Here is a 144,179-nt window from a genome sequence, read left to right on the forward strand (position 1 = left end):
TAAGTGGTTAAGGTCATGAGATTGTGTTTTAGAGTGGATTTCCCAGTAACTGTGTGTTCTTCGACTTCTCTGTACATGCATGCTCATTTATAATAAAACATCCATAATCTAACCTCATCCAGTAATATGGCCCCTGTAGAGCATATGGAGTAGATCGGCAGCAAAGGGTCGTCCTAGGTCTCTTGTCTTCCATAATGTGTACATCTGCTGGGTCATTCCACTTCACAGATCCATTAGGTAAATGACAGACCACCTGGCCATTTACGGGCAGGTCAGGATGATGACGAGAACCCACTGGCCCACAGTCTCACTGGTATACAGTACCATTGTAGGACATTGGAAAAGAAGATGGTCGGATATTTCTGGCAACTCCCCTGCTATACCTTCTTAGAAGAGTTCCGGCACCATCATCTCCCTAACAGCTGAAATTACTAGTAAATGCAATCCACACATAATGATTCACAAAGGGCAGGAGGATCATAAAAACTTTGCCAGATGTATGTGTTGACTTGATTTGTATGGAGACCTGTTACAGGCAGCTATTTCACATATTAACAGGTTTCAACCTGGCATCCTTATTGTTGCTAAGTCAGTAGGTGACACATGTGTAGCCCCTAGAGGGAGGCATAGATTATATGATGTCATAAGTGACACAGGTATATAAGGCCTTTCTGAACAGGCAGGTACGAGGCTGCCAATCTGTGGGTCCTCACAACACCATGCCGGTTACTGTGTTGTGAGAGGAGGAGGTTTTGTTTGAGTGCCAACTTGAAGAGTGGTAAGCCTGTTTGGTGTTTTATTGTTTTTACAGTGTGTTGGTTTACTATTGTTGGTATACATGGAAAATGGAAAATGTTTATTATATCATCAGGTGTGTACCGTTCATGTGTTTGAGACATGCAAGGGGTGTTGTCTCTCCAGGAAATTGTGCATGTAACCTGGATATGAAATGTGAGTATAATTCTATGTACATGGAAAAGAGCTTCATACATTTCTGCATGTGTGATTCTGTGTAACATTCTACATGTTTATGTGCTAACATTCAGTGTACAGCTGCAGTTGAGGAACTGTGGCAAATGTGAACCAAGTCACTCGTGCAACCTTACAGAGTCACATGGTAAAGTAGTTTGTTTTATCTTTACTTTTAATATCACACTGTTATTTGGATACAGTATATGTGTATTATGAGTTAACTGTGTTTGGTATTTGTTTGTAGGGTCATGTGGAGTGAGCGGCCTAGGTTTGACCGCTGTTCCTTTTTCTTGATAGTGTTTCCTTTGTAGTTTGAGTACATGGCACAAATCAGCTGGCCGGCTACCGCAATCGAGCATGGTTTTGCTCCTAGAGTTAGACTTATGGTGATAAGTAGAGTGCGGAGCTGGTTGGCTGGTTTGACCAAATTTCTATTTGTTTATTTGTTTGAGAAACCATCTTCCCCATCACGTAACCCAGCTCTGCTTGAACTCCCTTTGTATTAGGCTGCCATATAGGTGAGGGGCTTTGTACATTATTTGGACTGCCGTGTGCAAACAGGGCATTGGGCCTTTTCGTTTGTTGTGCTCTATAGAGTTGCAGTGTTGGTTGCAGTGTTGGCCTTGAGGTCAAGTGTAAGGTGCTGTGTTATCGTGTGATTTCACCCATTTGATTCCCCTCTCTAAGCCTGCAGCCATCAGGAGTGGATCACAAGCAAGCTGTTTTTTGTGGGAAGCATTTGGGGAAATGTTATATGTTGTATGTCATTGCTCACTTCGGATTTTAAATGAATTTGGAATAAAACTATGTTTTATTGAAATTCCCTATTCCTTATTAAAGATTGTATATTTTTCTATTATACTTGAGTCCTGCCTGTTGATCATTATAGCGGGGTAACACATGTACCAACTAAAAATCAAAACATTTTAAAAAAATCTGAAATGTTTAAAAAGAAAATGTAATAAAAAAAATATCAAGAATACTGGTTGCATCATGACATGACGTTATGAGCTTGTAAATTGGCTATTTTCATTATTCGTCATATGACAAATAGGGCTTAAGTAGTTTAACATCAAGCGACCTTACAGCATTGTCTCTATCAGGTAGCGTGCTCCAGACAATAATAGATGTTGACACTTTACTCGGTTAATCAAAACATGCAGCTGCTGGTACACTAAACCTGCGTGGAAGCTAGGGCTGTGATTGGCTGTGAAACATGATAGTGTTGTATCAGGAGCTAGAGCCTTGTACTTCACTCAACAGTTTGACTGAAATGTTGCCTAATCTCACACGCGACCGCATCAGGTCTCACGCCAGCACTACTAACCCGCCACAACATAAACACCTCCTCACAGAAAGGGTGAAATATACTCTACCCACTCTTGCATTTGTGGGAAATTGTGTGTGTGTGTGTGTGTGTGTGTGCGCGTACGTACGCGTGTGTGTGCGTGCGTGTGTGTCACTGAATGAAAACAAACTATACAGTCAATCATATAAATAAAATCACTTATTAAACTATGATGTTGTTGTTGTTGTAGAATTAGCCATCGCTTCCATGTGAGATCATTGTTTCACCATTGTGTTTGTGGAAGCATTATTTTGCTGTTTTGCAGCATTTATTATTATGAGCATGGCTCAGCAGAGACTGTACGTACAGGCCAGAGACCCAATTTTCCCTTCTCTATGCTGCCCTTATTCAGTTAATTAACAACAACGACAACAACAACGACAGTGAATTCAGATCACTGACGCTGGGTGGCCTCAATATTTTTTCACTTCACAAGTTAAAATATGATTTCACTGTGTACCTGTTGAATACAGATATGAGTTTATGGTTTTATTTTTGTTTTTAAAAGTACTACACGGTAAAGAACCACATTCTTAGATCCTCTCTGTGAGTGTGTGATTTTTTTATTACTGATCTGACTTTTCTTCATTAAAAGCACTCAAAATGTGTTGTTTGGCTTGACTGGACTTATGGGAATTTGTGAGTGGCTGCCTCAGTCATATGGCACAATACTTCTTGACCTTTTCTAAGCCTTCCAAGGTTCTGGACCATGATAAAAATGAAACATTGCCACATATCTAGCCTACTCACGTCACGTTTCAGCCAAGCTCCTTGTGCCAGCTGTGCTCTCAGCCAGAGAGGGAAACACAGCAGCCTAAAGTACTTTGGACTGTTGCTGTTCATCTTCACTGACTTATGAAAACATTGATAAAAAATGTGTTCACTCACTCGGTGGTTCAAAAAGTGGTCCTTTAGAGGCTTCCAGGGGGTCCCCAACAAAATGAGGAACAGTTTAACCACTTCAGCACTGTTTAAAAAATAGTCTCTACAAGCCGAGACCTGTGTTGAGCTTGTAGATCAGTTAGTTTTGCTATTATAGGGCAGGATTCCTTTGACATACACAAAATAGTGACGGTTGAAAGTGGTTAATGTCACTATAATTTCACCAGAGAGAAGATAATCCAATGAGAGAATGTACCGTGTCAGAATGACTATTCAGATCATGTGTTTCTCTCTCCCCACCCATAGACAGTAGAAGTCTGTACTTCTAATCTAACAACTAAGGTCTTCTCTTATGGGGGTCCCTATGGCACCACATCTTTTCAAATTGTGTGCTTAATACTGTATGTATTCATTTGGGGGTCCTTGACATGAAAATGTTTGAGAACCACTGCGCCCCTAACTGCTCCCAATGAGAACGTTGGTGCCTTGCATGGTTTCCTCTGTTAAGTGCTATAAGGAGAAAAGGTGCTACATACGTAAATGCAGTTTATTTACCATTTTATGCAAACTTACACACACTCACACTTCCCTTTTTCATTTTCTGGGTCCTCAGTTATTAATCAGAAGCCAGTCTGTTGGGGTACGTACGACATACGTACATGTATGTGTTACATACGTATGTGTCGAGGTGAACGTGTCAGCAGCTACCCTAAGGAAAGGTGATGATAAGGAGGCGTCAGGCATGTTACTATCTCTGCAATGATTATTTCCAGCATTTTCTTGCTGGAAGCACTCTCAATATCATTAGGGAAAGGCATGGCAGGCAGATAGGTGTTTATATAAGTCTTAGCGTGAATGAGTGTGTGTGAATCATTCCACGTGAATGAACAAAGTAAAGCGGCACAGAGATGGGTAGAAACACATGATTATGTGTTGCTTAATGTATGCTCTGTAAGACGAAGTAGCCTAAACAAAATAGGCTGATGTTGCTCACTGGGCAAGAAAAGAACACACAAGATTATAATTAGGTTGTTTATTGAAAAGGATGAGGAAGGTGTGATAGGGGGACAGAGGGGAGATGAGGAGAGCGATATAAAAGGGGGAAAGGAAAGGGGAGACAAAGAGGTCGGGGTTGTGGAGGGATGGAGGAATGACTGAAACTCAACTGCCATGGTTTAACGCCTATTGAAGAAAAGGTGTGTGTGTGTGTGTGTGTGTGTGTGTGTGTGTGTGTGTGTGTGTGCGTGTGCGTGTATGTGTGTGAGAGTGAAGACTATCCATAAGCTTCATGTGTTCTGCAGGCTGGGTCAGTAAGTTAATCAGAAACATTCGAGGTAAATGTTAATGTTTGCTCCTCTTTAAGCATTCATAGAAATAATTATCCAAGTTATCCTCTTGCCAACGCTTCTTTTGTAATCTCAGCCATACTGTACAGCAATATCGGTTTGTAGCAGTTCCTTCTGAGTCATTCTGTCACTTTGTCCCTCTGAGTCACTGAGTGTTAATTTGATTAGAGGTGAATACAGTGTGCACTGAATAAGAGACTCACTAATTGCATGTTTTAATTTGATTGTGAAGTGTGAATGTTTGGACGCCATAAAGACTGGCCTTCACTGCGGTGAGGACTAATGGGGATCCGTAATGAACAATAAACAGCACAAGTGCAAGTAATGTAGCACAGCAAAGTCCTCAGTGCTAATTTAACTTACTAGATTTTCAGGGCCGCTATGCAGCCTGAAAATCCAGTCCTATGTTGCACTGATCAGAGCAATGATCACCAAGTTACGGCCATTTGAAATGTTAGACCAGGGGTCTTCAACGTTTTCAGGCCAAGGACCCCTTGGCTGAGAGAGAGAGAAAGCAGGGACCCCCACTATATATTGTATAACGTATTTTTTATTTTCATAAATTTCATAGGCAGCTTCATAGACTTGTTTCACAGCACTATCATGTTGGATTCATGTTAATGTGTATTTCCAGACATTTAACCATGCTCTAAAAACAATACTTAGTAAACCTGTCCTTTCACTCTGTACTTTCACTCTTTTTCCCCCCTATACCGAACCACTTTGCCGAAAATAGCAGATCTACAAGCACACAACGCCTCGCGCTGCGAGGCGTTGAGCGCTTGTAGATCTGCTATTTTTGGCTAAAGTTCTCCTCAGAATAGGGATGCTTGGTTGAAGTGGTTAATGTAAAAATCACAAAGATTTGGCGGACCCCCTGTAGTAACTCTGAGGACCCCCTAGGGGTCCCGGACCCCCTGTTGAAGACCTCTGTGTTAGACACTGCTGTAACACTGCCGTAGTGCCCCATGTGTGTACAATTTAGGTGTTTTTTTTTTGGTGTGACCATTGTCATGGCAGACCCCTGGACAGCATGTGTGCCATGTCTGGTGGCGATTGGAGCAATGGTGTGCCTGAGGCCCCCGGGGGCCCCTGACGTGGCCCTTAGTATGACTATTTGCATGGCTGACCCCGAAACAATGTTTGTGCCAAGTTTGGTGCGGATGGAGCACCAAAGCAAGGATACGATGAGCGTTCAAATTCACCCTTTCGGTCCATTTTCACTATAGAGTTAAACCCTGAGGATTTCGGTGTACAGATGTGTACAGCTCAAATGAACGATGCATTTGGAGGAAGGTGTGAAGTACCTTTGATCGTCTCTCCATTATTAGTGCCATTGCAATGGCTTGCTGAAAAGCCACTCGGCACGTGTGTCCCGCTGTATGCGTCGCTTGGGAACACAGTGGTCTAATTACCGACCAATGGTCAAACGCGCATCACCTCCCTCCACACTCCACCCTAGTTACACAAACCTATTGGTCGTGACCACAACATTCAGGCTTAAGTACACCTATCTGATTTCATCCTTCATGGCCCCGAGAGAACTCAGAAAGGTCAGCAGTGTTGTCAAGTTGCCATCAAATGAAAAAAGCAAGTCAGATTTCACCAATTTTAAATAAGGTAATTGACACACACCACAAATGTCAAATAAGATAGGCTAACTAAATGTGAACTTGTGGTAACACTTTCGAAGAAGCCCATGCTATAGGCCTAATGCATCATAAACATACTGATTGTATTATAATCTGCAATTATATACGGTAATTATAGTTATAGATATAATACATAAATACTCCTAAACAACAATCTTAACAGCATCAGAATCTTCTTATAAGACTATAATTATAGTTATATATGCACCCATACTCATAATGTTAATTAACGCAAGTTTTACTGCATGTGTACAGCTTTTATGACTATTTCCCCACCGTTATTTTACACCCTTGACATATAGCCAGCTATATTCTGGCACATGAAAGCATTTGATTTTCATACATATTTTCTGTCTTTCTTTCTCTCTTTCTTAGATTTGGAGTCCTTGTCTTTATCTATTCAGAGAGGAAAGCCTACAAGGCCATAGGCGGTTAAAGATGGTAAACGGATGAGCAGCGTTTGAGTCACACACACCAGGCTCTATCTTTAGAGTGGGCACATTGATCCACATTGATCCACGCCAGATTCCATACAATTTGGATCCAATGACTTTCACAGACTGGTTCTTCACCAGGTTCACTGTGACCTTAAAGTTTCTGTTGGGCGTCTAGACTGTGACCACCTGGTAGGGGGCATTTGGTGTATTTGGCAGTGATGGTGTGTTTCCGTGGTTGGAAAATACGAGTCCAACAAATCTCAATATGCACATTGTTGAATTGTGCCATGTTTCAAACACTATACCTCCTTTTATAGTTACCATGGCGTTGTGAGGTTTCCTGTTCATGGGTTCTTGTTTTCCTTCTCCTTTCGATTGGTCCTGGGCCTATTAAAGTTTAACAGCTAAGTGGGCTGTAAACTAACTTAGAATGTAAAGACCTGAAGACTCTTGTCTAGACCAATTATATACAAGCTCGCTCGCATGCAAAAGGGTGCATGTGTGCAGGATCAATTTGTGCGTGTCCATGCGATTAGCCTACCTGTGCTCACAAAAGAAAGTCATATTTTGACTTTTTGGGACAATGTTGACCAAACGTCAACATGTGCCTTGAAGGGGGGGCAAAAAAGTCACAATATTACTTTTGGGGAATATATTATTTACAATTCTGTCCCTATCGGGACATAACTCGGACGCCGCTGAGTCAGCTCAAGCGGACTTCGCAACGGTTGGCACGGCGACTCGCTTGCTTCAGCTCGCTCGTCGGTGCCTCCCGTGGCTCAATTCCGCTTGAGATGGCGCGGCTCCGTCGTTTTAAGTGTTTTGTTGTCGGATCGTCAAAAACTCTGAGAACTGGACTTTCCGCATTGGCTAATGCGGAAGTCCCTAGAATTGCCTTATTTGCCCCCTACTTCAAGGCACATGTTGACGTTTGGTTACTATGCCTTTAGGGGAGTGAGACAATGTTGACCTGTGCGTGCGCGCACGCGGGCGAGAGAGGAATAGAGAGAAAACATCTGTCTCTGGGAAGAATAGTGGGTGTAGTGTAGCTCCACACAAACGCTTCTGTTTGCATGCATACAAGAGTGCGACTGCGCCCCCCTCAGCTCATGATACAAACTCAACGACTTGCTCCTGTGTGAATTCATCTGTTCATGATATGCTGTTGTGAAATATATAACACTGAGGTGTACTACTGTGCCATGGTATTAGATCTGTTTCTAGATCCAATTTTCAATACTTTTACTTCTACTCCAGTACAGCTCAGAGACAAATATTGTACTTTTGCTCCACTACAATTATTTGAAAAAAGTAGTTACTAGTTACTTTGAAGAATTTGATTATTATTACACACATTACCCACTTCAGCCCTCTATACATTTCAGCCATTTGAAAATAGCTGATCTACAACACACAATGCGCATTGTGAGCTAGATCTGCTATTTTCAAAAGATGTGTATACATTTTATAGCCTACTTTTGAAAACTTGTGAAATGGGACATTCTGCATAATGAGTAGGCTAGTAGGCTACTGTTGGTGTTGGTACCTTTAAGTACATTTTGATACCAATACTTTTGTACTTTTACTCAAGTACATTTTGAATTCGGGTCTTTTACTTGTAACTAACAGAGTATTTCTACATTGCAGTATTGATAGTTTTACTTAAGTAAAACAAATTGAGTACTTCTTCCACCACTGGTCAGTGGTCCCGCACCCCAAACCAGTGCGTCAAGCATGACGCGGCGGAGGGGCGGGACCAGCGTTACACATAAATAGCCATCCTTCTCCCTCCTGAGTTTCAAAGATCAACAGCGCAAAACGACCAGCAGCCTATCCAGCATCATAAAGGGGTTTTACCTCCAGCTTATTGCTCAGCCCCAACTACTATATCTCTGGGTGCAACTCCTGCAAACATGATAAAGAAAATGTCACCATCAGACAACGAGTTCGATATCCCGGCCAAGAATTGCCACAGGATGGTGATTTTGGGCTCCACCAAAGTCGGCAAGACAGCCATCATCTCTCGGTTTCTGAACGAGGGATTTGATGACCAATACACGCCGACTATTGAGGACTTTCACAGGAAATTCTACAGCATCAGAGGAGACGTGTACCAGCTGGACATCCTGGACACCTCGGGAAATCACCCGTTCCCTGCTATGAGGAGACTATCTATTCTTACTGGTGAGTTGATTTTAAGTGATCATGTTTAATTGTGCACAATTAACCACTTAAACCCCAGCACCGGTATGGTTACTTACCGGTTACCCATATGGGGTTTAAGTGGTTAATATCTCCAGTAAAACCAACGGATGCAATTTTTTTTTGGTGCGTAAAACCAACGCGTGCAAGTCAGCTAAACGTGTCTTGTCTTGTGTTTTCTCAGGTGATGTGTTCATCTTGGTGTTCAGCCTGGACAACAGAGACTCCTTCCAGGAGGTGCAGCGTCTCAAACGTCAGATCTACGAGACCAAGTCGTGTCTGAAAAACAAAACCAAGGAGAACGTGGACGTCCCGCTCGTGATCTGCGGCAACAAGTGTGACCGGGACTTTTACCGCGAGGTGCAGGAGGAGGAGATCGAGCAGCTGGTCGCGGGAGACGAGCAGTGCGCGTACTATGAGATCTCGGCGAAGAGGAACACTAACGTGGACCAGATGTTTCAGACGCTCTTCACCCTGGCCAAGCTCCCTAACGAAATGAGCCCCGATCGCCACCGCAAAGTGTCCGTGCAGTTCTGCGAGGTCCTGCACAGAAAGTCCTTCAGGGGCAAGAAGCTCAAAGACGGCGACGCGTTTGGGATCGTGGCGCCCTTCGCACGGAGACCAAGCGTGCACAGTGACTTGATGTACATAAAAGAGAAAGCCATCGGGGGCAGCCAAGCTAAGGAGAAGGGGTGCGTCATTTGCTGAGGACTTGTTGGTTGTTGTTGCCTTTTAAATGACACTTCTTTATTGCCAACAGCGGCGTTCAGCCGTTCTCACCCAGCAGCCTAAAACAGGGAGAATCAACCCAGTAATCGGGGATGGAACGCCTCATGCAGCAGTGACTGCTGCGTGCTCCATATGATATGGCACTGAGGACCATGGACAGAGGACCTGAGACTGATGAGAGTGCTATCCCTGTATCCATGCGTGTATGTGGCTTCAGGTTCAGTTCAGAATACAGATGTTCTGAACAGCAGCTGTAAAATCTGCCTCTACTGAGAATGTATTAGCCTACTGAGCTTAACAAGTGCGTGTCACTTGCCAGAAAATTGTTTACATTTTGGTATTTTTTTAAACAGAATATAACTTTAATGTGTGTTGCATTATGAACAAAATGTATTCAGAATGTATATTTATTCATTTGTCAGTGTCTACTTTTGCATAAAAAAATCTATGGAGAAAATAAATATGGTTACAAAAATATTTGTCATGCTTCTGCCGTCCTCTTTCCAAGTACAAATATCTGACTTAGACAGCACATTTCATGTACGTCATTGCTCCCCACTTTCATCCAACAGCAAACCCTAATGTTGAAATAATGAACACATTTGCAGACTTATCCACAAACATCAAAAGGGATAGGCTACGTATATGATATATTGGGAGACATTTTTGTCTCTGCAATAGGATAATCCAATTATTCAAATGATGAAAGAAATATCTAAAGCACACCCTTGCTTCATCAAGTATAACAGGTCTCATTAACTCAAGTTACTATTGCCTTCTTTGGACAATACTTTGCTGAGGGCAGAATGCATCTAGTGCGCAGTCTAAGAGTGACTGTTGGATTCTCCATGAGTCTAAATCAACTGGAATAAATAGAATAATGAGATTCATGTTAGCAAAAGCACATCAGGTTCACACCGAAACAGCAGAATAATGGATAGTAATGCTATAATACAATACAGCTGTACGGTTACGGTTGTACCAGTCAGTGGTGGGAAAAAGTACTCAATGTTTGTAGAAATACTCTTTAAAAGTCCAGTATTCAAAATTTACTTGAGTAAAAGTACAGAAGTATTGTCTAACTAGTAACTAGTTTTCAAATAATGGAGTAAAAGTACTGCAAATTGGAAATACTTCAGTAAAAAAATACCTCAAAATTGTACTTAAGTACAGGAGTGAATAAATGTACTTGGCTACTTTACACCACTGGTAACAGTCAAATATTTGACAAAAGAAAAGTAGGCTATTGTGTGCATTTCTAGTTCATAAAAAGGTATGCCAGTCATCCCTTTATCAATACTTCATTTATTACAAAATATATACAAAATGGGAAATCACTGAAATATCCATAGAAACAATTGTAACGCACATTTGATTTTCATGACAGAACACCGAAAAGCTATTAACTGAAACTCAATGTGCTTAAACGTTCTTCCATACTCGTTCAATCACATATTCAGTTAGTCCAGTCCATTGTCAAGATCACATTATCCTTTGTATTTACAAGTTAAAATAGCAGACCTACAAGCTCACTCGCATCCGTGACACGCTGTGAGCTTGTAAGTCGGCTATCTTCTGTGCGTTGACACCCCTGTGCGACGAAGTCGGGATTAACTGGTTCGTGTTCCTTTTTTTACGACGTCGAACATACATAATGTCTCTGCAGTATCTGGTTCATGACGCTTTGGGGACGTCGAACATACATAAGCTCTTGTATTTCTGTAGCAGCTGGTTCTTGGTGCGGACCTGCTCCCTCAGGGTGGCCAGCTGCTGCTGCTGCTCCGCTGGGCTGGTGTCGACCCCCGGCATGCTGTTGATCTGATCCCGGGACTCCTGGAGCTTGGTTTTCAACTTGGCCAGCTCTTCATGTACATACTGGCTGTCCTTGTCCATGCTTAAGATGAATGGAGAAAGAAGAGATTAGGGGCGCAACCGTTGATCAAACTAATCAATTTGAGTCATTTTAGTATTATTAGACAGGATTATAAAATAATGTGTTAATCTGGCAATAGAATACATGTTCTATTGCTTAAAGGACAACTTTGTTTTTTTTAGAACCACGGTTTATGTTTTAGCTTGTAATTAAAGTAAATAAAAGATTAATGTTAATTATTTTCTCATTTACTGCTTTCTATAGTTTTTAGCAATTTTCGTGATTTTTTTTACAGTGGGCGGGGGCATTCGGGCAAGTGGCTAAATATGTATTTTTTTACACAATAACCCGGCGATTTCTTTATTATTATTTACAGTAGCTCTTCTAACCCCCAACAACTCACATCTGGCCATCAAAGACCACAGGACACTTATTAGCCCGCGGACCCCCATTTCAAAAGATATACCAGGTACCCCCATAAGAGAATATTCTTTTTTTACAGCTCTAGCAGTGATTCTCAACCATTTTAATTTCAAGGACCCCAGTTTGACGTGCATTAGGGCTACATACCCCCATTTAATGGCATTTCTATCACTTGGACCGCAATTTATATTGTAAAATCTATGTCAATTTAACTCTGAGAGTGTACAAATGGAACCAAATGGTTCAATTTGTACACTCTCAGAGTTACAGCCCCATAAGGGTCCATTTGGTGCCTAATCTATCATTTAGCTGGGGACCCCCTGGAACTCCCTCAAGGACCCCTAGGGGTCCCCGGACCCCACTTTGAGAACCAATGGTGTAGAGCTTAGCATCTCCAGCGTCTGTGACCTAAAGTTAGCGAGCTTAGCATCTCCAGCTTCGATGGAAGAAACACACAACCATGCGTTTAGAATGCAACCTTTCCAATAAAGATAGAGGCGTGTATGTGCGTATACTTACCATTTAATAATATCATGAACCAACGGCAGCAATGAGTGATCAGGGCTCTCCTTTTCTTGCTTTGTTTGGGCCACAGCCATCATGCTATTCTCTCTCTCAAGAGTCCAGATGCAACAATGGCGAATGTGATCTACGTCATTATCAGTGTTGCCAGATTGTGCTAGAGAAATAAGCAACCAGGTCTATGAAAACAAGCCCAAAAGAAGCAACTAGGCCGAGTTTTACAACTTTAGATCAGCTATTTTCAACACAATCTTGAACATTTTGGAATGTTTTTAATATTTTCACATGGGGGTCCTTGGACAAATACATATTAATTTGGAGGGTCCTTGGAAATGTTTGAGAACCACTGGTTTAAACAATATTATGAAACACGCCCAAATAACCAACTACACTTTAGAAACAAGCCCAAAAAAACTGAACCTCCAACTACCAATATTTACAAGCAACTTTACAGAAAAAGAAGCCCAAAGTGGCTTATAATAAGCGGACATGGCAACACTAGTCATCATGTTAACTCCAGCTGCTATGTCGCATATAATATGCGTCATCAAGGAACAGTTTCTACTGGCCCTAAAGTGGGGGTCCGTGGTCCCTGAGGGGTTCCAGGGGGTCCCCAGCAAAACGAGGAACACTTTGAACACTTCAACCCTATTTTATTAGGAAAATAGCTGATCTACAAGCTCACAACGCATCACTGTGAGCTTGTGGAAATCTTTTCAAGTAGGGGTCTGCAGCCAATTATGTGAGGCCCAGGTCCTTGACATGAAAATGTTTGAAAAGACGTGTTCACTGTTGATCAATACAATTTAAATGTATTTAGGCTATACAGTTTGTGAAAGTGGTCTTCTGTTGGAGAAACACCTGATCTCACTGAACCCAGTTTCGGCACAAAAATGGGGTCAAATTCTTTCTACTGCTAGCCTATGCCGCCAGAATGTGGAATGTCAGGGACCCAGTCACCCAAACTTTTAGAAGACCTGTGATGTCATGCTATGCTTTTTGTTTGTGTTTTTTTTCTATTAATTTGGTCATTAAGGTCCACAGAATGAGAGGCCTAGCTGCTCTGCCGGAAACATTGCGAAAACAAATTATTTTTGTATAATGAAGCCGTTATTTTTTGTCTGTGTGATGCGAACTAGTTTTTTTTTTCTTAAAGTCCTCAGTAGGTTGTGTAGGCTGTCAAATAAATGCTTCCCAGATACACAGAACACATGAACAACACCAAGTCAAGAAAAAAAACTCACAAAACCTTTCCAAATGATTCATAGCCAGTTTTTGTACAAAAAAAATCACCAGTTTTTAGCATTTTCCCAATATTTTCATCTTTACTTCAATAGTTTCAACTTTGCCATGGGTTAGGACATCAGCCAATGTGTCATTATTTCAGCAGTCTTTAAGTAATTCCACAGAAAATATTATTAAAATCAATCCCAAATCAAAGGATTTGTGGTGACTTTATTACCCTCTTATGCTCCAAATTCATAGAGAAAAAAAAAGGCCTGTACCCCCCCAAAATAAAGCTTTCAAGTATTTTTGATGTCCTTCCGTGTCACTCCTAATGAGAATCATAAGATCCTCAATTCTTATTATTTTGCTTTTTACCCATTTTCTCCCCAATTTAGTTGTTATGCCAATTGATTCCTCCCCTCACACACTTCTGTCTTGTCACTGCTGTTGTATCCAACTGACAGCGAGAATCCCCCACCAGGAGGACGTAGAGTATTTGTCCTACTCCTCCCGCCAAACACTCCCTGCTGACAGGTGCCGCCCTCAGCCCGTAGGATTAAGTGCAGCGTCAATTATCAGCCTCCCCTGTTTAGCCAAAGCACAGGCAAAGGAGAGCTATAGAGCTAAACTGGAGAACTGTCTGCAGGAGAATAATACCGGAAGTGTGGGGAGGTTACAGGAAGATCACTGGAAGACATAATTCATGTCATGATATAATGTAGGCAACAATATGCCTGCATGGGGAAGGTAAATTACACAAGTTGGATAACACTGCAACTAAAGTATTAAATAAAAAGGAAGGATATAAACAGGATAAAATGGCAAATAATGATTTAAAAGAATACTTATTTGCTCGGTACTGTAGAGAATCTATTGTGTTGTCTAGCTCTGGTAGATATTGCAAATGATTGCTCATTGCATCATTAAACAAAAAAGCTTTATTTTATAACATTATTTTGAAATTGTATGAAATTAGGCTACTTCACATACACTTTCTTAATTGTTTAATCTTTGTGGCATGCCTACTACTTTTATTATACGGTATAGAGGTAGTGTCAGCTAGATAAAAAGATTGGAGTGGTACACCACTGGTTCCCAAACGTTTTAGCTCGAGACCCAAAAGAGAAATTTTTCCACAGGACCCAAGCTAGGGAAAATAGCCGATCTACAAGCTCACAACGTGTCGCAATGTTACGCGTTGTGAGCTTGTAGATCGGGTATTTTCCCTACTTTATGAAAAATTGTGCATTTTTTTATGTTTTTCTTTTTTTTTATGTTTTGAAATATTAATAATTAAAAACAAAATGTAGGAAACAAAAAATAAAGGGATATTTGTGAACCATAAAAATGTGTCCGCGACCCACAAATGGGTCCCGACACAGTGTTTGGGAACCATTGTCTATGCCACACAAAATTGTCCCTGATGGCTGGAAATAGACACGTTTCTCATCTGAATACCTAGCAACCCCTCAGTAGATACAAACTTCCAGCCCACTATTTCTGCAAGTGTGACACAACGTGACTCTCGTGTGGATTGGAACCTGGGCAGCCTGTGCAAACACGGCGTGGTTGAAATGTGCAGGCCGACCGTGAATATATAGGCTAATGCACTGCCGTAAGTCACCAATGTTTACACTAAGATTAGTATCCGCTTTATATTCGGGTCATGCAAGTGAAGTTGCAAACATGCTCTGCGTGAATCTACAGCCCTTGGAGTATTGCTCTGCCTTGCCCTTCCACCTGGCTGCTTCATGTCAAATAGGGTAGAGATTAATACTACGGTAAGAGGGAAAACCTAAAAACCTGGAAAAAGGTGGAAATGCGTCAGACATGAAGTTTAAACATGAACTTGAACATGAACCCACGCCTCCTGCTTAGTTCCTCACATTCATTCCAATCGTGGATTAAGCAAATGATAATGTGCACACATATTTCAGCATTCTCCTTTTAACAAGATGGTAAATGTAGATCCTCATTGCCTTCATGGCCCAATGCATACGTTGATGTATCAATAAGGCTCTGAGAATACCAGGTCGATAGTCCACCTTACGTTACCTCCACATACTGTAGTATGACCTATATCTCTGTAACATCGGGCCACAATGACCCACATGTCTGTATCCTCTTTGACCCCATTTCAAATGTCATGAGCCCCGGCAACTTGGACGAAGCCTAGGAAATAGTATGTAACAAACGTAGGCTACTGTTTATTGTCACAATGATGTATCTCTTATCATTTGCATGCAATAGTTGGGTTATGTAACATACAATGAACCAGTGCCGTGGCCTGTGAAATGTATTCATCTTTTTTTCCAAAGGCAAAATGGAAAATGGCTTTTACAGTTTGTCCATACATAACACATAAACCCCATCACGCATAGGTGATGGGGTTTATGTTTTACCCAAACTTCAGATGAGGAAAATATAAGCAGTGGTGGACAGTAACTAAGTACATTTACTTGAGTACTATAATTAAGAAAAATCTTTACAAATACTCCAAAAATTGGAGTATTTCTTTCTTTCTTTTTATTTTTTGCAAGCTGATAACTTCGCTTGGCTACATTTCAAATAGAAATATTGTACATTTGACTCCACTACGTTTCTAGGAAGAGACTCTTGGGACTGAAACTTCCCAAAAAATATTATGAATTAACCACTTTTTCAAATGTAGTGAAAATAGCCTATCTACAAGCACGTAGATCGGCTATTAAAAAACTTTTGAATACTTGAGTATCTACATGAGTATATATTTTGTCCACCACTGAATATAAGTATTCTTCAAAAATATGAATCCATTTGCAAAGTGTCAGAGGAGAGCATTGTCTTTACCAATGACACGAAACAGTGCACAACAATGAGTATGATCGTCTCCAGCTGCAGTAGTCTAATATCCCCGTAGTTTGTCTATAGGGTGCCTGACATTATCTTTTGGTCTCCTAATCCTCCCTGACCCATATTTTCTGCACTACATGTTCTAATTAATGGATTGATGCAGCAGCTGATCCCATTCCCCTGCCCCCAAACAAACACAACACACCTGGTGGGCACTGCAGGGAAGATTTCTCATTAGCCACCACTGAAAAGAGACCACCATTGTGACTCACTCAGCGAAGAACAAATGCCATGCAGCTAGAGAGAGATTTTATCCAGTGATTGTTTAGATGTGGATTAATTGAACAATTTCCTCAGTCACACTTCCAGCTGAGCAGTAGCTTTGAGACGATGCCAGGCGGTGGTCTTGCTAATCTTATTATGTGTTCAGTGCCAACGCTGTACAGAACTGAAAAGCCATATAGAATTAGGTTATGACCCAGATCTGGGTGTGCCGGGCAGAATGTGCCCCCAAACTGTGTTCTTACGTCATTTTTATATCGCTGGTAAAGTTCTGACATCTCATTTACAAGTTTTGAAAACTGGGTCACATCTACTCATGCGACTTGGATCATTTGTTGCATGCAAAACAAAATGCATTGTGAATTGTGCTGTTACCTGACCTTTCCTGTTGAGAATGGGCACATTTAGAGTGGAAATGTTAATTAATTCTCATGTTTGTGAGAATAACTACGCTTTATGGTGTAGACCCTTTTATGGCTACAACAATTGACGATGAGCCTGAAGTTACTATAACTTCAGGGGGGGAGGGGTCAATAGCCGAGCACCATGCAGAATGATTATGCCACATGATTACTGATTACATGATTATGACAACTGAAATTGTCATAACTGGCCCAGATCACTTGCATTCTCAAATTGAGTCATCACATTGGCCAGTCATTAACACTGCCAAAAACCTTGATGTCTGACTTGATCCCAGCCTAAACTTTTCACATTTCAGAATTGTTCAGTTTTTATCGTCTCGGGAATATATCAATTATTTTATACAAATATTACTGCCCTAATTGTGCATGATGAGAGGACTGTCTTAATGTGTTTAATGTGTTCTGTTGTTTGATGAAAATGTTCTTCTGTTTTATGCAAAGCACTTTGTAACTTTGTTTCGATAAGTGCTCAATAAAGGGCAGACAGTATATCATTTAGCATTTTAGCACCTTTTCTACATGAAAGGTGTACTATAATGGCAACCCCTCTTTAACTTGTCTGTACTGTAGCAATTTATGGTGTTTTTTTTTAAATTTACAACCATGTGAATCTTTGTATATCTGGATTATGTTCTTCACTGGAGAGGTAATAAGAGCAATCTCAGCTGCTGCTGGAGGTCATATTGAAAGCATCTCCATGCTGCTCAATTCATTGCAGTGCAAATGAAGCTAAAATGTGAAAAGCACAAATGCTGCTATACTGCTTTGTTGACATGTGTGCGTGTTCACTGTTCATCAAACCTTTCGTCTCAAACTCAGTAGCTGCTGAAATGTTGGTTTTATAAAGTATTGCATCAGAGCTGCAAAGCTTGTTTTCATTGGCCGGCACCTCATAACTACACGTGAGATTTTCATCTGGACCCTGCCAAACTAAGTTAACATCAGCTTCCTGTTTAAGCCTTGACCATAATGATTGCCAAGCTTTGGCTGCTGATCATGTGTAAATGAGAACACAGAAAGACCATAGTTAATAAATAGAAACCCTGCAGTTGGAAGTTTTTGCTCCTTTTTCTTCAGTTACATCTTATATAATGTAAGTTTGAATACAAGTAAAGTATTCAAAGGTAGAAACATAATAAAAGTGTTTATAATTTCAAGTTTGCTGAGCATTAATTTTTAATTCACAATTCTCTGTTATGTCATTTCAGCTGTTTTCATCAGAGCTCTTTCATGCAGTAAGTACAGGAAGTTAACTCTTACAATGACCCATTTATGCCCCTAGGGACATTTAAATATATTATAATTATTTCTGGATGTTCCCTGAAGCTATTACAATTACTGTATGCAGCTCAACGTCTTGTTATTCTTCATTTTCATGCCGAAGATTCATACATTCATTCACTTTTTTAAAATATTGTACATACTGTTTACTGAGTACAGTTGAATGCATTGTCAGGGGAATCTACATTGTTCTTCTTGAAATAAAATAAAATGTGTAGGAGTGTGAGGGAGTTGCGTTTTAAGCCTGTTAAATTATTTGTATGGCTTGTGGGGTCATGTGCGCAGCAATGACAGCCGAGAATTAACACAAGGAATTTGAATGTTTGAGCAGAATTTGACCCCAGTGAGTGAGATAGATGGAGAGAGAGAGAGAGAGAGAGAGAGAGAGAGAGAGAGAGAGAGAGAGAGAGAGAGAGAGAGAGAGAGAGAGAGAGAGAGAGAGAGAGAGAGAGAGAGAGAGAGAGAGAGAGAGAGAAACACCTCTATAGCAGCAACTTCGAAATTCAGTCAGTCTCAATTTTTGTCTGTTATGCAAGACAAGTTATAATGTAGCCTCTGCCCTCTACTATCTACTATTTCCTGTCAATTGTTAGCCAAGATCGGATGTTATTGTAGCCTGTCACCTGGACTCGACCCTCACTTAATTCTTAACTCTCTCCCATTGTTTGACGTCTTACCAGTTTTTTTGTGGTTCTAATGGGCACAAGTGACCTAAAATTTCCATTTTCTTGAACCATACAAACAGTAGGATTTGTCTAGACCAGGCAGAGCATGGCAGAAGTTTCTCACCTGTGCTCAAGAACCCTTCCCTACACAGTAGAATCTGTGTAAATGTAACTATGAGAGTGTACAAATGGAACTATAAAGGTCCTTTTGGTTCCCTTTAGTTTAAATGAACACTTAGGCTATGTTCTCGCAGCCCAAATGAGATTTTTGGCCGATCCAGATTGGAATCAGATTGTCTGAACAGCAAAATAAAACACATGGAAAATAATTTTTGCTAATCAGATTTTAACCACATTCGAACGGACGATAAAGCGTATTATTCTCACAATCACATTCCTACGAGCAGGAGAACATCCAACTTCCCGCCTCGAAAGCTCAGACAGGCCTCCTGGGAACAGTGAATGACTGGCAGATGAGGGTTGACCTGGGGAAGCAGGTTAAATTCCCGCAAAACATCATGGAGACCAGCCTTAGACCAGAGATTGTTTTCAGAAACATCCAAGCAGGTCTTCATGCTGGAGCTAACAGCTCCCTGGGAGGAGGCCAAAGACAGGAAGAGGGATATGCTGAGCTGGTGGAGGAGTGCCGCAGACGGCGATGGCGTGCACGGTGCATGCCCATTGAAGAGGGAGGAAGGGGCTTTGTGGGAAAATCCCTGTGCAAGGCCTACAGCCTCCTGGGCATCACAGGGGCACGCAAGAGAAAAGCCATCAGTACAGCTTCCTGTAGGCTGCAGAGAGATCCTCACGATGCTGTGGATCAGAAGGGGCAAGCTGTGGGCGAATGCTTCTTGGACACAGGCCGGGAACTGATCACTCCTGGTCGGGTCGCCTGGGGGAGGGGGTCTGAAGTTGAAAGACCCGAAACCCCCCGTGACCCCAGGTACTATCACTGATGATGTGTCCAAGAAAGTGCACTGTCTCCATCCATTGAAGTCAGTTCAGTACAATCAATCTAAACCAGTGATTCTCAACCCTTTTAATTTCAAGGAGCCCCAGTTTGACATGCATTAGAGCGTGACCTTCATTTAATTTTTTTAAATCTCTGGGATGGCCCAACTACACTCTAAAATCCTCGGTTTTACTTTAAGCCTGAGAGTGAACATTCACTAGGCAAAGAAAACACACCTTTATGGACATTTAAGGGTTTTATTGAATAAGATGGAATGAATGAAATGGAATGGAAAGGAAATAGATAAAGTAATGGAATGTGTTGTAATGTAATATAGTAATGATAATGGAATGGAATGGAGGGGTGGAGGGTTCCGGGGGAGGGTCGCCGACCCTGGAGTCTTTGGGGAGGAGGTCGTTAGCGTCGTCGCACGGCACACGCGGACGGCCGATGGCGTAGTCAGCATGGCACAACGCGGACAGCCGATGGCGTCGTCAGCACGGCACACGTGGACTGAAACCCCCCGGCAGGAACCTGAGAAGTGGGAGAGAGCGAGAGAGAGAAGGACGGAGAGGGAGAGACGGGGAGCGAGAGACAGGGAGGGTCGTAGAAGGAGAAAAGAGAGGAGTGGTGGAAACACAACCTGTGGAGGTGAAAGGGGTGGTGGAGGGATGCTGAAAACGTTATGAGCTTGAGTACGGATGTACGAAAGCGAATAAGGGGTTTCTGGGTAGTTCTGACAGGGTATAAATAGCGCCAGGTAGATTGGTGTGTGGGCGGAGTAAAGTTGTGTTTCTCCGCCTCCTGAACATCTGTTGTTCCAACGCCATTTCACTAGGCAAAGAAAACACACCTTTATGGACATTTAAGGGTTTTATTGAATAAGATGGAATGAATGAAATGGAATGGAAAGGAAATAGATAAAGTAATGGAATGTGTTGTAATGTAATATAGTAATGATAATGGAATGGAATGGAGGGGTGGAGGGTTCCGGGGGAGGGTCGCCGACCCTGGAGTCTTTGGGGAGGAGGTCGTTAGCGTCGTCGCACGGCACACGCGGACGGCCGATGGCGTAGTCAGCATGGCACAACGCGGACAGCCGATGGCGTCGTCAGCACGGCACACGTGGACTGAAACCCCCAAAGAGATACAAAAGGGCAACTACTTGATCATGATACTGACGAGATGAAGATGTGATACTGATCGTGATAATGGCATAATACTGACGTGGAACTGACAATGATACTGACGGTATCATTGCGGGGAGCGCTGTGGGGCAAGAGCGCTGCGGAGCGAGCTATGGGGGCGAGAGAGCTGCGGAGCGCACTGTGGAAACTGAGGCAGGAGCCTGTTGGAGTGGAATGATACTGACACGATACTGACCATGATACAGACATGATAATGACTATGGTACCAACATGACACTAACGTGATGTTGGACGCGATACTGATGTGATACTGACACGGATACTGACCATGATACTGACATGATACTGATACTGACCATGATACTGACATGATACTGATACTGACATGATACTGATACTGACCATGATACTGATACTGACCATGATACTGACAAAATACTGAAATGATACTGACAAAATACTGAAATGATACTGACAATGATATTGACAATGATACTGACGGTATCATTGCGGAGAGCTCTGTGGGGCGAGAGCGTTGCGGAGAGCAAAGGGGCTTGAGCGCTGCGGAGAGCGCTGCGGAGAGGGCTGTGGGGCGAGAATGCTGCGGGAGCGAGAGCGCTGCAAGAGCGCTGAGAGGCGAGCGCTCTGTGGAGAGCGCTGTGGGTGCGAGGGCTCTGTGGAGAGCGCTGTGGGGGTGAGTGTTCTGTGTAGAGTGCTGTGGGGGTGAGTGTTCTGTGGAGAGCGCTGTAGGGGTGAGATGGCTGCAAAGAGCGCTGTGGGGGTGAGTGTTCTGTGGGGAGCACTGTGGGTGCAAAAACGCTACAGAGAGCGCTGTGGGTGCGAGAGCTCTGTGGAGAGCGCTGTGGGGGTGAGTGTTCTGTGGAGAGCACTGAGGGGGTGAGATCGCTGCAGAGAGCGCTGAGGGTGCGAGAGCTCTGTGGAGAGCGCTGTGGTGGTGAGTGTTCTGTGGAGAGCGCTGAGGGGGTGAGATCGCTGCAGAGAGCGCTGTGGGAGTGAGGGCGCTGCAAGAGCGCTGTGGGGGTGAGTGTCCTGTGGAGAGCGCTGTGGGGGTGAGTGTTCTGTGGAGAGCGCTACAGAGAGCGCTGAGGGTGCGAGAGCTCTGTGGAGAGCGCTGTGGGGGTGAGTGTTATGTGGAGAGCGCTGAGGGGGTGAGATCGCTGCAGAGAGCGCTGTGGGGGCGAGGGCGCTGTGGGAGTGAGGGCGCTGCAAGAGCGCTGTGGGGGTGAGTGTTCTGTGGAGAGCGCTGTGGGGGAAAGAGCGCTGCAGAGAGCGCTGTGGGGGCGAGAGCTCCGTGGAGAGCGCTCTGGGTGTGAGTGTTCTGTGGAGAGCACTGTGGGTGCGAGATCGCTGCAGAGAACGCTGTGGGGTGAGAGCTCTGAGGAGAGTGCTGTGGTTGCGAGATCGCTGCAGAGAGCGCTAGGGGCGAGGGCACTGCAGGAAGCACTGTGGGGGCGAGGGCGCTGCAGAGGGCGCTGTGGGGCAAGAGCTCTGTGGGGAGCGCTGTGGGGGTGAGAGTTCTGTAGAGAACACTGGAGAGCACTGTGGGTGCGAGATCAACGCGAAGAAAGCTGTGGGGCGAGAGCTCTGTGGGGAGTGCTGTGGGTGCGAAGCGCTGCAGAACGCTGTGGGGCGAGCGCACTGTGGAGGCGATAGTATGGAGGTAGCAGACTAAGGATTAGCCTGCTCTGTTTGACGGGCCCCCAAAAAAAACACAAATAGCTGGTCTAGACTGGGGAAGAAATTTGAAATTGACTGAGTGGCTAACTGATGAGAGGACTGGGGTGTGGAGGAGTGGGAACGGAGGATGGAAGAAAGTAGCCGTCGTTACCGTGTGGCAGGGCTAGAGTGGGGGGGGAGAGTTGGGAAACAGTTCCACTGTTGGAGTGGAATGATACTGACGTGATACTGACCATGATGCAGACATGATAATTACTATGGTACTAACATGACGCTGACATGATGTTGGACATGAACGCGATACTGACATGGTTACTGACCATGATACTGATACATGAAATGGGTGGGGGATAGAAGGGCGAGGCAAAGGAGTGGCAGGGAAGGATGGTGTAGCTCTGGAAGCAGTCAACCAGCTAAGGCTGCTGGCCTGAAACGGCTTTAGGAGTGTCAGGGAGGGGATGGAGGGATGGTGTAGTGCTGGAAGCCGAGTGGACAGATACTGGCTATGGCTTCAAGGCAGCCATGTCTGTTGCGGAAACAATGTTAGTAGGACCAAGCAGCCATGTCTGTGGAGGAAACAATGTTTGTAGCACCAAGCAGCCATGCCTGTGGAAGAAACAATGTTCGTAGTACCAAGCCGCCATGTCTGTGGAGGAAACGATGTTTGTAGCACCAAGCAGCCATGTCTGTGGAGGAAGCAATGTTAGTAGCACCAAGCAGCCTTGTCTGTGGAAGAAACAAGTTAGTAGCACGAGGCAGCCATGTCTGTGGAGGATGCAATGTTAGTAGCACCAGGCATCCATGTCTGTGGCGGAAGCGGTGCAGTACAAACATTAGTTCGGTAGGAACGCTGTAGCGATAGCAGTAGCAGCTATAACCACAGGAGCAAAGGATGGCATGTATGGTAACTGCTAGCATGGGAGCATGGGTAGGAAAGCTAGCAAGGGAGCAAGAAGCTAGGCGGGGGGTGCCTGGGGTGCGCTGGTGCGGCCACGGCAGTGCTTGGGTTTTGGGTGGTAGGAGAAATGGAAGGAGACTGAAATGGATGTAGGGATGGGTAGGGATGTGGGGGGAGGGGTTATTGAGAGGAGGACAGGACAGCAAGGAGGGTGGTAGAGAGGCGATGCCACCGCTGTTAGCGGCAGCGATGTTTGGCTGGGTGGCATGCCCTGGAGTGGAAAAGAAATTGAAAGCAGGCGTGGCCTGGGTTGTGCTGGTGCCAGGTGTGGCCACGGCAGCGCTAGGTATTTGAGAAAAAGTGACGGAGGAAGACTGAGGTGGATGTAGGGATGGGTGGGGGGGAGGGGGGGGATGAAAGTGCAGCCTGCGGTACTAGGGATGATAATGCTTGGGTGAAGAAAAGTTAGTAGCACGAGGCAGCCATGTCTGTGGAGGATGCAATGTTAGTAGCACCAGGCATCCGTGTCTGTGGCGGAAGCGGTGCAGTACAAACATTAGTTCGGTAGGAACGCTGTAGCGATAGCAGTAGCAGCTATAACCACGAGAGCAAAGGATGGCATGTATGGTAACTGCTAGCATGGGAGCAGATGCTAGTATCACGCATGAAAGGGGGGAGCGACAATGCTAAAAGCAGTGGTGCAGTAGTATGCATAGTATGAATGCTAGCGTGATAGTATGAATGGGTAGTGATCGATGCATTTGTGGTGATAACATCCAATTGGTGGATGAATAAGCGATGGAAGGCTATGAGGGGAATAGGGGGAAGATTGGTTAATTATTGAAATATATCTAGATGGATGATTGGATTTACTGTATGACGCAGAGGAAACAAGTGTAAGCCTTTTAACACCATTATTTATGGCCTTAAATATTCATTTATTATTATGGGGGAAACAATGTTAGCAGCACCAAGCAGCGATGTCTGTGGAGAAAAACAACTGGAAGAACAATGTTAGTAGCACCAAGCAGCCATGTCTGTGTGGAGGAACAATGTGTGAAGTGAACAATGTTATAGCACCAAGCAGCAATGTCTGTGGAAGAAAAGAAACAATGTTAGTTCGGTAGGAACATTGTAATAATAGCGGTAGCAGCTAACAAAGGGGGCGATATTGGTAGTATGTGTATGGATGCTAGTATGGGAGCATGATGCAAGCAAGCTCATGAATGGAGCGAGCAACAGTGTTAGGAAGGAAACAATGTTAGTTCGGTAAGAACGTTGTAATGATAGCAGTAGCAGCTGTAGCCACGTGAGCAATGTTGGTAGCATGTATGGTAAGAAAGCTAGCAAGGGAGCATGAAGCTAGGCGGGGGGTGCCTGGGGGTTAATGGTTGGAAATGTATTGGAGGAGTAGTAGTTGGAAAAGAAAATATGCAGGCTGGTGGAGGCGGTGTTATTCTGGGCAGGCGCGGCCCGGCCATCCCTGAAGCCTCCCGAAGCAGCGGGTGACGTCGTCCGGAGTCGCCGCGGTAGTTTGTGACGCGTGACGTCATTGGACCGCGACTGGCGCGGCGAAGGCCCCGGTGTTGTTGTTGTGCCGGCTGTTGTAGTTAGCGTTGTGGCTGTAGCTGGTAGCTACTAGCTAACAGCTGGATGAGCCATGGTGGCACGGGCCGGGGGAGCTGCGAGGCAAGCGTTTCGGGGATTGTTGCGTTCCAGCGTTGCTGGCCGTCGGGGACGCCGAAGCTGCTCAGTGGTTGGTGGTGGCCTCCTTGCGGTTCGGCCCCGCTCCCGTTCCCAAGGAGTCGGGCGATGTTGTGTGGATGCGTGGGACCGACCTGAATGATGTCGCCGTTTGGCTGGAAGGTGGGATGATGGTAGACCGGCGTGGAAGTTGAGGTGTCTGGAGAAGCAGGATACGGAGGTGCTGGGAGAAATGGGACGGCGGGACTGGGACTGGCTGGAAGAGGTAAGGTGCTCTAGATGCTCCTGCTGCTGAAAACGTTATGAGCTTGAGTACGGATGTACGAAAGCGAATAAGGGGTTTCTGGGTAGTTCTGACAGGGTATAAATAGCGCCAGGTAGATTGGTGTGTGGGCGGAGTAAAGTTGTGTTTCTCCGCCTCCTGAACATCTGTTGTTCCAACGCCATAATAGTCTGGGGTCTCCGGTACCCATGTTGAGAACCAGTGATCACCTGTTTTCCCGCTGTCTTTTTGTATACAGTAGTTCTGCTGGCAGTGACCATGTTCACAGTCCTCTTCAACGAATAGACTTGCCACTTACCAGTATTTAGCCATTTTTGTTCCCCTGTGTCAGTTGGAGACTACCGTACTGTATTTTAATTTGGGCTAAGGTCATAAAGAGTTAGGCTTCTGTGCCTAATGCAAAGGACATCTCTAGTAAGAGGGATCTTGGCTATGTGTTAAAAGGTAATATTATTAGAGGATGTGCAAAAAAAAAACAATACTCTTTTAGGGCAAACAATTTGCCCTAAAATGCACTACCACACATGGCTGGAAAGTCATATTTGTCTGTGTCATATTTTTTTCAATGCCATGGTCAATTGTCAAGACAATTCTACTGTAATAGTAATTAAATTCTGTGGCCTATAAATGAAAGCGCACATTGCCCTACTTCAGTCAACCTATATAGTTCTATCTATTCATTTTCATTTTGTGTAAATGGTACAGAATGGTTTATTCCGTTTTGCCTGTCAATACAAATTCCATGATTGCAAATGACTAATGGATGCAGGCCACTTGAAAGAGCCAATTTCATGCAATTTACCATTCACACATGGAGAAAATGACCACATTCAAAGCTCAGGGAAAAGCAATTTATTGTATAAATTACCCCCTGTGGCAGGAATGAGTGGTTCTTTCCTTATTACACCCTGTCTCTACTTTTCTACAGAGTTAACGAGGGACATGGTGACATTGATACGGAAGTCACAGTTTCCCATGTAATTGCTCTACATCCATGCAGTTCATACTGGGTGCTTCTCCCTAATAATAGCACAATATTTCACTATTTCAAAAGGTTTTTCAAAATAGTAAAAAATTACCCCCTGTGGCAGGAATGAGTGGTTCTTTCCTTATTACACCCTGTCTCTACTTTTCTACAGAGTTAACGAGGGACATGGTGACATTGATACGAAAGTCACAGTTTCCCATGTAATTGCTCTACATCCATGCAGTTCATACTGGGTGCTTCTCCCTAATAATAGCACAAGATTTCACTATTTCAAAAGGTTTTTCAAAATAATAAAAAATGGCCACAAAAAAAGGTTTAGGCGGCGTGCAAAATAGGGCCCAGCATCTTTACATCTGGGAGACAAACATATTGAAATGAAAGTTTATGGTAAGCAAAAGGGTCTAGTGCAAGAAAATGATCACTAGTGTGTGGAGGAACAATCAAGTTTTAAAAGAGAAAGATGGGTAGGCTGTGGTAGAAGTACTAGTCTCTGATTGTTTACTTCAAGTTACACTGTAACAAGTAATAAGTAATAAGTACAATATAACACAACTGCAGTGGTTTTATTTGATCTTCCTGCTGTTCAATTGATACATTTAGATCCTGGTATCTGCTAGGATGACAATTAAAGCAATAGCACAAAGTAGAAATACTCTATTACAAGTCCTGCATTCAAAATTGTACTCGTTATGCAGAAATTAGTAACGCATTAATGTTCAGTAGCAGGGAACAAACATTTTTCATGTCAATGTCCCCAGGAAGATTAGAATAGTATTGAAAAAAATAATAATACTCAAGTAAAGTAAAAGTGCCTATACATTGTACTTACTGTAAGTGCAAGCACTTGATTAAATGTGCTTACAGTAAGTTCTTTCCACCACTGTGGGTATGAATTAGTAACATGCTACAGAGCTTGAATCTCCTCTGCATGGTCCCAAACAGATGTCAGTATGGAGATATGAGATGAAACTATTTGCTGAGACAGTGAGTCAGGAATTTGATTCCCATCTGCATCCTAAACTAAACATGCTAAACATGCTCATCCTCATGACAGTTTAGGGAATTCTGACTGCTGTGTGGAGTTTGGGTGGCCTTGGTGCACTTTCATTTGAACCCCTCCATAGCACTCCCACAGAGGGTTCACTTGGTCCCACAGAGCCCCCATGGTGACGTGATACGGCCCGTGTCAATCTCCCCCTCGGGTCTCTGGCATGGTCCAACCAAAGCAAGCTGCTCTATTTGAACTCAAAGCTAACCACATTTTCACATACAGCGTCAAATATCTGTGGATTTGAGGAGCCAATTGGACAAGTCACAAATACTTGTGCTTTGAAGAGCCGTGGCCAATGGGAAACTCCCTGAGGACCCTGACATGTTTTTCCTCTGTGAACAATATTTTACCACATGTAGCCATGCAACAGTTAATCAAACTAGTCATCGATTTGCACACATCAATTCGCTCGAATGTAATCGATGATTTAATTTCTTATTTGATTCATAAGCGATCCCTAATTGGGGCATGTCATCGTAGATTAAAAGTTTCCAAAAATGTCAAACAATTTCAAAATAAATTGTGAAAATAGCCTATATACAAGCTCACAACACGTTGCACCGAGACCCGTTTTGAGCTTATAGATCAGCTATTTTCATATGTTTTGCACGACACCGCTGTGCGACAACGTATAATGTCGCTCAAGTGGTTCATCAATTCGTTGATATAAAAGAAATAAGGAACGCGCTTCTCGATTATTCTATTAATCAAAAAAGTAATTGATGTAATAATCGTTTAGAAGAGAATCCAAGGTTTCAGCCCTGACCACATGCCTCTCCTGTCCTCCACTAATTGGTTTTATAATGACCCTGACCCATGCTCATTGGTACAGTATGTCATTTCTTAGTGGGCTTTTTTAACCACTTGAACCCCAGCATCCCTATTCTGGGGGGATCATTTTGCAAAAATAGCATATCTACATGCTCAGAATTGCAACGCGTTGTGAGCTTGTAGATCTGCTATTTTTGGCAAACAGCTTTGCCGTAGAGTGATAAAAGTCTGCCAAGTACAGTTGTAACTCAGGTCTGTTTTTTTTCTAAGAATAGAGGGTTTAAGTGGTTAATGCAATCCCAAGGAGCAACTGTCTGGGGGCTGCTGCCTGTCGCTGATTGTTATGCTATCGTCTCAAATTGAATTGAGTGTGTCTGTGTCTGAGTCACAAGTGCCATTGTGTTCATCTAATGAAATCCTACGTGTGGGGAAAATGGATTAGGTTTATATTGGTCACAATACTGTTTACTACCCTGGTCAGCTCCTACATGCACGGCAGGGGAGCACCCTGCCCTAAGCCATATAATGCTTGACCTGGAGAAGTCAAGCAGACGGCTCAGGGCACGGTGTCCAGGCTGTGATTTACCTTGTTTTCCTTACTTACAGTCTTTTCATAATGTTTTATTTTGTTTTAACTTAATGTTTTCAATTCCAGTTTGGCTTTAATTAGTTAGTTTTGTTTTGTTTTTATTTTGTGAAAATACTTGGTTTTAGTTTAGTTTTCATCATGTTTTTGTGTTAGGAATTTTTAGGTGCGAGATTGAAAAAGGTTAGAAAAGATAATGTGTAATAAAAAAAAACATAAGAAAATTGTTGTAACAGTTAAAACTGGCACATATTGGAGGATATGGTTCATAGTCTTCTTCATGGAAAACTGACAAAGACTAAAACTAAGGACATTTTCTCTATGATTCTATTTAGCTTTACTTAGTTTTGTAAAAAAAAAAACACACACAATGCAGGGTCAGTGAGTTATCATGTTTTGTAAAGCTTAGTTGTAGTTTTATTTCAGTTAATAATTAAACATTGTTAAATTCTAGTTTTCATTATTTTGTGCGTTTTAGTTTGAGTGTCTGCTTGACCTGGAGAGGTGTGCCTGGAGAGGTGTGCTTGACCTAACTGTCCGAGCAGGGTGTTCAGGTGGTAAGTAAGGAAAACAAAAGCCTGGGTACCGACTACCGAGGCTAGACGGAAAGTGATCCAACTTGTTCTCCTTCAGCCCACTTGTTCCTTGTTTGTGAAAATAGAAAATATATATTTTTAAAAGCAGAATGTCACGAGTTACACAGTTGCAGTGCAGCCTTGAAGAATACACGCACATCTAAGCAAGAATATCTATCTGTCTGTCTGTCTGTCTGTCTGTCTGTCTGTCTGTCTGTCTGTCTGTTTAATTAAATGAATGCATTGTCCTTTCATTTAACTTATAAAGATAAATGCATAAATAAACTAAAAGAATTGGACAGCCATAATTCATATATAGAAACTAGGCACAATTTGGCACATGTATTGAGCTGTGCCGTAACAGACATTAATCAAACATCACAAAACTGATATAATTTCAATGATCACAAACACTCATCATGAAATTGTATTTGTTCCCCCAATGTGCCCAATGTGATTGTTACAGGTGAAAGACATATAATAACAGATACTGTTACTTATCACATCATTATGAAATGGTGCCAGTAAGTAGCTACAGTGTTGTATAGTGCATTCCACTTTGACAAATATTCAGGACTGTGGTTGCAATATAATTATATACATCTCATTCTGTGATGTATGGAAAGTTTTCAATTTTGTTCAAACAATGTCAATGTTAACAATGTCAAAGTTTAGGCTACCATGCTCAAAGACATTCCTAAATGAGTCAGCTCATAATGATGATGTAAGCCATGCTTCATTCTTTATGCATAGTGAGGATAACATGGTGGGAGGCCACTACCATGTCTACTCTGCATACTGTGTTTGGCTTATCACCTGTTGTGTGTGCTGTATGCCTGAGGAGAGGTTATGAATGAGCATTCACCGTGAAATTATTCATGCTATTTCATCTCTGATTGAGTTAATGGTTAATAAGTAAACATGACCTCATAAGTAATTATTAATCTTCTGCTTGAAGTTGTTATTCAGAGAGTTTGTTTCTTCCTGGCTGACGTGTTTATTGTTTGGGCAAATACGCAGCAACCTGGGTAAATGGCTTGGCCTGCGTCAGAGGATGCAGCCACCGTGACAATACTGCTGAGGTGACAGTCTGACAATTCTTTAAGGCTAGATGAGACAGCAAAACGTTTCTTCATGCATTTTGACTGTGATGAATCGGTGATTAATAGACTGACGTTAAAAGATAAGGCTCCCACAAATTGAGCAGTAATTGAGTAAATCACCAATCAGCATATGCAATCTACTGTAGGCCTAGCTATGGACCAGAGCTACTGTAGGCCTACTCCCAGGCAACATCATTTCTTTGACCGTTGTACCAGCAGTCTGTAAAGCATAAATGATAGTTACTGACTGAAAAGTTTAGTTTGTACTAATTTGCCATCATTTTTTCATCAGCAATGCTATACATCTAAAACTGCACTATGTAACATTCCTCTTCTACCCGGATTTGAACCCGGTTTCTTGTGCAAGTGTTGACATTTGTACCATTGAGCTAATAGAGCCTACCCGCTTGCTCGGGGGATCAATTGAATCTTGACCATGTCAGATCCTTTGTCTAGGTGACACAATCGAAATGTCTCAATAGAGCAGGGAGACAAAATACAACCACTCCAATTGTATATGTTATATTGTATTTGACATACTCTACCATATTTTTCTTTTTTATTAATTCAAAAAAGTTACAGAGTGCTGCGTTAACATCTCATGTTTGTGTTACTCATTTTATAATTCAATGAATACAATATAAATGCAATCTGAATAAAATAATTGCAGCCCTAGCTTAATCAGGGTTAATTTGAGATCTACAATATAGAATTATAGGATAGAGACACAACTTTTGGCCACTGTATTTTAAGAAATAACATTATACTTCATCTTGAAGTCGCCATATATTTAACTAGAAAAAGTGCTCCTCGGAGCACAGGTCTCCGCCAGGTCAGGTAGGTTATTGTGTATGGAATGCCAAACCTGCCGTATCTAGATATAAATACATAAATAAATAAATGAATTTATTCCATAATTGTGGGCCAGCAATGTTCGGAATCAGGATGGAATATGAAAAATCGAACGGAACCGTCTTGATCACACTTTACTATAGACACCGCGATTTGTACCGATTTGCATGATGTTTGGACAACATTCGTAGGAGTAGCCTAATATAAAAATGCTAAAATTGGTCTCCTGGTGGCACTATAATAGGTCAATGTTAAAAGTGTGGCATTTGTTCCTCAACATAGTGCAAATGTGCATGCAAAGTTTCACCGCAATTAGACACTGCGTTCATGATTTGTGGCATTTTGTTCAAAACGGGCCACTCCTGCAAACTTTAGATGTCAATCTTAGCCAATCAGGATGGAATATGAAAAATCTGAAAGACCCGTTTGGTTTAATGACTATAGAAATAATGGATACCGATTAGCGTGATGTTTGGACAAAATCTGTAGGAGTACTGTCAAAAGTTGGGGCAGAGTTTCTGCTCTGGCACCCAGGGAGTGTGTGTGCACAGTTTTGCTGCGATGGGGCGAACGGTGCCGGAGATTAGCTGTTCACAGACGGAAGGACGGACGGACAGATGGACGGACGGACGGACGGAGGGACGGACGGACAGACAGGGTGCAAGAGACGGCGGAGACAACAGTTTTTTAAATATTATTTAGAAAACATGACTATATGGCCTCTCATATTGTCCATGTCACTGTCTATGTGTATTTTGTTTTGGGGGGGAGGGGGGTTTTGGGTCCTGTTCATCACCATATGGCTTATTTGATCCTTTTGTTGGGGCTGGTTTGGTATACTAAGTATTACTACTCCAGCTATATTTTATCAGCATTGCTCCCCACTTCTGTTCTCTTTCTTTTTCTCTCCCTCTCCTCTCTTCTTAAATTTGTTTATTTAGGTTAGGCTAAAATTATGTCTAATTTGACCAATAGTGGCGTGCGGATGGGGGGGGACTCCCTGAGGTTCACCTGTTGGAATACTGGGGGAATGAACGGCCCAGTTAAGAGAGGGCGTATTCTCTCCCATTTGAAACATCTTAAAACTGAGATTGCCTTCCTACAGGAAACGCACCTGACCGTAAAGGACCAACCTAGACTGAAGGCACATTGGGTGGGTCAGATCTTTCATTCAGGCTTTGACTCGAGAACACGGGGTACTGCCATTCTAATCCATAAAAAGGTTCAATTTACTACAAAGGATATTATCTCTGACCCTTATGGTCGTTTCATTATAGTTTCCGGATGTCTTTTTAATACACCAGTGCTCTTGGTAAACATCTACGCCCCTAACTGGGACGATGAAGCCTTTATCAATAAGATAATTTCTCTCTTGCCCGATCTGAACTCTTATCAATTGATCTTTGGAGGCGACGCAAACTGTACCATTGATCCAATTTTAGATAGATCGAGCTCAAAGAAAAGACCCCTCTCCAAGATGGCTAAGGCCATATCATCATTTATGAGTCAAGTGGGATGTGTGGACCCCTGGCGTTTTCAATTTCCTGATAAAAAAATGTTCTCATTTTTCTCGAATGTCCATAAAACTTTTACTAGAATCGACTACTTTTTCATTGATAAGCTCTTTTTACCCTCAGTTAGAAACGTTAACTACTCAGCCATTGTAATTTCAGACCACGCCCCCCTGTTGCTTGATCTTAACTTTTCGAATTTAAATAAACCTCGTCCTCCCTGGAAACTAAACCCCTTATTATTAAACGACCCTAGTTTTTGCTCACTGATCTCAAACAAAATTGACGAATTTATTTTAAACAATAAATCTGACTTAGTATCTCCATCCTTACTCTGGGAAACTTTGAAAGCCGTAATCCGTGGTGAAATTATATCATACTGCTCAAAGCATAATAAATTAAAGAAAAAGCAACAGGACCAGCTAATTGAAAACATTACAAAATTGGATAATGACTACTCAACATTTCCTTCCCCTGAAACGTATAAAGAGAGGCTAAATTTACAGATGCAATATAATTTACTTACAACAGAGAAAACCGAGAAACTGTTACTGAGGTCGAGAGGCCTCGTGTACGAACATGGAGAGAAAGCAGGCCGCTTACTGTCCCATCAGCTCAAGAAAGAGAGTGCAACTAGAAACATCCCTCAAATAAGGACCCCATCTGGTACATGCACAGTTATCCCAGCCGATATTAATAACACGTTCAAAAGCTTCTACTCTGACTTATACTCCTCTCGGTTCCCTGTAGATACCACAGATATGATGAATTTTCTTGGGGACCTCCAGTTCCCGACTCTCCACCCTGTTAAGCGCGAGACTCTAGAACAACCCTTGAATCTGAGTGAGTTAAACGACTCAATTTCGACGATGCAAAATGGGAAAGCTCCTGGCCCAGACGGTTACCCAGTTGAATTTTATAAACTATTTTTTAACAAACTAGCTCCACTGTTATTGGATATGTTCAGTGATTCATTAGACCAAGGCTCCCTACCACAAACACTCACAGAAGCATCAATCTCCCTAATTCTAAAACCTGATAAAGATCCACTGAATTGTAATTCATATCGTCCCATATCCCTTTTAAATGCTGACTATAAGATTCTTGCGAAAATTGTGGCTTCACGAATGGAGACGGTTGTAGCCGACATTATTTCGACTGACCAGACAGGTTTTATTAGAGACCGCCATTCCTCATCGAATATTCGCCGTCTCCTTAATGTTATTCTCTCTCCCGCATCCTCGGAGACCCCCGAGGTGGTGGTCTCCCTGGATGCGGAGAAAGCTTTCGATAGGGTCGAGTGGGGTTACTTACTGGAGGTTCTCAAGAGGTTTGGTTTTGGTTCCAACCTGGTTTCTTTGATTTCACTTCTCTACTCAGCCCCAAAAGCCTCCGTTGTCACCAATGGGATGAACTCTCAGATGCTCACACTCTCAAGAGGCTGTAGACAGGGTTGCCCAGCAAGCCCCCTACTGTTCGCTCTTGCAATTGAGCCCCTCTCTATCGCCCTAAAGTCAGCCCCTTTTATTCAGGGAATCCGTAGATGGGGAATGGAATACAAACTCTCTCTGTATGCAGATGACCTATTGATATTCATATCCGATCCAATTTCCACCACCCCAAAGATCATTGAGCTGTTGAACAGATTCGGTACCTTCTCTGGTTACAGATTAAATTATAATAAAAGTGAATGTTTCCCAGTAAATAACTTGGCCCGTCATATTCCAGATAGATCACTGCCCTTTCGTACCTCAGATTCTGGCTTTAAATACCTGGGGGTACACATCTGTAGGACTCTAGATGGGCTGTTTAGAGATAATTTTTTACCCCTTGTTGATAAACTTAAATTGGACCTACATAGATGGGGAATCATCAATATATCTCTGGCAGGGAGAGTAAACTGTGTCAAGATGAATGTTCTGCCCCGTTTTCTGTATTTATTCCAAGCTCTGCCGGTTTTTATCCCCAGATCCTTTTTTGGTAAACTGGATACACTACTCTCATCTTTTATATGGGGAGGAAAAACTCCAAGATTAAAGAAGGAATACCTACAGAGAAATAGAGATGACGGTGGCCTTGCCCTGCCTAATTTTAGGTATTATTATTGGGCTGCTAACATCTCTAAAATCACTTGCTGGGCCCACAACCCTGACCTGGACTGGTGTCAAATTGAAGCAAATTCCTGTCCCAAGACATCTCTATTGGCGTTAATCACCACTAAATTGCCTATTTCCCCTAATCAGCAAACCTCCAATCCTATTGTTCTAACCACACTGCAGATATGGTCTCAATTCAGAACCTTCTTTGGCCTCCGTGAAATATCCCTCTATAGCCCTATAAATAACAACCACTTATTTGCCCCGGCAAGGACAGATCCAGGTTACTCCATGTGGCATAGACGGGGTCTCTCTAACTTAAAGGATTTATACATAGATGGAATTTTTGCTAACTTCGGGGAACTGGCAACTAAATATGAACTCCCAAACTCTCACCTGTTTAGATACTTTCAAATTCGCAATTTTGCCAGAACATATAATCCCTCATTCCCTAACATTCCGGCCAGGTCAGGGGTGGAGTCTATCTTGGATGCTCCCAGGCAGGTAAAGGGCCTCATGTCTTCTATTTATAACATTATATCCTCTTTAAGGGTCACCTCTCTGGATAGAATTAAAACAGGGTGGGAGGGGGAACTTGGGGAACCCATCACAGACGATATCTGGAATCAAGCTCAGATCCGAGTGAATGGCAGTACCTCGTGTGCTCGACTTAGCCTGATACAACTCAAAGTCTTACACCGCTCTCATTATAGCAAAGCCAAACTGTCTAGAATATACCCTACTGTGGATGACAGCTGTGATAGATGCCAAACATCCCCGGCAAATCTAACCCATATGTTTTGGTCTTGTCCTCGTTTGGAGAGTTACTGGGTTACTATATTTAGACACTTATCACAAATGTTTAACATTAGCTTACAGCCCAGCCCTGTAACTGCTATCTTTGGGGTCCTGCCCAAAGATCAGACTTTTAATAAAGTAACACAGAATGGTATTGCCTTTCTTACATTGCTGGCACGGAGGAAAATCCTCCTAGAGTGGAAATCTCCTTGTGCCCCGAAACCAGATCTATGGCTGAAAGATGTAATGTTATTCCTGAAACTAGAGAAAATTAAATTTGACTTAAGAGGATCACCAGGTGGATTTTTGTCCGCCTGGGGCTCCATAATAACCTATCTTACCAATCTGACGAGACTACCTGAGGCCACATAAGGTTGCCTGTGACAAAACCCCTCCACTGATCTGGAACCCCCCCCCCCATCTGCCCTTCACGCCGTCACACTGTCTTCCTACCTTTGTCTACTTTGCTTTCTACTGGGGAGGAGGGGAGAGGGAGAGAAAGAGGGGAAAAGGAGTATTCTTAGGTTATGTTTTTTTTTTTTTTTCTTCTTCTTCTCTTTTCCCCTTTATAACATGTTGTGGACTTTGCTGATTTAACATAATGTTTTTCTTTTTCTTAGGATCTATTTTATTTTATTTTTATTTTTATCTATTCATTTTCATGTGGTGAAACGAACGGGGACTAAAGACCCATGAGGGAGGGAGGGAGGGAGGGTATGGGGAAAATTGAATGTTGTGTCGAACTGAACCAGCCCTGTACTCTGAACCAGCTAAGTGTTAAACGTTATGTTTTGTGAATTGTACTGTACTGTCTGTCTTTGTACATATGAAAAAGAAAAAGGCATGAGTCTTATTGTATCCGCAACTATATCTATTGTAACCTGCTATTAATGCTGAATAAAAATCATAAACATAAAAAAAAGAAAACATGACTATAGCTCAGAAGGATTTAAAGAGCCATGGCAAACATTCCTCCTATCTTCTGAGTAGCCTATAGTGTGGTTAGATAAGTGGACTTGCACTGCCCCCAAGTGACATTTTCAGAAAATAATACTAACATCTCTTCTACTGTCTTCTACAGTGTCCTAACAGACACGTCTTGAAATTAACTAAGGGATTTTAAGTCTTGATTTTCAGTCACAAGTAAAATTTTGAAAAATCAAGACTTGTGAAATTGCTGGGAGTGAGTAGAGATATATCTCAATTAAATGTAGGAGCATGGCAAAGCCTGCACAGTAGGCTATAGGCCTACAGCAATAGATGCATCCTAATAATAATTATAACAACAACAACAACAACAACAACAACAACAACAACAACAACAACAACAACAACAACAACAACAATAATATAAAGCTTATATACTATATAGCAGCTTTACAAAAATAAATTACAAAGTGCTGTACAATACAATACAAAACTAAAAAAATTACATCAAGTTTGGTATTTCGCTCTGGCAGATTCGTCTAGCCGAGGGCAAATTTGTTTTTGTAATGGCAGATTTGTCTGGTTTCCAGGCTTTAAACACTTTTGGTATCCAGACAGTACAGACTATTTATTCCCACAGTGTCAGTCAAACAATTGATTGAGGAAAAAACGTGTTTTTTCTTATCTTCAAGGGCTCCCATTTATGAAATGGATTGTTGCAAATTTTATTTTGGGGAAAAATTTGTTTTTTGGCCTATTCTTTACACCTACCCCAATCTCTGAAAAAGGCCATTCTGAATAGGGGAAAGGCCATAACTTGAAAATGGTCACTGTTATCTTCATCAGATTTGTTGAGGTATGAACCAGATGTCCGTCCTACATCACCAAATAGTCAAAATGTGATTTACCCAAAGAAATACTGTAATATAGGCCTCTAAACGTACCTTCAGATTAGGGGGAAATTGTACTTTTGTGTTGACTGTAAAAGAGGACTCTGCAGTGTTGCTAGCTCTGCTGTCGTGTGTCTACATAGGTGGTGCATCTCCTTCCACTCCTAGCTGCGCCTTGAGTTGGCTCCCAGTGCTCTCAGTTTGCTCACTACCAGTTCCGGGTGCTCTGTAATCCCCTTTCTAGGTGTAAAGAATCGGCCAAAAAAACAATTTTGCCCCAAACAAAGGTTTGCAACCATCCATTTCAGTAATGGGAGACCTTGAAGATAAGAAAAAACTTTTGCTGCTTTTGTTCTGATGGGGTAGGGGTACCTCAAAATCTGAGGGCCTCTGCTGTTAGACTAATTGTATTGTTTTCCTACAACAAACATGATGTCATTGACAAATATCGATCCAGTATTTTATTAACTGTATTTTTTCTATTGCTTTTATAGCAGCTATAAATTTCCTCAGCTACCTCCCCCTATTTATCACATAGGCCTACTTTCACGTATCCACACACACACACACACACACACACACACACACACACACACACACACACACACACACACACACACACACACACACACACACACACACACACACACACACACACACACACACACACACACACACACACACACATCATCATCATCATCATCATCATCATCATCATCCACAACTTAAACAACTTACACAGAATACGCACACATACATACGCTAAAGGATGGGCTCTTGAGATGTTTTGAGTTAATCCTTTTGTGTGTTGCGTACAACACAACCGTTCATTTGTGAATGTACGAGTATTTAATTGTATTCTTTTTATTTTAGCTTTTTACCACTTTTCTCCCCTATGTGTGTCAGCAGTGACACACTTCTGTGTTGCCACTTGCCACTGCTGTTGTATCCTACTGGTTCACCTACCAGTGAGGAGCCCCCACCAGGAGGACGTAGGGCCTTCGTTCCAGTCGTCCCGCGTCCCGCCCAACACACCCTGCCGGCCTGCCGCCCCAGCCCGTAGGATTATGTGCAGTGACACCCTCCCCGCCCCGGCTTCCCTCCCTCGAACACGTCGACAAAGCCGGATGCACCACGGTGGATTCGAACCCACAACCTCCGTGGTGGTGGGCAGGTACTTTACCACTGCACCACCTGAGTGCCGGAGAGAATATTTTTATCAATCAATCAATCAATCAATCAACCAATCAATTTAATTGAGATTGACAGCTATTTAGGTCTGGGTTAGAAAATAAATGTCTGAATGTTTTGTTAGTCATATCATGTAATGTAATGTAATGTAATGTAATGTAATGTAATGTAATGGGATGTCCATTCAATCTGAAGAAAGAGTTGAATGCTGTCTCTAGGTTACTGTAGTACATACACAATAAATCCACTAGGTGTCAGACTTTGACTGCTGATAACATATTGCTATCATATACTAGGCCCTTTCTGCACCTCGTAACACATTATATTCAGTTTAATTAATAGTTCATACGTTCATACATGTATGTATGTATATATATATATATATATATATATATATGTATGTGTATATTTTTATATATATATATATATATATATATATATATATATATATATATATATATATATATATATATATATATATATATATAAACACACACACACACACACACACACACACACACACACACACACACACACACACACACACACACACACACACACACACACAGAGGAAAAAGAGCAGCCTACTAATCAAAAGCAATTATTGTCCCTTTCAAACTGGTATGGAATAGGATGGACTGTTGTGGTAAACACTATCAGATATCACATCTCTGATCCATAGAGACAAGGCCAATGCACATAGTTTCCCTGCGACGACGCCCATTCAAGAAAAGGCTCGTCTTACTCCGAAAATAGCCGATCTACAAGCCCACAACGCAGGTCGGCTATTTTCGGCGCGCGACACCATCGTACAACGAAGTTTATATTAAAAGCACATTCTTGCTGCAGAGAGGAGGGGCTATAACATCTTGATCGGTTTTGAATCCCAGGGGTGGAGGTGTTGTTTCTGGTGTGCTGTTTTATTATATGTGTGTTTTTTAATTCTTTATCATTTGTATTAATATGTTTTAAATTATTCATATTTTGCATTAGAAGAAATACATCTATTAAAATATTACAAAACAACAGGAAATATCAAAATGCAAAACAAATGAAGTAAATGCAGGACGTGCCGGGTGGCAAAACACGCGCACCCCAGAGCACCCCACTGACAGCATTGCCATATTTTGTGAGAGAAATAAGCAACCAGGTCTAGGAAAACAAACCCAAAAGAATCAACTAGGCCACATAAGCGCGTTAAACTTGAAAATTGACGATCTACAAGCTCACAACACGTTGCATCGTAAGCTTGTAGATCGGCTATTTACAAAAACTCTTGAAATACAATATGCAATATTTGGAATATTTTCGAAACATTCTAACAACACCAATTGCTCCCTGTGGCACAAAACATTTATGAAAATATTTGAGATCCATTGGTTTTAAAAAATAAATAAAACATTTGGAAGCAAGCCTAAATAAGAAAACTACACGCCAGCCCAAAAAACCGCAACCCGTGACTACCAATATTTACAAGCAACTTTACAGAAAAATAAGCCCAAAGTCGCTTATAGTAAGACGACATGGCAACCCCGCTCGCGTCTTGACGTCGTCTTTCCAGCGTCGCCCAATCAACGTGTCCGGTGGGCGGGGCTTTCGTGGAGCCCGTGGTTCGCTTGCTAGCAGCAGGCTAGCAGCTACAAAAAGAAAGCTAAAGCTAACCGTGAGAGAGAGAGAGTGGAAGAAGTGGAAGCTAAAGGAAAAGACAACTGTCAAAAACAGCAACGGAGATATAAAACTACAGCGTGTATTTATAGCCGAGACTCCTCGTTAGCCAGCTAGTTAGGCTATTAACTAGTCGCTTGGTTAATAAAAGAAGCGTGTTTTTGGTCAGATGCCCGAAGCGTGTTTTGGATATTGTTCCAAACGGAAACCATTTGTGGACAGAGAGTTGTTGGTGGTGCTAGCTAGGCTAGCAGCTAGCTAGCTAACACAAGAACAGTTCTACCGGTGTGTGGAGAACCTTTCATTGTCCACATCCACCCTGAATGTTGCGTCTGTCATGAGTCCGGCCGGGTGTTCCCATGTGAACGGCTATAAGGTGGATAATTGGAAACAAAATCTACGGGTCATTTACCAATGCTTTGTCTGGAGTGGCACTGCTGAGACCAGGAGACGAAAGGTAACAAACAAAAAACCAACGACTAAAAAAACCCACACCAGACAGGAACTGTTATGATGAATGATGTCATGTTACACACACAAAAACCGGGATTGTTGTTGTTGCACAAACATGACGACACCCCACGTTGAAGGACGTACACACAACCACTGAACCAACTCTCACACATACGTTCCAGTTTGGGCTGATTGACTGTGTTGTAGGACTTGCTGGTGGTTAGAGATTTGCCGGTATAGCTAGTCAACCGTGTGTGTGTGTGTGTGTGTGTGTGTGTGTGTGTGTGTGTGTGTGTGTGTGACTGCGTGGGTGTCAGAGCCTCAGTTGTTGGGTCATTTGCTAAAACAACGACTACCTCAGCTGTCTTCTTCTTGCTAACTTTGGCTGAGCTCAATGAACCAGTTCTTCGTGTTGGAAGCCAGTCTATTAAAGATGTCTGTTATAGCTGGGTACCCGATCTTAGCTTGTGTAAGTGCTGACCACCACATCAGGCTAACGTTACCCTAATGTCACCCATTGTGTCCCAGTCCCTAGTAGCAGCACACTGACTCTGGGCACACACATTGTGTGGAGTAGGGGTCTTCAACGCCTTTTCCAGGCCAAGGACCCCCTAGCTGAGAGAGAGATGAAGCAGGGACCCCCCCCCCCCACTATAAGATTGTGTTGCAGGTTACATTTTTTCATAGATTTCATAGATGGGTTCATAGTCTTGTTTGACAGCACTGTCATCAGGGTATGTTGGGTTCATGTTCATTTGGATTTTTAGACATTTAACCCCCTGAACCGTCAATGCTTATTGCTTAGTAAGCTTGACCTTTCACTCAGTACTTAGTATGCTCTTTTTTTCTCCTCTACACCAAACCTTTTTGCCGAAAATAGAGGCGTTGTGAGCTTGTAGATATGCTGTTTTTGGCTAAAGTTATCCTCAGAATAGGGATGCTGGGGTTCAAGTGGTTTATGTAAAAAAAAAAGTTAAATATAAATAAATCAAATAAATCCTACCACACATAGATTTGGCGGCCACCCTATAGTATCTCCTAGGACCCCCCAGGGGTCCCGGACACCCCCGTTGAAGACCCCTGGTGTAGAGGCCACGTTAATGTTGTGGTGCTTCCCTGGCATCTTCCCAAGTCGGGATGCTGCTGGGGCGTCAGCCCTGCCTTGACCCTTCCTTGGTTTTCAATTCTTGATGCTCTAATCCCACACTCTCCCTCTCCCGCCTCATTATGTTATCCAATATCCACACCATGCTGTCTGTCAGCCCTGTAGGGTGATGCTGCAGTCTTTATTTCAAGTCAAATTCAGTGTCTGTGTGCTTTCATCAGCTTCAACCTTGTCTTTAGTATTTTCTACCCTGCCTGAACTATGAAATCCTGAGTGTTAACTTTGATGTACACATTTTTACATTTGTAAATGTTTACATTTGTATAGTTGCAAGAGTAAAACAAATACAAATGAACACTGAGGATTTACTGTGTGATTGTTAATTCAGAAATATCTGACAGATTTGTAAATCACAATGTGAGCTTTGTTTGCACAGCCATTTTTGTCGTTGTTTTGCTGAGCTTTGTTTGGCAATCCCAACCAGCACATCTTACATGTGTGTCACACATTTTTATTTTGTTGTGATGGAATAGGTGCATCAGAATGACGCGGCACGGACGCTACTGGTGAGTTGATATATATAACTTTCCATCCTTGCACTGATATAAGTAGAATATGGATAAGTATACCAAATAGCAGCTTGCTTTCTCTCCCTCTTGCTCTTCCACTTTGTGTTCCTCAGCTCCATTGCCTTCATTAGTTTGAGTACTAGATATTTCATTTTTAGTGGAACTAACAGGTCCTGTTCTTGCCTCTGATGTGTTTGATTGTTACACCTGGCAAAATGGATGGGAATAAGGAGCAATTGTGAACAGTATGTCCAGAACCATAGTGTGTACTTGACCACACGGAGTGTGTCGGGGGTTCATGAAAGCAAATAGCTCAGGCAGGATGGTCAATGACCTTTTTCTTTTTTTGTACTGTGTATTTCGGTGACAAGGCTTGGCATTTAACTGAACGCACGCCCTCTTCCTCCGTACAATCGTGATTAACATTGCTTTTTGCCCCATTCTTTCTAAAGTAATTAACGCACTCATCCTTTTGAAGCCTGCTGCGTGCACAATGGGAACATCTCTCCCAGAGGTAACCAACTGGCCAAGTCTACTGCAGCTCAGCAAGCCCAGGAGCCTGCAGAGAAATGGCTCAGAAAATCCAGCAAATACCACATGCACCGGATCACTCTGCCCACCTAGGGCTGTCACGATTACAAGTTTAAGTCGACGATTAATTATCACTCAAATATTTGCGATTAACGATTTAATTGCGTTTCTGTCGTTGAAAATTAATGGAACATTATGAATAAAAATTACATTTCTGTTTGGCTTTTAGCTTTCGTGAACAGAAGTTGCACAGGGCAGATATGACAAATAACACATATTTAATTACTTTATACTTAAAAATAAACATTAATAGTGGAAATAGCCGATCTATAATCTCAAAACGCGACACGATGTGACGCGTTTTGAGATTATAGATCGGCTATTTCCACTATTTTTTGAAAATATGACATTTTTTAACATGGACTTGATTATGACGATTATGCAAAAATAATTGCGGTTATATAAAATAATTGCGATTAGACGAGTAATAATTGTGACAGGCCTATGCCCACCCCTCCCATACAATAGACTAAGCTCTCTGTTTATTCCAGCCAGGTAGATTGAAGACAGAAACCAGAAAACTGAAATGGACCAAATATGCAACCCCACCTTTTCTGCATTACAAATTCCTCTAATTAGATTATGCTGCACCACCATATGTAGTTTTCATTATCGAGGACCTGTTAGACATTTTCATTTCAACATGCTTCCGTCCTCTGCTCTCACGTAGGCCAAGGCTATTAGCTTTTGTCTCTCACTGCTGGGCCTGGCCAGTTGAATCAGGGACATGCTTCCTCTCTGTCTTTGTATTACCGTGTGGCTAGTGAGAGGAATTTGGGTTCATTGTCCCTAGTCTCTTCTGGACTGTGGTCTGTTTGAAAGACTCAACTGTTTCAGCACTGTTTTCTGCCCCAACCAAACACTGCTGTCTTGTTTGTCGTCTTGATTCGTGGAACTTTGTGGCCATCTGTTATGCAAACAGGACAAAGCAATAGAGGTAGGCAAATTCATCAGCATGTGACAAAGGTTTGAAGGTCTCTTTCATTGTAAGCTGAATAAGGGTGATCATTGTCTTGGCTCAAGGTCAAATCATCCACATGGTCCTGTTATGACATCCCTGGACCCCACAACTTTTTGTGTCGTTTTTTGGTTTTATTTTATTTTCTGGAGTGGTGATGGGGAAACTCCCTTTAGCATATGGATCGTTTCAGTATGTCCCACCCTGGACAGCTGCCCAATGAAACAACAATGTTCTGTAGGTCAGGCTGACATGGCATTCGTTCACAATTCCCGGGGGGTAGAATAATGAAATACTCTTAAAAGTGACGATGTCTTTTGTTTCCATCCTGGCAAACATTTACAATCCATTACTGACTACATTGGAACAGGTCGACCTCTACCCAAGGATTATGTCTGGCTAAAGCTTTTGAAGACTGTTAATGGAAGGAATATGGCAGTGATATGGTACACAGCAAAACAATAAAGTGTGAATTTTCCTTTGATTTGACTTGATAAGGGTCCATTCTTACACTCTTAAAGGGGAAACCGTGCAGATTTTCAACATAAATCCCATTGTGGGGATGTGAGGTCAAAATTTTAGTGTGGCAAAAATACCCTATGTCTTTGGTGTATTTCTCCGAAAGATTTTGACATTGTGAAATGATGACAAACACGTGCGCATGTTATAAGGGTGGTAGGGGTGTGCCGATATATCGTCCCACGGCCACGATATATCGCGATACTTTTTCGTGACGATATGTATCGTTTTGGAAAAAAAAAACATTTTGAAATTTTTGTGAGCCAAGTATCGTATCGTTTGGTGAAATTAGTGTATCGGCACACCCCTAAAGGGTTGCATTCCCTTTAAGACTGTACACAAGTTAAATTAACAGTCAGGTTTTAGTTTGGTGACGTTTCTCTGCCGCCTCCTGTCCGTGCCTCACCTACCTCATGGCATGCTGCATGAACACCAAGCCCCCAGGCTTCCTAACTTAACATAATCCCCAAGCCTTGTTGCTTTCAGGAAGAGAGAGCAGAGCATCCCAGCATTTCAACGCACTTGTGGCCCATGCATGTGAAAAGGCCTCACACAAATACTTTTGCTATTGGGGCCCAGCTATCCTTGCCGTCATTGTATTGCTCTAGTGTAATAACGGCATGTATTTAATAGTGACCTGACCTAGTTGTTATTTTAATTACCACCAAGTATGACATTATTTAAATTTCTGTTTTTGGTTCATAATTATCATGGATCATATTGCAAGGGCTGGCACACTGACATAGATTTAAATCAGTGTAAAATGTAATTGTTTCCTGCACTGACTGTCTGTCACTCCACAAAAAGAACTGTGATTAGCTGACTACGCATGATACTGCAATGTTTTCTGAATGAAGATGGTTAGAACGAGCCACATTCAAAAGGTGTATTTGTACCCAATGATAAAAAAAAAAGAAAATTGGAACAGCTGTCCTGCACCTGTTGAGGTTTGTGTCTGGCTGTTCTACGCTGGGTGTCTAGTAGTCTACAGTGTATGTGTGCAAATCACTGATGGAGAGAGTGATAGGCAGTGACCAATTAGGTTCTTCATACTTAGAAAACCTATTTGCATTAACCCATTAAGGCCTGAGGTTCCGATTCTACAAATTGTCTACAAATTGTCTTCTAAAGCCTAACAGTTTTTTGAAAAAAAAAACGTATGTTGCTATGTCAGTGGTTCTGAAACCTTTTCATGTCAAGGACCCCAAAATGTATATGTATTTGGCCGCAGACCCCCATCTCAAAATATTTTGTTCCAGGGACCCCCAAAAGCAAAGATTTGAGTTACAAATGTTTGCTTTAAAAATATATATATTCAAAGATTTGCACACACTTTCTCGATTTTTCAAAAATAGCAGATCTACAAGCTCGTAGCGCGGCACTCGGTGCCGCGCTATGAGCTTTTAGATCTGCTATTTTTGAATAGCCAAAGTCTAACATAATGCTTTTTAGCTCAAATCTAAAAATGACACAGATGCGTTCCAGGTCTTAATGGGGCGCTGACCTGATGCACGTAAGTTAAACACACACACAGGATGTTGTCATTCAATGTGTGTATCTTGCATCGCGTCTAATGGTGCGTGCAGACTGCATGATTTTGGCAGTCGCATTACCGTTCATTACATGTCACGCTGTGCGATGGCGAAAACCTTCATTATCCACCTTGTCAGACTGTGAGTGGAATTGAGTCTACCTGTCATGCTGCGTGATGAGATTAGGACCTACGTCAGCCCACGTATGTCTTGACTTGGCAGAAGAGGACAACATGGGTTGGCAATTCTCTAGAAGGAGCTGGTACTATCTCCAGCTATTTCTCATGAAACTAATTCATCCCCTGTGCTTCAATGCATGAAACCTGTTAAGAGGGTCTGTTAACACAAACAATGACATCCCCTTATCCCTATAGTGTTTGTGTGATTTGTTTTAGATAGCTTTTTAGAGTAGAGTAAGGGGGAACCAGGGAAGGGCCATGTAGCACAGCTCTCCAGAATGGATTGAACCTGGACGTTGCAATAATGTGGTCAACTCGATTCACTATCCGCTCACCTAACGGCTTGCCCCGGCCTTTGAGACACGTATGAGAAACCTTTTCCCACGATGTGGACATTTTGTTGATGCCACTAAGATGATATCGTACAGTGTGTCCTCACTATAATACTAGGCTAAATGATGTTATGGCTCAAAAGCTTTACATTATATCCTTGTATCTGAAGATTCGCCTTGAAAGGGACATAAATAAATAGAAGGCCGTTCATTGGCATTGTTGGTAGCATGACATGGCAGATCACTGAATGTTTGTCATTTAGACCTATTTTTGGCATGGTGGTGGTTTTAACAGCATCAAATAGAGAACACGGTAGCAGACACCGATACGAAAATGAGAGATATTGTCATTTAGAGAAATACTGTGAAGCTCATTTCTGGCTGCATGTTAGACTCTATATCTCTTCATTTTTATCTCCCACTCTGTCCCTATTTTGCCTCACTTCTTTCCCTCCATCTCTCTCATTTCCTTTTCGCTTTCTCTAGTCTTATCGTCAACAACCTCCCTGCAAGCTGTCATCCTTGCTGCCTCCAGCTAAAAATCAATTCCCAGTCGATGTGCAGGAGCATCAGTGAAAAAAAAAAAAAAATCTGTCACCTGCTCTGCATGCGTGGTCCCAAAATCCCAGGTGGGGAAACAAACGGTGGAATAAATACCAGATTTGTATGAGTTTGTAGTCATGACAACACAGGCCAGTATGGCTTAGCATATCTTCTATCCCTACGTTATTTAGCTGCACTGCAGGTGAATGGTGATTCTTCTTTTGTTTTTGGCATGCTGGTCTGATTTGAGATTTCATATTATTCTCAGCATGAGCTGGTATCGATTTGTCTCGGCGAAAAACTTGATAATGCTTCGTGCCTCTAGTTGACGCCATTACAGTTTTTCGTGCACACAAACCCGTAGCTATTTGTTGGAGGCACAGTCCCAGAATGCCCTGTGGACACTGGACGGAACAATTAAAGCAAATTGAGCAGTGCATAAAAGATGGCCTATTAAGTGAGATGGTGAGGAAAAACAAATAGATGATACTGTTCTGTCCTTTGCCGTGCTAATGAGTGTGAAATGCTAGGCTAATGACTCTTAATACGATGCCGCCTGCTTTCTTTCCCTGCCTCTCCGTCTCATTAATGTCCCGTTCTCTGTGAGGTGTGCCTGGTGTGAAGGGCTGGCAGTTAATACGGAGGGATGTTGATTGGCCATACCTCTTAGCCCAGAGGGGGTTCGAGATGGATGCTGACTGTACTTATCAGGTGTTTTTGCAGATACTCTCATGTAAAACAAATAACAAGAGGAGGAAGCAAAGTTCTGAACTACTTCCCTCTGGTACAACTCTCAAACGTGTGTGTGTGTGTGTGTGTGTGTGTGTGTGCATGTTTTCTTGACTGACGCATATGACAAATGAGTGGGAGTGTGCCTTCTTGTCTGAACTGTTTCCTGATGTTTTCTTTCTTAATTGAGGTTCATGTTGCATGAGATTGGCCAGCGCCACTTAAGCAGAGTGCACAGCAGACCTTGCCATTGCCGAGGCGCGTGGACGGTTGGAAGGCTGCCCCGGTTTTCCGCGGTTCAGTTCATTCCTCTGCGCTCTTCTTCTTCCTCCAACCCCAGTTCTATTCATAATTTATAGCTTATAAATATGAATGGTTAAGGAGGCGCAGAGATGGAGTGAATATTCACAGCAGTCACGGTTATTTACTTTGTGTGCTCCCATTCCGTTTTTGTCTGGATGAACTCTCCTTGCGCCGGACCAACCCCCCCCCCCTCCTCTCTCTCTCTCTCTCTCTCTCTCTGAGGTGCCACTGCTACCAAAACACTGGCACCGCCAAGGAGTGTGCCTGGTAGTTATTAACCCAGAGCCATTATCCTACAATGAGTGGAAATTAGATGAGATGAAGGGATGGGTGTGTGCGTGTGTGGTGGCGGGATGTTTTACAACCACGGCTTCTTTGAAGAAGTCACTGTCACTTTGATTAAAGATGAACGGGTCGTGATTAGAGAGGCGACAGAATTGACTTTTTTTTTTCTGTTTCTAGTTTGACAGCTTTGTTTTGAGAAAGGAAAAACGGGAAATAAGAGCGAGAGAGACAGACAGAATGTCATCGTAGACTGCTGTTAAGAATGTGGGAGGAGGAGGATATAATATGCATTTACCGTCAAGAATAACAGTTGTTTGCGTCCCTCCCATCATTTGGCTCATTCATATGCCTCTCCCTCCTGTTCTCCCACAACCCCTGGCCCCATCCACACATGCACACACTCAGACACGCCCCATCCCGGAGAGAGAGAGAGAGAGAGAGAGAGAGAGAGAGCACCTGATCCCTGTGCAGTGAGAAGATCTCTCCGTCAGATCGTTCTCCATCACATCACTTCACACACAGGCCTGCTCCCTGACTCATCAGCATACGTTTGAAGCATCCAGATTCCCACATCCATCCATCCATCCATCCAGCCTCCTCACACAGACCACACTCCTTCTAGTCCCTTCATCATCTCCAATCCAGCCTCATTACACAGACCCACACTCCTTCTCTAGGGCCGCCACGATCATGACATTTGACTTAACAAATAATTGTCACACAGATAATTGCGGTTAACAATTTGAATTGTGTTTTTGACATTGAACATCTAAACAATTACATTTGTTTGCCCTTTAGGATTTGTAAACAAAGATTGCACAGGGCAGATAAAATAACTTAAATATACAAAGACATGTAAATGTATGTAAATTAAAGGTAAGACGTCCACAACTTAGCAGGGATATCTTGCCTTCCTCGTCTTGAATATAAATGAAACGCATTCCTGATGATTTAAAAAAAAAATATATTTGACCCTCATTCCAAATTATGCACAGAAGGCATAGTGTGATTCACGCTATTACAATATCATAGCTGTTTTATAGTCATACAAATGGCATCGTAAGCTCCCATGCGATACACAGCCCACATATCTAATCCTCTCATTCTCCCATCCCCACCCCCCACCCCCCCTCATCCCCCCTCATCCCGTCGCTGCCTCCGTGTACAACACTCAGTGGGTTGGGTGATGTCAGGCGTTGGCTTCTGGCCCGCAGCCAGGCCTCGTTTCCCCCACCGACTCCTGCCCCCTCTTCTCGTTCTCACTCATTCTCAGGCGCTCGGCTGTCTGATGTGGCTCTCAGGCTATCTGTCAGCGTGACTCAGCCCCCAGTGACTCAGGGTAAAGAAATGGGGACCGGGTCCGCAGGAAAACCCTCAGGATTCATTTAACTCTTGACAGAACTGTACCCAAATGAGCTGTACACAAATGGACTTCGAATGGACCCCTATGGGTCCATTCGAGGTCCATTTGTCAGAGTTGAATTAACTCTGATGATTTTTGTGTGCGATCTCCTTGTCCCGTTGTAATTTCATGCCTGCCATGTCATTGTCATTTGTCACCCTGTGTGAGCTCCCTCTCTCACATGCTTAGCTGCCTCTATAACCGAACCTCCACGTTCCATAGCCAACTCTGTAGCATTGTTTGTGCGTTGTGCTCGTTTGGAATTCCCAGGCCTCATATCTCTCCTAACGGCGTATTTAATGACACAGAATGGTGGTGAAAATGCACTTGACATTCCTCTGATTACACTGCTGCCCGTACAGGATGCGATCCGCCATGGTGCTGCTTTTTTACGTGTCCCGTCCTCTCAGACCAGCGAAGACGAAAGGAGAGCAGACATTTTTTTGGGGAAAAGTGCTGTTTGGCACAGGCCCAGGGCTTTGTCTAACAGCCATGCTGTAGAGCTCTTCTATTACTGGGGGAGCGGCACTAGTCAAGGAGATAAGATCTCGGCACCAATCGAACAGAATGAGGTTGTAGAAACGCTTGCTGCTTCAGGTTTTTTATTTTTTACCCAGGCGTTGTGAGCTTGTAGGCTAATCTCGGCGAAGAGATTTGGTGTTGAGGCAAATAAAGGAGAAAGCTCTGGGGTCAACAGATCATGTAAAATCCTGGAAATTCACATAATGTGAAAAACTGTATCTTAAATTTTGGCGTTCTCGTAAAAAAAATGATCTGTTTTATGAATGTTGGAAAAGATAAATCTGCCCCGCCCCCAACATTCAGTAGTGATGTCACGAGTCGAGGAAGTCCACCTTTGTAAAATAAGCTTAGCATTGATTGACTGATTGATTGAATACTTTTTACAGTTTGCAAAAAAAGGCACGGTGGCACAGATTTATACAAAATAATGCTAAAAGGATAACCCAGATGAGCCTTCAGGGCTTTGTTTCCATTAAGTCCTGTGTATTCATAGCATGGCTTTTCCCTTTTCTCGCTTTGTACGGAGATGGGATTGTGGAAAGATGGTCCAGAGATATATATGTCCATTTGGATGTTTAATTCAGGCATTGTGTGGATTGACGTTTAGGATAAGTCTGCCTGTCTTGACAGTGCACACTCGGGCTTATCCTGACTCGACAAGTTCACGCCCTCACTTGCATTACCCCCCCCCCCCCCCCCCCCCCCCTCCCTCCCTCCCCAACCACAATCTCTCAAGCCATCTCTCCGGTGTTGCCTGTTCAAGTGTCAGGACTTTAATCTGTCTGTCCTAAAGGCCCCGGGCAGACGTCACCACCACCGCTGCATGGCATGCAAGTCACAGCCAGTGTTGCCAGATTCTGTGAGAAACAAGCAACCAGGTCTAGGAAAACCAGCCCAAAAGAAGCGACTATATGGGCCACATGAGCACTCTAACACATACATCAGCTATTTGAAAATAGCCGATCCACAAGCTCACAACCAGTCGCGATGCGACGCGTTGTGAGCTTGTGGATCGGCTATTTTCAAATAAACATCTTGCGGGGGAACTTATTATGAGCAAGATCTGGCAACCCTGGTCGCAGCTGCAGCCAGCCAATCGGACTGCTCTCCACGTCCAGCCCTCCTTTTAGTTCTACCATCTGGCTAATGAGATGTCAATCACTCTCCGGGGGCGAACAAGGCCCAAAACCAAGAGGCAATCAATCACTTATAGTGTGGACACTCAATTATTCCCCCATTGTTCAAACCTGAGGCTTAAGCGGCAATCTTGCTAGCTTTTCCTACCCCTGTGAAAAAAGAAGGTGAAGATCATTGCTTCTCACCCTCGTTGGGAGAATTCATTAGGCCTAGCTCTAGTGTTACAGGCCCCTCCGCTGCACTAATGGCCATTCTACCTATAGTTGGTGCTTATAGATTTTACTGTGGCTAATTTGCTTTTGGTTTTGGGCTCTGTGGACACTGCCACTGGATGGGTGTCATGGGGATAAAGCAAGTGGCCTGCGTGTGATCTGATAGGCCAGGAGATTTGGCCCCCAGGGAGCATGGGATGGGGGCATAGTCTTGTCAGTAGTCCCATCTTTATTCTGTGTGCGCGCGCATCGGCGTGTTTGTTCATCGGAGAGGCCTTGGGTTGAGGGCATCTGGTAGCTGTGAGACTTGAAAAGTGATCGTGCAGCCTTTTGTTGTGCTGGAGTGGGACTGTTAACCATCTGTGTGTACACACACACAATAAATTAGATGCTGCCCCCTCTGCCTGATCTGCCCCCTCTCCCTACTTGTTTGTTGTCGGGGCTTTTTGCTTGTTTTCGTTTGGCTGCATTCTTCTTTTCTTAGTCCTTGTGAATGCGGCGTGCTTCTCTTTAATTCCGCCCACTGGTGAATTGGATAAATGTAGGCTTGGTGGTGTTGAGTGACATGCCTGTCTGCTAGAACAATGATACCAAGGATTCACAGTGATGTCATAACTTAAGTGTCCTCTAGTCTAGCCTAGCGGACGTGCTTCATGGGTATCTTGAACTGCGAAAGCGCACACATATCGGCAGCAATACATGTCATTGTTTGTTCACAGCTTTGGCTATATATTGTGCATAGACCTGTTAATTGCTTTATCTTTAGATCTTTTACATTTTGTTCTAAATCATTAAAACGCTAGATTAAACTTTGGTAGTGGTTAGGGTTGCGTTACCTTCTTTATAATGCAACTACAATTGGCAAGATATATTATCTTCAATAGACTCAGTTGATTAGGAAAACAATCCGAAATATTCTCCATATCCTACTATAATTCTAGTAACCTCTGTCTGTAGTGGTGAGTAGGTGAGTGAGTACGTGAAACTACCCGGTTCTCCTCAGTGGCTGGAGCAATTGCTCTGGTTTTGCACACAGCCATTGACCATTACCATCTGAACGCAACTGTGAAGCCCGTTTTTCAATTTCATCAAATCTCAGCTTCTTATTAGCGTTTATGTGTCAAACAATGTCGCCATGGTTACGGGCCTGCCCAGCTATGGGACGAACTACCTCCCGGGTTGCCAGATCATGTGCGCATATCCCCCCACGGATGCGCTGCGCCGACCGGGTATGGTCTAGTTGACTTAAATTGCACAGTGAAACAGGTCTGAGTCACACTGTAATCACATAAATTAACGCATATAATGTGTATAACATCATTACGAAGAATTTATGTATTTATTTTTGACTATGGTTACACGGTCCTACAAATGCTCCGCAAGGAAAGTCAGTTTCTTATCAAAAAATGGTGTGCCCTCAATTATGTGGGTGTTTCACTATTTATTTAGCTGGCAAAAAGGGGCGTGGCTTCACGAAAAACGTGGGCGTGTCGTGTGACCTTTGTGACGATTGGTTCGCTCTCGCTTCCCAAGTTCCCATGCTCTGGAGGTGCGGGCAGAGAGTTCCCATGCTCTGGAGGGGCGGTCACAGATTTGGCAGACAGTGTCTTGTGAAGTTAGAAATTGCACCTTTCATTAAACAGGATAATAAAATCAACAATGTCATGAGATGTCAGAAACTTTGTATATCTTAGGTATGTGTGAATATCTCTGGTATGTGTGCTTGTATAGCTTTAGCATTTGTAGACGTTAGCAAGTGATTCAATGCTAGTGTGCTACCATATACGGTAATCTGGTCCTTAGTGCCCGGACACAGTGCTTCTCAGAGGGGACACGGGCGGCTTTCGCTGGCCTGTGCTTGTAGATCTATGCTTTTCGGCTTAAAACGGCGATAGTGCCCGAACGGTGGGTCGTACCGGGATGGGGGACGACTCGTTGGATCCGGGCTGGAGAGACGCTTCCAACGGCTCTAGTCTGTCCGTCCTCTTCCGGCCGGCCTGGCTGCAATGAACCGCCTCCCAAGGACAGACGCTGTGAGCAGATGCTGTGAGCAGCTCCAGAACCCAGCTCCATGCTAGCTCCGTGCTACTCCATGAATTGTACACGCTTTTAAACATTTCTAGACAGCGGTTTTATCCCAGTTAAGAGCTGGCTCCCTACGTGTATCTTTGACATTGTGTTCATCATGTCATATTGATGGAGGCATAGTAAGCAATGGTGTGCGTGCTTGTTGTAGCAGGTGGGAAGTCGTTTGGCAAAGCTGTGTAATAACCCCCCCCCCCCTCGCCCAATTGATTATATTTAAATCTGTATTTTTTTTTTTACACTGGATCAAACTGATTAGTTTGCTTAACTGTTGCATCCCTACTTCTCTTAAACATCTATCACCTATCTAGCTTTATCTGAGATCACTACAGTTCCCTAAATCCATATCAGCTAGCTTTTACCTGACATCGCTACACATGCTTCTAATCTCATCCATCATCCCTTTTAAGTAAAATAGGTTATCTGAACTACCCAGTTCAGATAGTCCCTGACCAATTTGGTGCCTGTGACAAGATTTTAGCTGGTGCCCCTTACATTGCAGCCAATTCCACCATCTATTGTTGTGTGTGTATGTATATACTCGCAGAGAAATTACTGCATGTCTTTGTCTTTTGACGTTATTTTTCTCTTTAAAACAACATAACAAGTAACAACCCAAGAGGCGATAGTCCTTCCCTTTAAGTAGGCTAATAATAATAAACGGTATTGCACAAAATACAAACCGAATTGAAAACAAAATGCAGTGACAATTTTCTTAACAAGGAACAGGAATCGACATTATAAATGGCCCACTGGCCGGGAAGTACTATGTAAACCTTCTACTTGCCTGCTTGGGCCAGTAAAATAAATGCCTAATTTCACATTTTCCTGTGGTATTGATCTTGTGAAATTGTCTCGTTAAATAACGCAAGAGTCTGGTTTAATTTGAAAATTAAGTCATTGAAATTGACAGGGTGTAAGAGTGGAAATGAAAGAGCCCACCGACTATTTGACTTTCAAATTCACTCTGCAGACCAATGGCGAACATAAGTAAAGTTTCGAAAACATAATCTATTCTCGCTAGGGTAATGTCACAGCTGTGTACGATAATGATTTGTCATGCTTAATTTACTGCTTGATCTACAAGCTCACACTCATGCTTTGATGTCTGGTAGATCCGCTATTGTTTGGGAGCGACAATCAAATCAGTCTTTAATCTCTTCGGATGTGTACGCACTACGCAAGTCATAATTCCTGCAAAATCAGCCTACAGAATAAGATTACAAATGCATGTGCTAGCATACTCCCACAGTACTGCAGGGCTAACGGTAGCCTATAGCCATTTTATTTGCTCCTCCTCCTGACAATGCCAGACAAGTGCATTTCAAATAAAATCATACTCACACTCATAACTTACACATTTCACCCTCTTCCTAATCACAATGAGGTATTTCTTTACAGTGACCAATGTTGATGTTATTTTAATCTAATAATGAACAATTATGGCAGGCCGCTGGTATTGTCCCTGAATTAATACTATGTAGCACGCACGACCCCTTCACATGACACCAATGACATATCTAACTGAATATTTGCAATGCTCTATAACAGTGCGCCCAACGACTGTATAGCATCTTATGCTGTGTATCTGTGTGCAGGAGGACTCTGAATATGTCGACACTCGGACACAACTAGCTATCTCAAGGCTCTCTGTGCTATTCACACACGTGATTCTTTGTGATTACCGTTATCAAGTATGTGATTTGTCTTTGCTTTGCATTCACCATATTCATTTGGTGCTGAGTATGAGCAAAAAGGCCACAATGTAAAAATGCTGAACTACGTCTCAATTCACCATATTCACATTTAAAGCCATTTTGCCCTTCTTTTGCTCTCTACTTATGCCACAAGCCTCTGATCTGATAGAATTTGAGAAGAAGCCCAACGTGTCTCTAATGACTGTTTTCCCTCCGATTTTCCTCTCTCCTAAGGAGCATCAAGCACCTCATTTGATCACAGCATCAAAGCTACTTCTCTGAGCAGCTCTGCGTAGATCCTCTCCATGCACATTCTATTCTCTTTTATCTCCATTCCTAGAGATTTTATGTGTGTGTGTAGCTAGATCCCACCGGCTGAGGCACACGCTCCAGAGCAGCCCATGGGGGGTCATCATAGCACTCTGCCGTGACAGTATGGGGTCACGTTACACACTCCACACCCCCCCCCCCCCCCCCGCCCCCGCATCTCTTCCCTTACCCCACACATCACTGGGACAAGGTCGAAATATGAAGACCGTATATATAGACGACATGTCATGCGTTTGTCCGCTGTCTTGAGTTCTGTATAGATGAGAGGAGGTGATGGAGGAAGGAGATCTGAAGAGCCCAGAAAGCTAACAGTCCTTTAGGGTGTCTTTGTCAGCACTTGCTCAGACAGTGAGACTATGGACGACCGGACAAGCATCAGGGAGCCAAGGGAGGAATCAGGAGGAGATGAGACGAAGGGTGGTGTGTGGAGAGTTGGATGGGGCGGGGGGGGGGTGTGAGATGTCATCATTCATTCACCCAAAGCCCTTACAGGCTGAGACTCCCTGGGGTCAATGGGTACGGGGTAGAAGAGCATCGGCCTCGCCTAGTCGCCTATAGGCCTGTTCCTATTACATATAGTGTGTGTGTGTGAGAAAGACAATGGCCGTGTGTCCCTGTGATTAGAGTTGGGCAGTTAACCAAAAAATATGTAGAAACAGATATTTAGAACCAATGACTTAATCTTTTTCATGCAGGTAATCGAGAAGCTTTTTATTCCTATATTTTTTCCTTGTATATCAACCAATCAACACAACACAATTCTTATAGATTTTTTATAATTGAATAAATCGATTTGTCTGATTAACCACATAACCCTGTATTATACTTTGTCATACAATGGTGGCGTACACAAATAGTGAAAATTGCTGACCTACAAGCTCACAATGCGTTGAATCGCAATGCGTTGAATCGCAATGCGTGATTATATAGATTTGTCTCCACCAGGCCAGACTATGTTTTCGCCCCTGTCCGTCCGCGTGTGTGTCCGTCCGTGTGTCCCTCTCTGAGCAGCTAATCTCCGGCACCGCTGGACCGATCGGCGCCAAACTTTGCATACATAGTCCCTGGAGGCCAAGTAAAAACCCTTTTCACATTGGCCATGTGATCAAGATGGTTCTGTCCGATTTTTAGGCCATGCCCATTTCCACCTGACTATATTAACGCGATTTTGAGTTTTCATTGCTAAACAGTTTTTTGCTACTACTCCTACCGATTTTGTCCTCACTCAAATTGGTACACCTTATCTCTCTAGCCATGTGATCAATATGTATCTATCCGATTTTTCGGATTCTGTTCCGATTAGCTTTCAAAGTGCCACGCATGAATGCAGCACCCGGTTGCTGGGAAACTTTGCACACACATTCCCACTAACTAAGCCAAGGAATCCCAAAATGTTCAAGTCTCCTCATGGTGGCGTCCACAGCCCACTTCACACTTTTGTCCTATAACTCTTGAACCGCAGATCGTACAATCAACATATTTTTCCCATTTCAATTGGCTAAGACTGCCTTCCAGAGTTTGCGGGCCCTGGGTACGCAACCCGGCCTGGCAGAGACCTGTGATCCTAGGAGCACACTTTTCTAGTTTAAGATATTAAACTTGTTCTAATCGTAATCGATGCAAATGTTTGACATAATTGTGATATTGTTTTAAAGTCATATCGGCCAGTCCTACGGTACCTGTGATTGTACAGGCAAGTATGCCGGTCATAAATGAAGAATAGGGATTGTGGGGCGTGTCTGTTCATGTGTTTTTATCTGCGTCTGGCTGCTTGGGATGGGATTTGCGCATTTATTTGAAAATGTGAACACGTGCAGTTAACAGCACCTCCGGCTGTAGTCCAAAAAGCCATTATAGCGCATTTAAATCAGAACCAACCAAGCACATCTAGACCGAATGAGTGTGTTATATCCGTCTGAGATCTGCCGGCGGTCACTTAGAATAAGAGAATGAGCGTGTAGCACTGCTAAAGCAGTGGCAGTACTGTGCGAGTCTGTATTCTACACAATATTTAAATAATTCGTATTTATGAGTTATTTTTCATCTTCGATTAACCCATTAAGACCTGGAACGCATCTGTGTCATGTTTTGATTTGAGCTAAAAAGCATTATTTTACACTTTGGCTATTCAAAAATAGCAGATCTGCAAGCTCATAGCGCGGCACCGAGTGCCGCGCTATGAGCTTGTAGATCTGCTATTTTAGAAAAATCGTGAAAATTTGTGCAAATCTATATTGTTTTAAAGTGAACATTTTTAACTCAAATCTTTGCTTCTGGGGGTCCCTGGAACAAAACATTTGGAGATGGGGGTCGGCGGCCAAATACATATCATTTTGGGGGTCCTTGACATGAAAAAGTTTGAGAACCACTGATATAGCAACATACGTTTTTCAGAATACTGTTGAGATTTAGAAGACATTTGTAGAATCGGCTTCAGGTCTTAATGGGTTAATTAGTCCTACACGAATAGTAGTTTATTTATTTTGTGTACCCGCCCCCATCCCTACTAGATGCCAATATCGACAAAGTGTGTGTGCACAGCGCACACACCATGATGTGAGGCTCAGATCTCAGCCAGCCGTGGCGTACATAGCATGTGAGGCGGCACGGTGAGTCACTGCCCTCATAAGCCAATGAGCGGAGGTCTTTGTCTCTGCATTGACTCTGCTGTCAGTGTACAGTCGGTCCTTTTGCAGCAGCTGGAGTGCGCTGCGCACGGTGGGGGCAGTCCTCTGTCCACATCATCATCATCATCATCATTACCCTCACGCACGCACCACCACCACCATAGATTCTCTAGTCCTCAATCATGCCCCCGCACATCACCATTCAGCTCTCTGTCTGAATATGAATGCATCCGTCTGAATGCGGAGAGCAGAGGCGGGATGCATGAGAGAATGCCAGTGGAGGTGACAAACCAAACCAACAAGGTTTTAACCCATTGAGACCTGAAGCCGATTCTACATGTCTCCTAAATCTCAACAGTTTTCTGAAAAACGTATGTTTCTATATCAGTGGCTCTCAATCTTTTTCATGTCAAGGACCCCCAAAATTATATGTATTTGGCCGCGGACCCCCATCAAAATAGTTTGTTCCAGGGACCCCCCAGAAGCAAAGATTTGAGTTAAAAATGTTCGCTTTAAAAAATATATATATTCAAATATTTGCACACATTTTCACAAATTTTCAAAAATAGCAGATCTACAAGCTCATAGCGCGGCACTCGGTGCCGCGCTATGAGCTTGTATATCTGCTATTTTTGAATAGCCAAAGTGTAAAATAATGCTTTGTAGCTTAAATCTAAAAATGAGACAGTTCCAGGTCTTAATGGGTTAAGTCTGGTCTTCTCGCTTGCTAGTCAAACGGAGTATTGGGTAGGGGGCGAAACTTAGGATGCAATATGATCACGCCCTTCATCTTCATCGATGAAGGACCCGTTTACAGATCTAGCCGACCCATCCTGTAGAGCTATCTGATCCTCCGATTCCTTATGAGATCTATAACCCGAGTGAGCTAATGTGTCCTCACTCAGGACCTCTACCACCCGATTTATGTCCGCGCTTTTGGGTGCGCAACGCAGCGAGCGTGCATGCCGCGGGCAGTGTGTGCACGTGCCAACATTTGCGGTTATTTTCCGTGTTTGTTGCCTTTTTGGGGGTGTTATGTTACTTAAATGCGGTTAACTCTCTCAGTGCCAGAACGAAAAATCCCGATTTTTTTTTTTTTTGGAAAAAAGTGTTCAGAACCCAAGATATCATTACCTGAAAATTTGCAGCTCCATCCACTCCTTGTTTAACTTATAACTGAAAAAGGCTGTATCTCGCTTCCTAAGCACTTTTTTTTTACTTTGACATTTTTTTCTAAAATGTTGGCACAGTTCGCAATATTTTTTTTATTTCATTGGCACTGAGAGAGTTAATTTGGTACAAAAAATGTACTCCATGAAGTGAAGATATCGGAGTTTTTTTCTTTTTCTCTTTTTGTGATGGGTGCTCGTCATTTCCCCTGGGTGATTTAGCCCCGAAGCACCCACAGTATCGGCGCCCTTGACCACCATCAATCAGCCTGCTTGTATATCTCTGGGGTCACTGTCCTGGCCAGAGAAAGGGAAGCCCGACCTGGCCCCGCCTGGCAGCCAGTGCATCCCAGATGGAGACGCAGCGAGCCCTGCGATCAGCACGATAGCTGGCTAGCTACCTGTCTGACACTTGTTCCAGTCATCTGAGCCAGTGGGCTGATCAATAGGTGATCTAATGGTACATTAAAAGCCCCGGGCGGGGAGACGAAGGACTGCTGACATTGAGGAAGAATGGAGAGCATGGGAACCAGAGGGAGAGCGGGGGGAGAGATGGATTTCCTACCCTGGAGAAGGGGTGGAGGCTCGAGAGCAAGGCGTGGTGTTGTTGGCATGCCCTCTTGTTTTTGATTCAGGCGTCCTGGTGCATTGCAGGAGAAACAATAGAATCTCTCCTTTGGGGTGAATAAATGGACTAAAAAGCCCAATTTATGCTCCATCGCATGTAACGGATCGTCTGAAATAACAGATTTTCAAGCCAAGTTCTGAGCTTCTTATCTTGAAAATATGTTCAAAGAGCGACACCACAGTGCAACAGAGTATGAATTAGACTTAAGAGGGCCTGAAAAGGCAACCCCAAAAAAGGGTTAGAGAGAGAGAGAGAGACACACACACACACACACACACACACACACACACACACACACACACACACACACACACACACACACACACACACACACACACACACACACACACACACACACACGGTTGGCTTGCTAACAGGTCAGTTTAAATGAAAACAAAGCTTAGTGTCTGCAGCTATGAATGTCCTCTATACTGCACTGTCATCACAATCCACCCATGGCCAACAAAAGCCCAGCCAAAACACAGCCTGTGTGTGGGACTGGCTGTGTGTGTGTGTGTTTACAGTAGCATGTGTCTGCTGCTCCGTGTGGTCTTGACTTGTGTGTGTGTGTGTGTGTGGTATGTATGATATGCATGTCACAGTGTAGAGTAACATTCATTGACATAGCAAAGGATATCAAAGGCAAATTGAACCGTCAGTCATACTGTACTAATTTTTTTAAAACATTTTGTATTCACGATGGCGTCATGTCAAGTAACCAGAGTATTGAACAACTGCTTTATCTCCCTTTCTAAAACCACCCTAATCGCTGCTAGAATGATGCATTCTTTCCAAGTGGAACTATTAGTTTTGATATGGAGAGAGCGCAGAAATGCCACATAAATCTGATAGTCTCGCATTGCCAGAAGATCAGGGATTCTCCACGTACTGATATGTCAGAATCTACAATGCATCCAGTGTGGACTAGAACATCGACAACAACGGCTGCTGACAAACCTATACACCCATTGCTTTGAAAGGGAATCACCCTAAAGTCTTTGCATTGGTCCTGCAATGAAGTTATTTTTTGAACCCATTAAGACCTGGAACGCATCTGTGTCACTTTTTGATTTGAGCTAAAAAGCATTATTTTACACTTTGGCTATTCAAAAATAGCAGATATGCAAGCTCATAGCGCGGCACCGAGTGCCACGCTATGAGCTTGTAGATCTGCTATTTTTGAAAAATCGTGAACATGTGTGCAAAGATTTGAATATATATTGTTTAAAGCTCACATTTTTTAACTCTATTCTTTGCTTCTGGGCGTCCCTGGAACGAAATATTTTGAGATGGGGGTCCGTGGCCAAATACATATCATTTTGAGGGTCCTTGACATGAAAAAGTTTGAAAACCACTGATATAGAAACATAGGTTTTTCAGAAAACTAGGATTTAGAAGACATTTGTAGAATTGGCTTCAGGTCTTAATGGGTTAAATCAAGTTCCACCCAGTTTTAGCCCTACGTTGGATTTAGATGTCGCCATACGTATCGGTAGGCAGAGATCTCTTCATTGTCTGGTTACGCAGAACTATTTATCTGGTATCTCCTGCTTTTTTGTAACCGCTTAAACCCAATATACTTAATTGACCGACTGACCAAGTCCCCCAGGGGTCTATTCTAGGCCCCTTACCTTTTCTCTCTACACCAAATCTATTTGACGATCTATCTATCTACAGACACAGAATAGGTACGCTAGGGTTGAAGTGGTACATTTTCTTGCAATATAATTCGTCCCTACTCCTCATTTTGTCAGATAGTCATGATTGTGGTTTTGCAACTGGCCACTTACAGATCTGACTCGTGATTCACCCTGTGTGTGTGTGTGTGTGTGTGTGTGTGTGTGTGTGTGTGTGTGTGTGTGTGTGTGTGTGTGTGTGTGTGTGTGTGTGTGTGTGTGTGTGTGTGTTCCCCAGCTATAAAGCGCCTCTGTGCCATGATGTGTCATCTACAGAGAGAAGGAAGTGAAACTGAGCGGCTGAAACTCTTCTGTTAGTCGAACAAAAGGCTTCAGCAATTGTTGTTGTCCCAGTGGTGTTATATTCTGGCATTGTATTCCTAGCCACCAGATGTCTCTATAGGTAGACACAGTACTTGTACAGGGTTGTTGGGTTCATAACGTGCGTGTGTGTGTGCGTGCGCCCACGTCTTCCTTATGGTGTGCACTGACTCAGTTTTCACCCAGTATAATAGAAATTGAAAATGGATACATTTGGCAAAGCCAGCTCTAGTTTTCCCACTTCATGTCTCTTTCACACTGCTTCACACCCCCTTCTCTCCTCCCCTGCTCTCTCACTCTTCCTGCCCACTGGGTGACTCATCATGACAGGCCTGCACCCCCAATGGGCTTTGATTAGACCACTCTAACTAACACTGAGGAGTTTACTGTGTCGAGAGAGCTCTCCCACAATCTCTCACATGTTGACTGTACTGTATGTATGTTCAACAGTGCCCACAGCTTCAGTGCCAACAGACTAATTAAGCCAAGGAAAGCTTAACGTTCAAGCTTAATCCCCCTTTTTTGTTTTAGCTTGAACAAGAATATGCCTCCTTGACACATTAGAAAAATTCAGTCAAACATAAAAAAGGGGCTGATCTGGAGGTAGGTTGCCATGCCTAATTTTCCACCACGCCCCTTTTAACCCATTAAGACCTGGGACGCATCTGTGTAATTTTTAGATTTCAGCTAAAAAAAACATTATTTTACACTGTTTTTTGAAGTATTGAAGTAAGAAGTATGAAGTATTTAATTATGAACAGTGTGAGCACTAATTAAAATGATTGGACAAAATGTCCTGTTCCCATGCTCCACATATACTGTAAGTAATCAGAAAGACTGGTTCTAGGCACTCGGGTGGCACAGGGATAAAGTTCCTGCCCACTACCACCACCACAGAGATCAGGGCTTCGAATCCTCCTGTGCGCCTGGCTTGTTCGCAATGGTTCAGGCATCCCAATAAACGCAATTGGCCGCGTTCGCGGGAGGGAAGCCAGGGAGTTCTGTCGCTGCACTGGCGACTCCTGGGTTGATCAGGGCACCTGTTAAGTGGAGAGCTGAACTGGGAAGAATAGCATGTACCTCTGCATGCATTAAGACCTTGGACGCATCTGTGTCATTTTTTTTATTTGAGCTAAAAAGCATTATTTTACACTTTGGCTATTCAAAAATAGCAGATCTACAAGCTCATAGCGCGGCACCGAGTGCCGCGCTATGAGCTTGTAGATCTGCTATTTTTGAAAAATCGTGAACATGTGTGCAAATCTTTGAATATGTTTTTAAAGCGAACATTTGTAACTAAGCGTTGCTTCTGGCGGTCCCTGGCACAAAATACTTTGAGATGGGGGTCGGTGGCCAAATACATATAATTTCGGGGGTCCTTGACATGATGAAACGGTTTGAGAACCACTGACAACATCAAAACATTTAAAAAAAAACTGTCAGGATTTAGAAGACATTTTGTAGAATCGTCGGAACCTGCTCAGGCCTTAAAGGGTTAAGTGTCGCGTGTATCAGAGGTGACACATGCTCGCCTATACCTACCTTCCCTAAAGGCCAATTAGTAGGGGTCAGTAGGGCTGGGGTGGTATGGAATTTGTATTGCCACAGAGAAAAAGCATTGTGTCCCCGGCAGTTAAAGCAGAGGATGGACAGACCACTGGAATAATACATGACAATATACATAAATCTCACTAACTCAACCAAATTGTTGCTGTTGTCATCTGGAGCTAACAAAAGTGTAGCTCAAAAAATAAATACATGATGTCAGAAGAAGAAAGAGAAATCCTTTGATGTGATTTTTAGATTAGAGTAGGCCGATGAGTGTTCAGTCATCATGATGCCACATGATGCAACCTTATATGAAAGCCTGTATGCACATTTTACCACATGGAGAATTGGCAAACACTGATGCCAACTTTTACTGCTTCTGCCTTTTATGTTTGCGTCTTGTGGTGTCTGTTCAATTTAACGCTTTCACAGATCAACAACTCGGCTGACTTATAGGCTTTCTGGTTTGTCTGGTCTGGTGTATGAGCTTAAACTGGTTTGATTTTATGTGGACTGATTGAACTGGTAAACGTCATTATGAGACATGCTGGCAAGTAAAAAAAACAGTGTGCAGCAACCCTTTGTCGATAACATAACGTTTGATCACTACACTGACAACACTAAATGTATCTTGTATTTCATTAGTAATACGAAAAAGTGTGTGTGTGTGTGTGTGTGTGTGTGAGTGAGTGAGAGGCTGCTCTGTGGAATATATAGGCTACATAATATATGCATTACGCATGGGACATCCAGTCTTTATTTTATCCTTTATTTTGGTGCTATTTACTTAACTATGTTCTATCTAGAGTAGTTTTCTTTTGCAAATTTTAGATACATATTTTTCAGATACTGTACATCTTCGGTATTGATGAATTAAGTAGGTCGGGAGGTGGCTTATTGTCGGTATCAGCCGAGTAACACGCAGGAGTCTGTCCCTGTTACAATGCGCTAGACCCCTGGGAGATGGATTGCTGAGGTGGAGCGCCACACCTATCCTCAGCTCCCAGTACTTACCGCACGACGTGCTGAGTTGGCGGTGCCCGGGATTCGAACCCATGACCTTTTGGTCTGAAGGCGAGAGCTCTACCGACTGAGCTACCCGGACACTGAATTAACCGTACTTAAATGAACTGTACTTAATACAAACACGAGTTAAACAAACACTGCAATACATTGTCGTTTCTGACAAATTGCAGACTCATAGTATTTCCCTGGGACTCGTATAAAAGACCACCAGTGTGAGAAGAGTCCCACACTCCCCTCTCATTACACTGAAAACATAGGAACATCACTGTGTTTTTGGTGACCCCACAGCCTTAACTCTATCGCCACCATCAGGCCCAAGTTCCACATGTTTCCTGTTGTAACGGTACTTTGTAGCTTTTTAATTGTAGTACATTTATTTCACATCAACATTCCTAAGGAAGTCAATATGGGTGAGCTTAACACACTTTGGTCTTGTTGCATGTAAGGAGGAGCATCGCTGTCAGGGATTTTTAGTCAGTCTGTTAGTCTTATTTATATGTTGTAAATGAGCCAAAGAAATGCTTTTTTTTTGGGGTGCAATTTAGCTGAATGGTCCAAAAGAAGAGATTAACCACTTGAACCCCAGTATCCATATTGGGAACTTTGGCCAAACAGCCGATCTACAAGGTCCCACCGCGTCGTAACACGATGCGTTGTGAGCTTGTAGATCGGCAAATTTGGGTATCGAAATCTGGCGCAGAGGGATTAAAAGCGATCCAAGTACAGTTGCAAACTCAGCCAGTTCTGTTTCACTAAGAATAGAGGGTTATTAAGTGGTTAAAGTCTGGTACCTCAGTGGGGCATTCAACAGGTATATATCCTACCCAACTGGGCCTCACTGTATGGGTTACAATACATATTGCCATCCACGTACTTCCCAGACACAATTTACTTTTCTTAAGTGGTAGAGCTGTGCAGCGGTTAAGAGGAACCCCGTAGTCGGTGTGTTCAGTGTTCACCGCCACAGCAACTCATCAGACGATGCTCTGAAGGACGGCCTCCCAAAGCCTCTGTGGTAATTAACCCGTTTAGACCGGGAAAGAATCTGTGTCATTTTTTTGATGTCTTTGGCTATTCAAAAATGGCAGATATACAAGCTCATATCTGCCATTTTTGAAAAATCGTGAACATTTTTGCAAATCCTTGAATTTTTAAAGCGAACATTTGTGAAATATTTTGTTCCAGGGACCCCCAGAAGCAAAGATTTGAGTTACAAATGTTCGCTTAAAAAAACGATACATTCAAAGATTTTCACAAATGTTCGCAATTTCTCAGAAATAGCAGATCTACAAGCTCATAACTATGAGCCTTTGTAGATCTGCTATTTTTGAATAGCCAAAATAAATCTGAAAAAAAAACGACACGGAATGCGTTCCCGGTCTTAATGGGTTAAGGCTCCCGAGTTCAGCAAGCCGGCTGTCCACCTCGAGTCGTCTTTTAGCAGACGGCCCCCGCTGGCCTGCCTGCCAGCTCGCCCATCCGCCCCGTGCTGCTGCATTCATTAACCAGAGTGCCTGCTGGATGGGTTTTTGCAGTGACAACCTGCTAGATGCAGGGGGAATTGGATTTGTGTTGAGAGAGAGAGAGAGGGAGAGTAGGTGCAGCACGTGGGTCGGTTTTATAGTAGTTCTATGGTCTATTCATAGCTCTGTTCTTGGGAGCCTCCAGGTATTACATAGGCGCACATGTGCCATACTTGTGCGCACACACACACACGGAACAGCCATATTGCATTCCTCTCCAGGAATGTAAGCATGTTTGCCGTGACCCTCGTTCGTCCTTTTGAGAGATGTCTCCGTTCATCTGTGTACTGCCTACCTTCTTCTCTTCACACGCTCGCGTCACCTGGGCTACTCCCTCTCTCCAAAGCGATATCATGTGGGGTGAATGTTCACGTCGACCTTTAGTATACAATCCGCAAGCTTTCCCCATCTACGAAAGATCCCTTTCCCTCTCATTTGTGCAGACACAAAGCCTTAAAGGCATTGTAGGGAGTTCAGACATAATCAAAGAAAAAAACTGTCAAACACCGCCCCTCCAGCAGTTCTTTTCCCCGACCACCAGGGGGTGACGCAGGGGGGACTTTTTAAATGAGTCATGCCCAAAATAGGTTGCCTTATGCGGATACAATTCGCGGAAATGCCCGACCCTACGGTTCTCTGAATTTATATTTTTAAATAGGCTCTTTCATGATAAATTGACCACATATATGAAGCTAAACAACTAAATTCTATCCAAACGATTTTTTAAAAGTAAATTATGTGCCTCAAAAAAGAAGTTTGAGAGCGTTTTAAAACCGAAAGTAAAAAGTTGATAGGGGCACGGACGCGCACGGACACGCACATGCGTGCGTTAATTTACGACCCGGACATAAACAACATGAACATAAACAGAAGGGAAAATACGGATTTCAGACAGAGGACTGTGTTTCAATGAAGGAAAACACCCCAGCATCATTATATAGTGGCTGATAGAGGGGAGAAAATGCAAAAAATATATATATACATATTTTTTAAATTTAGGCTTAATGTTCCCTACAATCCCTTTAAAGAGATGGTGCCATGTGGTTTTGCACTTTTTCTGTTTTTCACGTGTCTATGAGGTTGAAAGAACTTCATTAAGCCCCCTGGTGGTGTTTTTATGGTGTTTTATGTCTTCTCTGACTATTTTGAGTTTCTTCCTGGAGGCTGAAACCTTGAGGGTCAAACGTGCCAATAGAAAAACAGCCCTTTAGTGACGTGGTAAAAACATGCCCTCCCCCTCGTTATCGTAACACAACAGGTGTGGGCATGAGGAGGAGGAGGGACTAGTACAGGTGGGTGGTGCTAAGGTCGTGGAGGAGGTGCTAAGGTGAGAACCAGGTATACTTAATGAACTGGAGGCGTGTCCACATAAAAACATAATTTTAACACTTTCTGTACACTTTTTTTGAAAAAAATCTTCCTCCTAGTATAACCATAATACCTGATTATGTTTTAGGGGGAGGGAAAAATCACTGAAAATCACGGCACCCCGTCTTTAAAGATGACACATGAAGAATACACACTTTCTGCTTCTCCCTCTCCTACTGCGTTCCGTACAACCTGCATCACTCTCTCCTCTCCTGTGAAGGCCTGTGCAGAGGGCTCATGTTTTTGAGTAGCTTAGTTTGCAACGGACGAGAGGCTTTCTAATGTGCAAAATCCTCCAGTCACCTCTCTGACTTCTGCATTCGAACACATTCACGTGTATTTGTATGTGAAAAGATGAGATGCTGTTTCTGTTGGACCACACGGGTTGTTCGACTTCGTCTGCCGCTCGGTCCTAATAATAGAACGCCACGCGCCCTCAAACCGCTGTGACTCTGTGACCGACTGGACGACGATGATGAGTCCCAGCATGCAAAGCAGAGAGACCACTCTGCTTCCTAGCTATATGCCCCTGTGTCCAACTAATTAAGACTTTGGCTATTCAAAAATAGCAGATATACAAGCTCATAGTGCGGCACCGAGTGCCGCGCTATGAGCTTGTAGATCTGCTATTTTTGAAAAATCTTGAAAATGTGTGCATAATATCTTTGAATATATATGTATATAAAGCGAACATTTTTAACTAAAATCTTTGCTTCTGGGGGGTCCCTGGCACAAAACAAATTCAAATTGGGGGGCGGGGGGGGGGGGGGGCGACCGCGGTCCAATACATATCAATTTGCGCGTCCTTGGCATGAAAACGTTTTGAGAACCACTGCTCTAAATGCTCTGCTCTGTCCTGCTGCAGTAGCCTATATATATATATATTTATATTACATACTGATTGCCTCCCTCTCTCCCCCCTCCCTCCCTCCCCGTCTCCCTCAATTCCCTTCTCCCTTCTCTCTCCTCTACCGGCTCCATCCAACCTCTAGGCCAAGTCGTGTATTTGTCACATGTGCGGCGCCCACCTGAACCGTCTCCACTCTTGTCTTTACTGCGTCTTCTTTGGCTGTTTCACCAAGAAGCACATCCATGAGCACGCCAAAAACAAGCGACACAACCTAGGTAAGTCCTGCCTTCCTCCCTCGCCCCCCTATAGCGCCGAAACTCTCCATGAACGGGTGACTGAGCCCGTTTTTTATCTACACTGCAAAATACAGCGGCTAAGAAAAGCTCCACGAGAGTTTGCGTCACTCCAGATATGGTTCAAAAGCCTTTAAAATGTCCCCTTTTTAAGCCAGAGACAGAATTGCGTCAACTAGGCTCTCTAAGTGGGGTCCCGGGCAGTGTTGCCAGATTCTGTGAGAGAAACAAGCAACCAGGTCTAGGAAAACCAGCCCCAAAGAAGCGGCTATGGGCCACATGAGTACTTTAACATGTACATCAGCTATTTGAAAATAGCAGATCTACAAGCTCACAACGCGTTGCGATGCGACGCGTTGTGAGCTTGTAGATCGGCTATTTTCAAATCAAATCTTGCGGGGAAATTATGATAAGCATATCTGGCAACCCTGGTACCGGGACCCCCCCAGAGGTCCTTGAGTGGGTTCCATAGGGGCCCCTGCTAAATGATTGATAGTTAGGAACCAAAATGGACCCCCCATACAGGTCTGTAAATGAGGGTGTAAAAAATGTAACCTTACGGGTCCACTTTGCTTTCATTTGCACACACACTACATATCACATCTGTGGCCTAGCGGCACATCAAGCTGGTTATTAAAACATTGATAAGGATCATTGAAATAGGACTGTTACCCTGCTTGCCACTACATTACCACGGCTTCACCGTCGACAGGAACAGTTCACTGGCCTCTCTGCAGTATCGGCCATCATCAGGAAGGGGATTACAGCATTACTTTTGTAGCGCTCGCTCCCCTCTTCCGCTCTTAGCTTTTTATAGCGACTGAACCTCGCCGTGCATTACCATTTTACTGGGAGCACCGTAGCCAGTCAAATGTCACGGTGCGTTTTAACAGCGGGCAATTCTCGGGCGATGCCGGGCAACATCGCCCAAAAGATAATGAAAGTCTATGAGAGCCGGCGATCGGGCGAAGTGGGCGGGGGGGCGATGAAAGATGGATTTTCTTTATCTTTTTGGGCGATGTCGCCCGGCATCGCCCAGAGTTGCCCGCTGTTAAAACGCAGGGTCATGGTTTAAGCCTGCTCCACTCCCCTTCATCCAGCGGTAGCGGGGGGGGGTAGGCCGTATTGTCTACCCCCTTATCGTTCAGTTTCGTTCCCATCAAGTGGACCTGAATAATCTCTGCTTCTTAAAAAAGATTTATTGGTAGTAAGTAAGAAAAAAAAGTACCGACATCTGATTCGGCGCAGTATTTTTATAATTAGAGTTTAAAAGTCGGTACTATTTTCTTAGCAGCGCAGTAATACATTCAAAGCGGTGGTGCGGTTTTTGACACGTGATTCCCGTTACAACCAATGGAGTCGCCTCTTCCGCCTCACCACTTCCTGCAACAACGGCCATAGCAACCGTAATGTCCGAAGAAAATACATCAAAACAAAGACAATATCCTTCAAAAGCACGTCAAAAGGACTCGAAACGATGCTATATGGATCTTATGTCTGTCCAGAAAGAAGAGGTTCAGGAATTTACACGGACAAGATGGGATACATGAACAACAAGCCATGGATACACGACTATACGACGATCTACCAGCGCGTTTTATTGACAAAAATACATTAATGTGATTAATGTGAGAGGAAAACGGCAGAAGGATCAACTCTCTCAAACAGAAACGTCAGCAGGTGAGGCACATTTTAACATGAGACTGAAATTATTTATTGTGTTATCAGATAAAAGCATTGAAAATAGCAGATCTACAAGCTCACAACACATCACAACGTGTTGTGAGCTTGTAGATCTACTATTTTAAATAGATTTATTTGGGGGAGACACATTTTAACATGAGACTGAAATCATTTTTTATGTTATCACATGAAAAAAAGCAATTGAAAATAGCATAGGCCTATCTATAAGCTCACACGTGGCGTTGTGAAAGTAAAACTACTGTACCTCAAAATTCTACTTGAGTACAGTAGCCTACTTGAGTAAATGTACTTAGTTACTTTACACCACTGAAAGTACAGGTACTAAAACATGTACAGTACTCAAGTGAATATCCACCACTGCATCTCACCAGTGCTGATAAAGCCCATAAGCTAATTGGCAATATGGCCTAGTAAGAGATTGTAAACAAACTGTCAAATATTGATTTGCCATTTTATGATTGTATGGGTGCTATTACTGTATTTTAAACATTCGTGTGTCATTTCAGTATTAGATAGCCTGCACCTTTGCTTTGACTCTAGCCGAGAGGAAGCCTTTATGACAAAGGTCATTAAATAGCAGCCACTACTACATACCATCTCAGAGCTGGGCTATTAGGTGCAGACTATTTGTTTTTATATTTGGCAGCCTATAGGACATACCCACATACTGGCTGTTAGAGGGTTTCAACAACTTTGGATGCCCAAAAAGGAGGCAAAAAGGTTGGCAAAGTATTGTGCTGTAATTGGCAGCCGCCATATATGGCGGAGAGGGTGTTACTTATACCCATAGAGTACATGTTTATTGTATTGAAGTCATATGCCAGGATTATGTGAATGTAACCTTACTGCACCTATAATGTGTGTGTGTGTGTGTGTGTGTGTGTGTGTGTGTGTGTGTGTGTGTGTGTGTGTGTGAGTGTGAGTGAATGAACCACCCTTCGCTGACCGCTACCAAGAGGTACTGAAAATAAACCAGCTACGAAGGATGTTCGTAAACACAGTGAAGAAGCATGAGGATCTTGATGCTTCAAACTACAGGTAACTCAAATACTATGTGTGTCTTTGACAGTTCTGGGAAACAAAACAAAAACCTTTATGCTGAAAAGTATATTATAGATGTATTCCCTCACAAAAACGTCTATGAGAGTATATTTAAACTAAATTGGCGATCATTGTTAATACGTCTTTATTGATACACTTGTGCTCATCTTTCCCTAACATTGTATGTTGCAGGCAGGATAAATTGAAGCAGAGGTTGACCCCTGATTTCCCCCAGCTGGTTTTTCACTGCCCTACCAAGTGCAACATCTCTGAACATACATACATGTCCTTCCTAGGTATTTTAGGAAAAAGGTTTGGTGATGCAGGGCTGCAAGATATACTCATTGAGTCAAGTTGGTGCCCCAAATCCATCAATGGTGTGATCAGTGGTCATCCACAGGAGATGCAGTCTGCACTTTCATATTTTGTCATATTTGTATACTATTTAGCTGCCGTTGCACTGTCAACCAACATTTCTCTGTTCATACCTGTGAGTGACACAGAAGGCCTGATCTGGGGGGTGGGTGGGAGGGTTGATGTACAAATGACACAAGCTGTGACACACTGTGGTATTTTAATAAATATTTCATACCATATTTTGTAATAATTTGGAGCTTTAGTGTTTTTATTTTACTGTAGTCCATTTTTGGCATTATTCCAATCTAGAGGGCTGATTTTCAGCCATTTTGGGCCAAGGAGTGCTGCTTTTTTTCTCCTACCTTTCAGTACACAGTAGGTTGTGACATTTTCTATGTATGAAATATAAGCTTTTAGCTAAATGTGCTATGTGTATGTTTCATTGTGCTGGGCGCCAATCACTTCAGTAGAAGTGTTTTCTTTATACATTTCATGATCAAAATTCAAACATGAGTACACTAAGGCACCAATACTTGTTTCAGATGTTAGGTACATGTATTTATGACATTTGAGAAAGATTTTGTGTTGCCAAAATCAGTTTTCAATATTTTACAAGCAAAAATAGCAGCAAAAGATTTTCGTTTTTTTGGTTATTCACTTTAATATACATTTCTGGCTTGTGAAAAAATACTGCAGGATTTTGTGCGGAGATACTTTAACCCAAAGTCCACAAGGGTATTGTCTATGCAAAAATGCATTGAAAAAGTAGACCCAAGTCGTGGGAACGAAATTCATTTTCTAGGCACTTTTTGGTGGGTCACCACACGGCCTAGGGGGGGTTTAGATGCCTCCTTAACTCTCTCAGTGCCAGACCCCGAGTTATCCCGAGTTTTTAATGTATAACCCTCCCTGCCAGAACGAAAAATCCCGAGTTTTTAAAAAAAAATAAAAAAAATGTTTGTTTTTTTGTTTTTTTTTGAAAAAAAGTGTTCAGAACCCAAGATATCATTATCTGAAGATTTGCAGCTCCATCCACTCCTTGTTTAACTTACAACTGAAAAAGGCTGTATCTCGCTTCCTAAGCACTTTTTTTTTTACTTTGAAAAAAACAAAAAAAATCTTGGCACAGTTCGCAATAATTATTTTATTTCATTGGCACTGAGAGAGTTAATCCACAGCTGCTAGGGAGACAAAAAGCCCAACCCCACAGCCTTAATTACAGCCTCCACAAATGACACAAAGGAGTTAATAAGTGATTGTGATATTATTCCATGAAGGATGAAGGCGCTGGAGAGAGAAAAGAGAGACGATATAGGTGTTGGCTAACGCTAATCCATCTTATGTCAGGAGGGGTGGGGGGGTTGAAGGGGTCTTAACCCATTGAGACCTGAAGCCGATTCTACATGTCTCCTAAATCTCAACAGTATTCTGAAAAACGTATGTTTCTATATCAGTGGTGCTCAAACTTTTTCATGTCAAGGACCCCCAAAATTATATGTATTTGGCCGCGGACCCTCATCAAAATATGTTGTTCCATGAACCCCCAGAAGCAAAGATTTGAGTTAAAAATGTTCGCTTTAAAAATATATATATATTCATATAGCAACCAGGTCTAGGAAAACCAGCCCCAAGGAAGCGGCTATGGGGCCACATGAGTACTTTAACATGTACATCAGCTATTTGAAAATAGCAGATCTACAAGCTCACAACGCGTTGCGATGCAACGCGTTGTGAGCTTGTAGATCGGCTATTTTCAAATCAAATCTTGCGGGGAAATTATGATAAGCATATATCTGGCAACCCTGGTCCCGGGACCCCCCCAGAGGTCCTTGAGTGGGTTCCATAGGGGCCCCTGCTTAAATGATTGATAGTTAGGAACCAAAATGGACCCCCCATACAGGTCTGTAAATGAGGGTGTAAAAAATGTAACCTTACGGGTCCACTTTGCTTTCATTTGCACACACTCTACATATCACATCTGTGGCCTAGCGGCACATCAAACTGGTTATTAAAACATTGATAAGGATCATTGAAATAGGACTGTTACCCTGCTTGCCACTACATTACCACGGCTTCACCGTCGACAGGAACAGTTCACTGGCCTCTCTGCAGTATCGGCCATCATCAGGAAGGGGATTATTACAGCATTACTTTTGTAGTGCTCGGCTCGCTCCCCTCTTCCGCTCTTAGCTTTTTATAGCGACTGAACCTCGCCGTGCATTACCATTTTACTGGGAGCACCGTAGCCAGTCAAATGTCATGGTTTAAGCCTGCTCCACTCCCCTTCATCCAGCGGTAGCCGGCGGGGGTTTTGATGCCTCCTTAACTCTCTCAGTGCCAGACCCCGAGTTATCCCGAGTTTTTAATGTATACCCTCCCTGCCAGAACGAAAAATCCCAAGTTTAAAAAAAAAAAATTAAAAATTGATTTTTATTTTTTATTTTTTTTGAAAAAAAGTGTTCAGAACCCAAGATATCATTATCTGAAGATTTGCAGCTCCATCCACTCCTTGTTTAACTTACAACTGAAAAAGGCTGTATCTCGCTTCCTAAGCACTTTTTTTTTTACTTTGAAAAAAACAAAAAAAATCTTGGCACAGTTCGCAATAATTTTTTTATTTCATTGGCACTGAGAGAGTTAATCCACAGCTGCTAGGGAGACAAAAAGCCCAACCCCACACCCACAGCCTTAATTACAGCCCCCAAAAATGACACAAAGGAGTTAATAAGTGATTGTGATATTATTCCATGAAGGATGAAGGCGCTGGAGAGAAAAGGGAGACGATATAGGTGTTGGCTAATCCATCTTATGTCAGGAGGGGTGGGGGGGGGGGGTTGAAGGGGTCTTAACAAGCATCACATCACACAGGTAGTTCTCATGTAACCCTCTGCCACGTGTTCACGTGTGTGCCGATCTTGTGTTTCTCTCTCAAGTGGATATGCGGGGCTTCATGGCGTTAATTAGCCTGGAGCTTTCCCACCAGAGCCTGTACCTGGCATTAAAGAGCTCTTGTTCCTCTCCACCTGTAATCAAATTAATCCACACTCCCCAGTCAGCTCATCAAGCCCAGCGCCGTGGCATCTCCTCAGGAGGACTCCTGTCATCCACCCCTCTGCTCTCGCCACACATATTGATGGGTTTCTTTCTCTCTATATAGACCAGTGGTTCTCAAACTTTTTCATGTCAAGGACCCCCAAATCGACACTTATTAGCCCGCGGACCCCCATTTGAAAAGATATGCCAGGGACCCCCGTAAGAGAAGATTTTTACGGCTCTAGCAGTGATTCTCAAACATTTTAATTTCAAGGACCCCCAGTTTGACATGCATTAGGGCTACAGACCCCCATTTAATGGCATGTATATCTCTGGGACCCCAATTTATATAGTAAAATCAATGTTAATTTAACTCTGAGAGTGTCCAAATGGAACCAAATGGACCCGTTAGGGTCCATTTGGTTCTTAACTATCAATAATGTACCTGGGGACCCCTGGAATCCCCTTAAGGACCCCTGGGGTTCCCTGGACCCCACGTTGAGAACCAGTGGACCACATATCCCCTTCCTCTCTGCTGACGATTTCCCATTCAGTCACTCGGCCCTAGGTGCCTTCTCTCTGCATGCTGGCTGCTATTTGCCATTTGCCACAAATTAGCCTATAGCTTTTTCGACATCTCTCTCTGGTTATTTGTAGCGGATAAAGATGACAGGAAATGGCCGTGAGACGCTCAACATTATCACGCTCGGTATGAAGCGAAACGATTCTCCCGTACACACTATTGCACCGTGATCTATTGCTGCTCCGCCGACATGTTAGTCCACACACACACACATCATAGGGCGTTTTTTCATTTGAGCTAAAAAGCATTATTTTATACTTTGGCTATTCAAAAATAGTAGATATACAAGCTCATAGCGCGGCACCGAGTGCCGCGCTACGAGCTTGTAGATCTGCTATTTTTGAAAAAATCGTAAAAATTTGTGCAAATCTTTGAAAATATATTTTTTAAAGCAAACATTTCTAACTCTATTCTTTACTTCTGGGGGTCCCTGGAACAACACATTTTGAGATGGGGGTCGGCGGCCAAATACATATAATTTTGGGGGTCCTTGACATGAAAAAGTTTGAGCACCACCGATATAGAAATATATGTTTTTTTCAGAATACTGTTGGGATTTAGAAGATATTTGTAGAATCGGCTTTCACTTGACGATTAATTGTCTTAAATAATTACGATTAACGATTTAATTGTGTTTTTGTCGTTGAACACTGGAACATATGAACAAAAATGCCAATTCCGTTTGGCTTTTAGGCTTTGAAGTTGCACAGCGCAGATGTGACAAATAACCTACATGTACGAAGAAATGACTGACATACTTAATAACTTCATACTTTTAAGAAAACATTACTAGTGGAAATAGCCGATCTACAAGCCCACAAGAGTTGTGAGCTTGTAGATCTGCTATTTCCACTTGTTTTAGCCAAACTCCATTCACACTTTCTCCATAGATGCTTCAGCCACTCGCATCCACATCCATCCAACTCTCTCTCCTGTGATTTCACATTTTGAGCACGGGCAACGGCAAAAAAAACAATCAGACACAATGACCAGGAAAACAAAAAACGACTTAATGACCGGTATTGCTAAAAAAAACAGGTTGTCATGGCAACAGAAGCCAGGTATCGTCGCTGTGTGTGTGAGAGCTTGGAGAATGTAGCCTGATTTCATACGCGGTGGCGAGCCAGTGTCGACACGCCGAAAATAGCCAATCTACAAGCTCACAACGTGCTGTGCCGCCACACGGCGTGAGCTTGTAAATAGGCTATTTTTGGTGCGCGACGACGCGACGCACAACCAAGGATAAATCGGGCATAAGGCAATGGCAGAGCGGGTTGACAGAGCGGGTGGGTGGTGGAGGTGAAGGAGGACACACATCAGCCGCTCACATTCCGCTGCTTCGAGCTAAAAAGCATTATTTTACAATTTGGCTATTCAAAAATAGCAGATATACAAGCTCGTAGCGCGGCACCGAGTGCTAAAGATCTGCTATTTTTGAAAAATCGAGAAAGTGTGTGCAAATTAATATATTTATATTATTTTAACCCATTAAGACCTGGAACGCATCTGTGTCACTTTGGCTATTGAAAAATAGCAGATATACAAGCTCATAGCGCGGCACCGAGTGCCGCGCTATGAGCTTGTAGATCTGCTATTTTTTTTAAATCTTGAAAAGAAATGTTTGATTTTTTTTTTCCAAAGAAATTTTAGGATTTAGATTTGTTTTTTTAAAGAATCGCCTCAGGTCTTAATAGGTTAAAGCAAACATTTTTAACTGAAATCTTTGCTTCTGTGGGGGTCCCTGGAACAACATATTTTGAGGTGGGGGGGTCAGATTTTGAACAATACGAGGCGTTGAGATGGAAATACAAAAAAACATAAAAGGTCCCTCGATCAATAGACCTGTGAGTGGAAAATGCAGGGCGGAGAAGGCGTCTGGAGGCACCAATGACGTGGGACAATGAAATAAAAACCCAAGGTGTATCACATCGCAGTTTAAAAAAATCCATTTTGTAATTATTGTGCATTTGTGTTTTCTCTCCCTAAACCCCCCTCCCCCTCTCCTTTCTCTCTCTCTCTCTCTCTGCAGCGATAGACTTATTATACGGTGGAATATATTGTTTTGTTTGTCAAGACTACATATACGACAAAGACATGGAGCAGATTGCCAAAGAAGAACAGAGGAAAGCCTGGAAACTGCAAGGTATCAATACATTTTGCTTTTCGTTTCTCCTCCGAGATGCCTTTTGAGTACCGAAGTCCTGACGTCACTCGTTCATCCCCTGGGTTTGCGGAAGTCATTTCTCTATGGAGAATAACATTGGGTCGTCTTAGAATCGTCTCGTATAAGAATTGTGGTCCAAAAATAAACAAACCTGTCTCGGCGATATTGTCAGGGAGGTGGCTCTGTATCGTTTATGATAGTCAGTCACTCATATTTGATGCAGTCTGTTTCTGGCGAAAATTGTACTAATTCGGCAGAGTAGCCTTAGCGTTTTCTCACCGTCAGTTGATGCTTCATATCCATATGAGTCAATAGGCTCTATGCACAGCAGCCATTTTGGAGAAAAATTGGGCCTCTTCTGACTTCCTTCACAGGTGTTACCAATGATACTAATGAAGGCTCTGTTCCATTCTGGTCAAACAGAGTCAGGGTTCTGATATTGTGCATGTTGGCTCACTAGAAATACTAGTGGGTCTCAAAGTGTGGTCCAGGGACCCTCATGGTTCCTTGAGAGGGTGTAACTCTGAGAGTGTACAAATGGAACCAAATGGACCCGGGAGGGTCCATTTGGTTCCATTTGTACACTCTCAGAGTTATGGGGGTCCTTGAAATTAAAAGGTTTGAGACTGTGCTACACTAAATGGAACAGAGCCTTCATTAGTGTCATTGGTAACACCTGTGAAGGAAGCAAGGAAGGGGCCCAATTTTTGTCCAATATGGCTGCTGTGCATAGAGCCTATTCGCCGGGATCATTTGTTTATTTTTGGAACACCGTTCTTATTTGACGCGATATTAAAGAAGTCTATGGGAATTCAGAATGGGGGGGAAACCGCGACCCAGGTAGGATGCGTAAATTACGTCAGACTTCGGTGCTCTATATACTGTAAGTCACGTTCCGCTGCAAGGCTCTCTAGTATTACAGGGCCTCCTTAAATGTGCTGTTCTTGTGCATCCACAGGCATAGGAGAGAAATACACAACATGGGAGCCAACCAAGAGGGAGCTAGAATTACTACGGCACAATCCAAAGCGGAGGAAAATCACTACGAACTGTACCATAGGTTGGTGATGGACTTATTGCATTGAGTCGCACATCCTAATCAACACAGGTTTTACTGTGTGTGTGTGTGTGTGTGTGTGTGTGTCTCTCTCTCTCTCTCGCCGGGACCTCTCATGCGGTGAAGTAGAGTAGCAGAGGTCAACAGGAGTGCCCCCCCCCCCCCACAACAGACCAAACATACACAGAGAGAGCGAGATCAGCACCACAGCGGGTGTCTCTTTCTCTGCACATCTGCACATCTTATTCTTTCCTTCACTTTACTCTCTGTGGTCTGTCGTTTTGGTTTCTGACCCCCTCTGTGTCCGATCGTGTCTCTGTATATAAGCTTTTCACGTTCTCATCTTCGTCTCTCTCCCCCCCAGTCCAACCACTTGTCATTCAATCCAACCAATCCCCCTTCCGTCTTCTTAACGGTTTGGTCCGTAGTAGGGATGGCCAAATGGAGACATTTTCTTAACCGGTTGCCGTTAGGCCTTACCGATTTAATTAATCATTAACCGTTAAGGAAATGTGTTCCCAAACAAAACTGCTGTCTACCAATTAAAAAAAGAAAAATACACCGTTCCCCCCGCCCCTTAAAAAAGAATGTACCTTGCATGCACGGGTGCTGTGGTTAGTGCAGGCTAGTGCCTGACCAGCCGACCTGCTGCAGCGATAACAATTTTTCAAAATAAAATGTTTTTTCTTTTTACGGTTTGCCATTAGCCCTTAGTGTTAACCGGTTGCCAATTTCTTAACGGGTAACGGTTACCGGTTGGCCATCCCTAGTCCGTAGCCTTGACTATTTAGCAGCACACCGGTTTATAGCAGCTGTTGTGCGTGTGGCGTGCGTGTCTTTACAGTAGGGCCAGTCTGGAGTGTTTAAGCCCCAGCTGGCGGCTCTCTTCCTCCCACGATGGACCCGAACCAGCTCCCATTGGAAATGACCCAGGATCATGTCGGCCCCTCATACGGTTCACTGGTCCTCACTGAAGAGCCACAGCAACTTAGTCCATCTGACCCCCCCCCCCCCCCCCAAATCAATTCACAGCTTTATTAGGGTTTTTTTTTTGTTTTGCGCTAGGTCACAGACAATGATTGGAAGACATAACGTAGCAGCTGTCAAACGAACCACGCTAATCCACCACGTTGGTCTTCTCTTCCTTTAACCCATTGAGACCTGAAGCCGATTCTACATGTCTCCTAAATCTCAACAGTTTTCTGAAAAACGTATGTTTCTATATCAGTGGTGCTCAATCTTTTTCATGTCAAGGACCCCCAAAATGATATGTATTTGGCCGCGGACCCCCATCAAAATATTTTGTTCAGGGACCCCCCAGAAGCAAAGATTTGAGTTAAAAATGTTTGCTTTCAAAATATATATATTCAAAGATTTGCACACATTTTCACAAATTTTCAAAAATAGCAGATCTACAAGCTCGTAGCGCGGCACTCGGTGCCGCGCTATGAGCTTGTATATCTGCTATTTTTGAATAGCCCAAAGTGTAAAATAATGCTTTTTAGCTCAAATCTAAAATCCAGGTCTTAATGGGTTAAATTCACATTGTTGCTGTCGGGCAGAAACCTTGACTCTCCATATTTCAACGTATGTTTTTTTCGTACATTAATGCCCTACTTCGTCATACTACACTGTCACACCACAGTGTGACACTTTTTTTTTTAAACCATTTTTTAAGTGAACGATATGTCACTTAAAGGGCCATGCCTGCTTTGTGGGTACTTCTCAGGTTAAATCTCGATAGACAAAGAGAGCCGCAGGTCTGTGTGGGTGGTGCCTGCTGCTCACTGCTGACTCATTAGTTGCTCTCTGTGATTCTCAATTGCTAATAAGCAGGTTGGCTACAGCTAAAAGCCCCCATACTAGTCTGGGAAACGAGAGAGATTAGCCAACATCTTCACTGGACGATTCCCTCCTTTCCATTCAAACATCAAGTTGTACAAATCAGGAGCAATGTCTTGATTAATACCATGTGACATCTGGTCCTTTTCTCTCTCTCTCTTACTCTCTGCTGTGTTTTTTTCTTGTCCTTCCGACAGGTTTACGGGGGCTGATAAACCTGGGCAACACGTGTTTCATGAACTGCATCGTCCAGGCCCTCACACACACGCCGCTGCTGCGAGACTTCTTCCTCTCTGACAGACACAAGTGCGAAATGCAATCAAACTCCTGTCTGGTGTGTGAGATGTCGCAGTTATTTCAGGAGGTAAGATGCACTGACTGGTCTGCTGTGCTGTGTATTAGGCCGACCGGGTGGTTTCGTTCCAAATTGTTCTGATGTTGCTACGAGACGTCCCCAAACCCTTGGCCACCCCATCAGCTGTTAATTGTTTAACCCTTTAAGACCTTGAACGCTTCTGTCTTTTTTTTATTTTGATCTAAAAAAGCATTATTTTACACTTTGGGTATTCAAAAATAGCAGATATACAAGCTCATAGCGCGGCACCGAGTGCCGCGCTATAAGCTTGTAGATCTGCTATTTTTGAAAAATCCCGAATCTTTGAATCTTTGAAAATAAATATTTTTAAAACTAACATTTGTAACTCAAATCTTGGCTTCTGGGGGTCCCTCCCTGTAACAAAATATTTTAAAATGGGGGTCCGTGGCCAAATACACATCATTTTGGGGGTCCTTGACATGAAAAAGTTTGAGAACCACTGACATAGTAACATAAGTTTTTTCAAAAAAATGATTTAGAAGGCATTTGGTAGAATCGGCCTCAGATAATATTAATGGGTTAATATTATCCTGTGGTTAGCATCAGGCTAACTGCGTTTGCTGTCATCAACCAGTTTATCATGATATTAGCCATACAATGTATCGGGTCGGGGAGACGGAAGACAAAAGGATACATTTTCCTGGTTTCGTTTTGTTGTCACCATGATAACTATACACAGTACGTTATACATAGCTAGCTAGCTAACCTAATGGCTACCTAACATGACTTATAATGTTTGTAACCAGGAGAAGGATCATATGATTGGATTGTTGTTCATATGGGTTGTAAAACAGTTTGAAACCATCTGGGCATATGCATGTGTCTGTGTTGGTGTATTATACACAGTAAAATCCTGACTGTTAATTTAACTCTGTTTGTGTACAAACGTACACAAATGGACCCCATACATTCACGAGCAAAGGGGAAGCATGTGGCTCCGGTTATAACCCCGATGCTTGTTCTGCCAACATTTGTCAGATTTCCCCTCAATAAAACACAGAATGTTCAACGGTAAACCCACTGCAGAAGGCTGAGTCACTATTGCGCTCTTTTGTCAAGTCTAGGGAAGGGAGGGAGAAAAAGAAAAATATGCCTGGAAGGAAGGAATGGATGAATGAGAAGATTTAACATTTTTGTTGAAACTATAATGGTCAATTAGGAACATACTGTATATTCAACAACCCGGCTGGAATTGGAAGGCTGTCGGCCTCTTGCCCTCACATCCTTGATGTATCAGTTCATGTACGTGGGAGTGTGAATTATTCTATTTGAACACTTTCCTCTTCTCACTCGCTCCTAACTCTCCTCGGTAGGTTAAAAAAAAAATTCAGTGCAAGAAACTCTTTGGACCTGAATGTTATGTAATGGCTGCCTTGGTGCCTTTTCTACTCCCACACTGCCTCTTTTTCTCTCCTCTCTCTCTTACCCTCTCACTTCCGTGTGTGCACGCGTGCGTTTGTGTGTATATATACGCACATGTTCACGCACACGCACGCATGCACGCATAGTTACATACACACACATATCTATATATACACACACACATATCTATCTATGTATATACATATACATATATATATATACACACACACACACACACACACACACACACACACACACACACACACACACACACACACACACAGCCCTCCCGTCTATTAGCCTGGCCCGCACATCGGAGACAGTAGAGCGCGTAGACGTTCATTGCAACAGCGGTGCTTGTTTCTCGCACATGATTTGGCAACGCCAGAGCCCATGATGGGCCGCTTGTTTTTCATGTATGGGGCAACACCCGGAGGTGAAACCAAAAATTAACTTTGTATTGACAGAGAGAGAGCATGGTCGAGTGACCATAATTTTGTATAGAGAGAGAGAGAGAGAGAGAGAGCATGAGGACCCGTATGAGAGTAGACGCTAGACGACCGAACGACCGACCGTACATGACCGACCGCCGCGCATGCGCGCGACTCTCCATTGTATATTAGGATATATATATATATACACACAAAACATAAACAGTTGAAACATGGAGATTCAAGGTTTCTGCCTGACGGCAACGATATAATATATATATGGGAGGGAGGGAGAGGGGCGTGTTGTGCAGTAATGTGTTGAATCATCAATGATAGCCTGAGCTCACACTGATCAGTCACCCCACGGCTCCACTCCTGTCTCAACTGGCTGAACCGCAGTCATTTATTGAGTGTTCAGCTTTTGGCCCGGGGTGGACAAAAGTCGGGGTCATTCCTAGGACGTGATCAAAGAGTCTTTTTGCAGAATACGTTGGCCAATCGAATCAGGCATAACTACAACCCCAACCCTTAAACCTAACCTCTAAATGTCAAATCCTAACCCTAATCCCACAGTGAACATTTCCCTAATCATAAACTCCTTTTTAAAACATAAAAACATCAAATTATCTTGTGAGGACCAGGAAATTAGTCCTCAATGTCCACAATGTCTATTTCTCAAATTCTACTGTACTTGTGGGGGACATTTGACCCTCAAGTATAGTATGTGCACACACACAAACACACACACACACACACACACACACACACACACACACACACACACACACACACACACACACACACACACACACACAACCCTCTTTCATGGTGGATGATGAGGTGTGTCCCACTTTGATCAGCTACTCTCTCCCCTCCTTTCCCCCCGTCTTTCCGTGTCTTTGGTATGTCAGCCTCCTTCAAACCGGTGCACAGGACACCAAAGAGTCTGTAAGCTCCAGCATTGACAGTCGGTGTGTGGGTTTCCCTCCTAACAATCAAACTTGGCAGAGAATTGCGGAGATTAACCCGTTCAATCCGCGAACGCATCTGTGTCATTTTAGATATTAGCTATATAACCGTTATTTTATACTTTGGCTATTCAAAAAATAGCAGATATACAAGCTCGTAGCGCGGCACCGAGTGCCGCGCTACGAGCTTGTAGATCTGCTATTTAAAAAAAATCTTTAACATTTATGCACATCTTTGAATATGTATATGTTTTTAAAGCGAACATTTGTAACTGGAGGTCCCTGGAACACAATATTATACAAATGCTCGCTTTTAAGAAAATGTATATTCCAAGATTAGCAAAAATATTCACGATTAAAAAAACAAAAATAGCAAATCTACAAGCTCGTAGCGCGGCACTCGGTGCCGCGCTACGAGCTTGTATATCTGCTATTTTTGAATAGCCAGAGAAATATAAAAAATGACACAGATGCGTTCCCGGTTTGAATGGGTTAAAGGTGTGCTTGCGTGTGCGCGTGTGCGCGCGCGCGCCTCGCAAACACGCCTGCGCTCAAGGGTGACAGAATTGAATGTGCTCTCCTGCTAATGGGCTGTGGCTGGCTGGTGCGACGGCGCAGCCAGGAGGAGCATTAGCACCCAGCTCCTCCGCTCCTCTGCTCGTCTCCGCCACACATCTCTCCCCGACCCTGACCTGAATTGTCACTCAATTCTCCATCTCCATGGCAACCCCCGAATACTCTTCGGGGCGCCTACAGACGGATGCTCTCGCTCCATTTCACACTTTGGGTTCGTTCTCCTACAGAAATTGCAGTTTTGTTTTTTTTGGCAAGTGACCATTAAGTATAAACGAGCCTTTTAGCTGGTTCTAAAGCCTGATTTATATACTTCGTTGTAACGTGTAGTGTCCTGCGCCAAAAATATCTGCAAGCACACAAGGCGCCGCATCGTGTAGAGCAGGTGTCTTCAACAGGGGGTCCGGGACCCCTAGGGGGTCCTCATAGTCAATACAGGGGGTCCGCCAAATCTTTGTGTGATATGATTTTTACATTTTTTATTAACCACTTGAACCCTAGCATCCCTTTTCTGAAGAGAACTTTAGCCAAAAATAGCAGATCTACAAGCTCACAACGCCTCGCGCTGCGAGGCGTTGTGAGCTTGTAGATCGGCTATTTTTGGCAAAGAGGTATGCTGTAGGTGTAGAGGGGAAAAAAGAGCAGACCAAGTAAACAAAAAAAGTACAATTTTATACAATATAGTGGGGGTCCCTGTTTCAATTCTCTCTCAGCTAGGGGGTCCTTGGCCTGAAAAGGTTGAAGACCCCTGGTGTAGAGTTGAGCTCGTAGATCTGCCTTTTTTGGGGGGGGGAAGGAACGCATTCAGGGCATAGTAGAAAAGGAGTTGTGTAACAAACATGGGTGCCGATTTAACTTTTTGAGCAAATCTTAGTTCTGGTTCAGGCATTGTGTTGTAGCGGATAAAGCGACGAATCGTGTCAACGAAAGCCACCGTTACTAGTAACACCTGGGGGGGAAAAATAGGCTAACCCCACCTCCTCTCATCGCTCTGTTCTACCATTCACCTCTCTCTCTCTCCCTGTTTCCCTCCAGTTCTACTCGGGCCACCGTTCGCCCCACATTCCCTTCCGGCTGCTGCACCTGGTGTGGACTCACGCACGCCACCTAGCGGGCTACGAGCAGCAGGACGCCCACGAGTTCCTCATCGCGGCGCTGGACGTGCTGCATCGGCACTGCAAAGGGGACACCACCCGTAAGACACTCAGCCTCTCTCACTTCCTCCTGCATTTACCCCACCGAAACGGGTCGCTTTATTATAAATCCATAGAGAGCGCTTGTGCTGACCAATCGGCGGCGCTAGCTAAAGCCATGCGTTCTCTATGAAGAACGTAGCAGGATAGCATGTGGACCGATCTGCACACGCTAAAGAGCCAACGCAGCAAGTTCCACTTAAACCCATTATAGACCTGGAACGCATCTGTGTCATTTTAGATTTCTTTGGCTATTCAAAAATAGCAGATATACAAGCTCGTAGCGCGGCACCGAGTGCCGCGCTACGAGCTTGTAGATCTGCTATTTTTTTTTAAACAGTGAAAATGTGTGCAAAATCTTGGATTATATATTTTTTAAAGCGAACATTTGTAAGATATTTAGTTCCAGGAACCCCCAGAAGCAAAGATTTGAGTTACAAATGTCCGGCAAACAAAAAAAAATCTAATATTTGCACAACTTTTCATGATTTTTCAAAAATAGCAGATCTACAAGCTCATAGCGCGGCACTCGGTGCCGCGCTATGAGCTTGTATATCTGCTATTTTTGAATAGCCCAAAGACATCTTAAAATGACACACAGATGCGTTTCCGGTCTTAAAGAGTTAAGTGACTTTTTTTTTAAGAAGTCAAGCCACATAGCGCCAGGGAGAGGTTGAAAGAGGATGTGCAATGTTAATTGTCTTTAGTCCAGAACACCATCTCATATTTGTCCATCAAAACTGAGGCTCTGCCAACAGTTATTTGTCTATATGTCAGGGAGTTGACACCGTGACAAGAACCACAAACCATATGAGACGCGAGGCTGCTCTGTGAGCAACGTGGGGTATGAGTGTGTGTGTGTCACTGTCGCAGTCAGAGCAAGACTTTTCCCTAAGGAAAAAAGAGCGTTAGTTGGTGTCAAACCACAAAAATAAATACTTCCAATAGTACACTCTGTGTGTATATACACCGTGTGTGTGTATGTATATATATGTAGTCTAGGGTAGACAGACATACATTTTCATTGAATAAATTGTGTGTCCTCAGAATCCCCACGTCGCTGCCCGTCATCGGACTGCAACTCGCGGTATAACTCTTGAGCTAACACACAGCAGCCATTTTGGAGAGAAATTGGGCCTCTTCTGACTTCCTTCACAGGTGTTACCCAATGATACTAATGAAGGCTCTGATCCATTCTGGTCAAACAGAGTCAGGGGTGCTGATATTGTGCATGTTGGCTCACTAGAAATACTAGTGGGGTCTCAAAGTGTGGTCCAGGGACCCTCATGGTTCCTTGAGAGGGTGTAACTCTGAGAGTGTACAAATGGAACCAAATGGACCCGGGAGGGTCCATTTGGTTCCATTTGTACACTCTCAGAGTTATTGGGGTCCTTGAAATTAAAAAGTTTGAGAACCACTGTGCTACACTAAAATGGAACAGAGCCTTCATTAGTGTCATTGGTAACACCTGTGAAGGAAGCAAGGAAGGGGGCCAATTTCTGTCCAATAGGGCTGCTGTGCATAGAGCCTATTGCAGGGGAAACCTAGAAGTTGTATTAATGGTGTCTGTGACACACGCCAGATTTTGATTGGATACATGGAACTTGTATCCCTAATGCCCCCCCCCCCCCCCCCCACACACACACACACACACATAATGCACAGCACCTTGCATCAGCTGCAAACGCACTGAAGGAGACTGACAAAAGCATATAGCGAGGGGATAGCAAGCAAGCAAGCGGCGTGGGGAATGTCAATTGGCATTGGCCCTGCTGCTGCAGCAGCAGCGTGGGGAGCAGGCTGACTCACACCCGCAAGACCCTGCAGTAAGACTTGAACTGATTGGATGAGAGAGAGGGTCCAGGGGGAGTTTAGAAAGTGCCAGACTAGACTCCACTGCGGGGGGGGGGAATTGGAAAGGGAATGGGGGAAAGTGAGCGGGAGAGAGAGAGAGTCTTGCAGAGGTGCTAACGAGGTTGTCTGTTTAATTGAGTGTGTTATTGGTGTGTATTTCTACCTTTTTTTTTTTGTCGTCTGCTCTCTGCTCGCCCAGGAGACGACAATGGGAAGAAGGCCAACAATCCAAACCACTGTAACTGCATCATTGACCAAATCTTCACTGGGGGCCTGCAATCAGATGTCACTTGTCAAGTTTGCCAGTAAGTGTGCATTCCTGGAGTGTGTGTGTGTGTGTGGAAGCAGTATACAGTAGTAAGTAGAAATGCCTGGGGGTGGCTGAAATAAAGGGCCATATTTTATATCGGATGCTTATTCAGCTTATTTTATATTGGATGCCTATTAACCCGTTGAGACCTGAAGCCGATTCTACACGTCTCCTAAATCTCAACCGTATTCTGAAAAACGTATGTTTCTATATCAGTGGTGCTCAATCTTTTTCATGTCAAGGACCCCCAAAATGTATATGTATTTGGCCGCGGACCCCCATCAAAATATTTTGTTCCAGGGACCCCCCAGAAGCAACGATTTGAGTTAAAAATGTTCGCTTTAAAAAATATATATATTCAAAGATTTGCACACATTTTCACTATTTTTCAAAAATAGCAGATCTACAAGCTCATAGCGCGCCCAAAGTGTAAAATAATGCTTTTTAGCTCAAATCTAAAAATGACACAGTTCCAGGTCTCAATGGGTTAAGCTTGACCGAGCAGCACAGAACTTCCTGTGCCCTAGTTCGCTTTCTCTCTCTCTCTCTCTCTCTCTCTCTTTTTTCACCCATCTATCCATCCCTCGGTCCCTCCACCACTCCCCTTGTCCTCCCGGTTGTGCTGCGGTGGGTTGATCTCTGTGGTCACCACCACACACCCCTCCTCCCAGAGTCGGTGGACTGGAGCCACTGCCTGTGTCCTCTTCCTCTTCCCTCCAACGCTCTTATATTTAAAGGGCTGGTCCCCATGGAACTGCTGGAAGGGGGGGGGGGGGGGGTTGTCTAGACAGCAGCCTGCCTGCCTGCCTGCCTTTCTGCCCCGTAGAGCTGTCCTGTCATATTAGCACTAGCACACTGCACTGAACTGAAAAAGCATCTTGCCCCCTCGCTATATACCTGGCAAACCCAAGAAGCACTGTCTTCTTTCCTACGTGGGTTTCGTGACGCTAACGCAGCCGGCAAAGCCCGTTGAGCTATGATGCGAAGGATTTGTTTGGTATTGTTGACCTTGAACACAGTCAAATCCTCGGTTTTAATTTAACCCATTAAGACCTGAGGCGATTCCTAAAAATGTTTTCTAAATCCTACGTTTTTTGAAAAATATCTAAAAAAATGTTTTCACGATTTTTCAAAAATAGCATATCTACAAGCTCATAGCGCGGCACTCGGTGCCGCGCTATGAGCTTGTAGATCTGCTATTTTTGAATAGCCAAAGAAATCTAAAGTGACACAGCTCTTCAGCGTGTACAAATGTAACCAAATGAACCCATAAGGGTCCATTTGGTTACATTCGTGGCCTCTCAGAGTTACAAATGGATACATTAACAGTGAGGATTTTACTGTGGGAGAAGGTCATACATCTACCTTTAAAGGCCCATTTTGGTTACTTTTGGAAGAATTACAAACGGCTAAATGAACGCTGAGGATTTGAGTGCGTGGGCCTATACAGCACATAGATTTTTTACCAGTGTGGAATAGTGATACATAATTGATGTTGGCTGCAGGAAGATGGAGTGATCGTCCCACACTTCCTTGAGAAAAAAAAAGGCATCAAAGCCCACACTGGATCCATACAGCAGGGCTGGTTCTCCTGACATCATCATGTACCATTCCCATTCCTTCACTGGCCACCTGCTGGTAGCTCTAGGAACTGCAGTACCATGACTCATCCTAATCCCGTGGTTCTCAAAAGTGTGGTCCGTAGTCCCCCCAGGCGTCCTTAAAAGGGGTTCCAGGGGGGGGGGGGTCCTCAGTAAAATGAGTTAATATAGCATCAACATCAGTTTAACCACTTTAAACCTATATGCATTGGCTATTTGAAAATGGCTGCTCACAACGCATCGTGATGCCACACACACGCAAGCTTGTAGATCGGCTATTTTCAGAGAATCCTCAAAAAAAAAGAGAATTGTGCTGATGGGGGTCTGCGGCCAAATACATATTCATCTGGGTGTCCATGACATGAAAAAGTTTGAGAACCACTGATCTGATCAAAGCTAGTAGTTGCATGAGAGCTCCTCATTGAATTGCAAATTGCAGAACAGTGTGTATTATGTGCAGACGCACGCTCTTTCTGTCCCCGGCTCAAACATAAACACCATCTGAATGCAGAGAAGAGGCAGTATGCATTTAACCCATTAAGACCTGGAACTGTGTCATTTTTAGATTTGAGCTAAAAAGTATTATTTTACACTTTGGGCTATTCAAAAATAGCAGATATACAAGCTCATAGCGCGGCACCGAGTGCCGCGCTACGAGCTTGTAGATCTGCTATTTTTGAAAAATCGTGAAAATGTGTGCAAATCTTCTGAATATATATATTTTTAAAGCGAACATTTTTAACTCAAATCTTTGCTTCTGGGGGTCCCTGGAACAAAATATTTTGATGGGGGTCCGCGGCCAAATACATATAATTTTGGGGGTCCTTGACATGAAAAAGATTGAGCACCACTGATATAGAAACATATGTTTTTCAGAAAACTGTTGAGATTTAGGAGACATGTAAGAAGCGGCTTCAGGTCTCAATGGGTTAATCCTATGTATTACTGCCTCTGTCATCATCCGTTTCCTCGTGATTGCTAATGCGCGACACATGAGCGAGCACGCGTGCTACACTGTTTCTACCACATAACCGTACTCATGGCCACCGTCTGGGGAAATGTCACCTTTCTGTGGTAAATAATATGATAAATAACAATGTGAGCATGATCGTGTGTGTGTGTGTGCCTTTTTTGTAAACCTTTTTTACCCTCCCCGTCACCTCCCACTCCCCTTTTCTCTAGTGGCGTTTCCACGACGATAGACCCGTTTTGGGATATCAGCCTGGACCTGCCGGGCTCGTCCACACCCTTCTGGCCCCTCAGCCCCGGAGGGGACGGCAGCACGGTCAACGGAGAGAGCCACCTCTCGGGGTCCACCACACTCACAGACTGCCTGCGCAGGTAACAGCGTTACGACGTGACCCATTAAGACCTGGAACGCATCATCACTTTTTCATTTGAGCAAAAAAAAGCATTGTTTTATACGTTGGCTGTTCAAAAATAGCAGATGTACTATGAGCTTGTAGATCTGCTATTTTTGAGAAATCGTGAAAACGTGTGCAAATCTTTGAATATGTATTCTTTTAAAGCGAACATTTTTAACTGCAATCTTTGCTTCTGGGGGTCCCTGGAACAGAATATTTTGAGACGGGGGTCCGTGGCCAAATACATATCATTTTGACATGAAAAAGTTTGAGAACCACTGATATAGCAACATACGTTTTTTCAGATTTAGAAGACATTTGTAGCATCGGCCTCATGTCTTGGTAAATGGGTCAAATGTCAGGAGGACTCTTCGTTTTAAAGCATATAAACTCAATGTGCTCCACAAACTGAAAAACAACAAATAATTCATCACAAATGGATATACAAAGAACAACCATCAACTGACTAACCAAAAGCTTTGTACAGTACAACGTAAGATCCATAGTATTCGCTCTTGAGTGTGTACAGATGGAACCAAATGGACCTGTAAGGGTACCCCTCAGTTACAAATGGATACATTAACACAGTGTGCTGTGTAAGACGGTCTTGCATCGTCGTTTAAAAAGACACAGTTGTAGCAGATCTCAGGTATTCAGGAAAATTGTTCCAGAGAGTAGGACCATAGTTACTACAGTAAATGCACTGTCACCAGATTGTTGTTATTTTAGGGACGGTTAGGAGGATGATCTGAGATTTCTGATTGGTTTATAGTGCCTGTGCACTATATCGTTTCTGTCTGTGCCAAAAAAACTGTTTTATGTAGTATCAATGAGTCAAGCAATTCTATACCATGTTGTCATATGTGATTCTCAATCTTAACCCATTAAGACCTGAGGCGATTCTTAAAAATTCTAAATCCTAACAGTTTTTTGGAGAAAAAAAAATCAAGATTTTTCAAAAATAGCAAATCTACAAGCTCATAGCGCGGCACTCTGTGCATTTTTTGATATGCATTAGGCCACGGATCCCCATTTGATCAAATGTTTATCTCTGCGACCCGAATCTAAGAGCATCTTTCATCAGTCGTCAGTCATGTGGTCCAGAATTCCTCTAGTGGATGTACTTACAGAGATAACAGTGAAACTCTGATCAAAATAGACCATATCGTATATATGCCCAAGTTTGAGTTGTGCATGTAATAATGGTGAAGATGAACTACCAATCGTTTAGCTGGGGATCCCTCTGAACCATACATCGAGAACCACTGATACACCCAGCAGCATTGGTAATTGGATTGTGCTGGCCGTATGAATGGGAATCATCTTGGCCAGCACTGTTATGTGTTGGGACAAAGAGGTCTCCACGCGCTGTCAATTCCCTCCATCTCTCTCTCTCTACCTCTCCAACTCCATCGGCCTCAAAAGGCTCCTCTTCTCGTTTGAATGTATTCTATTCCTCCATTCTTTTCCGTTATCCCTGGATCTCATCTCCTAACATCCTCTGGTTGGAAGATGCAGGTGTGACCTCTCCCGCTTTCTCCCTCCACCTCTTCGTGTTCGCAATCTCTTTCCCTTTCGTCCTTATCTCATTCCATTCGCCTCTCCATCCCTAATCTATGTCCCAGCCCCCACACCCCCTGCCCCTACCCCCGGTGCCCTCACTTTCCCACCTCCCTTTTCCGCCATACTTTTCTTCTTCTTTTTTTGCTGCAGCCCCCTCGCACACCCCTTAGTTGCTGCAGCACGTCTCTTAAAGGCACAGGCAAGGACTGATGGGTGCTGTTGTTGCCGTGGTGATAGAGGCGCTGGTATCACCAGCATGGCTGTGGGTGGGTTTGTGGGCGCACTGAGAGACAAACGGACGGCGTGAGTGAGTGAGTTGGTGCGAGTGCACCAGCAGCACTCGTCGGGCAGGCTCAGACTGTTCGCCAGACGCTTCCGATTACATTTCCGACACTTAAACTCGTGTCACACCGGTGTGGGTGGCTCTCAATCATACACATGAACATGGATTCATTTGTCTCTTTATTTAATGTTTACACTCGGCCCTTTTCCCTCGATACGGGGAACGCTTGATTTAACCCATTAAGACCTGGAACTGTGTCATTTTTAGATTTGAGCTAAAAAGCATTATTTTATACTTTGGGCTATTCAAAAATAGCAGATATACAAGCTCATAGCGCGGCACCGAGTGCCGCGCTACGAGCTTGTAGATCTGCTATTTTTGAAAAATCGTGAAAATGTGTGCAAATCTTTGAATATATGTATTTTTAAAGTGAACATTTTTAACTCAAATCTTTGCTTCTGGGGGGTCCCTGGAACAAGATATTTTGACTGGGGTCTGCGGCCAAATACATGTAATTTTGGGGGTCCTTGACATGAAAAAGATTGAGCACCACTGATATAGAAACATACGTTTTTTCAGAAAACTGTTGGGATTTAGGAGACATGTAGAATCGGCTTCAGGTCTCAATGGGTTAATATCCGTCCTATGTCTGTGTCGCGCGCCGAAAATAGCAAATCTATAAGCTCACAACGCTTTCACAGCACGACACGTTTTGAGCTTGTCCATCGGTTATTTTTGGTGTGCGACAGCCCTCCATGTCTCACCTCCCTCACTAACGCTCTCTCTCTCCCTCCCTCCCTCTCTCTCTCTCTCTCTCTCTCTCTCCTCTCCTCCCGCTGCAGGTTTACACGGCCTGAGCATCTAGGCAGCAGTGCCAAAATCAAATGCGGCGGTTGCCATAGTTACCAGGAGTCCACCAAACAGCTGACTATGAAGAAGCTCCCCATCGTAGCGTGTTTCCATCTAAAAGTGAGTTGAGTCACACCCACCACCACCTACTTAATCATGTGATGGCTCACGTGATTGGTTCCGAGAACGGCTCCAATTTGATGCTCCGAGAATGTTATGCGTGTTGTCCTGTGCATGCATGTGGACGCATCGTTGTCGTCGGGCAGAAACCTTGTACATCCATATTTCGTTTTCGTAAATGAATGCCTTATTTCGTCATGCTACAGTGTCAACCAAAGTAGCAAAAATTGCCGATCTACGAGCTCACAACGCGACGCCATGCGACGCGTGTGTGAGCTTGTAGAGTGGCAATTTTTTATGTATTTTTGTGTGTGAAAGTGGCTATGCCTGTCAGGTTTATAAATATTGAACCAAAAGTATTAACCCATTAAGACCTGGAACGCATCTGTGTCACTTTAGATTTCGTTGGCTATTCGAAAATAGCAGATCTACAAGCTCATAGCGCGGCACCGAGTGCCGCGCTATGAGCTTGTAGATCTGCTATCTTGAAAATATTTTTTTTTAGATTTTTTTCAAAAAACTGTAGAAAACGTTTTTTAAGAATCGCCTCAGTATTTTAACGGGTTAACAAGAGCTTGTGACTGAATAACTGGATCCATTGGATCCATTTCCTGTAAATGAAACCGTTTTGGACATGCAAGGTTTCCGCCCCGTCAGTCACGACATGGACATGCATGCGCGTGTCCCATAATTCCCTTTGCTGGTGCAAGAGGACTACACTGCAGTCGTAGCCCTTCTCTCACACACCGCCCATGAGCCCCGGGGATGGGATGTTAACGACTTGCGCAGTCCTTGGTGTTGTCCCATGTTTTATTTATCATACGGTATTGGGATCCTATAATCTATTAATGATATTCATGGGAACAGGCTGTGAGTGCATCGTCTTTAGATTGATCCACGCCTGTTAGCGTCTTGTCTTTCGCCGTCTGAATGTGTGTGTTAACGACAAAGGGGTCGACAAGGGTCAACGAGGTGCATCTCCGCTTCCTCTCAGTCCTTATTGTCATTTGAAAGGGGACACGGTGAGGACATGTGGCCATGGGGGTTCTGAAGGATACATATGTTTCCATGTTGACTGCTTTCTATATGTGTAACGGTGCCCACTGCCTCAGTACCGACGGGCCAATTCAGCCAAGAAAAGCGTTAACCCATTGAGACCTGAAGCCGATTCTACATGTCTCCTAATTCCCAACAGTTTTCTGAAAAACGTATGTTTCTATATCAGTGGTGCTCAATCTTTTTCATGTCAAGGACCCCCAAAATTATATGTATTTGGCCGCGGACCCCCATCAAAATATTTTGTTCCAGGGACCCCCCAGAAGCAAATATTTGAGTTAAAAATGTTCGCTTTAAAAATATATATATTCAAAGATTTGCACACATTTTCACGAATTTTCAAAAATAGCAGATCTACAAGCTCGTAGCGCGGCACTCGGTGCCGCGCTATGAGCTTGTATATCTGCTATTTTTGAATAGCCTAAAGTGTAAAATAATGCTTTTTAGCTCAAGTCTAAAAATGACACAGTTCCAGGTCTTAATGGGTTAAGTGCAATGCATAATCCCCCTTTTTAGCTTGAACATGCCCTCCCTCACATAATCGAAAAATGCTCTCCTAACCTAAAAAACGGGTCTGGGCAGTGGCCTGGCCTGGGGGGGTACCCTGCCTAACTGTCCACCGTGGCCATTTCACCTCCCTTTCACTCTCCCTGTCCACACAGCATTGCAGCTGTAGGGGGTGAAATCTACAACATGAGCCTATTTCGTTTTCATGCCGAATGAAGATAAATCCGATTGATTGACCCATGAAGTATTTACATGAGCACTGAGTAAAATGACCGGATTTGAATATTTGTACTCTCTAGTTAGTATCTCTTCTGCCACCCTCCCACTTCTCTCGATCTCGCGCCCTCCCCCCTCCAATTCAAAGGAGCTTCATTGTCATGAGAAAACGTGCGTTTGTATTGCCAAAGCACAGTGTTGGATTAAAAACAGTCCAGAAATGATGTACAATTAAAAGGTGTCATCCTCCCACTCTCCATCTCCAGCGTTTTGAGCACTCGGCTAAACTGCGGCGGAAGATCACTACCTACGTCTCGTTCCCTCTAGAGTTGGACATGACCCCCTTCATGGCCTCCAGGTGAGCTATCGTTGATTTAAATGTTGTGTTTTCTTTCTCCCCAGCAGCTACATCACGTGTACAGTAAAGCTACGTACGTTCAAAGTCCATCCGATGACCGAATATTTCCCCAGTTCACTTCTAATCCTAGGATTTGGTTGCCCCAGCATAAATGTGGCTCTGCGTGATTTTCCTTTCATGTTTTGTGCTCATTCCTTTCATGTGCGTATACAGTACACACAGGAGCATGCACGGAATGATGCTCTTCACTAGAGTAACCAAACGCACGCCAAATGTTTGCTGCCGGAGCCTTCAGCCCCACCCCTGCAAGTAGCATCCATTCAGCTGTGTATAAAATGAGAGGCCTCCATGGGCCAGAGATGACACGCTCCTGCCACCTAGTGGCGTATGTGTGTGTAATGCTGTAATGTGTTTGTATAGCCAGCATTGAGCATTTGTAATGGGTTTGTTTACGGTCATGTGGTTTTATTTTTCTGATCTTGTCTCCCACAGTAAAGAGAGCAGAATGAATGGGCAGTATCAACAGACAGTAGACGTTTTAAACAACGACAATAAGTAAGTACCTTTTAGACGCATCCGTTAGTGATGATGATGATAATGTGATGATAATATCATCACAGCTCCATTGTCAGCAATTAAGATTTTTTTTCTTAATTTTCTTTAACCCATTAAGACCTGAGGTTCCGATTTTACAAAATGTCTTCTAAATCCCAACGTTTTTTTTGAAAAAACGCAAAGATTTGAGTTAAAATGTTGGCTTTAAAAATATATATATTCAAACATTTGCACAAATTTCCTTGATTTTTCAAAAATAGCAGATCTACAAGCTCATAGCGTGGCACTCGGTGCCGCGCTATGAGCTTGTAGATCTGCTATTTTTGAATAGCCAAAGTGTAAAATAATGCTTTTTAGCTCAAATGAAAAGGTGACACAGATGCGTTCCAGGTCTTAAGGGGTTAAACATCACAGTAATAACACCCTTCTTGATTGATCCTTTAATAATTGTTTCCATTTGTGCACCCACTAATGACCCGCAGCAATCCTGCTGTGACTTTCCCCAAATGAAATCCAATTTAAAGCGCATTAAAAGCTGCGTAGTTTTCCTCCCTCCATGGCACTTTTACAATAGCTTTCATTTTCCAGGACATTTACTAGGGGTTTTGCAGTCTAATTGCATTGATAATTTGCCCATGGCGTTGGCCCATTTGTATTATTTTGTGACTTGCCTTGTACTTGGCAATGTGCTCGCAGATTATCACTATTGCATTCTTCCCCCTCTCTCCTGTGTGGACTTTTGAACCTCACTTGTGACCAGGGTTGCCAGATCGGCTTATTATAATTTCCCCCGCAATATTCTATTTGAAAATAGCCGATCTACAAGCTCACAACGTGTCGCATCGCGACGCGTTGTGAGCTTGTAGATCGGCTATTTTCAAATAGCTGATGTATATGTTAACGTGCTCATGTGGCCCATAGTTGCCTCTTTTGGGCTGGTTTTCCTAGACCTGGTTGCTCGTTTCTCTCACAGAACCTGGCAACACTGCTTGTGACAATGATAGAAATAAGTCCAGGATTGTTATCGTTGCGTTACATTATGTTTGTTTTAGAGTTCTTCTCGTGCAAACCAAACCACAACCAGCCTCGCATGTCTTCCATTGCCAGGTATTCCTTGTTTGCGGTGGTGAACCATCAAGGCACACTGGAAAGTGGCCACTACACCAGCTTCATCCGCCAGCACAAGGACCAGTGGTTCAAATGTGATGACGCCATCATCACCAAGGCCAGTATCAAGGACGTCCTGGATAGCGAAGGGTAAGATGAACAGACGCAGAGATTTGATGTTGAGGGATAGTAAAAAAAAAAAACTGGGTGGCGCCGGGGTAAAGTTACTGCCCGTCACTGTGGAGACTGTGGTTTGGAATCTTCCACCGCTGTATCCAGCCTAGAACAACGAACCCAATTAGCTGTGTTCATGGGTGAGATGTCACTCTCTGTTACTGCACTAGCTACTCTTACAGCTTGGTCAGGCCGCCTGTTCAGCAGGTAGCGGAGTTGTGATAGGATAGCATGTTCCTCCGCTTGTGTTTATGTCCTCTCCATGAAACTCCTCACTGTCAGATGGAATGAAGCGGCTGTTGACATCACGTGTGTTGGAGGAGACACTTGGTTGTCTAAATACCCCCCAGGAGGTCAACAGTGACAAGGGGACTGCATGGGGGAATTGGCATAATAACTAAATTGGGAGACAAATGATAAAAACAGTAAAAATGTACCATTAAAAAAAAAAAAATTCTAAGTAGCTTTTCTTCTTCTTCTTGTTCTTTGTAGGTATCTGTTATTCTATCACAAACAGTTTCTTGAATATGAGTAGCCTTACCCAGCGACCGGTGACCGCGGAGAACCAACGCTCATCGCGAGAAAGAATCCCAAGCGACTCGGGGACGAGACGACAACAAAAAAACACAACAAAACCTACTTGAAACTCTCTTTGACTTCCACCGGTCTGACCCCTCCTAGTCTCTGCCCACCCACCCACCCACCTCAGGACGGTGAGTCGATGAGAATAAAACAGACTGGTGAAATCATGCAACCTTTCAAAACAAACAAACAACCAACCAACCAAGCACTGAGCTACTTCTCGGCATCTACTTGACAAAAACTGAACGAACGGAGGAAGAGGAGGGAACGAGAAAAGAGTCGGGGCGTCTTCAGTTCCAGGCATGTACAGTGTGGTGTGTGGGAAGGGGTTCACTTTCACTCTCTCTCTCTCTCTCTTTCTTCCAGTCTCTCTCTCTCTCCGTCTGCTGCAGGGGTGGGGCGGAGTCTTAAGCGTTTGACTGACGGTCCTCTGGATTGGGCACATCTGGATTTTTGACAGTATTCTGATCTTTTGTTTCTTTCCCCTCCCTACACACGCACACACTCACACATTTCTCTCCCATGGTGCTCTCGTTTCAAATGACCAAGCATTTAACTTATCATGATGGGGGGACTGTTGGTCGTCATATGCATACGGAACTGAATGCAAAAGAAAAAAAAATTGAATAGAAAAAAACGTAAAGACGAAATCAAGGTGTTATAAACTTTGCAAGGACATTTTTTGTAACAGGTATGATTATGATTCTTATCATTTGTGAATTTAGTTATGAAATACTGTATGAATCTAGTATACATCTATTTTTTAAGAGGACAAGGAAACATGGGAGAGCTTGGAAGACTCTATCTATGCCAGTTGCAGGGGAAGCGCTGCCATGGAAACTAAACAGACTTGGACCTGAGCGTGCCCGTGTTCCATTATTGTCTTTTGTTGATCGTTTGTTCTTTTTTTTTTGTTCTTTTTTTTTTTTTTACGTCTGAGTCGAGGGCAGGGAATTTCTATTTTTTTAGCAAGATTTTGAATTTTGTTTACCGTTACTCTCGGTGTCCATGTCCTAGATTTTTGTTTTCTTTTTGTTGCAGTGCATTCATATGTCCCTTTGTGTTGTCCTGGTACAGAAAAAAAAGTTTTTTGGGGGCGTATTATTCTTGCATTCTTGTGAAATTGTCAGTATAAAGATAATATGGTTATTAAATTGGCTCACTTTTTAGCTGTTGATGAACTGTTATGTTGAATGTGAGCTGCGGGCTTCCTAGGGGCATTCTGACAAAAGACACTGTATGCATGGCCTTTAAGGCCGAGTTATACCTGGGCGTCTGCCAGTGTCGCGCACCCAAAGTAGACCATCTTGAAGCTCACGCGCGTGTCACCGCGCGACACTACAGCTTGTAGATCTGTTGTTTTTGGTGCGAGACGCTGGCGCACAACTTGAGCATTACTCAGGCTTTAGGATAAAGGTCCTGTACTTGTGAGACCGCTGCAGACCGTTCTCATAAAAAAATAAAAATAAACACCTTGAATGCTCTGTGCAAACCGAAGCCCCCGCATAACAACACAGCATGTGACAGGGCTCCCCATGGATCTTAAACTCACCCTCAGTAATGCCTTCAGGCCTCCAGAAAGACCCATCGCTTCCGTCTTAAGCCCCGATTCGTGTTTCGCCGCATGACCGCGTCACTTGACGGAATATTAATTGGGCTTCACAGGTTTTTTCCCATTGACCTTGATTTTTTTGGTTCTGAGCACAGTAAAGTCCTCAGTGTTAAGTTTATCTATTTGTAAAAGGTCGTCCAGACCAAGCACAATTAACGATAATTATTGCGAACACATCCACGCTGACGTTATAATTGTGCCGTGGCCATCCACTTGAGTTGGAACCATTTTGAACCCATTAAGACCTGAAGCCGATTCTACAGTCTCCTAAATCTCAGCAGTATTCTGAAAAACGTATGTTTCTATATCAGTGGAGCTCAATCTTTTTCATGTCAAGGACCCCCAAAATGATATGTATTTGGCCCCCATCAAAATATTTTGTTCCAGGGACCCCCAGAAGCAAAGATTTGAGTTAAAAATGTTCACTTTAAAAATATATATATTCAAAGATTTGCGCACATTTTCACGATTTTTCAAAAATAGCAGATATACAAGCTCATAGTGCGGCACTCGGTGCCGCGCTATGAGCTTGTATATCTGCTATTTTTGAATAGCCCAAAGTGTAAAATAATGCTTTTTATCTCAAATCTAAAAATGACACAGTTCCAGGTCTTAATGGGTTAAAATGATATAGTTATCGTGCTTGGTGTGGACGGCCCATTACACTCAGAGGGTACGAACACCTCCGAATTAAATTAACCGATTATTTTACTGTGTAGATGAGGGGAAGGGGGGGGTCAAGGGGGGAGGTACTGAAGAGGGCAAAAACAATTTGCACGTATGTGGGCACTGTGTGGCCACCGCTTGCCTCTGAATCCATCAGTGTTAACTTCTCCATGGCAACTGTGTGGCTGGCGGAGACCAGTGTGGCTCGTGGTGTTTGTCGCCTCTCTCTCTGCAGTGCAGTAAACCAGTGCTCTGTTCAATCAGTATGCTGTCTACAGTTTGATTTTAGATAATACACATACATACCAGGGTGTTGTGGTCTGTTTTATGTTTGAATATCACTGGTTGTGTATGTATAAAAAAAAATTAAAAAGGATTAAAAGAACTAATGGAAAAAAAAGAAAATCTATTCACTCATGTATAAAATGAGAGGGCCTTTACCTATCACAAAGTAATGCCACAACACCCGGTTGTTTAGCTGCTCTGTAATTGAAAACAAACATGCATATCCTCTGGGGGTCTGCTGCTGAACCTCTTGAACCCTGAGCCACAGGGAAATAACGGTGGGGTTGGGAACCATAGAATATTAAAAGAAAACTAAATCACACACTTTGGAATGGTCGCACCGAGGCTTTGATGTACTGTGGTGGACATTCAGGGATGCAGCTGAAACGAAAAGAAAGAGGACGGCTTCATTGTCCGTTTCAGTGATTAAACTCAGAACAAAACTGCACTGTGTTTGTTGTCTTTTCTCCTCTTGATGCTGATTGATACATCCGACATAGTTGAATTAGTGTAAAGTTTCTGTTTTGCTGTATGTAATTGTTATATTGGATTTGGTTAACAGATAGGACAGGACCTAGTACCTACAGTATGTTAATACTGGTAACTCTTGAGTGTGAAAGCAGTCATTATACATACGACTGTACTTGTCTTCTGAGTGATTGTGGCTGTTGAACTTGTTGTGGATTGTGCATGTTACTGTGGTGCCACCAAGTGGGGAAAAGCGGGAAAACGATGAGAGAGAGAAACGGATCTTACCAGTCCATTTGTACATTCTCAGAGTAAAATGAACACTCAGGATTTTTTTAACACATAAAATACCACAACGATGAACCAAGGCACACAATGCATGTTTGATTAAATGTGAATCACTAAACAAAATGCAAAATGTGTACTTGATCTCACAGTTACGTGGAGTGGTAGTTTTTAGTGACGTTTATTCAATATGTTCCTGCTTTTGTAACGATGTACTGTGAGCTTGTAGATCTGATATACAGTACAGTGTGTATTCAGAGAGAGTGAGAGCGCTACCTACACACTTGCACACTCTGTGCATCATCAAAGGAGCATGTGAAGGGTTCTGTTAACATTCTGTGGCTGTATTGAATAGAAATTGCTTCAGTTGTTTGTAATAGTTATAGTTAAAAGTATCGTTGGAATGCATCTGTGTCATTTTTAGATTTGAGCTAAAAAAAACATTATTTTACACTTAGGCTATTCAAAAATAGCAGATATACAAGCTCATAGCGCGGCACCGAGTGCCGCGCTATGAGCTTGTAGATCTGCTATTTTTGAAAAATCTTGAAAACGTGTGCAAATCTTTGAATATACATATTATTTTAAAGCGGACATTTTTAACTCAAATCTTTGCTTCTGGGGGGTCCCTGGGACGAAATATTTTGAGACGGGTGTCGGCGGCCAAATACATATACATTTCGGGGGTCCTTGACACAAAAAAAGTTTGAGAACCACTGATATAGAAACATACGTTTTTTTGTTCAGAATACCGTTGGGATTTAGAAGACATTTTTGTAGAATCGGCTTCAGCTCTTAATGGGTTAAGATGTAGGACTGATCAGTCATAATTATGCTGCCTGGTCTTGTCTGACTGGCCTGAGGAGCATCTTCGACCAGTGAGCAAGACTTCACCAACTGTGATGGCCAATAGGCTCTATGCACAGCAGCCATATTGGACAGAAATTGGCCCCCTTCCTTGCTTCCTTCACAGGTGTTACCAATGATACTAATGAAGGCTCTGTTCCGTTTAGTGTAGCACAGTGGTTCTCAAACTTTTTTAATTTCAAGGACCCCCATAACTCTGAGAGTGTACAAATGGAACCAAATGGACCCGGGAGGGTCCATTTGGTTCCATTTGTACACTCTCAGAGTTACACCCTCTCAAAGAACCATGAGGGTCCCTGGACCACACTTTGAGACCCACTAGTGTCTCTGGTGAGCCAACATGCACAATATCAACACCCTGACTCTGTTTGACCAGAATGGAACAGAGCCTTCATTAGTATCATTGGGTAACACCTGTGAAGGAAGTAAGAAGAGGCCCAATTTTTCTCCAAAATGGCTGCTGTGCATAGAGCCTATTAAAGAGTCCAGTCCCCAGGCACTGGAGGTGCTGGACTGACGGAGCCAGCTCCCTGGATGAGCTCTACAGCCAGAAGAGCAGTGGTGTAAAGTAACTTTACTTAAGTACAATGTTGAGGTATTTGTACTTTACTTGAGTGTGTCCAATTTTCAGAACTTTTACTGCTACTCCACTACATCTCAGAGGCAAATATTGTACTTTTACTCCACTACATTTATTTGAAAACTATAGTTACGAGTTACTCTTCAGATATAAATATAAATGATGACACATACATTAACCACCTAAGCCCTATTTTATACATAGGCTATTTGAAAATAGCCGATCTACAAGCTCACTTGTAGTGAGCTTGTAGATCGGCTATTTTCAAACATTTTTGTACTTTTACTTTTGGTACTTTAAGTACATTTTGATGCCAATACGTTTGTACTTTTACTCAAGTAGATTTTGAATTCTGGACTTTTACTTGTAACAGAGTATTTCTATATTGCCGTATTGGTACTTTTACTTAAGGAAAGAAGTTGAGTACTTTTTCCAGCACTGCAGAAGAGCCCCATCCGCAGAGCGGGCCCACCACGGCCCCTATGCCCGGTAGCGTCATCCTAGCAGGACCGTCGGAGGACGATCAGATGCTCTCTCTCCCCCTCAGAGGGAAACGGGGGTGTACGCACTGTACCAGCTGCCCTGCCAAGTGTTCCCACCGCCTGTCTGTCTGATGAGGACCTGAGCAGTCGCCAAGCTGCCATGTGAGCCAGTATGCAGTGCAGAAGGATGTAAACAGTGCCATGTATAATTATGTTCTAAGCTACTGTTGAATTTGATTTAAAATATGCAGAAAGGTAAACAATGAAGTAAACAGCGATGTTTGTCTTTTTCCTAACGGGTTCAACCCAGTTTAACATAACCCATTAAGACCTGGAACGCATCTGTGTCACTTAAGCTTTCTTTGGCTATTCAAAAATAGCAGATATACAAGCTCATAGCGCGGCACCGCGCTTGTAGATCTGCTATTTTTGAAAAATCTTGAAAAGAAATGTTTTAGATTTTTTTCAAAAAACTGTTAGGATTTAGAAAACATTTTAAAGATTTTTTATCACACGTTCATAATAGCCTCGTTCCCAGCCTTTACTCATCTACAAAGAGATTCAAATAGCCTTCTATATCTATCTATGACCATCAACATCTCACAAGCAGAAACGAATGTCCGGATTGAATGGCTGCTTCTGACTATTACCATATTGGTGTTCCTGGAAAAAGTCAAGTTTCCACTTAAGTGCTGCTAGCTGTTTGAATCCTTACAAGTGGCATAAAGGACCGCTTTGGCCACATGTCGAGAGACCCTGAATTGGTTGCTGATGCGATTCACCTCTAAATTAAGAACTACATGGACAAAGGATGCTACAATCAGTATGTCTGTGTCTAATGATGCATTTTTCCTAGACCTATTACACAACTTGAATCTACTTGGTACCTTGTATTAAAACTTGTATTACATCTTATTATAATTGTATTACCTTCTATTGTATTCATGTATGCATGCATGTATAACCTAAGATACATCTAAATCTAAATTTGGAACAATTATGGATGATTTTGGATATTGAATACCAGACAAGATGCAACCTTCACATTTTGCAATAACTTCCTCCTCCGGCCGCCCCCAGATGTCTTCCCAAGATCTGCTCCGTAACTAAGGCTACACGCGATGATCGTCTGTGGTGTACGACACGTCAAGACTTGTTCCTGAAATCTACCCACAGGAATACTTGGGGGACCCTTTCTACAGGCCAGATTGCTCTCAACGATGAGGACAGTAGCATTAACCAGGAGGTCCGGTGATTCAGCTGTGCACTTCTGTCGGGCCTGGAGGCTTGGTAGGTCAAACTTGGTGAAGTGCCAACAGAAGTAAGAGTTGGCTGTGGTGCCACCTACTGACTGAGCGATGGGTAGGGTGAGTTCTTCATTTGATTGGCTCAGCATCAGATTTGAACTGGAAACACATATTAAGGTGTTGTGGGTTTCCGGTTCAAATCTGCTGCTGACCCAATCAAATGAAGCTATGACAAACTGACCTGGAACAGGAAATGGGAATGCCACCTCCTGGTGAAGAGAACTGTCATGCACAGAGCCTATTGGTTCAGCTTGCAGCAGGTCATTGTTATGGGCCTCTTTTCAGCTTGCCTGTTCATTTAATGTCTCCTTTCTTGCATCAGGAACAAGAAGACGAGGTGACACTGCGGTTACGTTATGGTTTCCATCAGGTAGGCTACGTTTTCAAAATGAGTTTGGTCCCAAACAACATATCTTGAAATCTACTGGTTGGTGTCCTGTCCGTTAAGCTACTATTCAGTTAACGAACGAGGGGAAGCCAAACATTATCAAATTGGGTCTTTAAGGAGTACCTTATTCTCTCAAGGTGAAGTGTACTAGTCATTTCATTGAGCCAATGTTTAAATGCAGGAGCCTCCTTCTTTGTCCAATGTGTCAAAAAGAAATGTGTCTGACATTCCCAGAATCGGGATCAATATGAATACTCAAAATATCAGAGAATGTTTCAAAAATCATAATCCAATAGCTCTGTATCTTAGGGCGAAGAGCGACGCTGGGAAGAAGATTTGCCTCTATTGCATTACATTTATCACAGCGCATTTGATTTGGAATAATGGAGTCTATGTATGAATCGAAATTGAATGAGACAATGTCTGGAGTTGATAGAGCAAGCATTAACTTATTTAAGGCTGTCCTCCCAGTCCCAGAGCTCATTGGGAATTTGAGTCTCCAACTCATATCCCCACAACCAATTTAACTGCTGATGTACTGTAGTCGGGAGTTTTACATCTTGTAATGCCACCTTCTTGTCTGGTTCTATATTTGGGAGAAGGGGCCTACAGTATCTAAGGGTGAAGGTGATGCTCTCTCAAAAGTAGGAGAAAAATTACAATTATTAGGATTGCCAATTATTTTAATGGACTTTCCTCAGAGAGGAAGGTGGTGGCACTAGAGTCTAGTGCAACCATCTTTCACATTGGTGAAATATTCTATCTAGCCATCCTAATATATGCATGTAATGTTTTCCAGGGTGTATTAAGATAATCCGGCTCGTGAAGGACGGACACTGCGCTGGATACACCCAGGTATTGCCTGTTACTTTTCCGTCAGACATTTTTGTGACTCAGCTAAACTTATTTTTTAATTGGCAAATGGCAGTCTAGAATTTACCATCCTAATGAAGACAATGAACTGATCTGATAGTTGTAATTAATTTAAATACTTCTGGAAGCCTGCATCTAACAACTGACATGTACTCATGTCACAGGCAAAATACACATACAGTATTGCTTTGCCCTTGTTATGTTACAGCATTCTGTCATCAATGCTCAGTGTTTCTCTTCCTGCTGCCAGTACATCTGACATTAAAAGTTATTTTTATCCAATACATTAAGAAACAATAGAGCTGACCAAAAGTGCTTTTCAGAAAATATAAAAGATCATTTTCATCAAATGTACAAATGCAGTACATCGCAGAAATCCCAGTATTTACTCTGTGGTTGGTGACTTACATACTGTGGCACTATGCCATCTCTAAGCGAAAATAGAAACATTTAGCAAGTAATGGTGTGATATATCATTTAGTTGTTGAGAGACATTTTGAGTTTGGGCTATACTAAATTGTCTCGACTGTAGTTCACATTTTTTATAAAAAGATCTGCAGGAGGTATTAACGTGACAGATGCAAAAGAAATATGAAACAGGGCTGCAATAATAATGTCTGCCACTGTAAGGGAAGAGAGGAATGCATTTATTCTCTGTAGAGATGTGAGTGTTTTTCCAATAATTCCCTGGAGACTGAGAGTGTTTATATCCTAATGTGTGTGTGTGTAGGCTTCTAGTCCCAGCTGACGTGAAATCCTAAACTCCTGACCATTTACTATGCTCTTGTAACCCAGGCACTATAACTATAATCATGTGAGCATCCACACTGCCGTCCACTTGAATCAAATCGATGCATTTATAGTTATGGTTATGGTGCTTGGTGTGGACGGCCCATTATTCCGAGAGGGTACACGTGTTACACTCTCCAAGTTAAATGAACAGATTATTTGACCGTGTAGATGAGGGGAACGGGGGGGGGTCAAGGGGGGAGGTACTGAAGAGGGCAAATCAATGTGCACGTATGTGGGCACTGTGTGGCCACCGCTTGCCTCTGAATCCATCAGTGTTAACTTCTCCATGGCAACTGTGTGGCTGGCGGAGACCAGTGTGGTTCGTGGTGTTTTTGTCGCCTCTCTCTGCAGTGCAGTAAACCAGTGCTCTGTTCAATCAGTATGCTGTCTACAGTTTGATTTGAGATCATGTGGTTGTTGTGGTCTGTTTTATGTTTGACTGTCACTGGTTGGGTATGTTAAAAACTAAACAAAAGGATTAAAAGTAACTAATGGAAAAAAATGAAATCTATTCACTCATGTATAAAATGAGAGGGCCTTTACCTATCACAAAGTAATGCCACAGCACCTTGTTGTTTAGCTGCTCTGTAATTGAAAACAAACATATTCTCTGGGGGTCTGCTGCTAGACCTCTTGAACCCTGAGCCACAGGGAAATAATGGTGGGGTTGGAACCATAGAATATTAAAAGAAAAGAAATCACACACTTGGAATGGTCGCACCGAGGCTTTGATGTACTGTGGTGGACATTCAGGGATGCAGCTGAAACGAAAAGAAAGAGGACGGCTTCATTGTCCGTTTCAGTGATTAAACTGGAATGTGTTTGCTGTCTTTTCTCAGTTTTAACCTCTTAAGCTTGATTTATAGTTTGTTGTGTATGATGGCGTCACGCAGCAAAAATAGCTATTCTACAGGCTCACATTGTGAGCTGTGAAACCCCATGTTAATTTAAGTCAGAGGGTGAAAACTCAATTTTACACCCACATATGTTGTTATAGCCTGGTGGCATATGCTTCTGATTGTGGACGTTAAGCTGTCATGGCTTTGGATGTCACTGTGGCGCCACCATGTGGGTCAAACCAGGAAGCACTGTGTGTGTGTGTGTGTGTGTGTGTGTGTGTGTGTGTGTGTGTGTGTGTGTGTGTGTGTGTGTGTGTGTGTGTGTGTGTGTGTGTGTGTGTGTGTGTGTGTGTGTGTGTGTGTGTGTGTGTGTGTGTGTGTGTGTGTGTGTGTGTGTGTGTGTGTGTGTGTGTGTGTGTGTGCGTGCGTGCGTGCGTGCGTGCATGCAACTCAGAAAATAATTCACAATTCAATTCTACATTTGACTTTACAATAAGAAGCCGGTTGTCATGTTTCACCCATTCCCACAACTTCCATTTAGTTAAATGAACACTCAGGATTTTACTGTGTGTTTTCAATTTTGCACATAAACAGCCACTCTTTGCTTCTGTAGAAAGAAATTAGTTGTATGACTCATTATGTATTCTGTCATTCCTGGATTGTTTTGCTCCTTGCATGTCTTTGCATAAATATTCCTGGAGGAAATTGATAATAATACTCAGAGAACACGGTGCATTTTAATGAAACGGGCAAAAGTATTTCCAGGTAAACCGCAAAAAATATGTCTGACATCCGTGTGACAGCAACACATCTTTTATGCATTAATTGGCAAACAAAACACAAGACTAGAACACTGAGACACACCAATAAACCTTTGTTTAAATAAATGCTGTTATTAAAAAGAAGGTTAAAAACTTCCAGTTTTGCCATTGAAATGCAGAATGCTCTTTGCAACAATACTACAATAGATGATGGATTTTTAAAATGAGCATGTTTATTTATTCAATCAAGGTAATGATCTCCTAACTATCTTGGTTAAGCTTGAATCTATTGTAAACTGCAGCCTAAATTTCACTCGTCTTAAATGTGAAGCAACGACAAAATGCAAAAGATGTACTTGATTTCACAGCTCAGTGGAGAGGGGATTTTGGTCCAGAAGCATAATTCATATTCCAGAGAGGGCACCACATTAATCAGTGGTCGCTAACCAGTCTTTCCATTGGACCAAGTCTCTGGGTCGTTGTTGCTATGCAAATATGGGGTTACTGGAGGCGAATCACATCTACAATAGGCTTTTAGTAGTTTTATAAAAGAAAATAATAATACAGATTATAGGAAAAACATTTTCAGCAATACAACCTCAACAAATCAGATACAGACTGAACTGCCAGTGGCAATATGAGAGTTCATATATTGTGCAGGGTTAATGCTAACCAAAGGAGTATGTGAATGATTACATGTGTAGCATTCTAAAAAGGAAAATCTTCTTGAGTGGTGGTGAATCTGGTGATCTGAGCGCACTAAATAATACATTCTTTGGTGATTTCCATTCAATATTTGTCTCATTATTTATTACTTTTGGGGGAAAAAATAGTTTTTTGTTTTAAGAAAACATTTATTTACATTTTAGAAAAGTAAAAAGTAAAAAAAAAAAACATGGCCCCTCCACGCATTAGACAATATTGGCCACTCGAACCAGGGACATGTGTAAAATGGAGTTTGAAGTTGCATGGGGCTTATATACAAGAGGGGCGTGTCTGATGAAATTAATATCTAAATATTTAATCAAGCAACTTAAGAACTGTCTGGGGTGCACACAAAAGTAAACGTTAAAATGACCCCTGAAATCTTTTAAAGCGAAATACCCCTTTATGCTGAAGGACAGATCAATCATATGCTGCAGGGGCCTCTGGCTGGCCTGAGGCTAAGCTGACATCAGGAAGTATCACGTAGTGTACATGCACATGAGCGCACAGGGCACACACACACACACACACACACACACACACACACACACACACACACACACACACACACACACACACACACACACACACACACACACACATGAATACACGTGTGGTCTAAGGGTGTCGTACTAGAACATATTACACGTTATACTGTATATCACCAGCATGGTGTTATCATTGAACATGGGACGCGACAAAGTGCATACATTAATCAACCAGTTTCCATTCCAGGATTATTTATGGAGTCAGTGACTAGATGTTGATCAATATTAAGGAACACTATGTGCCTCAGGGATTTGGGGATCAGTGTTCTAGCCCTTCTCAAATATCCGCCTTTCAGACAGCAGACAAAACATTCATAGCATGAGCTGTGGTCTCTTTTTGTCAGGGACGTGCACAGATAGACTCTAGGTGTTGCTAGAGCACCTGCCCTTTGCCCTCTTGACCAGAAGTGCCTTTTTGAAAAAAAGAAAAAAAAACGTTTTTTCCCCCCCCCAGTTTACAGCAGGGGTCTTCAACAGGGGGTCCGGGACCCCTAGGGGGTCCTCAGAGTTACTACAGGGGGTCCGCCAAATCTTTATGTGATATGATTTTTCTTTTTACCATAACCACTCGAAACCTATAGCATCCCTTTTCTGAGGAGAACTTTAGCCAAAAATAGCAGATCTACAAGCCCACAACGCCTCGCAGCGCGAGGCGTTGTGGGCTTGTAGATCGGCTATTTTTGGCAAAGAGGTATAGGTGTAGAGGGAAAAAAGAGCAGACCAAGTAAACAAAAAAAAGTATAATTTACTTGAGCGCCTGCCCCTCAAAATGTCTGTGCACGCCACTGCTTTTTGTAGGTGCACAATTGTCCAGTAAAATCTTTTAAGAGTGTGCAAATGTAACCAAAATTGAACACACTCGGAGGTGCAAATGGATAATGTAACACTTACACTGAGGATTTTACAGTGTGTGAGTAGCATGTTACCTTAGGAGAGAGAGAGAGAGAGAGAGAGAGAGAGAGAGAGAGAGGGAGGTATCAAATGGGCAGGGGTTTCTGGCACAATGCATATCAAATTAGGGGACCTTGAAATTAGAATTAGGTTGAGAATCACTATACCTTGGGATGTGGTTAAGAAACAGGAACATTGTCACCATTTGTCAAAACATACTATCTGTGTTTTTCTTTACCCACAAAAACTACAGAATATGATATACAGTATATTTATATTTAAGTCCTCTGGTGACAAATACAGTATGATGCTAAACCACAACTCTGCATGCACATTTGCTGTTGAATTATTGAGTGTTTTGCAGCCAAGCACATTTAAATTACAGCATCAACAGCACATGTTCTGGAACAGTTAGAATGAAATCAACGATAGAAAACAGACATCCAGTAATCTCACATTATATAGCTTTCCTTATCTATCTTGAACAACATAATAAATGAAAATGTACCTCAACCCAATATAAGTTACATCAAGACATTTCAGCAGCATTGTGGTTAATCCAAAATAATACAGTTCAGAACACAAACTCTGATGAACATAAAGTGTCATGGGATTAAATATTACACTTTAATGTATGGACCGTGATTGACACATTAAAGGTAGGGTAAGTGATTTGCAATTATTCAAATAATTGCAAAATGGGTCTATGTTCTGATAGTGCTCGTTACTATAGAGTGTCCTGTCCATATAAGGAGTCTCCCATGTCTCTCCAGCTCTTTATTAAACAGAAAATGCATTTTCCAGTGCTCTCTCCTGATTGGCTTATAATTTGTCACCTACAGTACCTGAAAATGTACTATATTCTGTTTCCTAAAGAGCTGGAGAGACCCCTGTGACCGAACAAACGTTCTGTAGCAATTATTACTATCAGAATATAGTACTTTAACCTTTTTTTTACAAAAAAAAAGAAAAATACCAAAAAATATCACTTACCCTACCTTTAACAATATATTTTAAGCAAGTTGAATGCTGTTATTCACATTAAAATCTTCAGTAAAACTGCACAGGGCTTATTCACAGAAATACAGCTCTATCACAGAAACCCAGTCATTCATAAGGCTAACATTCTTTACATCATGTGAGAACCATCTTCTGAACATCTCAGTGATCAATAGGTACATTTTCCTCTCTACTTAAGAGCATCTATCTCTACTTGATGTAGAGTCTTTTTATGCTTAGTGTCACGTCACCCGAAGTAGCAGATCTACATGCTAACAACGGGTTGCAGTACAATGCGTTTGAGTTTGTAGATCAACTGTTTTAGAGCATGCGACACCGTCGTACTGCAAAGTATATATATCAACCTTTTGGGCTGCATTAATAGGCTACAGATGGCAAACGAGGCGAAAGCAAAAATACCAAAGGTTGTCAACTGTATCTACAAGGTTATTGTTGCATGATATCTGAACACACAACGCTCATTTCCACATGAGAGACGATACGGACCCGTGGCAACTTTGTACACACTCCATACTGCTGTTTGTGTGTATAGTCCTGGAAAAATCCATATATCCAGTGTGTACAGTTAACTGTACAGTGTTCCTTCAGCCTTTACTTATGGTCGATACACTGGGAACAGTCTGTACAGTTTTCGAGGCAAACACAACACACATCTGTATAAAGTTATGAAAATGTTTCAATGAACGTGTGCACAAGCAGCGCAACACAGCAATGTGTCTGATTGAAAATTAAGACATTTACATAACATGCACTTGTCGACATCTCTTTGATTTACAGTGGACCTCTGTCCTAAGCTAGTAAGTGTCGTCTTTGAACCCCTGTTTTTGATATTCATTCATTTCTGAGTGACTTCCAGGGGGGGGGGGGGGGGGGGGGTTGGGGGGTTGTGTGTGTGTGTGTGTGTGTGTGTGTGTGCGCGTGCGCGCGCTAGGAGTGCGTGCCTGTACTCCTTACAGAATTCTCCCCATTGTTTCAGATGCTGGTCTGCAAGTCCCCGTTAACCTGAGTAGTCTCCGTGGGGTCGCTCATCATACGAGACTTATCCTGCCGGCTGTCGCTGCGCTCAATCTCGTCCAGCCCGCCCACCTTCTTCAGACAAAGAACATTTTGGAAGCTCTTCTTGAAATTCTCAGACAGGAAGGCGTAGAGGATGGGATTGGCACAGCTGTTGGCGTAGCCCAGCACCACCACGAAGGCGAATATGCTCCTCAGGATGGGCGTGGTGCTGATGGTGCCTGTCACCGAGGTGACATTGAAGACGTAGAAGGGCAACCAGCAGAAAACGAACACCGCCACCACGATGGACACCATCCGCGTCACCTTCTTCTCCGAACGCTTCCTCTTGCTGGAGCCCACGCGGAGGCCCGACGACTTCACCTTGACAATGATGAGCAGATAGCACAGGCAGATGACAATGAGAGGCAGGAAGAAGCCCAGGATGAAGGTGTAGAACATGAAGGCGGTGTAGTAGGCCTCCTCCGGCTCGGGCCACACGATGGTGCAGAAGCAGCCGTCGTGCTTGGTGATCACGCCGCTGTAAATGACGATGGGCAGGTTGACCAGCAGCGACACGCCCCACACCGCCAGGTTGATGGTCTTGGCCATGCGCGGCTTGCGCCACCTGGTGGAGCGTATGGGGTGCACCACGGCCAGGTAGCGGTCGACGCTCATGACCGTCAGGCAGAAGATGGAGGTGAACTGGTTGAGGGAGTCGACGGTCATCACCACGCGGCACAGCATGGGGCCGAACGGCCAGTGGACCAGCGCCAGCTGGATGGCGATGAAGGGAAGGCCCAGCATGAAGAGGACGTCCGCCACCGCCAGGTTGAGGATGTAGATGTTGGTGACCGTCTTCATCTTGGCGTAGCGCAGGATGACGTAGATGACCAGGGCGTTGCCGCAAAGCCCCACGGCGCACACCAGGAAGTACATGCAGGTGATGACCACCGTGCTGGTCCTGTTGAAACTGCCGTCCGTATAGTTCCCATACGGGTCGGAGTCGTTGCCCGACACAAAACTGTCATACATGAGGGGCTCAGAAAAATTCGGCGGTGACGAGGGGAAGATCCAGGGATCCATGATGCCTCGGCCTCTCTCTGTCCCTGTGCTATGAACTATGGCATCCCACCTACACACAATGAAAGAATAACGTCAATACTGCGCAGCGTTAAGTGGCGTTAATTGTGCCTGGCGTGAACTACTGTCAGCATGATGACAGATGCGGTTGGACAAAACCCCTTCCTGGATACCATCGATCCTGTGTATTGTAGAACCCTGCCAGATTTGTGGTAATGATTGTCTGATATTGAATGGGATCTAACTCCTCCCGTTTTGGCAACTGCGACACATCTTATTCATAGATTTCCTTGCGTCAACTTAATTGATCTGAATGTAATGGGACAGTTGATTGATTGAACGCAATAGTACAATAATAATTGCATGACCTCAACACAAAGGTTTATCATTATGTCCTTTCACAGCAGCACAAGCTGTTTCATAACTGTGCATACGGCCAAATGGTTCTCGATGCGTATTAACTGAGATGAATATGGGCTGTGCTACACCCAAGTACTGTAGTTGTGCATTGGCTGTTTCTTTGTACAGTAGGCAGGAGTGTGATTATTTATGCTTCAGCGGCAAACTATGGTGCGACCTGTTGCTCGACAAAAATAACATTTTAAAATGGGGGGAAAAAACTACTTTTTTCAGTTGAAAATCCTATTTTATGCCTTTTTGCCTCTGTAGCGTATGGCTAGAGCCTTCTTGTGTGTAGTTCCTAAGGTCTCCTATACAGCACACTTCCTCCGAGGGAAATCAATCTGAATGCCCTACAGTTACGTGTTCAACCCTGTGTAATGCTGTAAAGTAGCCGTGGAAGGTTATTCGGTATTGTTCAAACTTTACTGGGGGCTGGGCATGGATGTAAATTAAAACCCAGCCTAAGTAATTGAATGACAGGACTGACTGCTTTCAAATCAGTGGGACTTGATTGAAAAAGATGAACTGAAGTGCTTGTCCTTGCCAACACACAAAATGCGAGGGATGGTTTGACAACCTGCTATAATGCTGATATCACATTTATTATTTCAATTTGTCATTACTTCCATGGCAGCAAGCTGACATGGGCACTGCCTGCAGTTTTGTTTTGATAATGCCAGATAATGCCTTTGGGTGTTATGAGCCAGGCCAATTGAAACAAAGCTGATAAGAGATGTTTTATCTGCAGTTTATTATCGACTATGGAAAACAGGAATCCAACAGCCTTCAGTAAATGCTATAGAAATGGATCAATCACAAATCAACAGTGGGCGAGCAAATATGGGTGTATGCCTGTGATTAAATATTTGTGTGGTAGCCTATATTATGTTAAATGATTCAAGGCATATTATTGATTTGGTGTTCAACAGGTTCCCTCTGACTAACAGTCTACACAGAAGATACCCACATTAGCCTTTAAAACACAATAATGTGGTGTACCAGTGATGTACTTGCCTGTTGAATTCTCTAGAATTTCCAAGTTTTACATAGAGCTTTTAGCCCAACTGTTGCTGTAAGCAAGCCACAGTGATAGGTGGAGATGGACACAGGGTGAGATAGATTAAAATGTTTTAGTCCATATATGGCCCTGGCTGATCAAATCAGTTTGACATGAAATAATCACAGAATGGTGTGTCATCAACATAATACAAACTTGAAATATTACATAGAATGTAGGGTATAATGAGGATCATTCAACTGCACGCAGTCCTCTCGGTGCAATTAAATTAAATTAAATTGTGCAATGAAACAGACTGAATCTAATGGTTAATAATGAATCTGAGGGAAACAATTAGCCATATAATGCAGTAAGCGACTGTAAGCCTATAAACAAATAGAACGTTTTAGATTCACACTAGATTCGTATGCTATTCTATCAAACTTTTTGCATGTGATCCAGTCAAACGATTAGATGTTCTTAATCTTATACTTACAGTCTAAAAAGTGACGTGATGTAGGCTATAGGCGGCTGTAGCCTATACGTTCCTTACCTCCAACTTGAAGCAAAAAAGAATAATCTCCAAACTTGAAGCGATCTCACTAGAACTTCAGCTGTTTCAGAACAGCTATTTATTTATTTTTTATTTTTGATCGAAAGTTACGATCATGAAAAAATATACCCCCACACTGTTACTGTAGTAGGCTAAATCCTAGTCCTACTATTATTATTAGTAGTAGTAGTAGTAGCAGTAGTATTATTATACACTGTTACTAGGCTGAATACTACTATTCCTCAAGTTGTCGTCTTCAGTCGGAGCGCGAAGTGCAACGACTCTGTGAGTTTCCCTTCGATATGAATATTCCCACCAGTCTGTCCTACTTCCCATAATGAAGCAACATGTCGTCTGCGTACGAGGAACACATGGTTCAATATAGACCTAACAAATTGAATATAGGCTACTAATAACAAATCAATAAATCAATAACAAATAGCTCTATTTGAAAAAGCGATTCGCCTTGGCAGTGCTCTGTAGTCTAGTGCTGTGATGGAGAGACGCGCACAGTGAATGCTGGAGCGCAGAGCGCGCTGAGCACACAATCTCCTCTGGAAGTAAAGGGGTACAAGAGGAGAGCACTCTGCAGGGGTGATAAAATCACTTTTTTTTTTACTTAAGTAAAAGTATCAATACTGCAATGTAGAAATACTCCGTTACAAGTAAAAGTCCGGAATTCAAAATTGGCTTGAGTAAAATTACAAAAGTAGTGGTATCAAAATGTAGCCTACTTGTACCAAAAGCAGAAAGTAGCCTACTCTTTATGCAGAATGTCCCACTTCACAATTTTTCAAATGTATAAAATGAATAAAACTCTTTTGAAAACAGCAGATCTACAAGATCACAATGTGTGCATTGTGAGCTTGTAGATCGGCTATTTTCAAATGGCCGAAATGTATATAGGGCTGAAGTGGTTATGTTTTGTAATAATAATTAAAATCTACAAAGTAACTAGTAACTAAAATGTTCTAATAATTGTAGTGGACTAAAAGTACAATATTTGCCTCGGATGTAGTGGAGTAAAAGTATTGGAAATTAGAAATACTCAAGTAAAGTAATATGTACTTCGTTACTTTACACCACTGGAGAGGAGGTTGTCACATACTTGTTAATCAACGTACCATACAGACAGGGTTGCCAGATCTGCTTATTATAATTTCCCCGCAAGATTTTATTTGAAAATGGCCGATCTAAGCTCTTGTGAGCTTGTAGATCTGCTATTTTCAAATAGCTGATGTATATGTTAAAGTGCTCATGTAGCCCATAGTTGCTTCTTTTGGCCTGTTTTTTCTAGACCCGGTTGCTTGTTTCTCTCACAGAATCTGGCAACACTGCCTCTGAGAGTGTACAATTTTGGTTACATTTGTACACTCTTAAAGATTTTACTGGACAATTTGTGCACCTACAAAAAAAGAGACCAAAGCTCATGCTATGAATGTTGTGTCTGCTGTCTGAAAGGAGGATATTTTGAGAAGGGCTAGAACACTGATCCCCAAATCCCTGAGTCACATAGTGTTCCTTAATATTGATCAACATCTAGTCACTGACTCCATAAATAATCCTGGAATGGAAACTGGTTGATTAATGTATGCACTTTGTCGCGTTCCACGTTCAACGATAACACCATGCTGGTGATATACAGTTACAGTACAGACTGGTATATGGGGTCCATTTGGAACACTCTCAAGGAACCCAGAGGGTCCCTGAACCCCACTTTGAGAACCACTACAATAGAGCATAATTTAAAATAGTCCAACTGTAAAATAATCCACTTCAGCCATCCCTAAAAACATTGTAGCATCACCTCAACTATCTACTGTATGTAGGCATCAACATGTTGAGTGAATATCATTGCTATTTTTCTTACAATTAAAGAGTTGAAAATTCTTTCAAATACAGTTTAAAGTTGGCCCAAAAACACTCATGATTGGTTATCTAAAATAAATGATTCTTGTTGCCCATCAAAGTGCCACAGCCAGATACTGTACAACTACAGTATGTTCAGAGAATCCTCTTAAAATGGTATTACAAAGTTAGGCCTATTAGATTTTTAAAAAATGCTAAATTAATTTGAGTTCATATCTTTACAGTGATACCTGCTCTACACAGTAGGCCTAGCTACTTTGGAGCGTCAGGTGCTCTTATTTAGCTATGTAGTTATATTCACTGACTGCAGTAATCTATCAATTCTGTCCTATCTTGATGTTTTGTTCTGCTATTGGACTCCTAAATGTCTTGCTCGTGGCATTCTGAATACTAGCCTATTAGCGTGCGTTCCAATTTCTGCTGCATCCAGGTTTTAAACTGGAGATAGAATAGAATAAACACAGGCTAACAGGCAGCATGCCAGCATGCTACTTCTACATCCTACTCCTTTTTCGAACATGGAATATAATTTAAGGATGCTGCTTTTTTTTATAAAATGTTTCCCTTTTATTTCCTTTGTCTTTTTCTCATTTATATTTGAAATATGTTCGAAATAAATGAAAAAGAATGCTTTATTAGGGTTTTTGTTTTGTTCTGTTTGTTCTGGCTACTACTGTCATATTCTGATTGGATGATTGTGCCTGGCAGTGGCTTCTACTGTGACTAATACTGAGAGTGCTGTGTTGTCATGACTTGGCCATAGTGTCACTCAGCAGTTGTTTACTTGTCAACAGTGGTGGAAAAAGTACTCACATCTTTTACTTAAGTTAAAGTATCTGCAATGTATAAACACTCTCTTACGTTAAAGTCAAGAATTCAAAATGTACTTGAGTAAAAGTACAAAAATACTGGTATCAAAATGTACTTAAAGTACTAAAAGTAAAAGTACTCATTGTGCAGAAAGTCCCATTTCAGGTTTCAAAATGTATATACATCTTTTGAAAATAGCAGATCTACAAGCTCACAATGCGTCGCATTGTGAGCTTGTAGATCGGCTATTTTCAAATAGCCAAAGTATAAGGCTAAAGTGGTTATTGCATGTTTTGTAATAATAATCAAAATCTACAAAGTAACTAGTAACTAAAGTTTTCAAATAATTGTAGTGGAGTAAAAGTACAATATTTGCCTCTGATATGTAGTGGAGTAGAAGTAAAAGTACCGAAAATTTGAAATACTCCAGTTAAGTAAAAATACCTCAAAACTGTACTTAAGTACAGTACTTTACGCCACTGCTTTTCAATAGCTCTGATTGATTTCCCCTCTGTTTCTCTCTCCCAAAAGAAAACAAGACCAGGTCAAAACCTACTGCTGTATATGACTGGACTGTGTATGAAAGGCTGGAGGGCTTTTAAAAAGAAGTAGCCTAACACCAGCCGTGGTATCAATTGATAAGAAAGGGTCAGTTATCAGGGTAGACTACATACTGTACCATAGCCTGGAAGGATTATTCAGATTGCTCTGCGATTGGCTAGTTCATCAAATAGCAAGTATAGTAACATTCATATTCATACTTGCAATAGTTGGATTTATCTTGTCGTCTTGTCTACTAACAGTAGCCTGCATGAGAGAAGCTTTCACAGGCCTGTTTCTGATACCATGATGTCTGATGTGGATTGTGTAGACCCCATTCCCAGAAGGAAGTTAACCTGTTGTGGTGTTTGTCTGACCTGCAAGTTTATCAGCATGTTTTCTACGTTGGTTCCCAAACGAAAGATTCTGCTTTCAAGTGATGAAAGGGAAGGGTATGAAGCGAAAAATCAGCAGCTGACTTCTATCCACTTGAATGATGTCCTTATTCAAGTGCTAATGTAGCGTGCATTGGCTCCAAGTGCCCTTGGCTGGCTGTGATTTCTCTTCCGCCCCTTGACTTTGTGCATGAATGCTTAACAATACCCGGAGAAAGCAGTACTTGCAGCAGGCATTAGTTTCACAGCAGACAGTGCTAAAGTGTGACCTCCTCCAGGACCCGTGGCTAAGCATGCCCAGGATGACAGATGGCGTCTGGGTGGAAATGTGCCACAGGTTTTCCTTGGTTATGTGTTATTAGCAAAGGCTAATTAAACAATTCGCTGGCAGCAGAGCGCTTTGCCGACCACCCACTGTCTGTCAGTGCAAACTCCTGCACAGTGAGGATAAGGAGTGGAGGAATTTGCTGATGCGATGCAAATGCATTCTACACAGTGAGTTTTTAACCCCGCTAGCAGTGGGATTGTGTTGTCGGTTGGTTCTTCTGTCTGTCCAACACTTTAGACCCAAACAAGATATCTCGAAAAGTACTGTGCACCTTCATGCTCCCTGGGGGACAAACCCTGCTGAGTTTAGTGACCCCATCCCATAATACCTGCTTGCACACAACAAATCTCAAAATGAAACTTGTTGAGCACGGCTCCCCAGAGGATGAGCACTTCACCCCGCTTTCAACCTTGCATCCCTTTTTGGGGCATGTCATCAGGTGAAAATTGACATAAATACTCAATAAAAAAACGCTCAAAAGCTCAAACTGGAGTAATATGTTCTCTCATCTTAGTTTTTAGCGGCGCTAGCCGCTCTATACCTTTAGGTATAGAGCGGATATTAGCCCTCTATACCTGGCTTTTGGGTCAACGTTCTGATTGGTCAGACACGTCAACAAAGTGATTGGTCAAGCTTCACGTGACACGTGGCTATAAACACATTATAAACACTTATTGATGACAAAATGTATCAAAGGCGCCGCTACCTTCACACAGGTGTGATTTTTGTTAAAACCCTGGCTGTCGCATGTTGAACAAGTTGTAGTCTGTCAGTTGTTTTCTTTGGCAGGCCAGAAAAAAAGTGCATTGCAGTAATCAAGCCGAGATAAAACAAAAGCGTGTATCAATGTTTTTGCATCGTCCAATGACAGATAGGCTCTAATTTGTGCAATATTTCTAAGATGAAAGAAGGCAATCTTGGTAACATGATTAATGTGTGTATTAAAACACACTGCTGCGCGGAGCCCTGCTGCGCGGAGCCCTGCGTCTACATTTCGCCGATTTCTTTCTTCACGCCGTTTGGTGCCCCCCCCAGGTTGATGCCCTGTGCCTCAACACCTCAAGTATCGTTGGATAAGCCACCACTGGTATCATCAGCATAGAAATGGAAATTCACTCGGTAGCCAAAGTGCCATTTTTTAATTCTGGACGCAGTGAAATGGAAACCAACGTTTTGGCAGCCAACTGCCATTTCTCAAGCTTGGGAAAGAAGACAGAACACTCTGTATAATTCTGAACTGTAATGGAATGTATTATTTGAATATAAACATGCTGTAATCGTAACATGGTGTCTTATAAACCCATGGGTGTTGGGCACTTAGGGCCCTTTGTGTGCATGACACCATCAATCAATCATATTTCTCTTGAGAAAAACAACAATAACCTTTATTATCTCTTAGAAACCATAGTTTGGAGGTCTGTATGAAAACAAAGTACAGATGGAAAATTCATTAAATGGAAAATCAATGAGAGCTTAGGGCAAGCTGTGTTCTTTTGTTTATTAGGTAGCTTGTCATTTGTTAAATAAGTAAACGGTTTGACATCTCACAGTAAAATCATATCTATATTTTTTTAAGTGTTAGGCATCTTATTTCCTTTTGCTACGTATACTGTATGTTATGATGTTTCTGATAAAAAAATCAAATGTACAATTCTTTCTAGACTGTTTTCGTCCCTGTCCGTCCGCGTGTCCGTGCATGTGTTTGTTCGTCCGTCCGTCCGTCCCCCGTCACCGTTAATGAACCGATCGGTGTGAAACTGTGCACACACACTCCCTGTAGATCAGAGCCAAACCTGTTGCTCAAATCTTTCACATCGGCATGTTATAGCACCACCAGCAGGCCCTTTCTTGCAAAACCCATTTTTGGTTATTACTGTACTCCTACAGATTTTGTCCAAACATCATGCAAATCGGGACACATTATCCCTATAGTCATGTGATCAAGACGGATCTGTCCGATTTTTCATAGTCCATCCTGATTGGCTAAGATTGGCTTCCAAAGTTTGCAGGAGTGGTCCGTTTTGAACAAAATGCGTCAAATCATGAACGCAGCATGCGATTGCCGTGAAACTTGCACGCACACTCCCTAGAGGCCAACGACATTTTCACATCTGCCTTTTATATTGCCAGGCCGACTTTTGCGAAACATTTTTTTTTAATATTACGTGAAACTTTGCACGCACATTCTCACTAGGCAGAGGAAGAAATGCCACCCTTTTCACATTGTCCTGTTATAGCGACACCAGAAGTTTGCATGTCTGTGCAATAACTTCATCAACATGAACCCCTCAACTTCTACAGATTCCACTCACCTCTATAAATTCCAAACATTGCTGGCCCACAATAGCCTACCTGACCTGGTGGAGACCTGTGCTCCGAGGAGCACTTTTTCTAGTTTAGACATCAGCTCCAGAGTTATGAACAAAGACGTAATGTGCAAGAGTAAGAAGTTAGAACATCTTGTTTTGGAGCTTGGTCCATTAAGTACTCAATACTCTTACTATAATAAATTGTTTAAATAGCAGACTAAACTGAGGGCTTGAAAATGAACTAAATAAAAAAGACACAATGTCACTTTCACTTGCTTTATTCTTTCCATCAAAGCTTCTTGTAGAGTCACATGTGATGTCAATTGAAAAGGTCATGGAGGAAATTAAAGTAAACAAAGTATTGAAAATGTCAATCTGCTCATGGATAACTAAACGTTAATTGCCCCAAGGAGCAATGAATGTCTCAATAATTTGATTTGCTGTTAGCTACAACAATTTAGAAATGGCAGGTTGGCTTTTACACACCACTTGAGATTTCAGGGCTATAATAAAGTTTAAAAGAGGCTTATTCGTAAATCGCGAACAAATCAAATGGGCTTAAATGTGCTAGAATCTCAATGCTTATCCATTTCTTCCTGCAGCAAAGAAGTATACCAATAGACACGTGCAGTTATTGATGTCCTGCAGCTAATCCGAATGGCTCTGGTTGATGAGTTCTGTCCAACTTATACAGGTCGGTGTTGTAATGCAGCAGATAGCTTAGAGCTCTGCCCTTCATTTTCTTTCTAATTACCAAGGTATGATCAAGCATCTCTATCGTCTTGCCCCCAAATTGAGTGCATTACAGCCTGCCTAGATTAATTGACGAACAAATCATCAATATCCTGAGGAAATGGGCAAGATTCAGTGATATAAATCTTCTTCAATCGTTCTCATAATGACATTATGAACAACTGTGTGTATCTAGGAAGGCATTGAAGACATGCATTAAAGCTATGATCCTCCTCTGAGGCCCCATGGCAACATTTTCATTCCAATGTTTCATTTTGGATATGGAATAAGACTTGGAATTAGAATTGTATTATATTTAATTTAGCCCCAGGCTGTGCTTTTAGTGGATGAACATCAAATGGAATGACACTTGCACAGATTCATCCCTGCAGGCCATTCTTTGAGCTGCTCATTGACATCTTATGGGTGACTTGTATGTAGTTCATGCAATTAAAATAGCCGATCTACAAACCCACAACGCACCTGCCGATCTGCTATCTTCGGTGAACGACACGGTATGCAACCAAGTGTAAATCAAGCATTTAGATAATTGGACGTCAGGCAGGTGTTGCATTATATAATGGCTGTGTCAAGCTGCTATAAGTGACACGACAAGGTCCTGGTAGCTGTCATAGCCCGAGTCTGTGAGACTCTCTCTTGATGTCTGGAGCAGCAGTTCCCAACCTGTGAGCTGGGGCCCACTGGTGGGCCGCAATGGGTATTGAAAATGGGCCCCCAAATAATTGGCAAAACACTAATAATGATAATACAACATTCATTTAAAAAATGTATGTAAAACAATGTCATGGTATTTTTTTTCTTTAAAACCTTGAAAATTGAGTTTTCATTTTGATACCGATGAATAGGAACTTACACTACGTTTGGTTCCATTGACCCAAGCCGGGACACAACTGATTAATTGATCATTAAAATAAACATGCTCTGAAAGTGCGCACAGGCCACCTATCTGACCTCTTAACACAGCAGCCGAGCACAGTTTCTGAACTTTTTACCTTCCAGGTGTGTTAGTCCAGTTGTACTTCTCAACCTTTTCAGGTCGCGACCCCCCAAAATAATCATATTTGAACTGGGGACCCCCCAAAATAATCATATTTGAACCAGGGACCCCCCAAAATAATCATATTTGAACTGGGGCATTAATTTAGTTTGACTCGGTTCCATATAGATAAATATTGTGAAAATAGCAGATCTACAGATTAGATCGGCAATTATTTTTTTCTTCCCTCTTTGTTATTTTATTTGACAATTTGGCCAATGTTTGACCAGTTTTTATAGTATAGTTTGTTGAATACCAAAAGCATTCCTGCTTTTGGTATTGTTCTTCTTGTCTAGGTATCTTTTCATTGTATGATGTTTTGCTTTTGCAGGGCAATATAACATGAGATGGACGGGCATTCTTATCAATGATAAGAATAATACAAGGTTCTCTCTAACTTCTACTTATATGACAGCTCACAAGAGCTGAAAAATACTCCATACTCACTTTTTCAGATGCAAGACAATTTTTAACTTTCAACCTGTCATCCTCCTTTTGGGCATGTTATTGGTATCACATCTTTATACATTTTATTTTTTAATATCTTTTTAATACATTGCATTGCGACAACCTTGAACCTTGATGTTGTGAGCTTGTAGACTGCCTATTTTCACACGAAATTGCTGTTTGACAAAGTATAAAATAGTTAATGACACGTCACCTGAGTTGGTGGTATTGTCACAGTCTGACCTAGGAATGGGTGTGGGTGTGTCTGGATCTGGTGCCTGCATGTGTGACCACCTGCATCCACTCTCCTCCAATCATGCCCACAGTATTTAAAGCCCAGCCTCGCTTAAGCCCATTGCCAGATTGTCTTGTTTGCAAGCTCTCAAGCATTGTACTAAAGCCAAGTTTCTAAGCCAAGTTATGCCGTTACTGATCTCTGTTTTGTCCCCTTGACTTCGTTTTTGCCCAGCCCCTGACGGTACCTCTGCCCTCGTTGACTGCCAACCCCCACACCCCCCCCACACCCCCTGGATATCGACATATCAGTGCCTTCTGTGTCTGCATTCTGAGTCCTTCCACGTGTGCCTGACCGGTATTTGTTGTCAGGATAGCATCAGTAGCTGTGTTTACAAAGACAGAACAATAACCCACCCATCCACCCAACAAAGCACAAAAAAGACCCTGTAAGACCCTTACAGTAAACAAACCTGTAGTATACCATAAATCATCTATGCAACACATTAAGTGCATAAGCTATGCAGTGGTAGCATCAGTTCATTAGGGACAGTCCATGGGTAACTCATGCGTGGGCGGGCTCCCCAGGGAGTTCAATATTTTGATTGTTGTGGCGGAAAATGTTTCCAAATGGGATGTTCTCCGTGGTCGGAGGCCTGTAAACATCTTCCTGATAGAGGGGGCTGTAACAAGTAGCAGGAGGGAGGGAGGCGGGGGGGGGGGGGGAGTCTCAAAGGAGTACATTCAGCCCGAAAGGAATTGAAATGAGGAGAGGCAACACCTACCTATCTACTGTACCAGCGTGACATAATCAGGCCATGTCCCTGGTAGCTGTTATGAGCCGGGAGAGAGATAAACTGCGCCTCTCAAGCAGTCAAAGATATACCAGCCGTCGAGTAGCCTAACGGATACTACTGCCGTGGTCCATACCATTCCTCTTTTTTTGAGTCAGGATTGCTGGATGACTGCTAAATAACATGGAGGTTTTGGAAGTCAGTGATAAACAGAAAAAGTATGTAATACCAGCTAATACATTCCCTAGAATAGACCTAACCATGACATTCCACAAATCAGCATGCTAAATCCTAATTAATTATAATTACACATTAAGCCAAATATATGTGCAGCAGCAATCAACCAGGATGATTAGGATAATGTGTTGTGATTGAATTTGAGAGTAAAGTTGAGGTGCTGTACTACTATCGGCGGAAGGTGTTCTAAATATTGAGATCAAAGAAAAATAAGTACAACTTATGTCTCTTTTCTGTAGCAACGTAGCAGTAAATAAAAATTGCTTATAAGTTAAAGAGCATAATATACTCTGTGATGGGATACACACTGAATGAGACTTTCAGAGTATTATTATTCAAATATTGTTATTGAATCATTCCAAAAAGTTATATACACATACAAACACATAACAAAGTACAAAACACCACAGACACTCAATACAAGATGAAATGGGTACACATACAAACCAATTATTGACTGACCAGACTCTTTCAGAGTAGGCAGTGTCGTCAGGCAAGCTTGCAAAATTGCTCTGCTGCCATGCTTCTCTTATCAAGACACTACTGCTGTCGAAATTGTACGCAGTAGACATACTGGCTTACTGTCAGAAATATGAATGCATTGTGTGTATGACACCAGCAGCTTAGAGAATAAGAAAATGATGATATTGTACAAACACATCAAGATGTTCCCAAGCTCGGCTGAACTGTCTTGTGCTCATATCAGACATTGTAGCTTTATAGTTATTTTAGTGTTGTTGGTTTTATCCATTTTTTATGAGCTCCACACAGCCTTTTCTGTTATGACAGGGAGAAAGTAAGTGGTCTCTCTGTGCAAGTGTGCCGCAGACCAAGCATTCCCAGCATGACAAAACAGCCGATTGATTGAATACTTGAACAGTTTGCAAAAAGTACAGAGGTAGATTAGATTAGATTAAATGTCTTTATTATGCACAAGGGAAAATAGTTTTGCTCAGGCCAATGCATACATTCAAGACAATACATAAATATGCACCACAATTAAAACAGTTATACAATAATGCTAGAAGGTTCCATTGCGGTCCTGACAGGAGAGAGGTGGAGTACCTGACACAATGGTGGACTACAGCTAGAAGCTAGTCCAGGAGGTGGCCTCCCCAAGCCTGTGTGATGAACAAAGCCAGACAATTATTCCACAATCTCCGAATGCTATATAGAGTCTGGAACTGGCACTTCCGTTCACGAAAATATATTTACAAAGATATTTACATTTTATTTTCTAATTTCCATTTCTGCTAAGCAGCAAGCTAAATATACTTCGATGGTTTGTATTTATATTAGGATAAATTTACCCGACTGTGAAGATGAAACGGAAGTGGGGAGGAGGCTTCACATCCGGTTTATATGTTAATCATGATCAGAGCTTCCGAGTCCCAGACCGTATGACCGGAAACATTTGAAAGGATAAAACTAAGAACACTTTGTTAAAAACAGCTCCACAGATGTGGAGCAGCTGAGCAGAAGGCCTGGTTGCCTATGGCAGTGGTTCTCACCTTTTCAGGTCCAGACCCCCAAAATAATCAGATCTGAACTGGGGCATTACATTTAGTTTTTTACTTGGTTCCACATGATAAATATTGTGAAAATAGCCGATCTACAAGCTCACAACGCCTCGCTTTGTGAGGCGTTGTGAGCTTGTAGTTCGGCTATATATTTAAAAAAATGCCTCTTATATTATTTGACAATTTGACCAATGTTTGACCAGTTTTATAGTAGCCTATAGTTTGTTGATTACTTTTTATGCAATCCTTTTTTTATTTTAGGTATTAAAAAGGTCTTAAAAGTCCTTAAATTGTCACTTCACTGTCATCTGGGGACCCCCCCCCCAAAAGAAAATCATGTGGGGAGCCCCCTTGGGGTCCTGACCCACAGGTTGAGAATCACTGGCCTATATGGTGCAGAGCTTGGTCCTCCTGTGGGGCTGGAGAAGGTTGGTGTTGGTAGAGCGGAGGTTTCGAGGTTGGCTGCTATTATATAGGCATATACTAGCTACGTATATATATATATATATATATATATATATATATATATATATATATATATATATATATATATATATATATATATATATATATATTGTATACTATAGCCCTTTGCTTGTTTTTCCTATCATATTATTGTTGTTTTATTACAGTTACTATGCTGCTACAATGTTCGAGGAGCCAAACAAAAAATATTTTGTACTCTACCTGTTACACAAGAGTTCACAATAAAGAACCTTGTATTAAACATTTAGCCCAGCTATTGTTGTCACCTACAGTAGGTGCATAATTGTTGCCAGGTGGTCGCTGCCTAGCATGGCTGCATCAAGCCTAATATAATAGGGGCTTGGAGAGCTCAGGCTTATCATAATACATGAACCAAACAGCTGAATATCAACATGGTGCAGCAGGGCCTGAGAGCTACACATTTTAAGGGTGTTAACTGTGATTGACTTTGCTACCAGACTGCAAGAAGTCTGACATAAAGGGATAGTTCACCAAAAAAAATACTTTTTTTCAATCGATTAGTCACCCCATGGAGACTTGAATTCATGGATATTGTTTTGTTTTTGTCACATTCCTAAGCCAATAATTTGATGACCAGCGGACCTGTAGCGGTTCCGGTAGGAGATACAAAGGAGGCTCTTTGTGTGTCCTACCAGAACCGCTGCCAATCATCAAATTATTGGCTTAGGAATGCGACAAAAACAAAACAATATCCATGAAATCAAGTCTCCATGGGGTGACTAATCGATAGAAAAAAAGTCATTTTGCAGGTGAGCTATCCGTTTAAACTTCACTTCTCATGTGTAACTATTACAGTGAGTCAGCTTTTATGATTCAGTATCTGTCCCTTTCAAGACTGCAAGAGCAAGAGAGTGCTTTACGGGTGAAAACATTCTGGTAATTGAATATTTGAACAATTAAGTTATGCAACCTTGATTTGAGTTGATTCATATGCAGTACTGTATGTCTAGGTAGGTATATGTGTGTATATCAGTATTATGCATTTAATTGAGTCTGTGTGTCTTCAAACAGTGGTTGAAGAACGCCTCAAAACCAACACTATTTTTAATGCCATGCTTCTCTCAATGTAACGATTTCGGAATCACAAGACTAGAACACCTACTGTAGTTGATTGCAGTAGTTGATTGCAGCTACAGGATTGCACCTACAGTATTGATTGCAGCTAATTTAGACTTTTCCTGTTCATTTTTGTCCATAATATATTTTTTCTGTCGTAGGCTACTGTATAGTATGAACGTGTCGTAGCATAACGGCAACGCAAACGTCATTTTTCAGTGCATCCTAATTAAAATGGAAACGAACCCTTTGAAAGTGCATCTATTCATAGACACCAATCAGCTCCATGTTTGAGCCTGGCAGCAGCCTCACAACCCAAGATGTGTGCGGGTGGAGGGGGGAGAATTTGGCATCTCAAAGTCTTTAATACTGTACATCTTCAGGGAGAACATAAAACCCCTTGAATGTGAACCCAAAAGCCCCCCCCCCCCCCTCCCCCATGTGATCATTATTTTATTCCTACATTTGAGGATTTAAAGGACTTGAAATGTCTTTCATCCACTTTACATCCCAGCAGTAGGGTAAGTGATTTTCTTTGGCTAAAATAAGTGTTAAATAACTCATTGCTAAAAAAAATGGGGTTTCAAAATCGTGGGATAAATAAATAAATACAATTTAAAAAAAACATAGAGAACTCAGTCAGGATACAGATTAAACAAGTGAAATTGGAAAGGATGACACAAATAAATGAGCAGACAATATTGGAACTGGATCACTATCAAAATGAAGCTGATAAATGGGTACTCTCTCCTGATTGGCTGAAATGTTGCCACCTACTTGAAAATGAATTCTCTGTTTATTAAAAGAGCTGGAGAGACATGGAGACCCCTGTGACTGAACAAACACTCGATAGCAATGATTCCTATAAGAATATAGAGCTTTAACATTTTAACATAAAGCTTTTTGTTTTAACCAAAAAATATCACTTTACCTTTACTTAAGTGGTCAGATGGGTGGGCCGCTGCAAACTCTTTCAAGATGGTCAAGTGGTCCCTGATCCAGAACAGGTTGAGAACCACTGAGACTGAGAATTCTTATGCATTCATAATGTGCTGCAGAGGTAAAACAGTAAATCAAACTAATCGATTTAATCAATTATACAAAATACAAAAACACTTTTTATATAGATTAGTGAAAATAGCTACTGAACAAGCTCCAAACACGTCGCAATGCAAAATGTTGTGAGCTTTTAGATCTGCTTTCTTCGCTATTATTGTAAGACACCATTGTGCGAGTAAGTATCAAATTATGCTTATGTTGATTAGTTGATATAACAAATGTAAATATTAGCTGTGATATTTCAATTTAATTCTAACTCACTGGAAGTCAATGCAGAGATCTCATGTGAGATCCCGCTCGTGGTGGGGTTCTAAACTTGATCATTCTGTCTGTTCACCAAAAGAAAATGATCTCAAATACTACTGGCTGGATTGCCATGGAAAAGGCCAAAATTACACACACACGCACACACACACACACACACACACACACACACACACACACACACACACACACACACACACACACACACACACACACACACACACACACACACACACACACACACACACACACACACACACACACACACACACACACACACACACACACACACACACACACACACACACACACCTCATCTCACCTCATCTCATCTCATCTAAAAAGCTAATGGGTAGATTGCCATGAAACTTTATGTGCTCAGCAAGGTTGCACCATACTGATGGTGACCTCATGGCCTTTCCTCTTTAGTGCCACATTTGACCCATTCCCAGTGGGTTGTAAGGAGCTGCACAGACTCTAGTGGCTGATACCTGCAGGGCTTGACTCAAAGGCTAGTTTTACTCTTGTTAGACCTCCCACAGCAGCATTCTGAATAGCTGTAGTCATCTGATAGCTTTTTGGGGAGACCCGAAAGATGACCATTACAGTAGTCTAACCTGCTGGAGATAAACATGGATAATATTTTCTAAGCCATGTTTGGACAGGAATCTCCTAATTCTTTCAATATTGATGATATTGAAGATGACAATAGGCTGACTTTTGTATTGAGTTGATGTGGCAAAAATGTAGATCTCAATCCTTACACACAGATTTATAACTTGTCTTTTCTTTTTTATGTCGCAATGATGACGTCAGTCATCTACAAATTAGCTTGTAGCTTGTACATCTGCTATTTTCAGACTCTACTGAAAATGTACTTTGTAATGTGTACTTTTGTATACTTGAGTATTTACTTGAGTACTTGTACTATTGTCCACCCCTGTTCAGAGCCAGGCCGTAAAAATAAAAAATAAGTTGCTACACAGAAATGTGCTTTCAGTAAGGTCACCAAAAAATGTAATACGGTAACATTTGACGATGCCCTCTTTATTCATTGACCTTTATTTCACCTTAGGAAGGAGGACCATTGTTTATATCTTATTTTTTTAACAAGTGCTAATTTTGTGAATCACTTACATTTGATTTAATTTAAGATTCATGCAAAATTATTCATGTGAATGTGGCTCTAATACACTGTGTCGCCCTTGGGAAGCCGTTAATTTTATTTTGTTAAATTTGCCCAAAGGGTTTTACTGTGGTAGTCTCTGCTGCCTTGCATTCATTATCATAACAAGATGTGCAGTAGCTGAAGTCTTTTAATGCCACATGACATGTTGATAATGGTCATCACGCTACGATTCTAAATGCTGCCGGGAAACTTTAACAATCCTTTATTTTGGGCGACTGTGTAAGTGGATAGAGCGAGGCCGTCTGCGAATCGGAATGCAGACAGTTTGACTCCAGACTTGTGCATTATACATGTCACGGTCTCCTTGAGAAAGACACTTAACCCCCTTAACCCACTTAGCTCCACCCGTGTGCTCATCAGAGTCATCTGAGCAGCCATCAGCTGGGTGAAGCTTTATAAGCAATTCCCCTTGTATAAATGTGGAGGTTGTGACTGTTCATAACACCTGCTGTTGTGCTCTCTCATCAACTCTGTGTGCATTCATTTTCTACAAGTTGTTTATTTGTACATTTCATAAATTAAGACAATGCAGTGCTTTACATTAGAAAAAAAAAAGATACTTAAAGGCACACAAAGGCATTTAAAAAGAATAGAAGGATTAACACTTTACTTGATAGCAAATAGCAATCATCGGGCGGAGCATCAGAGAGTGCTGAGGCCAGGGGTGTTGTGCGATGATGTCTCAAATGCTTTGAATGTGTGTGAGAAAAATGAGAAAAGTAAGGCTTGTAAGCCCCGCAATGGTGGGCATGTGTTTGTTTGTTGTAAAGCAATGTAACGTCAAGCTTTATTTTTTACCACGATAATAATAATGCATGTATACATGCAGCACAGTGGTTGGGCAGGTAATCATGTGCTCTGCCCCCAGGCTTTGACTTGTTCTGCCACTGGCAATCCTCAAAAGAGCCTCTGTCATGCATTCTGTTTATGCCCTCAAATTTGGCATTCTAAAACCAAGGACTCTACCCATTTTATTGTCCTATAAAGGCATGGCGACAGAGCTGTTTTGCGCCCTGTCCGTCCTTCCGTCCTTGTGTGTGTGTGTGTGTGTGTGTGTGTGTGTGTGTGTGTGTGTGTGTGTGTGTGTGTGTGTGTGTGTGTGTGTGTGTGTGTGTGTGTGTGTGTGTGTGTGTCCTTCTGTCTGTGGACAGCTAATCTCAATTTCACGGTATTTGCACATAGCTTGCGACTTCCGTGAAATTTCACACACACATTCCCACTAGAAATGCCACCCTTTTCCCATTGGCCTGTTATAGCGCCACCAGCAGGTCTAATTTAGCAAAACACATTTTTGGAACAAAATGCCTATTATAGAGCCACCATGGAGGCCACAATGACTTACCTGACCTGGCGGAGACCTGTGCTCCGAGGAGCACTTTTTCTAGTTGCTTTTAATACTGATCTTATTTGCTTATCTGAGTTTTCCCCCTAATAAAGTCCTCTCCCCCTGGCCCCCTCGCACACAGTAAAGTGACTTTGAGTACTTAGAGTAGGCTACTTGTCTACAATATAAATCAGTATACACTATGGACTATATACTGTTCACCCTATGGCAGGTGCACTTTGAAAGCAGTGCAGGGGCACCTAATGATTAAAGGGCAAGACCACTTTAGTAGAGGTTTGGGTTGTGTAGTTACTGCCATGGTAACTCCAAAGGTGGACAAGAAATCAAAATAATTGCTCCATTGATTCTAAATTAAAAAACATCTTTGGAGTTACATCATGGCACAGTAGCTACACAACCTCTCTACCAAAGTGGTCTTGCCCTTTAACTTGTCACTTGCCTAATAGCTGACCTACAAGCTCACAACGCATATGCGATGCATTGTGAGCTTATAGATAGTAATAACATTACTATAGGTATGTCTGATATGGTCTGTATCAGTGGTTCTCAAAGTGGGGTCCAGGGACCCCCAGGGGTCCTTGAGAAAGTTCCAGGGGTCCCCAACAAAATGAGTGACTATAGCATCACAATCCATTTAACCACCTATATTGTACGTCAACTAATGTAATTGAATTTAGCCAATCTACAAGCTCACAATGCACCATGAGCTTATAGATCAAACATTTTAACAACAAAAATCTTTTATGGGGGTCCCTGGCACAAAATCCTTTCAGATGGGGATCTTGAGAACCTCTGGTCTCAAAATAAACTATTGTTTCCTTGAGGTATTCAAAACAGTGCGGGATATCATTTATTTTCTAACCTCCGTTTCAAAAGGTAATGTAAGATCAAACCAGGGGTAGGGCCCAATGATTCTCCCTATCCCTTTTTCAGGCTCTTGGGCAATTCTGCAGTAGTAGCATGTGAATAACTGGCAATTGTACACATATGTTATGTGTCCAATATCCGAAAAATAAAAATGAACTGAACTGAACCCTTCAAATGTGACATATTTCCAAACTCTTTTCTGTGAATTTCTGTCATGTCAAATCATGCCACAGAGAAGTGAAATGAGGAAGCACAATCCTTTGACAGAACTTTTCACAGTGGTTAACAACAAAAATCTTTTGTCTCATCTGTTTAAGGAAATAGGTAGCTGATATATTGCACTTTTACCTTAGCGCTAGGTATGCTCTTGGTTGCTTGTTATTGCAGAAAATGCACTCATAACCTCTGGTGATTAGTAGTTTTCGTTCCCTACCTTTGTTGATTGCACTTATTGTAAGTCGCTTTGGATAAAAGCGTCTGCTAAATGACTGTAATGTAATGTAATGTAATGTAATGTTAACACCCACAAACTATAACGCTGACACTAGTCTTCAAGTGGAGGAAGCGAAGTCCCAAGCGAAGAGTTTGAAAGTCATAGAGGCGGGCCGCTATACTGTGTGTGTGTGTGTGTGTGTGTGTGTGTGTGTGTGTGTGTGTGTGTGTGTGTGTGTGTGTGTGTGTGTGTGTGTGTGTGTGTGTGTGTGTGTGTGTGTGTGTGTGTGTGTGTGTGTGTGTGTGTGTGTGTGTGTGCGGGTGTGTATTTCTCCTATGCAGCAACAAGAATACATGTAGAAGGAAGTGCGGCTGGTATAAATAATGCAAAAAATTAGTTTCAAAATATTCAGAGTCAATATGTATAGGAAAAAAGGGTAAAGTGTCGGATGACATGTCCTAGTCATTATAACCTTCACCAACAGCAGCACACTTGTCCGTCGTGTGCCCCATACAGTATGTGCTCACTGGACGAAGTGGAGAGAACGTGGTCCGTGTTAAGTAAAAAAAAAAAACTGCAAGAGTAAAATAATCGACAAGAGTAAAATAATCAAAATTCTGTTCATAAACGTAATAAACATAGCTCTCAGCGTCAAATCCAAGTGTCTTATAATCCAGTCATATTCTCATTACTTCAAAAATAAAGCTTTTTAATCTGAATATGTATTGTTTAGAACTCTTCCGGGCTAAAATGTCTCATGCACAAATTACACACACTTGTACAAGTGTATATGTAAACTCAGCTCGTGTTGAGCCTGAGAACTTATAATACATGATGTCCACCACCACTATAACACCTATATGAGGAACAAGTATAATGAGGATGATGATGATAATAATGAATAGACTTTATTTGTATAGCACCTTTAATAAAAGAAAATAGGCAGCTCGAAGTGCTTACATTAAAGAGAGAAGAAAAACAGGAAAAAAGAAGCAAGACTTGGGCATATCAGTCACATTGCAGTCACATTGCATATCAGTCACATCAGGCACGTAGGTGTTGAACTCTAGACGTAAGGGCCGAACTTCTAGTTTGGTACAATTGCAAGGCAGACAAAATAAAGCAAACACAGCCACCATGTAGCTGTACCAACACCAGCTAACTAATGCCAAAAAATCAGTTAATCAGTCAGTTTGGACATAATCAACATAGATTTTGTCAGTTGATTAGTAATTTTGTTTTAAAGCTGTCTTTCCATGAATATTTGTTGAAAGATTATGAGTAGAAAATTCCCAGCCTCACCAACCTGAAAAGGCTGTGTTTGTAAGTGGCAAACAGTGACAGCTCTGTCAATGAAATCATCTAATCGACCAGTCCCAAATTCTTATGAGTATTAGTCGACAAGGATGTCTTTAGTTGAGGACAGCCATAACAGTGCATATTGGGTAGAACTGCAATGCTGACAAACCAGAGCAAACATACAGTAGGCCTACACACTACCACATGCAACCCACCAGCTAACTAATACATTGTGAAAATTATGATTTCAGCACATAACCCTTTCACAGATCCAGATGTTAGTTACAGAACATGATCTGTCATTCCATCCAGAGTTGAAAAACTCAACACAGTCTTGTTCTGTATAAGAATCTGTTGCAACATTATTAGGCTGATCAGATTCCCAGTACCTGGAGAAGTAGGAACATTTAATTAATTACAACACCTTTAAAAATATGTTTTTTTCACACAACATTTGTGGTCCAATTAAGTGTGGCTAATTAATTCCAGAATATAATTGAATGACTATAGACAGTATACGCATTATTTGCGAATTAACTGGATCATGAGATGTATTAATAATATTGTATGTTTAAAATGATTGCGAATATGTGAAAAATGTACTTAAAATGTTTGTTGAAATGAACAAGAGAAGAATGAAGGTAAAATGAAGATACTGTAGGTCTTACTTTGGTGTGGTCAGTTGTGTTCCGTCCACCCACTTAAATGATTTTTCACTCGCTTTGTCAGTCAAACCCAGCCACACTTTCTTCTTGTTTATACGTTTAACAAAGTCCTGGACAGAAAAGCTGCTGGTTACTGATGTACAAACTATGCAATAGATTTGTGTCTTCACAAATTAAATATGTAACAGCATCATCAACATCATACCTGTTTTTCCTTGCTCTTTATGACAATAAGGTCTGATTGTCTGTCTCTACACCACTGTCTGCTCTCCTCCCAGTTTTTCTTCTCAGTAGAGATGTAATAACAACCTCTGTCAAATTTCTGCCATCCAGGTGATTCTAACACAAACGAATAAGCAACTGTTTTTCATTTGTTCAAATGAATGGCACATTTTTAACAACATGATATAACAATGAACAAAAACATTGTCTCACTGACCACAGAGCCTCATCTTCATGTCATCTCGTTCTTCAGTTAGTTTGTTATGGCTGGTGTTCAACTGGTCAAAACTGGCCTGTAGCTGTTCTTTCTGTTCGGTCAGGTGGTCATGCCTGGTCTGTAGCTGTATCTCCAATCGGTCTCTCTCCACCCTGTTGGACTGATCTGTATGGAAACAATATTTTCAAAATGGGATATCAACTATTTATAAAGTGTACTCCTACTGCGGTGTACTTCAAATGTAGTCAATTAATACCAACATTCAATTATATTTCATGCTGGCATATCAGTCATATTAAGTAAATAATAGCTATGTTGAATGTATTTGTGTGCCATGCATGGTTGCTGACTGTTTAGCACTGTTGCATCACAGTAACAAGGTCCTGGATTCAAACCAGACTGAGGAGGTTCTGTTTTTAATTTGTATGTTTGCCAAGTGTTCACTTAGGTTTTCACTAAACACCAATATGCAAGGGACACACCCCTGTCAGTGCCCTTGAGCAAGGCACTGAGCTGGTCCTTGGGTTCTGCTCAATGGCTGTCCATGTGGTATTGTGTAAAACAATATATTGTCTATATTGGTCAGTAGCTACTGTGATGCGACTTGTGCATGATAGCAGGAAGTACGAGAGAGTGTTTACACGTGGAGAGAGATGCAGCACAAGACGTTCTTCATTCATTCCAGTTGCTTAATAATAAATAGTCCAACCATGTTCTTGTATAAGAGCTTGACTATTAAGAATCAGGGGTTGACACTAGGTCTCAGAGTACAAGAACAGGTCATATTCTCCCCAAAGGTCATGCCCACTTGCCCGAAAAGTCAATCGTCTATTATAAAAAAAAAGTTGAGTCCAGCTCTCTGTGGTCAGAACGTGAGTATTACACTTCTTAAATCTCAACTGCTCAATGACAAAATCAATTGTCATTGAGCTCATTGAGTAACCTTGCAATAACTTTATATTATGATACTACTGTTGTTAATACTTAACTATTACTACTACTACTACTACTTACAGACATAGAGTGGCGCTCCAATGCTGATGAGAGTGAGAACAGCACAAAGCAATCCAAAACTGATCGCAACACACTTGTACCGTCTTATGCCTGGAGGGAGGACACACACACACACACACACACACACACACACACACACACACACACACACACACACACACACACACACACACACACACACACACACACACACACACACACACACACACACACACACACACACACACACACACATTGAGAAAAAGCAAAACATTTAGCACTTGTTTGAAAAGGTTGTAGGTTGTTTTTTTTGGTTTAGTCATAAAAAAACATAGATGCTTGTCATTAACAATCTCCAATCATGTTGTTTTTATGATCCCACTAAGATAAAAATCTCCAAGCTGAAAAAAAGCAAAATGTAATATAGCAGAAAGACAACTTTTAACTTAAATTAACTTGATGTTAATATATGATAGTTAATACTGCCCTTCGGTGTCCACCACCACAGAGTTTAGGGGTTTGAATCCACCATATGGTGCATCTGGCTTGCTATAGGCAGAGAAGTGAAGCTGTTTGGGGAGGGTGAACTTTGTCACAGCATGTATTCCTACTGGCTGGGGCTGTATACCAGTAGTGGCAAGCAGCGGGAGGGATTAATTGGCATTACAACAATTGGGGGGAAAAAGGAGTAAAAATGATTGGCTTTAGTTATTTAGTTATTTAGTTATTTCGTTATTCGTTATTCTTCTGTTAATAGTTGATGTGGTGAATAGTCAATGTGTTAACACATATTGTGAACTCCTCAGCCTTAACAGGCTATTTGTTAAGGTTGTGTTTATAACATTACAACATGTTACTTTGAGCTTTTCTTTAACTTTTTTAGTCTTAAAACAATAACTTAAGCTGGTTATTGTTAACACCAAACAAACAAACTTCTCTGTTTAGCTCACAGATGAATGTAGTCTACTTGTAGTTGTAAATAGGCTACTTATATAAAATCTACTCAAGTCCAAATCTAAAGCTACGCCTGCCCTGTATTCATATCCATTCAGAATACACGTTATCCATCTTATCACTCTGTAAATATTTATTTGTATTTACTAATGCCAAATAAAAGGTTTAACCACTAAAGTCACATTTCATGCTACAAATAGAAAATAGAATTATGAGTGTGCACAAAATACTGTAATAAATAATAATAATTCATAACCTTTTGTATAGTTGTATATATGGCAATAATAGTGTGGTTGTCAAAACACCCACGGTACACCTGGACTTGTCTCACGGTAAACAGTTAGACAAATATTATATAACAGCCCATAGGGAATTGTAAACAATTGTTGGGTTGATCGAGAATCTTTTTAGGATTATTCTATCAATTACTTTTTTGTTTATTTTTTATACTGTATATCACCAAATCAGCGTAAATCAATTCTAATATTGTTTTTATAATCAATTAAATTGATTAGTCTTAAGCCTATTTTATAGTTTGTCGTACAAGATTATTGAGATTATTATGCATTATTAAGATTATTTTGTATAATTGATTCAATCAAGTAGTTTGATTAACTGTTGCACCCCTTTAGGCGGGGAAGATAACAGAGGGATATCTCATCATTGATCATGTAATGTCACATATAAAGTTCCATAATGGTTTTAGCAACATCTCTTACCAGACTGTAGTATCTTCTGGGGATCGTTCTCCTGAGCTCTAGGCCTATTGGTCTCAACATTCTCATAGATAGCATCGTAGTCATCGTCCTGCTTTTGGAGCTCAATGTTTCCATATGTTCCATGTTCAGACACAGCCATTTCTACAGCATGACGTGCAGCCAGGTATTTGTTTTTTACCACTTCCAAACGCAATGTTAAAATGAGAAGTGTGGTCTTTCTTTTAAGTCTGTGGCTCTCTTCCTCTTTTATTTTTGCATGCTCTGCCCTCATGTTTAAAAATGCTTTGTTGCAAAAATCATCAATAAAAATACGTTTGCATATTTGCAGGCCAACTCAAATTGATAGTGTACTAAAAGATTACGAATTCTCAACTAGTTTCTTATATGTGCTAATAGTGTTTGCAAAGTCACTTCACTTTTGCTGCAGCTAATGTTTGCTTCATAACCGTCTCACACTGAACGGACAGTGGAAGATTAAAAATAAATACTGTATCATTCATTCATCAGTCCGACCAAGCAGAGAGTCATATCATTACTTTACTGGCAGCAGAACCCTTGCCTTTATTCACATGCGAGTGGAGTAGCCACAAATGGCATAATTGGGAATATTCCTGGTGGATCATCGGTCTTGTTTTTTTGTTGTGTTTTTCTGCTGCCAATACTAAATGAGATATATTGTTTTCTCGCATACTAGACTAACACAATGTGGCATGAAGGCCCTCAAATACGGATACTAGCTAACACAGGACTAAAATAAAAGCTCAAAGATGTTATTATAAGAAACCACCTTGTTACCAATTATTTTACACACGCAAATTTAGTTATTGTACTTTAGGCTTCATTGCACATCTTAGTTGTATACTTTGAATTATCTTGCCACTTTTTTTGTCCTGTCACACAAAAATGTTGGTTCTTTAGCTGCTATTTGGTGCTGTGGTACAGCACCACTGCTGTACAAACAACCAGTTCGGCTTCTGTATGGTTCTTTAGAGGTTCTCTACTGGTTCAGCTTAGTTTAGACACCTCTAATGGTTGTATACTGTATTTAGCATGTAGACAAATGTGCTATATAGAGCTTTTAAGATACTGTAGGTGCTGCATAAGAGGTTCCTCTATGATTACGAGCCAGAGAACCACTTGTGCTATTTAGCACCATTTATTTTTTTGTGTGATTGGTCAACAAATATTGGTCGACAAATTTCAACATGAAGTTGATGATGAAATTGACCGCTTCTGTAACTTATAGTCGCTTACATTACATTACAGTCATTTAGCAGACGCTTTTATCCAAAGCGACTTACAATAAGTGCATTCAACATAGGTAGGGAACGAAACTACTAATCACCAGAAGCATTAAGTGCATTCTCTTCTAAAACAAGCAACCAAGAGTCTACCTAGCACTAAAGTAAAAGTGCAGTATATCAGCTACCTACTTTCATAAACTTCTCTCTTATCCCCCTATAATGCAAAAAAAGCAAGTAGTGTCAAAATATGAGAACATATGCCTGCCTCTGCAATGCAGTACAATACTGGTTTGAAAATAAATCGCAGGGGTCTTGCCTGAAAGATTATCAATCCTTTTAACTGGTATTTATTTGACTGTATTTATTTGTATTTATTTGATTGATCAATTTTCACTACTACTTTCATCTTTTTTTCAAACAACAAAATATGAGGGCCGCTGTAATTTTCCAGTCCACCCATGACATGAATTTGATGATAAAATCGACCACTTCTGTAACTTAGTCATACTTCTCTCTTTTGTAATCTATTTGTCATCAGTTTTCCCCCATAGAGTGAAAAAAGCAGGTAGTTGCATAAGCCTGTGCATTTCGCTCTATGGTTCGAAAAACAGCCCCCCCCCCCCCCCTGCTGTCAAAACACTTCTTCTTTCCATCTCTCTGTAGCATGATTTGGTCAGAACCAGCTCGATTACTGTTTGGAAATACATCACATTTGAGGTGTTTCAAATAAATTTATTTTCACACATGTGCACACACGCACGCACGCACGCACGCACGCACGCACGCAGTCAATGGTTTTAGCAGTATAGCAGGTGCACTTTAAAGCAGTGCAGGGGCACCTTAACTTGTACAAGCTCATAATGCATATGCGATGCATTATGAGCTTGTAGATAGTAATAACATTACTATAGATATGTCTGATATAGTCTATAACAGTGGTTCTCAAAGGTGGGTCTGGGGACCTCCAGGGGTACTTGAGAAAGTTCCAGGGGGTCCCCAGCTAAATGTGTCAATATAGCATCACAATCCGTCTAACCACTTCAGCACTATATATATTGTACATTGGCTATTTGAAAAAGTGTCATGAGCTCATAGTGAAAAGAATTGAAACATTGAAACAACACAACTCTTTTATTGGGGTCCCTGGCACAAAGACTTTTCGGATGGGGGCTGGTGGCCAAATAGATAATTAATTTGCGTGTGCTTAACATGAAAGGTTTGAGAACGACTGGTCTGAAAAAAGATATACTGTATATATTGTATTATTTCCTTGAGGTATGATGAATATGGCAATATTATTTTTTTACATGGACCTGTTATAGCGCCTCCAGGCGGCTGCTTTTTGCAAAACAAATGTTTTGACAGTACTCCTACAGATTTTGTCCAAACATCACGCAAATCGGTACACAATATCTCTATTAGTCATTAAAGAAACGGGTCGAGAAAGAAATGCCACTTGATTTAAAAAAAAAACAGCCTCATGGTGGCGCTATAACCGATAAGTCGATTGTATTTTTACCTATAACTGCACCGATCTGTGTAAAACTTTGTATGTGCACTCCTTAGAGGCCCAGGAAAAACCTTTGCCCTGCATTTTTCACATCTGCCTTTTATAGCGCCACTAAGACTTACGTAAAACAATTTTTTGGATATTACTCCTTCAGATTTTATCCAAATTTCACACAAATTGGTACACATGATCTCTATAGTCATGTGATCAAGACGGATGTTTGATTTTTCATATTCCAACCTGAATGGCTAAGATTGACATCTAAAGTTTGCAGGAGTGGCCCGTTTTGAACAAAATGCCGCAAATCATGAACACAGAGTCCGATTGTGTGAAACTTTGCACATACATTCGCACTACGTTAAAGGGTCTACACCATGAATTTTAACTTTTTCTTCATTTTTGTGTGTTTTTGGTCTCCCCCACCTCTCTTCTGTTCCAACAAATACCCGACTTCGAGCATGCAGGCTTTCATAGGCTATCTGTGGTTTTCATGTAAATTGGTCTGAAAACAGTCCGTCAGATTTGTTCCCCCACCCTACGTCACGTCTGGGAACAATTCCTCCCGTTTTTCAGTTCTAACCAAAAAAAAAATAAAAAAATATATATATATTTTTTTTTTTCATTTTTTTTTTTTTTTTCATTTTTTCTTATTTTTTTTTTTTACTTTTTCCACACAGAACCAGGACATGACATGCATACAAACTGGCTCAATAGCGCCCCGTGCCAAACAGGACAATGTGGTATTGCAGGTGAAAGTGCTTTATAAGCCAGAGAGAAGTTAGTTGGAATGAGTATATCTGAGGCTTGATTTAGGCTCAAACCTTTTGAAAAACGTTTGAGGGACATAAACAATATGATATCAAATATTATTATTATTTTTTAAATTCATGGTGTAGCTCCTTTAAGGATCAAATGCCACCCTTTCAACATTGCCCTGTTATAGCACCACCAGGAGGCTGATTTTTTCACAAAAAAAAGTTATATTACTCCTTCAAATGTTATCCAAACATCACGCAAATCGGTACATATTATCTCTTTAGTCAAGTGATCAAGGCCGATCCGTCCGATCCGTCCGATTTTTCACATTCCAGCCTGACTGACGAATTCCGAACATTGCTGGCCCACACTAACCTACCTGACCTGTGCTCCGAGGAGCACCTTTTCTATTTTAATTTCATTTTTCAAAACAAAGTAATTCTTTTAACAAATCAAAGAGATTCACATTGTGAACCAATCAACAATGATATTGACCTTGGTGTTCTAGATGTGTTGAGCAAGAGCTTCACCAATTTCAGACAAATGACTGCAGCGATGTCTAATTTCAGAAAGCATCTTGTGTGTGTAGCAGCGTACCCACTGCACACAAGATGAGATGGGAACCAAGCTTCACTTTCTAACTACCTGCCAACTGTACCAAGACATCAGAGACACACACATACAGTACTTCCCACAGACTGCAAAAAAACTAAAACATTAAACAAAACAAAAAAAAGAAGAAAAAAAAAGAAGCTATTTATGCAAGTACAGCAATGGGCAAACACAGCCGCTGAAAAACAGGAAAAGGACACCCAATGGAATATATAACCATTATAAAGACTGTCAATCAGATAGACCAACTGTACATAAACAGAGTACATACTTTAATTCAATTCTTGTTTTAGTTTCACTTTTTCTCTGGCAATGTAAAAATAGGCTGTGTTTCTCATGTCAATAAAGATCCTGTGAAATTAAATTCATTGAATTGAATTGAATAGGGGGGGCGGGGGTTGAAATCCTGCAACCTTTAAAAGTCAATTACTGACACTTTAAGGTTTATGAGATGTTACATGTGTTGGATATCTGTGATAAGTAAACAATGGCACTCGATGATGCATGCCATGTAAGGGTATAAAGGTTGGGTCAATGCATTTTGATTATATGTACCCCATACTTATAAACCTTAAGGAGTGTTAGTTGCATCATCCATGTGAGAAAAACACAGCTCGGTCTCCATGGATTCTACTTATCATGCCACTATCATCTTCAGCATGCAATCCCCCTCATCCCTTGAGCTCATGTAAGGCTGACCCTCATGTTTGTGTAGATAGAAATGATTATGGGCCATGGTGACTTGCATCTAACACTGATTGCTTCTAGATTCATGTTCTGAAAATGCATGTGTCAGTGGTGTGTTGATGCCTTTGCTTCAGGGGTTTCTGTTAAATAGATTGTGGAGTCTGTTGATGCATGTTGACGCATAGGATAAAGCTGCCTGTCGTTGGGCTGGAAATGAGGAATTGAATTACTATATTCATTTCAAAATGCTTCTTGTCTGAGGATCTAAGGAAAGCTAATGGAGTGAATAACGTGGCTATAACTGCTTCAGTTCTTTCCCTGACACTAAGCTAAGCTAGTGATTGGTGGATAGCTTAATAGTATTTGAACAGATTGATTAGAAGGAAGTGGTGCCCTGCTAATGTTTTGCATCATAATGACAGCTGAAAACTT

The 144,179-nt window shown here is 42.3% G+C and overlaps 5 protein-coding genes across 8 annotated transcripts; 2 read left to right on the top strand and 3 right to left on the bottom strand.

Moving 5' to 3' along the window:
- Positions 1–8,465: 8,465 nt before the first annotated feature.
- On the top strand, positions 8,466–9,827 carry LOC311055281 (dexamethasone-induced Ras-related protein 1-like). Its single transcript, XM_084071412.1, has 2 exons — positions 8,466–8,821; positions 9,024–9,827. Exons 1-2 carry the CDS (start codon positions 8,551–8,553, stop codon positions 9,545–9,547), a joined length of 795 nt encoding a protein of 264 aa, XP_083927538.1. The 5' UTR covers positions 8,466–8,550; the 3' UTR covers positions 9,548–9,827.
- A 1,026-nt stretch (positions 9,828–10,853) lies between these two features.
- Positions 10,854–12,499, bottom strand: med9 (mediator complex subunit 9). Its single transcript, XM_084072143.1, has 2 exons — positions 12,384–12,499; positions 10,854–11,462 (listed from the first exon to the last, which is right to left on the bottom strand). The coding sequence occupies exons 1-2, from the start codon at positions 12,464–12,466 to the stop codon at positions 11,243–11,245; spliced, it is 303 nt and encodes a 100-aa protein (XP_083928269.1). The 5' UTR covers positions 12,467–12,499; the 3' UTR covers positions 10,854–11,242.
- A 12,350-nt stretch (positions 12,500–24,849) lies between these two features.
- On the top strand, positions 24,850–100,553 carry LOC311054995 (ubiquitin carboxyl-terminal hydrolase 22). Of its 3 annotated transcripts, XM_084071045.1 has the most exons (14): positions 40,751–41,242; positions 42,877–42,909; positions 69,147–69,279; positions 78,045–78,158; positions 79,138–79,239; positions 81,276–81,442; positions 85,824–85,983; positions 88,035–88,140; positions 90,929–91,087; positions 93,799–93,925; positions 95,971–96,062; positions 96,555–96,617; positions 97,725–97,874; positions 98,391–100,553. In XM_084071045.1, exons 1-14 carry the CDS (start codon positions 41,123–41,125, stop codon positions 98,431–98,433), a joined length of 1,569 nt encoding a protein of 522 aa, XP_083927171.1. In that variant the 5' UTR covers positions 40,751–41,122; the 3' UTR covers positions 98,434–100,553. The 3 variants fall into 3 exon arrangements, with proteins under 3 accessions (XP_083927173.1, XP_083927171.1, XP_083927172.1); XM_084071047.1 differs by lacking the exons at positions 40,751–41,242; positions 42,877–42,909 and adding an exon at positions 24,850–25,763; XM_084071046.1 differs by lacking the exon at positions 42,877–42,909.
- Positions 100,554–112,821: 12,268 nt separating this feature from the next.
- On the bottom strand, positions 112,822–113,928 carry LOC311056088 (somatostatin receptor type 2-like; the record flags this gene model as incomplete). Its single annotated transcript, XM_084072465.1, has 1 exon — positions 112,822–113,928. The coding sequence occupies one exon, from the start codon at positions 113,926–113,928 to the stop codon at positions 112,822–112,824; it is 1,107 nt and encodes a 368-aa protein (XP_083928591.1).
- Positions 113,929–134,923: 20,995 nt separating this feature from the next.
- On the bottom strand, positions 134,924–139,160 carry LOC311056484 (CD209 antigen-like protein C). Of its 2 annotated transcripts, XM_084073130.1 has the most exons (6): positions 138,939–139,160; positions 137,287–137,376; positions 136,273–136,437; positions 136,039–136,172; positions 135,837–135,943; positions 134,924–135,557 (listed from the first exon to the last, which is right to left on the bottom strand). In XM_084073130.1, exons 1-6 carry the CDS (start codon positions 139,075–139,077, stop codon positions 135,416–135,418), a joined length of 777 nt encoding a protein of 258 aa, XP_083929256.1. In that variant the 5' UTR covers positions 139,078–139,160; the 3' UTR covers positions 134,924–135,415. The 2 variants fall into 2 exon arrangements, with proteins under 2 accessions (XP_083929256.1, XP_083929257.1); XM_084073131.1 differs by lacking the exon at positions 137,287–137,376.
- Between the last annotated feature and the right edge of the window lie 5,019 nt (positions 139,161–144,179).

This window comes from Gymnoscopelus microlampas (genome assembly GCF_963454915.1).
Source record: "Gymnoscopelus microlampas genome assembly, chromosome: 11".
Classification (NCBI taxonomy): Eukaryota; Metazoa; Chordata; class Actinopteri; order Myctophiformes; family Myctophidae; genus Gymnoscopelus; species Gymnoscopelus microlampas.

What these genes read in the sequence shown, in the direction of transcription:
- LOC311054995 (XM_084071045.1), top strand. Translation starts at nt 41,123, where the DNA reads ATGAGTCCGGCCGGGTGTTCCCATGTGAACGGCTATAAGGTGGATAAT. An exon ending in TAGCGTGTTTCCATCTAAAA is followed by an intron (nt 93,926 to 95,970) that starts GTGAGTTGAGTC and finishes CTCCATCTCCAG; the next exon opens with CGTTTTGAGCACTCGGCTAA. An exon ending in GTTTTAAACAACGACAATAA is followed by an intron (nt 96,618 to 97,724) that starts GTAAGTACCTTT and finishes TTCCATTGCCAG; the next exon opens with GTATTCCTTGTTTGCGGTGG.
- LOC311055281 (XM_084071412.1), top strand. Translation starts at nt 8,551, where the DNA reads ATGATAAAGAAAATGTCACCATCAGACAACGAGTTCGATATCCCGGCC. An exon ending in GAGACTATCTATTCTTACTG is followed by an intron (nt 8,822 to 9,023) that starts GTGAGTTGATTT and finishes GTGTTTTCTCAG; the next exon opens with GTGATGTGTTCATCTTGGTG.
- LOC311056484 (XM_084073130.1), bottom strand. Translation starts at nt 139,077, where the DNA reads ATGGCTGTGTCTGAACATGGAACATATGGAAACATTGAGCTCCAAAAG. An exon ending in CCAGAAGATACTACAGTCTG is followed by an intron (nt 137,377 to 138,938) that starts GTAAGAGATGTT and finishes TCCTCCCTCCAG; the next exon opens with GCATAAGACGGTACAAGTGT. An exon ending in TGGAGCGCCACTCTATGTCT is followed by an intron (nt 136,438 to 137,286) that starts GTAAGTAGTAGT and finishes GTTTCCATACAG; the next exon opens with ATCAGTCCAACAGGGTGGAG.
- med9 (XM_084072143.1), bottom strand. Translation starts at nt 12,466, where the DNA reads ATGATGGCTGTGGCCCAAACAAAGCAAGAAAAGGAGAGCCCTGATCAC. An exon ending in GTTCATGATATTATTAAATG is followed by an intron (nt 11,463 to 12,383) that starts GTAAGTATACGC and finishes ATTCATCTTAAG; the next exon opens with CATGGACAAGGACAGCCAGT.